Source organism: Haemaphysalis longicornis, unplaced genomic scaffold (genome assembly GCF_048455015.1).
Source record: "Haemaphysalis longicornis isolate Haplotype H1 unplaced genomic scaffold, Haemaphysalis longicornis Haplotype H1 scaffold_2, whole genome shotgun sequence".
Taxonomy (NCBI): domain Eukaryota; kingdom Metazoa; phylum Arthropoda; class Arachnida; order Ixodida; family Ixodidae; genus Haemaphysalis; species Haemaphysalis longicornis.
In genome coordinates, this window is record NW_027526295.1 from 112,646,761 (window position 1) to 112,790,939 (window position 144,179).

Here is a 144,179-nt window from a genome sequence, read left to right on the forward strand (position 1 = left end):
TTAGCATAACAACTAACGTGCGCTAAGGCTGCGGCGCCGGGTACCGGACCCGGCCATGTGTCCACCTGGCGGGAGTGCACGGAGGTCGCCCTTCACTGGAACGAATATGAATCTCCAACGGAGATCCATACTGGCGCCAGGGGAGTGGCCTCGACGCAGTGTTGGCACAACCGAAACCTGGGTTTAGCGAGTACGTTGTTCCGTATGCGTGTCGCATGCTGACAAAGGCGGAATGCAACTACTACGTCACAAAAAAAGAGTGTCTGGACATTGTATGGACGCTTGGAAAGTTTCAACCCTACGTGTACGGCCGACCTTTCGACGTAGTGACAGACCATAATGCGCTCTCCTGGCTGTCCTTCTTAAAATATCCATGCCACGGACTTAAAAGATCCAATGTCCCAGACTTTACCATGTCATTAAACGGCTTTGCCCAGCCAACTACGTTGTAGAGTCAGTGACTCCTTCTTCGGACCTACTAAAGCGTGGTCATGAAACAGTGAGCGTGCAACGTTTAAAGCCTTATAAGGAACCCATCGTTTCTTCCGAGCCACGACGTAATAGCCAGGAGAGCTTTCTCTCCTCCGGGGGGGGGGGGGTTACTTGTAATCATAAATTGGTCCAATCATTGACAAAACAGCCCCTATGGCATCTCATCCATCATCGTCATCACCTGCCCTAAACACTCATTGCGAGCAGTGCCCGCTAGACAGGAGGAGGTCGCGGTCGGTCCGACATAGCGTTGTCTGCTGATTTTGTTAACTGCGCTTCGCTACCAATAATTACAATTCCAGTACAATTTACCCGCCGTTCTTCAGGAGGTCTCCTGCTATCTGATTTTAACTAGGTGCTTTTACCCCTTTCATTTATTTTAAAGTCTTCCTTACTTCTTCTGTCGTTACTGGTGGGATGTCTGTATCATCTGAACTACTGTCTCGGTCGCCATTATACCGGATGTTATGGCTACTCTACAGGGCTCCATAGAACTCCTCGGCTACTATCATTATTTTATACCTATTTGTGATGACATTGACTTGCTTGTCTTTAATTGCATACATCTGATTTTTCCCCATGCCTAAACGCCTCTTCCCTGATTCAGGACGCCTCCGTTCCTTGCAGCATATTCGATCCTCTCCATATTATACCCCGTAAGTCAGCTATAATAGGCTTATTTAACAACTTCGAAAGCTCCGCAAGTTATATTCTGTTAGCTGCGTTGGAGATTGCCATGGTTTGGCGTTTCCTGATTAGATCTTTTGTCTCCTGGAAGAGTTTACTAGTATCCTGTCTAGCGGTCGTACCCCCGACCTACACTGCACATTTCGTGACAATGCGTATAAGATTGTCGCTGGCTTCCTATGTCGTAAACTCTCCTTCCTAAGTAAGGGATGTATATCGGTTCTGAATTCTTGAACTTTACGTCTTCACATTATTGTTATCGTGTCGAGTAGTCATTTCAAAACACATCTTGAACGTGGCCTACATTTTTAGCGTCCAGCAGCACAGCCTTGGTGGTTAACTCAATCAGCACTGCTGTCACGAATACTTGTATTGCTCTTATCTGAATGATGTTGACATTTTTGCTAGCTTTGTTTATAATTGTGGATACTATTGTTTGCCTGATATGTTTTCAGTGCGCATAAATGAGAACATGATTTGTTTCTTGCGCCTGTAAGGGGTATATATTAGGGCGCTGCACGCGTCCGGGCGGCCCTGAAAACAGGCCCGGCATGAGCCGCGGGCCGGAACGCACCAACTGCAGCGGTTTATAGGGGGTCACGGGGCGGGCCCGAGCTTAATTCAGTGGGCCCGGGCAGGGCTCAACCTTGCAGTCATGGGACTGGCCTTGAATATTTTCGACGTGAATAACTATAGCAGATATTTAAAAGAGGGATGTCTAGTTTTAAAGGAAAGCTTTCTACCTCAACCCTCCAATGGTTCTTTCGTGCCGTGTGGGTCAAGGAACTCCCAACGCGGCTGTAGAGGGAAGGGCGGATTTAAATCATAGAGTACAGTGTAGATGGCGCGGGAAATTCACCAAGTCTTCCCCGTGCGCTCACTCAAGCGGACGCATCGGCGCGACCCAGCTTTGTTTTTTCGTCTGTTGTAGCGACGGTTGTGTTGGGCCTGTTTAGGAGTATCTTCGCGTCCATTGCACGCTTCCTCAGCACGGCTTCATTAAATTGTTTAAAGCACCTCCTAGGTAACGCAGACACGGCGGAAATAAGTTATCGTACGGCAAAGATACTTTAAAGACTGGTTTGCTGGGTTCGACAATAAAATGTAGAGACTCCGTACACACATCTGGCCGCTAAACAAGCACTACCTTTTGCGCACGGCTTCCCGCGAATTGGACATCGTTTTCTAAACTGGTGAATACAAATTAGGTTGCGCTTTACAGGTATTACAAAAGGCGAAAGGAGCAACTTGTTCTGATAAATAGCAAATATAAGTGTTCCCTCGGCTTTCTCGCAATTCTCAGACTTACTAAACTAACTAAGTGAAATTGGCATAAATGGGAATGACTAAGCTCACCTGCCGAATTGTTTCGGTGTTCGTGCTTGTGTCGCGCGGTCAAGTAGCCACGAGCTGGCATATCGCAATGGCTAGGTTCCGCTGTCTCACCCTTCGAATTACGCTCCTCGCCATTTTCATTTCTGCCGACGCACGCCCGGGGTACAGCGGCAAGGCCGACGCTTCTGATTTCCGGACGCCGCCTTTGTGAATTCTAGATAACGGCAGGCAGAGTCTCTGGTTTCTCTCTTTGTAGAGCCGCGTGTGTGAATTCAAGTGACGTCGCATGGGCATTATTTTTGGGTGTCGTTTACAGCTTTCCTTTCGAACCATCTTCAGAGCCTGAATTTGAGCCAATTATTCTTATTAGCCTCTTGAAGTTACTTCTATGCATTGTTATCAAAGGCGCTTTGCTTGGTCTCATAGTCACTATGCTGCACTTTTAATGGCATCTTATGTACTGCATCAAAATTGTATATTTTGCGGATTAACGTACGGTAACATGAAATGCCGTTGCTAAAACGCGCCTAATTGCTTGGAAATATGATTGTTGGTTTATTTACACGTCGCACCCATCTAAATGCGAGTTCGGTGCGGAGAATAGAACTCGCGTGCTAAGGAAACACTACCGCTGAGAAACTACTGCAGGTAAAACATTTCAATGCACCTACATACCCGTGGATTTAAACTCGGCAACACAATTTATGTGTATCAACTTGTGGCCCAGACAACTACGTTAAGTTGCCACGGATGTGGTCAATAAGGGTGATGGTGTCTCTGATGTAAGAATACAAGCTATTATTATGTCGATTGGAACTGAACTGAAACTGGTAGAAGTTAAAGTACCGGCATTACCTAACATTAAGTTTTTTTCCATGTCACTAATGACGTCCTGTATAAACTAAAGCCTCCTTCTGATTGTCCGCTACGAAAGCACTGAACCAATTAAAATAACTTTCCTTTATTGTGTAAAACCAGGAGTGGATTACCGGGATCGGGACTGTCCTGCGCTTATTGCAACGGGCGCGGGCAGGGTCCGGGCCACGCTCACTTATGGATAACCGGGCCGAGCTCGTTCATCCGTGTTACCTTCCCGGGTCAGGCTCTGGCCTCATAAAGCGGCCTCGACCTGGCCCGGGCCCTAAAATCAGTCCGGTGCAGAGTTGTAGTATATAGGGAGGCGAAGCTAAAGTTTGCCGTGCGAGGGCAGCGCTGCACTCTCCCTTCCGCGGGAGTACGCGGGGGCTGCCGCCGCTTCGGCACGAGTGTCGTCTGCTACAGACCCGCCGCTCGACCGGCAGACTGCACCGACAATTTTAAGGGGGGAAACGCGTTGTTCGGCGCTCGCCAACTGCGGTCTTTTCGTCTGCAATGCGACAGCTGTTCAGCTTGTCACAGAGTACGTTTCTCTTGTTTGTTACTCCCTTCGCGCACTCGCGCTTCGGACATCCGCATTTTCTTGACTGCAGCAACCCTGAGGCTTGCAAGAAATGTAAGAAAAACGTGATTGATTATGGTATTAGGTTATTTCTTACTCTTGATACAATCAGCTGCATCTTATAAAAACGCATTAAAAAGGCAAACGCTAAATAATGGGTGCGCTGACAGCGCTGCATTTCTATTTTACTTGTCCTTGAAGGAATTTTTGTTCGCAATGTTTGTCACCTGCTTAGAAACTATTTTTTTTTCACCCATGCAAAATGTGAACCAATCTCTACCTATAAAGAGAAGTGCCCGACTGACTGACTGACTGACTCATCTACGCCCAGCCAAAACTGTTAGACCTAGAGACTTGAAATTTCACGAGTTTATTTGCGTCATTGAGTAGGTGCTCACTAAGGCGGGTTTTTCAGAAATTGCCCTCCTAGCAGAAGAAAAGGGCGAAATTGTGGTTTCGCGAATTCGTGATTTTCTCGGTCACCCATCCACATATCGAAGCGCTTTTTGCTGATATAAGTAGCCCTTAAGAATACCTAAAAAGTAGTTTTTGGAATTCGCCCCAACCTACACCAGCGAGGTGATTCCGCATTCCGGATCTAAAACGGTGTTCCTAAAGATTCTCGAATAAATCTTTCACCGATTCAGTAATCCAACTGATTTTTGCTAGAATATGTAACTCATACAAATGCACAGAACCGTTTTTAAGGATTTCACTCTGCGAAGCCGCTAAAGGGGTCAAATTGTTTTTTACAAATTACACGGCTGATGAGCCAAAAAGGCCCGACAGGTTATGTACACGTCTAGCCAAACTGCTTTTTTAAACGGCTACAGATTGCAAGGGCACGTTCTGATTACGGTGTTGGGTGTCAATATTTCTTAAAATTTTAAAAATTCCACCATGGAGAGAGTTTAAAGCGGTAAAATTGTTTTTCACATATTAATTTTTTTACCGCCCGCCATCGGAGATATCGACGAGGTTTTTGTTGAGATAGGCAACTTAATCACTTATCTCAACACTGTTGTACATTTTTCAATGACACTCTCCCAATAGAGGCAAGCGGGATTACGGGAAAACACTGTGTTTTTACACTTTCACAAATAATCACCCAGCCAGTTAATATATCCCATTCGTTTTTTCTTGAAAATGCTGCCCATTTAATTGCCCAAAAACCACTTTCAGGATTTTGTCCTAAGATGCGGATTAGAAGACCAGGGAGATTTTTTAATCTGCATCCTTTTGGACGTAAAATTCAGTTGAGTTTTCCCGCGTTCGCTAAGCGGTCGCCATCTGTTGACACCTTCGGCAACTACGCGTCTCCAGTAGGAGCAGGTGTCATCTCTACCTATAAAGAGAAGTGCCCGACTGACTGACTGACTGACTCATCTACGCCCAGCCAAAACTGTTAGACCTAGAGACTTGAAATTTCACGAGTTTATTTGCGTCATTGAGTAGATGCTCACTAAGGCGGGTTTTCCAGAAATTGCCCTCATAGCCGAAGAAAAGGGCGAAATTGTGGTTTCGCGAATTCGTGATTTTCTCGGTCACCCATCCACATATCGAAGCGCTTTTTGCTGATTTAAGTAGCCCTTAAGAATACCTAAAAAGTAGTTTTTGGATTTCGCCCTAACCTACACCAGCGAGGTGATTCCGCATTCCGGATCTAAAACGGTGTTCCTAAAGATTCTCGAATAAATCTTTCACCGATTCAGTAATCCAACTGATTTTTGCTAGAATATGTAACTCATACAAATGCACAGAACCGTGTTTAAGGAATTCGCTCAGCGACGCCGCTAAAAGGGTCAAATTGTTTTTTACAAATTACACGGCTGATGAGCCAAAAAGGCCCGACAGGTTATGTACACGTCTAGCCAAACTGCTCTTTCAAACGGCTACAGATTGCAAGGGCACGTTCTGATTACGGTGTTGGGGGTCAATATTTCTTAAAATTTCAAAAATTCCACCATGGAGAGAGTTTAAAGCGGTAAAATAGTTTTTCACATATTAATTTTTTTACCGCCTGCCATCGGAGATATCGAACAGGTTTTTGTTGAGATAGGCAACTTACTCACTTATCTCAACACTGTTATACAACATTTTTCAACGACACCCTCTCAATAGAGGCAAGCGGGATTTCGGGAAAACACTGTGTTTTTACACTTTCACAAATAATCACCCAGCCAGTTAATATATCCCATTCGTTTTTTCTTGAAAATGCTGCCCATTTAATTGCCCAAAAACCACTTTCAGGATTTTGTCCTAAGATGCGGATTAGAAGGCCAGGGAGATTTTTTAATCTGCATCCTTTTGGACGTAAAATTCAGTTGAGTTTTCCCGCGTTCGCTAAGCGGTCGCCATCTGTTGACACCTTCGGCAACTACGCGTCTCCAGTAGAAGCAGGTGTCATATAGCATAAATGTAAAAGAGAGGATGTACCAGTAAAAAGTGCAAAGGTTAGACCTCGGTATCTGCTGGGACTTTCTGCAAGCTCGCGCCTCCCGCAGGAAGCCCATGTTACTTATGATAAAACTGTCCCGATGAGCATCATTCATATCTTCTGAGATAGCACTTCCTACGAGGAAGAATACCCCTCACCCAGCCGGCCTCCATCATGTGTTCCCAGCGCAATCTCCTGCCGAATTCAAGTTGTGGCTGCAACCTGGCACTTTTCCTCATATATTAAGAGCGAAAGCAAACCAAGCTCCTCCTTCTTTCATCCACTTTTCCAAACCTTGAGCTGTGGGAGAACCTGGTGACAATCAGCGATCTGGATGTCCTGACAATACTTCCTCCAGAGTGAAGGCTGCCCAGTCATCACATGGCTTTCTGAAATAGGGAACCACTCCCACTTCGCCGGCTCAATAAAATCTTTTTCACTCACTGACTCATTCGCTCAAACGCACCATCTTGGTGCAATTTGTTTAGCGAGAGTTGGAGAAAAACACGAACACCAGTCGTAACACATTACCACGACGCGCCTGAAGTAGAAGCCGATATACTGACAGCAGGCAGGCGCTTCCGAGTGTGTACCACTTCCCAATGAAGTAGCCTAATATGGCGACTAACAAATACCAATTTCTGTCCTTAATATAATGGCCCACCCGGGCACCGCCGGGTACTACCGCTAGTTTAGTTATATATGGACGATATCGAACAGCACCAGCTAACCAACTCCGAATTTCCTTTATTATAGGGGAAAACAATCATTGGCAGCATTCATTAAAAAGTGTAGAGGGGAACACCCCCCACCAGCTATCTATTTCCAGGCAGCCCGTGCAACAGAGAACTAGTGTTCTCTTCTGCCAAATACCCTTTTTCTCATTTAGCTTTCCCCTTATGATTAGCACAAAAAGCAGCGGAGGCAGCCTTGGTAGCCAAGCTGGTCTGGACGCGCCACAGTTGTTCTCCACTCTTTGGTCAATGCCGTGCACGACTGAAGGGCAACGTGTTTTCATTTATGCACGCGGGAACACTGCACAGGCGCAAATACATCGCCGTCGTACCAGCTGCACCTTCTGCCTTTCTTTATTGTGCAGACGGCGAGGACAGCAACAAACGGGCAAAAGTCTATCTGAATCCGTCCCAGCGTATAGCAGTTTTGCTTACTGCACAGAAGGCAACCATGTTTTGTCGCAGCAGTGCCTACATGGTCATAAAACACGGGGAACATAACAGAAAACAGGTGTGGAACGTTGGCGGAGTCCCGAGTCCTGACAAGATGTTCTGTTGTTCCCGCAGCAGTATCGCTCTCACTCCCTGCGGGTCAATCTGTGGGACAAACGTTGCGAACGAAATTCCTTCAAAGATAAGCAAAATAGAAATGCGGTGTTGTCAGCGAACCCATTTAACAGCATGTGCCTTTTTAATGCGTCTTTCATAGGAGGCAGCTGATCATTTCAAGGATTAGAAACAATGAATTAACGGGAATTCTTGTAAGCCTCAATGTTTCTGTCATCCATAAAACCCGGATGTTCAAAGTGGGAGCACTTGAAGAAAGTAGCAAACAAGAGAAAAATGCACTCTGACAAGTTGCACAGCTGTCGCCTGGACGACAAAAAGACGGCAGCTCACGACCACCCAAGAGCACGCTTTACCCCGTGAAACCGCCGGGGCGCTCGGCCGTTGGAGCGGCGCGTAGCAGACGACGCGTCTCTAGCAGACGACAAGACAAGCAGCGGCAAAACTGGACCCAGTAGGTTCTCTACGTGTAAACCGAACTTGCTGGACACGTGCTAACGTGTATGCTTTCTTAAGTCGAAAGAAAATTTTACCCGGACCTCACCGTAGCGCGATAAATGCAGCACGCGCGCAGCAAAAAAAGCACGTGCCGAAGCGGCGGCAGCCACCGCGTACTCAGGCGGAGGGGAGTGCAGCGCCACCCGGCGATCGTTCCGGAGCTTATACACCTACACTCGTCCCTATTCCGTAGCAGGCTAGAACTGCCCGTTTCTTCATACAGTGGGAAAGATTGCCTTTTATTTTCACCTAAAGGACAATACTCTGCGATTTTTAAAAATATATGTTATCGCCGTACGTTACAATGCATTTGAATTGTGGAAGGTTCCGCTTTTTCATGTGTAAGAGTACAATAAAGAATACTAACCGGTTTTGGTTTTGATCTAGAAACCTTCGTATAATTGCAAAGCAAGTGTATTAAGCTCCATTAATATTTTCTTACGTGAATGTGCGTGTAGCAAACTATCTTTTCCTGACATTTTCATCCCCATCTCGTGTACGCAATTATGATAAAGTCTTTCTTATTATAAATGTAGCGTTTGTTTTGTGACGTTCTGAAGTACGTCTATGGCTTTCAAATGCAATACGGGCGGATAATCTTCCCTTAACATTTATGGTATCTATCTAGGCGCTGCAATATGCACTATATATTGACCTAACTTAGCTGAAGAATTATCTGTCTGATACCTTTACATACGTCTGTGTTGCGCCTGGTGAGCTTTTTCTGAATGCTGATTCATTGGCATATTTTATGTTTGTTTCTGAAGAATTCACCATTAGATTGTTTTTATTCCGCTGGAGTATTTTGGAATCATGCTAAGTAACAAAATTCATATTCAGTGAATTGGGAGCACACTGCTATGCGAGGTGGCCAGAACACCCTTGCTGTGTATAAGTATTTCTCGTGCAATGTGCTACCTCTCCCCATTTCTCGTCGCACGGCCTGCCTTTAGTGAAACCATAGCCAATCTTTCCAATAAGTCGTCAACTGTGCGCACTTAGTCGTGGCCATTTTAGGTTCTCCACTGTTCTGGCGAAGTAGACTTACGAGGAGGTTGGCGGTACAACTGTTAAGCACGTGAAAATAATTACGCAATATAAATAGAACTGACACTATTGAAGCAACAGGAAGAATAACTAAAAAGAAAAATATTTAAAGAATGCATTGTTGCTAGCAATATTTTGTGGAATAAAACCGTAAATTCATAAATTGTAAATGAGCTGCTAACTTTCTCCGCAGTGTTCTAGTTATGTCCATCTGCAGTCTAGTTCCGCCGGGCAACATTTGTCACCTTTCTTGTAGCGGCCAAAATAACGAAAATGCCATTACAAATATAAGAATTGTTAGACACTGTTCACTCAAAACAAAGTGAATTCACCACCAAAACATATCCCCTCAGTTGCATAGCAACTTCGATATGAAAAGTGTTTTATACGTAGTAAAGACATCAACTACTGCGGTATTACTTCGCATAAGTTCATTTTCTATAAGAAGGTTCATAAGAATTTTCTGATGTAAGAGGCAAACTTTTGCTCTGAGTCAGGTTCATAATCAACATCAGCTTATAACAACGAGACCAGTAACGCATCGGCATCCTTATAGGATAATTTTTCAAAATGCGTCTCATCCTAATCTACGCGAAATTAGTTTTCGCTAACTCTACATATTTTAACCCGTATGTTCTACGGAAAGCAAATTGTGTCTGCCAGCTAATAGTTCCAAAAATGCACTTTGCTTTTTAATGCGTTGCCGCTGATTCCCCTGCCGTCGCTATCCATCTACACGTCTTGTTTTTGCCCTCTACTCCGTGAAATCTTCTGCAGGAGGTGATTGGACGATTTTTCTCCAGACTGTGGCAATCCCACAATAGTGGTGGGGGACCATCATACGGGATGAACATGTGCCGGCTGAGGAAGAAATGTGGGACGAGACGAGCCAGGATAGAACATGGCGGACTGGGCTGGGCTAGGTGTGCGCAGCCGGATCGGCTGAGCAGTGGACCTTGGCGTTGCGGGACTCCCAGTAAAGGTGTGATCGAGGGGGCTCAGTGTCTTTCTGGGGAACCGCGGCCGGGTGCAAGATCCCCGGTACCACATTTGACGCCCTGGACGTGGGGCCGGCCGTGGTTCCTGTGAAAGGCATTGTGGTCTTCTTCCTTGTTCTGGTGTTCCAAGGTTTTGCGGGGCTAATTACATTGGCGTTTCTTCGTGACCGCCGGGATTTTTTGTAGTCCTTCTCGTATTTTGAGGCGAATTTTTAGTGGATTGTGTTGTTTATCGCCATTTTTTCTTCGTGTGTTCGCTTCGCGGCGCGCGAGAGCATTTCGTCCCAGGGACATACCTGTCTATGGAGCGGCTACCCGTCGGAGGCCCTTGGTTGCTTCGCGCGAGCCCGCAAGGGATGCGGACGCCACTGGGCTCGTCGGCGCGCTCCGCCCAATCATGGACCTCTGCGAGAACCTCACGAACCGGCTGGCAGGTCTCGGGCTAGAACGCGGTGGGTCCCAGCACGGGCCATCGTTTCAGCCGAACATTGAGGAACCACGGTTCACGGGATACGATGACCGCAAGACAGTGGCGGACTTTCTGGGTGACCTCACCGTATACAAGGCGGCGTCGGGTGCCTCGGACGAGTTCGTCCTGGCCCGCGTCTGGCCGGTTGCTCTGGAGGGATCCGCCGGTCGCTGGTGGCGCCTGCAGGCTCCTTTCGCGTCCTGGACTGACTTCGTGCCGTGCTTCCGCGAGGAGTTCCTGCCTCCCGACTACGACTACCACATCCGCCGTGAGGTGGAAGCACGTACGCAGCACCCGCGCGAGGGCTTGCTCGAATACATTCGAGCTATCCAGGAGCTCTTCAAAAGAGCTATCCCGTGTGCGTCTGATGCAGAAATGGTGAGGCACGTCTTACGACGATGCCACCCGTGCTTCCGACCTTACTTACGTGGTCGTGAGTACTCGAGCCTGGAGGAGATGGCAAATCAGGCCGGCCAATCGAGGAAGCTCTCATATCGGAGCTGAATTATGTACCCTCTCCGCCAGTAAGGGAAGCAATCGAGCCAGCTTGTGCATGGAGAGACACCCTTGAGACTTCGCCAGAGCGAAGTCCACAGCCGCGTACTGCAGCGGCGGGCTTGAATTCCCCCCGTGCTCTAGATCCTTCTGCCCTTGGCGACAGGCAGTTGGAGCACGGAAGACCACTAGATGGTGCAGCCCATGGCGGGAACTCCCCGCGGCGGTTTGAGCCAGGGTTCCTGCGTTGGGAAAACAGGCCCTTTTTACAGGCACGCTCACCGCTCCCCGACCCGAGTCTCTCCCTTTGGGGTCGGCAACGAAATTCCCTGAACTCCAGAGGTCCTTCTCGTCCAGTTGCCGAGGCGGGAGGGTCGCGAGGCTACGTGCCTGACGGAAATAAAGCTGGCGGCTGCTACCAATGTGGACAGCCAGGATGTGTCCCGTGTGAGGCTGGTCACCGAAATACAAATAGCCATCGAGATGAGGGAATGCAGCCCGGGGCAATGATGGTGACTAACCCGTCGCCGAGGGCCGCGAAATTGGCTGGATGCGAGGACTGGTGTTTTTTACCCACTGCTTGTTGTGTTGAAGTGCGCGTACAGCCCATTGCCCCGCATGTTTCTGTTGAAATGCTTGGAACGGGTGTTAACGCATTGGTTGACACTGGCTGTAGTTTGTCACTAATTGGAGATGCAGAATTTGAACTCTGCCGAGTACGTGGTGTCAAGTTCCGCAAATGCAGCACCCGGTTGCAATTGGCCATTGGTGCTGTGGTGGAATCGCGTGGGGCTGTGCGCTTGCACATTTCTTACGCAAGCAGAAGGTGTCGGCAGCGCTTTACGTACTGCCCTGGCTTGTCGGTGCCCATGATTTGGGGCCGGGATTTCATTATTCGCGAGCGTCTACTGCTTGACTTGGCGGGAGGTGGTTACAGATTGGGCAATGACGCAGAATTGATACCTTTTGTGGCGTCACCGCATATCTGTACGGTGCCAAGGTCAGCCGCAGTCGAAACGAAATCCGTGTTGCCTGAGCGAATAAGGCAGTTGCTTGAGGGGTGTCCTTGCAGTGACTATGAGAGGGAGCAGCTTGACTATGTTCTGGAGCCGTTTGCTGAAATGTTCATGGAGGCCCCTGGCCGGGCAAACGCTTTTCAACATTGCATTGACACGGGAGACGCCCCTCCTTGGAGCTGCAATCCACGGCCGCTCAGCATCCAGAAGAAGGCGAAACTGGATGTCGCCCTTGACGAGATGCTGAACACGGGGGTTGTGCGGCCGTCGCAGAGCGCCCATGCATCTCCAGTCGTGTTGGCGCCAAAAAAAGACGGCAGTGTGCCTCTCTGCGTGGACTGCGTGGCAGTGTGCCTCTCTGCGTGGACCAAAATAATGAAAACGCCACAACCGCAACGATTCCAAGTTGACTCGGCTTCGCCTCTACTCCAGCTGCAGTCTTCGGGGAAAATATCATAGCTGTTAGCATTTGTAATAAACGGTATTTAATATAAAACTGGGTGTAAAACAATGTTTTGGGCTAGTAATAAACTCTTTGGAAACCTATTTTTATAAATCAAAAGAAGGGTTTGCTATGAAAACCTTGACAGGATTCTAACGTTATATTGTCAATTACAAACGAAATGTTTCTGAAAATTTATTCTTCTGAGACAGAAACAGCAGTTTCTGTTCTTGCAGAAGACGCGCATACAGCACCGGTAAGAAATTGTTTCGTATTTCGAGGCAACGCGTCCCGAAACTTGACCACAACATGGCTGTAAATAAAACGTTTGGTTGTTTTCGTATCTATCGAAACAAATGCTCTTCACTGGATTCTTCGACAACCCCTACAAACCACTCTCCGATATCGGTCCCGGGGTTGCCACGATAAAGAAGGTACTGAACATAGCACGACTTGCGCACAGCCAGATGATTTGAGGCCGCTGGAGTAGCAAAAGAAACTGAATATTAGCTCGGGGTGTTGTAAGGAGAGCTGTCTGCCCATGTCAATCCGGCGCGCATTCACGAGATTCCCTAGCGACAGTTTAAAACACGTTTTTTGTGGTAACAGAAAAAATCTCAAATTTTAAAATTTTATCTGGGTAAGAGCAATTGTTTCAGAAGCCAGTCCCTGAGGCCAATCATGTGAATGACGTCCAAAAAAGTCTTGTCAAGGAATGTCACTACTCTGCTATCAATGCGGCGAAAAAAGTGTTTAGTAATTCAACCTTAAAAAAATAAAGGGCACCTTTATACAGAATACCTTGTGCATATTTCAATAACATTCGGGCGCTTTTTATTCCACGTGTCTTTATTACTCCCGTTCGAGAATCTCAGTGAGTAGCTCCGAATTTTCTGTAGATATTGTTCGATAAGCAGAATATGGGAGCCTCGAGCCCAAACATTTTTTACGTTGGGTGGTACGCCCATACGCTAAACAAGTAAATCTGTCACCCGAAGTAGACAGACATCTGTAAGGTAGACATCGCCCTTCAGTGTTTGGTTCAGGTAGTCGCCAACGCCTGCGTGACCTAATTCTCACATAGAACCGTTTGGCTGGTACGTAAAATAATTGTTGTATGGTATAATGAAACATACCTTAATCAGTCCATCAGTTCATTCAAATAAAAAAAGACACTTAATTGCATTGCATGGCCCTTAGCATATACTAATAACCGTATACTGTTTCCTCCCAATGGTGGCCGGGTGATTGCAGGGAAAGTTAGGGATGCTGTCAGTTACAACACCAAGCAGCTAGTATCAGAATCTTGAGCCTAGGTACTGCATTGGCAGCATATAGTAGTTGTCAAACTTAATATTTCCGTGTGATGCTCAAAAACATTTAACAAATGGAAGGCAAAAGCGGAGCTCGACCTTGATACGATTTGCTGTTTCACTATTTCCTAAACATTTTTCCCGCAGTCACTCGACCAGCATGTTGAAAACACCCGCCAAGGCTCGTTCCACTGTGTTTCTACCACCAGGGGCCTCCTGTTGCTCTGCGATTGATATCGTTACTGAGCTTTACTCTGTAGCTCGTTTTGCTCTGTCGGAATCGCTGAGAGTGTCGTGTTCGCAGCCCACATCCTCAACGTTACCTTCAGCTTTAAACGCAGCTGGTGATTCTCGTGCGATAACGGCCTACCGTACTTTCACACTGCTGTTCTTAAACCTTTTTTGGCCCGCCTAGCATTCTCCTGTCTTGGAGCCTTGAATCCTCCAACCTTTTTTCCGCACTGCTGTTTCCAATCTCTGGGCGCGATTCTCGCGTCATGGCCGCTGGCACACCATTTTCAAGAGTATCTGAGCAAGTGTACGAAGCTTAGCGAGTCGGTAACAATTTACAATACCCGGAAACAATACCAGGGTCGAGACACGAATAAAACAGGCAAGGACGGACGCTGTAGAAACAGGGACGAGAGGATGTCGGCTTTATCGTGTCCTCTCCCTCGCACTATTTCCTTGCTAAATAAATGACTTCCAGTATTTCACTACGCCAACAGACCTATAGCCTATAAAGCAACTTCTCATTTATACTACAGTGCTCATAATAAGCATTGACAACTCACTGCGAATATGACCTACTCTTTCGGTACGTGTAACTTTAGTAGGCTCCATAGAAAAAATATTTATTTTCAAGTACAATAGCCAATTTGTTGATGACAGCACGCTAAGCTCTTTAAGTGCTTATAATAGATTGACCGTTACGTTCAGTTGTGCATAATTCACAATGCAAAGTGCTCAGAAGTCGTTATTTAATACCGCAATGCGTGTAGGTGATTGAGTGATTGATTGTTGGGTTTAAAGCGCCGACGCAACTCAGGCGATGAGGCGCGCCGTAGTACAGGGCTCCGAATTATTTTCACTACCTGGGGATCTTTAACGTGCGCCGAAATCTTGTACACACGAGCGTTTTTGTTTTTGCCTTCATCAAAAAAGCGGCCGCCGCTTTTTTAATGGAGGCGAAAACAAAAACACAAAACAGTAAAAAACAATGCGCATGAGTGATACAAGTTTTAAAAAGCCACGGTTATAAGGTAACTACATTGACACCAGCGACAGTCAAGGCCTACGAGATATGCAATCTCTTTGGGATGAATACACGCTTTGCCCTCTTTCTGCTATGTTGAACGGTTCCATAATTTCGGAGAGAGTTTGTCTACGGTGCTGAAATAGAACTTCGATGGCAGGAAAATTAGGTTTACATCCACTGCACTTTGTACAATGCGAAGAAAAATGGGATGATGGGGGCCTTCAATGAAAATTCATGCTCCCTAGAACGCGCGTTGATACAACTTGTGTTCCACTTCCTCTGTGTTTGTTTCTACAACAACGAACATTTATTAAAAGGGATGGCTCAAGGCCACATGGGGGAGAGAAGGGAGGGGAGATGAAGACCTCAATAGTGTCCCAACATTGAGGAGTCCAGAACGAACCGCCAAAGTGCGGATAAAGTCTGTTTGATGCGGCCCTTCGGACGGATCCAGTCCTCGTAAGCGAGTACCCAGGCAGGCCGATGTGTCTCACGTGGCCCTAGGAGACCTATGCAGTCCCATACAAGGTGTTGGATGGTTGGCTTCAGTGACTGCCCACATGCGTAGCAGACGTACAAAGGGTCGGATGGTGATGCCACCGCAGATGAAAGGTCTTCGGAAGCTGCTGCCGTGGAATTGCCGCTCCTCATTGTTCTATTCGAGGCGTGCCTCCACCTGGCCACGACGTCATCTGTTAAAGCGTATCCGGAGCGCGCACGGTTCAGGAAGACATGTGCAGCACGGCTAAGCCCAGGAGGCACCGGGTCCGGGTTGATGGGCACTGTTGAAAGGATCTCCTGTCGGCGGCGCTGTTTGCGGCAGCGGCGTTCGCCATCGGGATCAAAGCAGAACTCCTCAGGGAGGGAGCCGTCAAGCTGCGGGCGGAAATTTCGACAAGCCTCGCTCGCCAGCTGATGGGCCCACTCACTACCGAGAGCTCTTGCGTGCCCGGGTGTCAGGCGAACGGTCACAGTAATGCCAGTGCGCAGTCGCAACGTTGCACAGGAACGTTTAATGTTATGAGCGACTGAGTGCCGTCTGGGTGGTCCAATGAGATAACGTAAAGCCTCTGCGCTGTCCGTAAATATGCTGACGTTTCGGTACGTCTGGGGATCAGCTGCCAGTAGGCGTACAGCCAGCTGGACCCCCTCGTCGATGGCACGAAGCTCCAGCGCTGTGGCGGTAGGTGGTATAGTCATCTTGAAGGTGCGGGTTGTGTCTACGGCCGGTACACATGCAACGGCGGCGAGGGACGCCGTTTGTAAATGGCGCCGCCACAAAGCAGCCACGAAGACAGAAAGTGTTGATGAGTCTTCTGTGTTCAAGGGAGGGGCGGTGATCGAAGGAACATGTCTATGCGATTGGTAAGTTCCTTGGTGACGTGGAGTGGGTGCTGGCCGTTGCTCAGTAATGAGCTCATCCTCCCAAGGTGGAATGTGCTTATGTATGGGTGGCACAGACGTGTCGAAATCCTCACCGGCATGGCATAGTAAGCGGCGGCCCTGGTGAGTGAGATTGCGACGGTCTTTCGCCCCCTCTGCCCTGGATTGGATTATGCTTTCAAGAGTGGGAAGACCAGCGTACCGATAGAGCTCCTCAATCCTTGTGTGTCGTGGAAGCCCAGTTATAGCTCGAAGCGCTTCCCGGTAAAGGACTTCTAGCTGGTGGGTCTGGTGTTTTGTGAGGGAATAGCACATGGCGCCATATGTGGCTTTGGACACAAGTACACTTTGCACTAAACGCCGAGCTACGTCCTGCGATGCCCCGCCAAAGGTGTTGGAGATGCGGCGAATGAGGTGCAGGAGGCTACGCCACTGCGGCCGAAGTTGCTTGATCCATTCTGTAGCGCCACCGTTCTGGTGAACGGGCACCCCGAGGACACGCACCCAATCCTGTGGAGCAGGCTGAAGCGAAACGCCGTCAATGGTTAAATGAATCCGGGAGCGTTCTGCAGGTGTGCCCCGTATCGCCAGGAAGTGTGTTTTCGCCAGCGATATTTTCATTCCAGTGGGAGCTAGGAGGGCGCTGAACGTGTCTAGGGCCTTCTGTAATTGACGCATCGCGGCATCGGTTGTGGGGTGATCACTTGCCTCAGTCCAAATTGTGATGTCATCGGCATAGGCCGTGACATGAACACCTTCCACCGCAGACACCCCATGAATCAACTTCCTGAGAGCCAAATTAAAAAGAATAGGGGAGATGATAGCCCCTTGGGGCACCCCGCAGCAGTTGGTGAAGGAAATGGTGTCGTGGCGGCCGGATCGAATCTCGTATGTGCGGTTAGCCAGGAAACTCCGTACAAAATTTCGTAGCCGCTTACCAGGATAAGCATCTACTAGGGCATCGAGTACCGCTGCGTGTGATACGGTGTCGTAAGCCTTTTGCAAATCAATAGCAACCAGAATGTGTGGCCGCTTATACCGGCTTGCTCGCACCAACTTTCGTAGAAGGTAAAGACTGTCGTGGGTGCTTAAATTTGGTCGGAAGCCTGTCTGAGCCGGGTGGAAGTAGTTGTTTTCTTCTTCCAAGTGATGACTTAGTCGAGTCGTGGCCATCCGCTCAATCAACTTACAGGTGGTAGACGTAAGCGAGATTGGACGTAAATTTGCAAGAACTGCAGGATCCTTGCCTGCCTTGGGAATGGGTACCACAACAGCGTGCTTGAGGGCTGGAGGGACGACGCCACTGATCCATATGTCATTAAGTGCCTGAAGAAGCTCTTCTTTCTGTGCTACTGGCAGATTGCGAAGCATTGACCAAGACACACCGTCTTTTCCTGGTGTGCTAGACACATTGATTTGCTCAAGGGCAACCGTGAGCTCAGCAGATGTAAATGGCATCTCAATCTGTTCGCTGTCGTCCACTGGCTCCAGAGCGTAGATATGAGGTGGCGGTTGAGACGGGGGTTGGGGAAAGAAAATACGTGCCGCCTCTCTTTCGAAGACCTCACGGGATTGCCCAGTTCGAAGTAGCACTGTATCCACTGTACCCTGCAGCTTTGTACGCCCGGCTAGGCTTCGGAAGGTGCTCCACAGTTTCCGGGACCCAGTGTGAGAGGAAAAAGAGTCGCAGTGCTCTTCCCAACGCTTGCGGGCAAGGAGCTTCGCGTATTTTCTGATGTTCGCTGTCTGGTGGCGGAGGCGCACAAGGTCAACATAAGTGCGACCACCGGTCCGATAGCGCTCCTGCAAGTCGTCGCGAACATTCCATAGATTGATCAGGTGTCGATCAGGAGCAGGAGTGTCTTGGTCCACTTCGACGACCGTTGTAGCACCATTTGCAGCGATCAAAATGCGATTTAGCAGAATTGTGAGTGAGTCTAAGTTCGCGTTGCGATGTCTTTCTGTTTCGAAAAATTGAAGCTCCCTGAAACGGGGCCAGTCTACATACCGGACCTTCTTGTTAATTTTCCGCGCGGTGCCGGAAAGCGTGATCCAAATGGGGAAATGGTCACTTCCCCAAGATGAAGAGTCGCATTTCCATAATGACACCGTGGAAGGAGTGGCCCAGGTCAAATCGGGAATGGTGTCCCGCTGGCTCGACGACTGCCCCAGCCGCGTGGGGCACGACAGATCATTAACAAGGATGAGGTCCGCATCTTCTGCTGATTCCTCGAGGTTGCGGCCGCGGATGTTGGTGACGCGATATCCCCAAGTCGTGCTGAGGGCATTGAAATCACCCCCAATCACAACTTCGTCCCGGGGGTACAGAGCACGCAACTGCCGCATCCAGTCAAAATTTGCACCTGGTAATTGAGGACGCACATAGGTCGATGCCACAAGTAAGGTCCTCCCTCCAAAGGACACGCGGACAGCCACTACTTCCTGAACATCGTTGCACATGCCTGCAGTAGGCACCTGGCAGTGAGGGGTTCCTCTCAGAACGTATAAAGCTGTCTGTTGGATCACTACGCTGGTAGCTTGGTCAGAAATGGAGGCGTAGCGAATGGTGGGTACCTCATAAGAATGGTAGCCTTGTATGCCCGGGCCTTTTCCTTTCGTCTCTTGGAGCAGGACTACCAACGGCTTGTGATCCAAAGCCCGCAGATGTTCATTGAGCTCTGCGGCATTGGCGCGCAACCCGCGACAGTTCCACTGCAGCAGCAACGGGGCTTTAGCACTTGCTGCCATGATCTGTGTTGGATAGTACCGATGGATCATGCTGAAATGCCGGGGTCATTTGGGGTGCTGCTTTGGACACAGTGGGAACTGCAGACTGAGACAAATGTGGCCAGTACTTAGAGAACGCGATGTCGAGATGTTTGGAGATCAACCTGCTTATAAGGTGTTCAACCTCTGTGGCGGTCCAGGCGCAATGAAAGCCGGACGTCTGGCACGTAGAATTCCTTTGACTGAGAACCTGAGTGGCGTGGTTCTCCTGCTGTGCTTTAAGTGTGTTTGTTTCTATTCGCTCTGGTTTCATCCAAGCATATGCCTTTCGAACTAGCCTACCTCGCAACCCTTTTGCCGAGAGAAAGGCAAAAAGGGAACAAAGGGGTGCGGGAAACACGTGTCGCCACGTGGCGCTGCGCCCGGCACGGAGCATGCCCTGTTGGCGGGGACAGATAGGCGTCGTTGTAGAGGTAGGTGAGGACGGAACACAAATGTGACTGGGACCTGTCTCGCCATCTCACGGAGGAACGTGGGGTTGCCGCCGCCGAAGCGACAAGCGCGCGCCACGATGGAAGGCCAGGAGGCCATGTGCGGCACGAAGCCGTGTGCTATGGAGGAAGACGAACATCCAGCTTGGGTCGTTCGTACAGCAGAAAAGCTGAAACAACGCTTCGATGCGGAATAAGATGATGACTAAACAGTGTATTGATTGCAAACATGTCTGCATATCATAGCAAAATCACACCTGGATCACCCCTGGAAAATGGGCCCAGCCAGGGCAGTCAAACTTCCCCTATCGACTAGGGTTGACCAAAGCTGAAGTACGGGATTTTGTCTGTCACCCTGAGTCCTCTGATCAACTACGACACGTTTGCTTAAGTATTACACTGATTGTTAACGCTATTGGCCGCGAGGCCCACCCCTGGAGAGGCTGGCGCTGCGATCGTTTTGACGTCACTTGTAGGATCACCGTTCCTACCTGGCTGCACAGTTGGCTTGCAGCGTGTGACACTTAGCTTAGGACGCGCGTTCTAAAAGCATTTTCGTGTTAATTTTCGTCGTTTGAAGTTAATTCTCAGTGCGTCAAGCGCAGTTTGACGTCATGGGGATTTTATAACCGTATCAACTGTGGTACATTCCCCGCAAACAACTTGAGCGAGGTGGCGTACGTGTGCGACCGAAGCGTAAGCTGCGGCTCGTTTCCCGGATCAACAATGTAGACTACGAGGATTGCCAAGCTAAGTTTCTAAATTTCCCTTGTTTGCAACAAATGTGTAAAGCGAGAAATCGTGAAGCGTTCACTGCTCGCAGAAACGCCCCGCGCACACACCGCCGTGCCTGCCCGAACGGCCGACGGAGCAGCTCGAACCGACGCAGGTCGCGGCAGCAACAACTCGTCGCCGCTTTTTAAATTCACGCTAGTTGTGGAAAAGTAATTCGACAGCGGTGAATGTGGATGTTAGAGTGGTGAAAAATTGTGCTAGGTAGTGTCATCTGCTGTGGTTTTCAAAGCGATGCTCAAATATCTGCCGCGATCTACGCCGACCGTCCCCGAAGGTCGGTCCCGGCCCCGCCGGCCCGGCCCCGCCGGCCCGTTCACACGCGGTGCCGCGAGCGGCCGAAGGATATGTGCCTGCGCGCAAGCATCGGCCGAGGCCGTGGCAAGTTCTTGATCATCGATCGCTTAAACTGACGCGGATACAAAGTTACACATACAAGAAACAGGGTGACAGTGAAGTGAATAGTTGTATTAGGCACTCTCATTCGCAACTGTAACGATAGCGGCGAAGAAATATCTGCCGCGACGTTAAGCCTAAAGTTCCCAACATTCGAGTACGTGCATCCGAAGCCGCCGGCGATTGGTTCGAGAAGACCCTTTCGCCGCGCGCGCGCGTGTTGCCTTTAGGTTCCCCCATCACTTTGGGGGGCCCCCAACGCTCGGTTCTCCTATTTTAAAACTCCCAATTACCCGAATTCATTAACGACGCTTTTCGCCTCGTACACATGTAGCCTCGCCTTCTGTGAGCAATTGTTAGTTTCATTGGTGCTAGAGGAAGGCAGGCTCACTGTAAACATAAAAGGGCCCACGTTACAAATATGCATTCCCATGCCGGAGTCCTAACGAAAACTAAATGTAGCCATGTTCAAACCCACTCGCAGGTGTTGAAAACTCGCGTTCGTATACCATTAATACATTGCGGACAAGTTGTCGCCAAAAGTAAAAATATATCAGCCGTGCAAAGTACAGGCTACGGCAGTGATCTTTAATCAAATCCGGGAATAACTATAAAAAACATTGTAGGGGTAATAGGCACTGCTTAAGCCAAACTTCGCATCATAGCAGTACTTTTAATTAAGCATGCGCGCGAAGCAATCCGATCACCGTTCTCATTCATTTACCAGGCAAGGCGAGCAGTAGGCGCGGTGAGATCACAAGTGAGCGACGCGCTTCCGTCGCTGTTACAAGGTGTTTCCTTGCACACACAGTCTCGTACATGTCACGTCGCAAGTATTTCATAATGAATTTACAGGCTACTTTTCTCGGCATCGGTTGCATCGTCCTTGGCGTTAGGTGGCTGCGTACGAGCTGTGGGGCGCGGCGGTGTCGCTGGGAAAAAGCGAGTCGCTGGTTGCTCGCCCGGATTATTCGGGTTGCAGACAACTTTTTTGGGTAATTTGCATCAAATCCACAAGGAGCGGGGGGGGGGGGGTACAGTGGCCACAGACACACACAGACACACACACACACAAACACGCGGCCGCATACGCACAGGAAATGGGTTGTAGCAGACGACAACCCGACCCGGCGTCCAACAAGTGACGTCATTCGTAGGTGGCGCCAGGGTATGTCCTCGGGGCCAATATGAACTAGAAAAAGCGAATAAATGCAGCCGATGACCAAACGGGGCGCCTAAGTTCAAGGAAACCCAGTGGTAGGAAAGCACGTTTAACATGCGACACGGGAAAGTTTCAAGGTGACGCACCTAACACCTGCACGGACATCCCCCAATCACAGGTACACCTCAAGTCGGCAAGGCGCAGAACATGCATCGCAAAGGAGGAATACGAGACTCGGTGAACACGAACACGAGTAGGGTGCAACACCTGTCACCTGTCACTCCTCGTAACTTTCGGGGGCATTTGCTACCTAGATCTCAGGTTTAGTTACGGTGGTCAGGCGTGCTACTCTGTCACATGATAATATATATAAAGATATATATATATATAGCAAAAAAGAAAGACACGTCGAAAAAAGAAAAGGTTTCACGTTTCGGCCGAGGGACCGGCCTTCGTCAGAAATATGCTGATTATTCTGAATATTCTGAATATTCCGATTATTCTGACGAAGGCCGGTCCCTCGGCCGAAACGTTAAACCTTTTCTTTTTTCGACGTGTGTCTTTCCTTTTTTGCTACGACTTGCCGGTGTCCAAGAAATATTTTCCTGCAATCTATATATATATATATATATATACTAGCGGTAGTACCCGGCGGTGCCCGGGTGGGCCATTATATTAAGGACAGAAATTGGTATTTGTTAGTCGCCATATTAGGCTACTTCATTGGGAAGTGGTACACACCCGGAAGCGCCTGCCTGCTGTCAGTATATCGGCTTCTACTTCAGGCGCGTCGTGGTAATGTGTTACGACTGGTGTTCGTGTTTTTCTCCAACTCTCGCTAAACAAATTGCACCAAGATGGCGCGTTTGAGCGAATGAGTCAGTGAGTGAAAAAGATTTTATTGAGCCGGCGAAGTGGGAGTGGTTCCCTATTTCAGAAAGCCATGTGATGACTGGGCAGCCTTCACTCTGGAGGAAGTATTGTCAGGACATCCAGATCGCTGATTGTCACCAGGTTCTCCCACAGCTCAAGGTTTGGAAAAGTGGATGAAAGAAGGAGGAGCTTGGTTTGCTTTCGCTCTTAATATATGAGGAAAAGTGCCAGGTTGCAGCCACAACTTGAATTCGGCAGGAGATTGCGCTGGGAACACATGATGGAGGCCGGCTGGGTGAGGGGTATTCTTCCTCGTAGGAAGTGCTATCTCAGAAGATATGAATGATGCTCATCGGGACAGTTTTATCATAAGTAACATGGGCTTCCTGCGGGAGGCGCGAGCTTGCAGAAAGTCCCAGCAGATAGCGAGGTCTAACCTTTGCACTTTTTACTGGTACATCCTCTCTTTTACATTTATGCTATATGACACCTGCTTCTACTGGAGACGCGTAGTTGCCGAAGGTGTCAACAGATGGCGACCGCTTAGCGAACGCGGGAAAACTCAACTGAATTTTACGTCCAAAAGGATGCAGATTAAAAAATCTCCCTGGCCTGCTAATCCGCATCTTAGGACAAAATCCTGAAAGTGGTTTTTGGGCAATTAAATGGGCAGCATTTTCAAGAAAAAACGAATGGGATATATTAACTGGCTGGGTGATTATTTGTGAAAGTGTAAAAACACAGTGTTTTCCCGTAATCCCGCTTGCCTCTATTGGGAGAGTGTCATTGAAAAATGTATAACAGTGTTGAGATAAGTGATTAAGTTGCCTATCTCAACAAAAACCTCGTCGATATCTCCGATGGCGGGCGGTAAAAAAATTAATATGTGAAAAACAATTTTACCGCTTTAAACTCTCTCCATGGTGGAATTTTTAAAATTTTAAGAAATATTGACACCCAACACCGTAATCAGAACGTGCCCTTGCAATCTGTAGCCGTTTAAAAAAGCAGTTTGGCTAGACGTGTACATAACCTGTCGGGCCTTTTTGGCTCATCAGCCGTGTAATTTGTAAAAAACAATTTGACCCCTTTAGCGGCGTCGCAGAGCGAAATCCTTAAAAACGGTTCTGTGCATTTGTATGAGTTACATATTCTAGCAAAAATCAGTTGGATTACTGAATCGGTGAAAGATTTATTCGAGAATCTTTAGGAACACCGTTTTAGATCCGGAATGCGGAATCACCTCGCTGGTGTAGGTTGGGGCGAATTCCAAAAACTACTTTTTAGGTATTCTTAAGGGCTACTTATATCAGCAAAAAGCGCTTCGATATGTGGATGGGTGACCGAGAAAATCACGAATTCGCGAAACCACAATTTCGCCCTTTTCTTCTGCTAGGAGGGCAATTTTTGAAAAACCCGCCTTAGTGAGCACCTACTCAATGACGCAAATAAACTCGTGAAATTTCAAGTCTCTAGGTCTAACAGTTTTGGCTGGGCGTAGATGAGTCAGTCAGTCAGTCAGTCGGGCACTTCTCTTTATAGGTAGAGATGACACCTGCTCCTACTGGAGACGCGTAGTTGCCGAAGGTGTCAACAGATGGCGACCGCTTAGCGAACGCGGGAAAACTCAACTGAATTTTACGTCCAAAAGGATGCAGATTAAAAAATCTCGCTGGCCTTCTAATCCGCATCTTAGGACAAAATCCTGAAAGTGGTTTTTGGGCAATTAAATGGGCAGCATTTTCAAGAAAAAACGAATGGGATATATTAACTGGCTGGGTGATTATTTGTGAAAGTGTAAAAACACAGTGTTTTCCCGAAATCCCGCTTGCCTCTATTGAGAGGGTGTCGTTGAAAAATGTTGTATAACAGTGTTGAGATAAGTGAGTAAGTTGCCTATCTCAACAAAAACCTGTTCGATATCTCCGATGGCGGGCGGTAAAAAAATTAATATGTGAAAAACTATTTTACCGCTTTAAACTCTCTCCATGGTGGAATTTTTGAAATTTTAAGAAATATTGACCCCCAACACCGTAATCAGAACGTGCCCTTGCAATCTGTAGCCGTTTGAAAGAGCAGTTTGGCTAGACGTGTACATAACCTGTCGGGCCTTTTTGGCTCATCAGCCGTGTAATTTGTAAAAAAACAATTTGACCCTTTTAGCGGCGTCGCTGAGCGAATTCCTTAAACACGGTTCTGTGCATTTGTATGAGTTACATATTCTAGCAAAAATCAGTTGGATTACTGAATCGGTGAAAGATTTATTCGAGAATCTTTAGGAACACCGTTTTAGATCCGGAATGCGGAATCACCTCGCTGGTGTTGGTTAGGGCGAAATCTAAAAACTACTTTTTAGGTATTCTTAAGGGCTACTTAAATCAGCAAAAAGCGCTTCGATATGTGGATGGGTGACCGAGAAAATCACGAATTCGCGAAACCACAATTTCGCCCTTTTCTTCGGCTATGAGGGCAATTTCTGGAAAACCCGCCTTAGTGAGCATCTACTCAATGACGGAAATAAACTCGTGAAATTTCAAGTCTCTAGGTCTAACAGTTTTGGCTGGGCGTTGATGAGTCAGTCAGTCAGTCAGTCGGGCACTTCTCTTTATAGGTAGATATATATATATATATATATATATATATATATATATATATATATATATATATATACATATATATAAATATATATATGTATATATATATATATATATATATAGATATATATATATAAGAGAAGAAAAACTTCGAACAAGGTAAAAGCACGATTGTGGCCTACGTTTCAGCAAAGAGAACTTGCTTTCCTCAGTATATATATACTGCATAAAAACCCCATGGTGGTCATCCATTTTGCAGGACAGGACGGCTTATGTTTTCATGCGGAATCATCCCTGTTCACTGTTGTGAACACTTTAGTTGTCGTTCTGCACTTTCACCGAATAAATTCCTGCAGTCAATGAAGCTTTCTTCGACGTAAGTGCATGTCTTAGAAAAGGTGTTATCGATGCTATATTTTCCACCAGAGTCAGTACATAGACCCTAGAGAACTTAGATAATTCTGGAAAACTAGCGCACCAAACCCGTCAGTGGCAATAACAGTTTGCAGCAGAAAACGGCGTCGCAACCAAGATTTTCCAAAACGGTACACTTAATTGTGAAGGGCTACACGTGTTTGTTTATTTGACATTCTTAACCGAAAGCATTCGCACACTGGACACTCTAGCGCCCCTCTCAGTGAGAATTGTGTGCTTATTTCGGAAGCCAGGACATGCGCATGCGTCCCCTGTGAAATAGACCCTTACACAGCTTTTTCGAATCTTTATTCTGTCTGTGAGAAACTCTCCCTTTCAATCTTCGGTCTGAAATAACTGGCAAAGGTTTTACACAGCAAATATTCCCAGCTAACCGATTTGATTCGATGATTGAGCGTTCCAAAGTACTAGAACCTTCGCAAGTCTAGTGGAGGTTGAGTATTCTTTTTTCTCACACAATGCCCACTCAAAGCAGGCAAAACTTCAATACCTGCATCATGCGGATACCGCTGGTAAGCTAAGGCTTTTATAGCATTTTTCACAGCGTTGAAACCCACACCATTCACGTAAATATAATTATTGGCGATACTTGAATGAACTGTCAGTATTAAAATTGTGTTATTTTGACGTGTTAGGATTTGCAGCAACGCTAACGTTACTTATGCACCTCCGCCCTATTTCATTTTGAATGCCTTGTTTTTTTGTTTTTTTTTGATATCGTGTCAAGCTTGTTTGCCATTTTAGTAGAAAGGTAAAACTTAAAATTCTTTCATGATGTTGCATTTTGATTGTACTCACGGTTTGGCATATAATACGCCAACCTGGTCGGTTTTTGGGTTATGATATGTATCATAAAAATCAATACTTGTACGGCCTACTGTCATGACGAAAATTTAGTTATTTTACAAGAGCATGGGATTAATCCGCCGTTTTTATTGAAGCCAAATATTTTCCCTGAAGTCACTGCTGAAGTAGCGATATATTGGGCTTAAATAAAGATTCACAAGAGCATTTGCCGTTTACAAATGCATAAAGCGATACTCCTCGGCGCTTATTAGAGCCACCTAAAACCGAGATCTTTTGTGCATTAGGTAGTGATCTCTAGGCATATACTCACGCTATATCCGTCCATTGTCCGTGTGTTACCTTCGATATCACAGTGCTCCTCATCAGCCTGGCTATACGCTGCGAAGAGCGGAAGGGTGAATAGCAAGATCAATGAAGCAGCCATGTTTTCTATTGGCTGGTGACTATTGCTTCTTTGCGCTCTAATATCAGAACGAAGAGTGCTTTAAAACGAGCTCTGTGGGCGGGGACTGGTGCGGCCCAATAATATTAAAGAAGTGCTTTTACGTTCCTCATACGTAAATGTAGAACGCGAAGCGTACTTTATTTTGTTCAAATCCCTCACATTTCTTTACTTCAAGTAATTCCTTTTAAAAGGTCAATATTTTTTCAAGATGTGAAGATTGATCACCGCTCTCCCTTGTAGACTCTAAAATGTAGTATATTTGTATGTTGTTGGTGATAGACACTGCCAGTGAAAAAACCCAATGTCATGGATGCTTGTAATATCGGGTTAATCCTATAAGTATTCCCGTCTATAGGCATGACACACCTTGGTCACTAAAGGAAGCGTTTTTTACTGAATTTGGTGCACTACTCTGTTGAAGGACATTTTAGTTCAAGTGGACCTTGCAGTTCGGAAACCTTTTTTACATTGCTATTATATTACGGTCAATGACCTGTTTTACGCATAAGAAACTTTTTGCAGGTCGGCAAAACATTTCTGAAAAGTGAGCCTAAGCCCAGGTTCTCGGCCCCTCTATAATAAGTACGTTCGCAGAAAAAGGCACTCTTTTACCACGGTGTTTTCTTCCCAATGCTCTTCTGGTATAAATTTTCTAGCGCTGAGTGTAAACTGCGGGAAAAAAGGTCACTGAGCGTAGTGATATGGCCATGGTGCGTGCTGTGCTCATAAGTTCGCCAATAATTTGTAACTTCAATTTCAGTATATTAGATGAAAAACATTGTAAAAACGGGGTCCAAAATTGAAGGATGCGAACTTGCCCATATATTTTTCTATTGTAATAACCAAAATATTAGGTTACACCGTTTCGATTGGGGAGAACAAACAGGAACTATCTCTGTGTTGGAATGCAAAGGAGCAATAATTTTTAAATAATAGTTTTCATCCTGCCACACTAAACTTTATATTCATGACTAGGAAGTAGATATATTGGTATACATCATGCTATATTTTGTCTGGCATAAATCTTCCAACGCGCTAGTAACCAGTGTTTTACAATAAAGTTTCTCTAAACACTCAACGCCAACATTCTCTGTGCATGCACTTACGCAGAGTAAAGGGCGCACAACAATTTTAAAAAATTATCATCATCATCAGCAGCTGCATTAGCCTGCTCAGGCCCACTGCAGAACGAAGGCCTCTCGATTATCCTCCAACTGCTCCGGTACTCCTTTACTCGAGTCCAGAGTTTATCCCCGCAGCTCCATATATCACCCATTGATCGCGTTATTGGCTTCCGATTCTTCTAGACCCACTTCAAGGTAGCCAAGCTGTTACCTTAAATGTCCAGGTGTTGTTGGCTCGTCCATTTTGTTTTCTTTATTTGAACTATAATATTTCTACTCTAGTTTGTTTTCTGTTCCAGACGGCTGGTTTGTTGTCCCTGGGTGTTATTCAATCAATCAATCAATCAATCAATTTTATTCGACAACTGCAAATTCATACAGGTGCCAGGGGGCAGATAAAAAGCCTGCGGTACGCGGCTTGACAAAGGTCTGCGCCCCGTTAATAGTAATACATTGCTGCATCATGTAGCAATATAGAAAGAGAGAGATGGAAAAAAAGAGTGGTGGAAAAGAGAGAGAGGAAACAGAGAAAAACAGAACATAGAAAAAAAACAAAAAAAACAAATAAAAGTAAAGCAAATGGCAACAAGAATTGTGTCAATCTGGTTATTATACAACGTTTAGAATAAGAGAATGGGGCAATGCACAACTGGAGCATTGCAAAATTGTTTGAACACATTTTGTACATAGTGCTAGTCAGGCGAAATATGAAATTATAGTACACTATTACACATCGAAAAATTGCATGATCAGAAATACAGGTGAAGTTCATACAGGTAACGCTGAAAGTTTAACGTTCAAAGTTATAGCGAATTCAGTAACAATGGTAACGCATAGCTCAACATCTGGGTGCCATAGTTAGTACGTGCATGCGGTATATACCAAGTTTCATTATGGCGTGTCTCATAACGGGGATGGTTTCGAGTTAGATTAGATAGTTTCGCGATGAACGTGTTGTTATATTTTATTCCAAGATTATATCTTTTCGTAAGTATGTAGGTATATAAATCCGGAGCAGCGCGAATACCCAGCTTGTGGAAAAGTGGTTTTGTGTGAGCATCATATGATGAATTGCAGATAGCGCGAACGGCTTTCTTTTGTAACAAGTGGATTTTATTAATATTTGACGCAGTAGTATTTCCCCAGACCAGTAAGCAGTAGTTCAGGTGCGAAAGAAAAAGAGAATTGTAGATAAGTAGCTTTATATTGGTGGGTAGTAGAAAACGCAACTTGGTGACTGCACCGACAGTTCGCGATAATGTGTTAGCGAGAGAATCTACGTGCTTATTCCACAATAAGTGTTCGTCAAAGATAACGCCAAGACTTCGAAATGTAGTGACGATTTCTACTTCAGACGTTCCAATCGTGAGGCCAACGTTAAAACTCACAGTCTGGTTTTTTGGTTTGAAGAGTACCGCCTTGGTTTTATTAGTGTTAATTGTTAGGGAGTTGAACGTGCTCCACTTGTTTAGTTTATTTAATACATCGTTAGCATGAACAATAAGACTAGTAGCGTCGTTCGAACAGAAGAGTAATGTGGTGTCATCCGCATAGATTACATATTTGGTAGAATGGTCAATTCCGACTAGGTCATTTATATACATATTAAATAGGAGGGGACCGAAAATGCTTCCCTGCGGTACACCTCATTGCATACTCATCACGTCAGACATTTGGCCATTTATAATTACCTTTTGGGAACGGAATTTCAGATAGCTACTCAATAGATCTAAAAATATCCCCCTGAAACCATAATGTTCAAGCTTCTTTATGAGAGTGGTGTGATTTAAGCGGTCAAATGCTTTGCTATAATCCACAAAGACACCGAGTGTTAGCAGTTTGTTTTCAATAGCCTGGAGGATTATTTCTTTTTGTGTTAAAAGCGCGCATTCCGTGGAAAGGCCCTTTCTAAAACCAAACTGTGATGCTGTTATTAGGTTATGCTTCCCGCAAAACGAAGTCATTCGGTCATTTATTAGCTTTTCAAGTCCTTTTGAAAAAACCGGAAGTATCGATATTGGCCTATAGTTAGATAAGCAGTTCAAATCGCCGCTCTTGAAGATGACACTTACTTTCGCTAGTTGCATGTTTTTTGGAAATACGCCCTGTGAGAAGCTAAGGTTAAATACATACACAAGCACAGGGCAAATTATATCTAGTGTGTATTTGACTGGTCGTATCTGTATGTCATCTGCATCACGGGCCTTGCTGTTCCGAAAACTGAAAAAGGTGCGATAGACTTCGTCATTGTTTGTCGGGGCCAAAAATGCGCTGGCGCAGTTTCGGGCCGGCATGTAGTCTAAGGCATGGAAGTCATGAGCACTTTTATCGAGGGACGCAAAAAAATGATTAAAGGCGTTGGCAAGCGGCGCGCCAGATGGTAATGTTCCATTCAAGTTTAGCTCCTGCTTATCTTGCGTGTGCTGCAGTCCTCGGCCAAGTACAGAGTTCAGTCTTTGCCATACAATGTCGCTTCGTCGTAGGGTTTCTGCATTAAATAAATTATGTAAATAGTTCTTTTTGGTTTGTCTTAGGATCCCAGTTACTTTATTTCGAAACACCTTAAACGCGTGTAGGTCGGCCTTATCTCTAGTATTTAAATAATGTTTCAAAAGAGCATTTTTCTTTTTTATTAATTTTAAAATTCAGGCGTAATCCAGGGTTTGCGCGAATTTTAGGGTTTGAATGTCTTGCAGGGGAAGCAGTCCTGGTAGGCCGATGTAAATATTGACAAGAATGCGTCATAGGCGCTGTCAGGGCAACTTTGAGCATACACTTCTTTCCAGTTTACTTGCGAAAGTCTGTTCCGGAACTTTTCTAACGTCGAAGAGTTTATATCTTGAAATGTTATACTGTGCGCCTGGTTAAAAGTTTTACGAACTACATTTTGATCTGTTATTAGGAATAAAGGCAGATGATCACTAATGTCAGCTGCGATGACGCCTGAAACTGTTTCTGAAATTTCGATGTTCGTGATGAATACATCGATTAGTGTTGCAGACTGATTTTGAATACGAGTGGGTGTATTGATGGCGTTAACAAGCGCATTTGAATTTAGTAGCCTTAAAAGGTCGCCTTGGGCTGTTGATTCGTTTAGCAGGTTGATATTTACATCACCGCCCAAAACCAGACGGAAATTGTGTTGATTAATCCAGCCAAAAAACGTATCCAGGTAAGCGAAAAAGTTAGAAACGTTCCCGCTAGGTGGTCGATAAATTACAGAGAAGATAATTTGATGACATTTGAGGGTTAGGGCTTCAAGATCATCAGTTATCTGAGTAAATTCATGTATTATTATTCGTAACAATATTCGCTCCATGGCCAATTGAGCTGACCTTTATTTGCTTTGTATTTATTTTGTACGGTGCCAAGTTTCAGCTCCGTATGTCATTAGGAGAAGCATGCTCTGGTTGTAGATTTTTTGACTGATATAGATAGCTTAGTTTTAATTTATTAGGGGAGTTTTAGAGGGCTCCCCAGCCCTTACGCAATCTGCGCTGGATTTTTCTCTCGTGGCTGTGGTCAGCATTACCGTCCATCAGGGGCGGGTATATTCTGTGTGTTCCTTGTAGCGTTTCATTTCCTGTGCTGAAGAACAAGTTCTTGGCGTGTTTATTTCTCATTACTTTATTTATTGCTTATTTATATTTTAACCCACGGCCTAGCTTTGTGATTGTGCTCAAGCACTATTTGAATGTGTTCTGCTGCAGTCTCACTCAGCAATACTTTGTCGTCCGTATTCCTCAAATGGCACAAGTATTTCCCGTTTATTCTTAATCCTATGCTTTCCCAGTCAAGCATTCTGAATTTCACTTTCACACACGCTGCGAACAGTTTTGGGGAGATTCCATGTCTCACTTCCTTTCGGATAGGAGAATTATCACTTTGCTTGTGTAGGTTTATTCCACCCATGCATCACTGATATGTGACTTCTAGAAGTCTTAGTAGGTTTATACGTTATACGTTACGCGGCAGTCAGTATCTGTTCGCGGAGCCCCTCAAGGTGAGCAGATTCAGTTTTATTGAAGAGTCGGTCTATCAGATAACATCCTGACTGCTGTTCAGCGTTCGGTAAGGTGTGATAGAGATTTCAATGCCGCATTGGCTACATATAGTGGAGGAAGATGGCTACATTGGCTACATATGGTGGACGCCACCCTTCAATGAAAAGGTCCCCAAATGCTGCCTCTGTCGTCAAGGTTGTTTCTTGCAGTATTTTTTTTCAATGCTCACTGATATTAAGACCACAGATTTACTCGTGACAGGAATGCTTTTACCATCGGATGGCATCACAAAAAAGGGAAGGTTGTCAAAGTTTAAGAAACAACACTACATGGGGTATGTTTTAATATAGATTAGCTTCAGACCCTTCATGGGGCCTGGTAATTTGGCGTTTGAGGGCCAAAAATACCATGCGGCATATACTGAACGAAATTACGGTATACTAACACCACTAGAGTTACCCTAGGATGTCTGGACCACCACCTACGTTACCTTTATAGGGATGTTTTATAAACGGACAGAGAGCCCATCCTTGGAAGCTTGAGAAAAAATTCAACAGACACCGGTACATACATCTGTCCATTCGATGATGTTTTGGCAACATCATAAGTAGGCAATATCATAAGTATTTGGCAACATCATGGTAGGCAACATCATAAGTATTTGGATCGGGAAACGCGGTATCACAACTCAACATTAGCAATATAACACAAAGTGCCCCTTGCAGAGGTCTTTTATGTGACTATGTGACCTACTAGTTGCAGGAAGCTACCATATTGCAGATTTTTTTCTTCAAAGTAAAAAAAATCTGTCCAGGCTGGTCCATCGCTCTATCTTCGGACTGTTCACATACCTGCTCAAGAAAGTTGCTCCATAAGCTCATTTCTGATTGCAAAATACTATACAAACCCCGTCATACTCATTGGGAAGGATAGCTTCAATATTTCTGAAGCAACAGTATCAAGAATTTTTGACAAGTGGCTGCACGTTGCATATTGTCGGCTTAAATCCCAGATAACCTGGCCAGGGCGTGAGGAACTGCAGCGTACCATGCCACAAGCTTTCTTTGATTCGCTTAGGACTAAAGTCACCGTAATTATTGACTGCTTCGAAATAAACATTGAAAGGCCGTCATATCTGCTTTCTAGAAGTGAAACATGGTCAACGTATAAAAGGAGCAACACTGCAAAGTTTCTTATTGCAAATGCACCACAGGGTGTAGTAACATACATTTCAGAAGGCTAGGGGGGCGTGTCAGCGATAAGCACATCACAGAGCATTGTGGCTTATTGGACAACTTCGTTCCTGGTGATGTTGTCCTCACAGATAGGGGGTTCAACATAGAAGACAGTGTTGGCTTTTATTGTGCACGCCTCCATCTCACAGCGTACACAAAAGGGAAAAAGCAGCTGTCCCCTGAAGTCGTGGAAAGAACAAGGAAGCTTGCGAATGTTAGGATCCATGTGGAGCGTGTTATTGGCCTGATCAGAAATAAGTTCGTGTTCTTGAAGTCTACTGTGCCTATTAACTATGTTGCTTGTCGCGAGGGGGATGAACTGACTGCGCTGGACAAGATTATGACAGTGTGTTGTGCACTTGGCAACTTGTGTCCCGCAATAGTTGCAGCACTAAAGAACCGGAGTGAGGAAAATGAGGACTGACACAAAGTTCCATCTGCAGCTGCAGCTACCACTGGCCTGTTACCGTGGTTGGAAACGATGTGCGATACTTGCTTTCAGTTTGTCGTAGCATGTGGACGCAGTTATGGCAGACAATGTACAGAAACTGCTGTTCAGACCAACATGAGCATGCAAGTTGTAGAGACATTGGAGCACTGCTGTGTAGTGGAAAACGAAGGAATGTATGCATTACAAAAAGTAAAAGAGCAGCTTGAGGTGTCCGAAGTCGCATTCAAAAGTTCAGAGGAAAACGTACGGCTGTACACTGGGTTGACAAACTTTGCTGTTTTATTTGCTGTGTTCAAGGCACTAGCCAGCACTGTTTACACAATGCAAATAATAAGCTCACTCGATCCCAAGAATTTATTTATGATGAAGCTCAAGTTAAACCTGAAAATGCTGACCTCTTGCTTCGCTTCAACATTTCAGAAAAGGGAAAAAACAACTTTCAGCAGATGAGGTGCAAGGCACAAGAAAGCATGCAAGTGTAAGAATTCATGTAGAAGGAGTAATTGAACTCATTAGACATCAGCTCATTCTTCTGAATTCTCTCATTCTTGTTGTTTATGTTGCATTCACGCAAGATGATGTGGTCACACCAGTTGACAAAACTGTTTGTAGTGTACTGTCGCACTTGTGTCCTCCAACCGTTGCTGCACTCAAAGGTGTGTCTGCAGAGCAGGCATCAGTCAGAGTAGAAGAGTCGTTGTAAATTCTTTTCCATCATGTCTCAATAAAGCAATTTCGCAATCTGCTGTTGCCGTTGATCATCATTTCTCGACGTCACACTGGACCAATTTCAAACACGGGCCAATGCTGTTGCAGCTTCAAGACGCTCTTCACGTGTACAACTTTACGCAGAGCTTTCGTCACGGGCTGTTTGGTCTTTGGTCCTTTGCACTCGGGACAATTCCACTGTGCAGTTTTTGGTGCCCGCTTCAGTGAAACGAAAGAACAGTTAACTCATTTGTAGCGGCAGTGTGGGTTGTCGCAAGCAACCATCTTTCCAGTTTCTGGTCCTTGGCAAAAGCAAAAAACATCCTTGGGTGAGTTTGCAATTGCCCCAGCACTTTGTCCAGTGAAATATCTGCGGAACAGCTCGGGAAGGATTGCATGGATGAACAAAATCTCTCGCAGCACCCAGAATTTCTGCACAAAAGTGCTCGTCCTTCCATACTTTCTCGACATGCAACACATTAGGCGTCCACACAACGAAGTCACACATTGCACATTGCATACAGCCATTTGCGTCTGCACCTGGTAGAAATAATCATGTTGCCGGCGTACGTGTACTGCGCCACTGACTTGTTTCTAGACAGGAACCCGCGCCAACCATCCGGTTATATTCTTCACTTCCCTCATCGAGGATGGGCACTTCAGTTCGAGCACACCCTTTCCGCAGCAAGTGAAACAAACAAGACCATCTGGTGTTGCTCCAACAAATGGGTGCTCCGTACTGATATGCAGTCCCGACTTTGTGCACTTGAATGCGTCGTGCTTTCCAGCTTCGCTGGCTTCATATGCTCTAAAGGCATGGCGCTCATTTTCCAATCCCCATGTGACGGAAGGAGTCTTCAATGCTTGTTTCTCAGGATAGCACACTAACTTCAGCAGTGATAGACTAGGGTTATCAATGCTTGTGTGGCACACCTTTTTCATTACAGAAGCAGTGCCTCTACAAGCACGGTACGTAAACCAGCTCGGCGAGCTGCTCTGTTGCCTTGTCATGGCTTCAATAGCCTTTGCGCTACCTTCACTAACAGTTAGTGACGGCATGACATCGTTGGCCTTCTCAACCAAAACATCCAAGTCATATGCGAACATTTCCTCCGCGTAGAGTTTCCTCAAATGAGCATCATGCGTTGGTACAGGATTTTTGAGAGTGTCCGTCATAGCCAGGAAGCAGTGAAAAAATTCAAGGCACCACACCAACTGCCTGAATTCAGCTGTAAAGCTGAGAAAGCTCATCTGCAGAAGGGGGTGGCCAGGAGCTCGCTCCTTCACTGGTCCTGCTTCTGTTGAAGTGGCGATGCTCTCAAGCTTGTGCATTTTGCTTCTGGATGACGTGAAGTCAATGCCCCTAAGTCACTTAAACTGAACCTTCTCAACATAAGCGGGCAGCCACGAATTGTCCTTCTGCGTGCAACTTGTTGACTTTATGATCTTGATGCCTGTCTTAACAGCGAACAAGCAGCCTCCAACATGGGAGCAGTCTTCTCTGGGTCCAGCCATACAAGTGCAATGTGCCGCCACAACAGTAGCATTCTTCTGGCACAGAAGCCACACTTGCAGAGGTCTTTGCCCCAGTCTCTGCGAGTGGTTCACCTGCGAAGGCAACAAAAAATACCGGCGTTAATGACATGTTGTTACGCTTAGCATGGGCATATCATCTTGAACGCGAAAAGCATGCGCAGGCCTTTTTTACAAGGGTTGGGGTGTACAGAACTTGTCTTAAACAGCTCACAAGTAATGCCACCCATAGTGTGCGAATTAAAAACGAAGGCCCATAAAGCCCGTCGGTTACCTTTCCCTTTTTTTCCTCGCGCTGAGCGGGCAGCTGACGCACTCGCTTGCGTACAGCCAACCGAATGGTGCCTTTGAGCTGCGCCGCACACAAGGCTGTTAGCTCAAGACGGCGTACGGACGTTTTTTTCGCGAAATCGTAGAGAGATTAACAAAGCTTACAATCACGAAATGGATTCATAGTGCTCACCTCGCAAAGCACGATGACTTTGTCGTCCTGCAGATGCTTCGCCGAAAGGTGCTTTACCCAGCCGCTGGTGATGTGCGATTCCAACGCTTTGTACGCTTCAATCTGTTCGAGCGTCACGAACTTCGCAGGAAACACAAGATACGTCACTCTGTCACCGTGTGTGACATCAGGGAAGCCACTCAGATTGGCACATGTGTCCACTCCGGGCCGCAGCTCGTACGGGTCGATGCCATCACACAGTTTAACTTTTTCCTCGTAACGAAGACGCACACTCCCGATGAGCCCCGAGTAGTACCCAGCGTTCATAGGTTCATGTCGTGCCATCGCATGCAGAAGTAAGTGAGTAGCGTTAGAATGCCACCACGAATTCGGACGCACCACTTGCAAGACACAAGCACCGAACGACAACCGATTCACAAACATGGCCGCCGGGCCAACGACCGGGCGGGCGTGACGTCATGTGCAAGCTATGTATTGCCACCAACATATTACCGCACGTACATCCAGTACGGTATTTTCAATGCGTAAAAAGCATGAAGGCATGCATTGGGCGAATATTATTGCGTGATTGGCGCAGCCAATACGTTTTTTTTGCAAGTAAGAGATGTAAGAATGCATGCCAGCGAAATGCATAATCAACCAGAAAGAGGGCCTTTCGTCAAATTATGGCCTGACGAAGCAAATCCAGCATTTGAATTTATTACCTGTTGTATCGAAACTGATATTTTAGAACTACTACAAACTACTATGACACTGGATAACAACGAAGCGGCAAAAAGTGTGTCCACTAAGAATTGATTGTTACACCATGCCACTAATCTATTTTTGCTTCGTCTTGAGAAAATTCTAGGCATATTACAGCCGTTTCTGTTTAATCTGCCTAAGATATTGCAGTTTGTGTAGAGCATCAGGACTCGTACTTAGCTTGCCAAACTTTTTCATGCGTGCGAACCGAGGAAAAAGTCCATAGTGTAGATTCTTTGTAGCAAGTTATTCGTTAACACTGGCAGTAATGTTTTATAGAAATTACACCCCAACGAGATGTACAACGCTTACTTATGTAAACGAAGTTTATGTTCGGATTTGCATTCGGAACCTGTTTGACTGAATACTTAAAGTCAGCTTCACCTAGCCCCGAGGGCCCCATACATTAAAGACGTGCGCAGCTTGGTAGAGACTGGCCAGGTTGTCTGGCTATATTATCAATTGTAAAACGTCAGGTGTTCTCATGTGTGTTCTCATTAGTCCACGCACCACGGCACGGTTCTCCAATATTTTTCAAAGTTAGGCAAACAACTAGTCCATACACTGTAACTAAATTGTCGGTCCTAAAACTGTTTTTTCGCTTCAGTGTAAATGGTTCGCCACGTTTGTGCTATTTCATGCAACGTAGGATTCAACTCTAGGAACGTCAAGGCAGTAACAAGAAAGCAGAAGCAAAAACAAAGTTAGAAAACAGATGTGAAATCCTGACAGTCGCGCGGCGTGAAGGAGTAGGTGATTTCCTGTTTGGCATGTAGGGGACGGGAGGTCTTTCCGTTTTCACTGCCGGATTGATAAAATTTGCATGCGTTCGACCATTTCTTTATACAAAAATCTTGTTGGGGGCTTGCGTTTCAACCGTTAATGTCGACTTTATCGTCACCCTGTTGTGCGTAGATGTCGTTATTTGGTAGCAAGTGGTCCTATCACGCAATTTGTGACAAAAAATTTTGTTCGAATTCTTACGGTAATAACTACTATTTTGAACACTGCTTCTGCAAATAATTTGTGGGCTGTTTTCTTGCGATGGGAGCAGACTGCATTAAAAAAACTACATCCATTAGAAATACTTCGAACGTTTTTGCCGTTTTGCGTTTCTGAGCTTGCTGCACCTCGCTACATATCACGTTGCCGCTTTTCTCTAAATTCCCATGAAAGTGTGATGGCTTACTAATTCTGTGTTATTTCGCTTTAGGTAAATCAAAAATTTGCTTTAAGCCCTTAGCTTATATCTTTACTGTCACTTTCTGCTACGATGGCAGAACCCGCCGTCCCGGTACATCCAACTTTTGCTACATTGCCTATTGTAGTAGTGAGAGATTTCCAAGCACAGTGTCTTAAGGAACTGAGCGGAAATGAGGCGCAAAGATCAAGGCATTCAAACTGTTTTATTTTAAACCGTAATAATAATGGCTAATCTAACAGTTGCTTACTGATTTCTACAGCAAAATTACATAGCTGTTTTTAATACCTTCCGCACAGGCGACTTTTGTGCACTCTCTCGTTTATTTCTGTGTTGCAATAGGTCCTGAAAAACCTTTTGCAGCATTTTGATAGAGCGGCTTGTAATTCACCATTATTTTTTCGTATGTGCCTTTTCCAGAGTTCACAGCTGTTGATAACCATGGTACCATTTTTTATAGCCAAATCTGAAATAAGAAGCAAAACATCAGAAGTATAGGAAGTAAGCTTCTTATTGTGCTCGGGCAAACACAACAATTTTTGTGTAACACAAATAAGAAGAGCTTTAAAATATAAGAACGTTTCGTTAGGGATATATTCGAGCTCAATGGGAAATAATATTAAACTTTCGGTTTAACAAAGTCGGTCGTCTTGTTCAGGTAAATGAGCGTTCCGCTCGCACTTATCAACGCAATGCTACAAAGCCAACCTTTTGACGCAAAGACTTCCAAACAAAGCAGTAGAACATAGAACGTATAACAGTTCTTAAAGTTTGGCAGCATAAATACACCCGTGAATATGTTTTCTCTGGCAGTGGGTATAGTCATTGTAGCGCTCGAAATTTCGCTTAGGTCAAGGACTACCGCCAAGACGTATGCACCTGGAAGACGCCTGTCACATGTGAATTAAAATATAGAAACAGCTGTAATGGCAGCTCTAGTACAAATAAATGATCACCGCCAATAGAAATATACTGTTAGCTGCCATGATACACACGTGCAGGGCAGAAGTACTTTTGTACAACACTTTATTGAAGAAAACGGAACTTTTTTATTTAAATAGGTGTACTCACTTTTTCTGATAGTAGCACTTGTTATAACCTTAACCACAGCGCAGTGTTCTTGAACGTAGGCGAAATACCACAGGGGAGCTGGTAAGTTGTATCCTTCACCTAGTGACAACAAGAGCGGGGAAGCGTGACAACTTCATTTAGGCACTTTTTCAATTACAACAAACCTACAAGGATCACTCACTGGTGTAGGCTAGCCTTTTAATAAGGCTGTCCCACAATATTTTGTGCAGGCCTTAGAAGCCTATCAGCGATAAAAAGAACGAACAAATCCTAATCGCATGTTTTAACGTAAGTTATGTTTTGCAGGAACGACAATACCGACCACATGACAACTTATAACACTTTTTCTATATATTTTAATGTTCGTATATATTTCCGGCCATATAGTATCAGCTACAGTTTAAATATGTTTACAGGTAGCATATCTCAGACCCCTTTTTAAGTCAATGCTTAGAGTGTCTGGTTTCCCTGAAGTTGTGCATGCGTAAGTACTAAAAAAAAGTTTACGTGTTCGTTTGTGTTCGAGATTCTTGGAATATACCTCTTAATACCGATACATTCGCTGGTAAGAAGTTGACCTTGAGCGGTGACAGTAAGTGTCCCTCAGTGTGCAGGTCACTAGAGATTTTTAGAGTAAAACTGTTTAGGCCGACGCAAATCCGGCCTGCCACGTTAGAAAACACTGAGCGCACGTCAGCTCCTGCCTCGCGGCGACCGCCCGTTGTCCCTGGAGCGAGGCCCCGCGCACGATTTTCGCGCAGTAGTTTTAAGGAAAAAAAACAGGGAGCACACGGGAACAAGTGCATCGCGGTGACCGCCTGCGTCATCCAGGCTTGTGCGTGGGCTTACGTCACATGAGGCGCTCCCCCTTTTGTCATTGTCGTCGGGTAGCAACCGGCGTGCCTTTTGTACGTCGCGTCAAAGACCGTAACGATCAATACGTCTAACCATCCCTTTACAGCACACACAAGGAGGCTGCCACCGGACCCGCTGATAATGAACTGGAGGGCTACTGAGTTGAGGATGCGCTACAAGATGATTTGCCCTACGCGGGTTGGCCTTCGGAAAACGAGGACGAATGGGATGACGAATGGCTGCTGCCGAATAAAACATACTGCGTGCTTTACATGGTGTTTTCTTTAGAGTGAAATACAAAACTACATTGCACTGCTGGGGTTCTGTTGGTTCCTCTCTCCCGGGATCCGCTGTCACTGTGGAGACACTCTAGCTCGGCCCACTGCACTGCTGTTTTTCTAGATGCGGCAATTTTTCAACTTCCCTGTAATGCCGAAGCGCGGGGGTAGAGGGTAGGATGCCAAAAAGCGTCCAATGCAAGTTGCAAAGAGTCAATTATTTTAACAGTTTTGTGGTGGCGATGTGCAGTGAAGCTGGTGACGCAGCCTCGCGTTCCGAGAAGTGAATCGTTTTAACACCACTGAGCGGAGGCGGTTAAGGCTCACTCTTGAAGCGCTCCTTGGTTGTGACCTCGTCTTACCGGATTTCTTGTTTTTTAGAGCAGAAGCAATAAAGTGCCAAATAAGCGAAAACATTGCCATTTTCAGAGCCGTTCGGGTTGGCCTCGTTCAGAAAGCAATGCCTCCTTTACCACGCTTGCTTCATGCGTTTTGAACCACGAGGTAGTCCATAGCAAATGGTTCGACTCGGCAGTAGCAAACGGAAGCCGTCCACGCCTTTGCGACACCAGGGCCGCCACCCGCCACCTGAAAGGTTTGGGACACTACCACCCTCAAGCAGTAACTGGGGGTGAACGTAGATTACACTAACGTTTTAAAGCAAAGCTTTTTACCTCTACCCCCAAGGGTTCTTTCGCCACCGTTGGTGCCAACAGAAAACTCCCGCGAGCAAATAAAAGAGTTTGCTAGCACAGCGAGGAATCGAACCCGTAACCAATAGAGTGACAAAGCCAGAGTCCATTGTCTTACCGATTAGGTACGAGCCCACGCGGAGACAGGAAAGAGAAGTGGTGCACTCACTAAGCACATCTACTGGTTCAACCCATGCATTCTCGCTGAATGCCACGCGATAGCGATAAACACAGCTCACACCAACCTATGGCATCTCACTTCTAATACGCCAGTGTGCCAAAGCCTGTCACTTCTAGTGTTCACGTTAAAAATCTCAGACCTTGTCACCCGCCCTCACGCCAAATAACACTTCAAGGAACAGGCAAATACTCCTTGATGGCCAGGCCTTCACAGCAAGACACGGCATCAAGGTCCTGTGCGTACATCTTCAGGCCAACACCAAGAGCGACGCATGTTTGCAGCGCTTCAAACACAGCATCAATACACATACACATAATCAGGCGAGTTGCCACGAAGAAGCCAGGCCTCAAGGAATCCGATACCTTTCGATTAGTTTGTAGTGGCCTGCACTTCATCTTATAGCAGCGCCACTATCATCATCTGCATCATCCCACGATCATGATCAGCGGGGCTTGCCCGGGCTGCGTGGGTAGTGCCACGCGTCCCAGTAGGAACGTTGATTCAGCAGCTGGGAGGCCCCTCGTTCTGGCCGGGCCTACGCGACATGAATAAATGTAGGATTACTCGGCTCCCTTTCCTACAAGCTCAAGTTGTTGTCCTCTCGAGAATTCCTTTCGTCAACCCCTTGTCTTCTTCTCGGAAAGGGGAGCATAAAAGTGCTTTATATAATGAATAAAAACGCGGTTGAGCAAGCCATTGGTCTTCCAATAAGCGCGTCCACAGAGAGGCTGCTTAGCACGGGGCTACAGAACACGGAAGAAGAGGTGATTGAGACCCTCCGCAGTGGCTCAGTGGCTACGGCGTTGTGCTGCTGAGCACAAGGACGTGGGTTCGAGTCCCGGCCGCGGCGGAGGCTTTTGTGATGGAGGCGAAAAGCAAAAACGCCCGTGTATACGAGATTTCGGCGCACCTAAAATATGCCCAAGTTCTGGAGCCCTCCACCACGGCGCGTCTCATCGCCTGTGTTGCGTCGGCGCCTTAAAACGCTGCGATCAATAAATAAATAAATAAATAAATAAAAGAGCTGGTAGAGGGCCATCTTTCCATCCAGAAGCTCAGAATGCGCAGAAATGCGGCGCCTCACCTTATCCTCACCAGATTGTCTAGTCAGCACAGAATGTCACTCGGCTTGATAAACTCCTGAACGTCTGGAGACAAGAACTAAAGACGCTCCCTTTGCTTACAAATATAAACCTTCACACGACGAGGGTCTCCGACAAGCAAGGACTCAAGCGCTGAACACCACCCTCGGTGAGGATCATGCAGTTATTTACAAAGATGCCTCCAAACATCGAGGGCAGCAGTACGCCATCATTTTGGCTACCTCCAGGACCAACCTCCTTGCTTGTGCCTTACTCAGTACCGAAGACATGACGGCAGCAGAATAGGCAGTTATCACCTTGGCTCTCACTCAACCAGAGGTTCGTAAGGTAGTCACCGATTCCCAAGAAGCCTACCGGAATTACCAGTCCGGTTTGGTATCTCCACCTGCACTGCGTGTGCTAAAAAACAACTCCATAAATTGTTCCATTCAGCTCATCTGGACACCCACTCACGCTTCCATGGAGGGCAACGAATACGCCGACCAAGCCTGCACTCTTACCCCCGCGCTATAGAGGTGCAAAAGAATAGTCACCTGCTTGTCTCGTTCAGAGACATAACCCAGCATTATCGCTTTCTGAGACAGACCCTACCTTCGGTTTATCCTAACCTTTCGATAGAATAACAAACTACCCTACGGCTCATACAATCCGGCTCCTTCCCACATCCGACCCGTGTTCACTAAATGCACCCGAATCACTCCGACGCTCATTGCAAATTTTGCTCAGAAGTTGGAACACTCTGCCACATAACCGGGGTGTGCGACTTTAGCCCTTAGCACCTTCCCCTCTGTCCGTCAACTACTGAACAAGAGCAATGGAAGATGCTGCTGTCCAGCCCCTCTCTGCCTACTTAACGTCAGCTGGTGGACAGAGTACGGCGCGGACTGAATATGGGCTACCGTGAAGAAGAACCCAGTTCCCCTGGGCCGCACTCTGGGCTGTTCAGAAATCTGAATTGAAGTATTTCCTCCTCTTCTACTACTCCTCTTTCCGCACATCCCCCGCCTCTGCCGCCGATCTCGTAGCCTCCATCCGCGATGGCAGAGATGGAGAAGTGAGATTATCTAACACCGAGTTTCAGCCTCAATTTTATATAAAAAAATTCCACTCATCTACCACACCACCACAACTCAACCAAACCCCGCTCATGCGTCATGCATTTATTTAACCTCGCCAAGAATCTCATTGAGGTAGTAGAGGGTGTGGTTAAATGCAATTCACTTCTCTCTTGTTTCCCTATTTGTAGAGCGACGTGAGTGAAATAAGGGCGTCGCATGAGTAATCGTTGTGGGTGCCGTTTACAGCTTTGCTTTCCAGCCGCATTTACAGGGTGGATTGGCGGTAATTTTTTCACCACCATCAACATTTACCCCACACAAAGGTAAGGAAGTGGACATGCGAAGCTTCGCCCCCAAACCTTCAGCAGTGGATATGGCTCCTTTCAGCAGTTCAGTCTTCACAGTATCGTCGTTCATTAACCGTGATGCCGGCATTCTTCAGAGAACTGTGCCTGCTTCTACCAAAGAAGATGCCTCTACGCTCTTCTAGGAATATGAGAGGTGAGCGGGAAAGCGACGGGAGGCATTTACTTGGCAAAGGTCCATAAATATAGCGTCTTTTGTAGACATTTGGTACAAAAGGAGCAGATAGGCTGCCAATTTTTGACGGGTTACTCACATTACTTTGCATTTATTTGCGTTTAGTTTTATTAACCATCTGTCGCACCAGGAAGAAAATTTATTTAGGTCATATTGTAGTACACTTTGGTCGGCGCAATCAGGATTTTCTGTATATAACACGCACTCGTCGGCGAAAAGTCTAATATAAAGCCGGAATATATGTGAAAGAGAGTGTGTTGTATTCCTTAAAGTTTAGCACTTGGTCCAAGAATATCTAATTACGATGTTAACTTGAGGGATTTAAGTGGTTCGCCAACATGTTGCTTTTTATGTTAATTTAGGGTTAATGGTTTATGACAAAAAGGAAGCGCGTCAATCCTTCATCTGTTTTTTTCATAACACAGCACAAAAATTATTTTTTCACCAGCGTCGAAAACCGCAATGCCAGGTTGTGCTCATCACGTAACCCCAGAACCACTGTTAAACTCTGGTAGTCGAGACAATCACGCCTTAGCCCTCATTCACACAGCCGTCACTTGTCACTTTCGCCGTCATGCCCCGTGACGTCAGAAAACCGCGAAGGAAACGTAAAGGGAGTAGTGTTCGTACAGAAGCTGTCAGGCTGAGTACAGGGTCGTCTGCCTAGTGATCAGTTTATCGTAGAATTGAGCGTGCTTAACCTGAAAAGAAAAGAAAATAGCTCAGATTTTTACGTGTACTCACGTTTCACTAAATTTAGCCGTAAAAAATGTTTTTTGATTGGTTGGTTTACCACGGGAGTGGTCGCGTCGCGCTGACGGAATCTAAATGTAGAGCCAGTCTTCTCGTCGCAGTCGCACCGTTTTCGGCGAGAAATCCCCCGAGAAAGCATCGCCCATGACGGAACACGATGACGTGACGGTGACGTAACGGGGTGCAAAAAAGCCCGCAATCTGCACGAAGTGAATGATGATGAGTGGGGCGAAGCTCCAACGCTTATCGGTAAAGCCGTGAAATATTCGCCCGCACATCATATAAAGACTCGAAACGTTGTTATAGGGGTGATTGTATATACACCTATATACACGATGTTTAATATTTGCATATCGATGCTATTATCCCGCCACTCCGACTTGGAGGATGCCTCAATTCTCGCGCGTCCCCCGTACACGAAGGCGCCGGCATCAAGGCGGTCACTGTCGGCGCTCATTAGCGTCATGATGCGCTACTTTATTTCGCATCTTCTTGACGGCGCGCACCATCTGAATAAGTGAAGGACATAAGGCGCGTTTGTAGCACATGCTCACGTCTCGGTTTGTATTGCAGTGGGATGAGTGCCACGTACCCCTCGTTGCGAGCAGAGAGTCGTGGGATCGAAACCGGGCGCCGCCGCGTCAATGGCACGTTAACTTGTGGACACGGCGACCGCGTGACGCGGGACTTGCCCCGAGCAAGAGAAGCTTCGCCCCTGAAACGAGCAGCGGCGGCGGCGCGGCGCGGCGGCGCACAGGTTACCTACGGCGGGACGCGGGACTTGGCCCGAGCAAAAGGAGCTCCGCCACTAAAACGGCTGTGTGAATGAGGTGGTGGTAAAAAAACATTTATTAAGTCTATATACAAGTGAGAGATAGGGGCGGCCTTAAGGGCCATGAGGGCGTACAAGACGCGCGGACACAAAAAAATACCGGCCGATCTGCGCCTTTCGCTGCAAATACCAGTATCTTTGAACGACGATACTCTTCTGCCGCCCGTGCAGAGTAAAATTCCCTTCTCTCTCCAGCCCACCTCTCACGCTCGCCTTCCCGTCCCGCCGCTCGCAGAATAAACGCAGTGGAGGTTTGCAGAAGCCTATTCACATTTGCCGCGTTCAACTCTGCGCGTTATTGTAGAACTGTTTTTTACGGTTTGACTTTTTGCAAGTTGCCCCCAGGTAGCGCCTCGAGCGCATTTTATATTTCAGGATCATAACTTTCTTTCACCCACCGCGGTGGCTCAGTGGCTAAGGCGTTGCGCTGCTGAGCACGACGTTGCGAGTTCGATTCCCGGCCGCGGCGGTCGCTTTTCTGATGGAGGCGAAAAGTAAAAACGCCCGTGTGTACGAGATTTCGACGCACGATAAAGATCCCCAGGTGGTCAAAATTAATCCGGAGCCCTCCACTACGGCGCGCCTCATCGCCTGCGTTGCGTCGGCGCGTTAAACCTTACAATTAATCAACTTGCTTTCTTTTGCAGCTTATAATTTGCTTTGTTATGCGTTCTGTTTCAGCTTGGTAATTTTTTTTTTGCTCAAGAATGCTGAGAAGTATGAACACTGCCGTGAGATGAAATAGTTTTCAAAGGTTTTATCTATATTAACCAATGTTTGAAGAATTGTTTCTCGTTTCGCCGGGGCTTTGAATTGGGGGACATGCAGACAACCAGACAGACCAAAATGTCGCATTTGATGTAGCACAAGAAAGAGAAGCGTCCTTAAAAATTTTCCCGCAAGATTTGTATCAATCTGATGAACTCCTAGTAAACACATGATCACATAGTATAAAATAAATTTTAATGGCATTGCATTTACAGACGTAATAAACCCTAGCGTATTGAAACCTGCATTTTTTTGTTTTACATTACCCACATACATTTCATAATTAAACCATCTACAAGATCTTATATGTATAACTGCTGGATTAATGTGTCGATGCGAGCTAGTTGGTACTTCATCATGGGAACAGGTTAAGCGCCAGGCACAACTGGAGGAAGGAAAACAGACAGGAAAAGGGCGCCCCTTTCCTGTCTGTTTTTCTTTCTCCAGTTGTGCCTGGCCCTTAACCTGTTCCCATAACTGCTGGTTTTTTCCAGAAAAAAGCGCGTTGGTTACAAATTTATTAGGAGCGCTGCAGGGGAAAGAGCCCTAGAATAGAATCCTGAGAAACTTTACACTTTGATGATTGAAAATAGAAAAACATTATGGGCCTAACGCCGGGTGCAAGATTTAACCATGCGCCTGTGCACAGAGGCGTGTAAAAATACACACACCATTTTAGGCGTGTAACAGTTACATACTTGTGCCTCGCTTCAAATCTGATTTACAATAGAGTACCTAATTTAGTGAAATACCTAATGAACCTTAAGCCACACTTCCTCAAAGCTTTCGGTATATTGAGATTTCATTTACTCTAAAACTGCTTCTGCAGCATTAATATATTACCGAAGCCCCATCTGCTTTATAATAAACCTAAATAACTAAACAAAAGCAGACTAAAATCACAGAAGTATAACCCAACCTCAAACACAGCCAGAAAAATGCGGTTCTTATCGACATTCGAAAAAAACCGAATCTAACTTGATGTTAACCTTCCACTAGAGTATAAAATCAGGCAAGTAACGGTGTTTGTACCTCTCAATATGTTTTATCATTGTGATTGTGTTGGTTTTGTTGGCAACACAACTCCTCAAAAATTTCACGAGGTTGTTAGAGGCAGTTCGGCAAAAATTCGGTACACTTTCTGCAAAGCTACCGCCAGCACCAACTCTTCCTTTCGAAAGTTACAGCAATGGTTCTACAAAAGCTACAGAAACTGCAAGTCTTTGTTGCCTTATCAATTTCTGTCGCTACATGCTTCGCTTGATTTTACTGCAGTGTTCTTGATAGGTTCTGCCCTCCAAGCTGAATTGAAAAATAAACTCTGACAAATTCATTGCGAGTGTAACTGCATTTGCTTAGCACCTTCAGAAAGAAGCCTGGCATAATGTCAAACAAAAGCAAACCGACTCGTCTTCCGGAGGCAAATGCGAAAAGAAGACGAAAGTAATTGTTATAGGTCACATTTTTTCTCTAGAAGAAATGGTACCTCTCATCTAAACCCTAATTAAAGTGTCCAAATGTTGCAATTAAATTCAGCCCTCTTTCACACAGAATCATGGGTGTTAACCAAAACCCCGTTCCCCCAAATTGAAATCTCATGTGGTTGCAAGAAAACCTGAATAGAATATTATATAGAGGTGATACTCGATAGTTTTATTCATGCAATGCATTGACATATAGTAAAGTCAAAGTATTCACCGCCAAGAAATGTGCGGTGTCGCAAACATGCACCTCTTAAACCCCTCTTGAGTGGTAAAAGAACAGACGAAAAAAAGTGTCATGAATCTGAACCTGCCAGACGACGGCCTCGCGAAATTTTCTGGAACCTTGCGTTTAAAAAATTTAAACTGAAAAGAAACTTTACGCGCTAAGGTAACAAGCGAGCTAGAGCGAAGTTATTTCGCAAAATGTTTATAGTTTAATTCAATAAATGACCTTCGCCAGACTGCTCCGCATGAAGTAAACTAATAAAAAACTTGAGCAGCTACGCACTAGGGGTGCGAACACTGAGCAAACGGTGAACCTGGCGGCCCTACCTAACCTAATGTTCACTCCTATAACTTTATGGGTGCGTACGCTTGAAGACTCGGCCTAGTTTTTTGCCTGGCTCTGCTTCGAGGCTGGGTCAATCGTTCTGCATGAAGCTTTCGTCAGCCACCAAAAGGGCAATGAACACTTGTTCAGTAAAGTTTGTACAATGTCCGCGAGCTCGTAACATCAAATTTTATGCAAGTCGCTCAATTCTAACCGCCGATTTACTAGCGGTCAGGAATGTGACATTCCTGATTTGACCTTTAGTCGTACCCTCCGTTCTCGAGTAACAGCGAGGCGGTGTCAGCGCCACGATTCTTCTTATTGGGGAGTGACGATCTTCTGTAATCCCCCCGTCGCTCTCTTCGTGTGACACCTGGCAGTTGTAATGCCGTAAGTGGCGGAGAGGAACTGCTTTTATATCCCTGAGGTCACGTCACGGCTTAGCTAGGCATGTGTGCATGCGCAACTTCCATACAGCGCGGCGAGACAAGGCTACGATGAAGTGGGTGTGCACATTTCACGCAAACGCCGTCCTGCGCGCAGGGTGGGAGGAGGTTACGTGCATCTTCTCTCGCAGGAGGTTGCTAGGGGGTGGAAGGCAGCGGAGAAGTGGGCGGAGTTTTCTGGTAACTGAACTCGGCGGAACTAACAGCTCATATAACTCCGCTGTTAAATACTTACGCATAATTCCAGTTGTGTTCATCCAGTCGTGCAGTTGCAATTCCGTTTGTTATAAAAGGTCATGTTTATCCATGCATATGACCACTCATACCTGCCGTCAAAAAGGCTACGAATCAGTCTCGTGCGACGTGCTCCCAATACGCAAGTATATATTTTATATTTCATTTGTCAGAAAACAGACGTATTAAATTTCCACGTAAAACAAAAAAAACAATAATATTGTTAAGCAATTCACGTTGTCATCGCTTTTACCACTCTATTGCCTAATAGCTCGTTCGCAGTGGCAATTTTGTGTCAAATCTAGATATATACAACGGCCCGAAATCCCGCCCCTTATTAAGGGATAGATAACGGGAAGTAGCATCGACGCTTCCTTTTTACCTTAAACGCACAGCGTAAACTCACAGCGCTCTTGCATGCTATACAAATCTAGTCCCTACTGAAGCATCCAAGTCACAGACTAGTATATCATGACTCGATCATAGCCCTATTTTTGCGATGCCCTTCACTTCCTCAACTATTTAGCAGCTAAGTGAGAGGCCCCGACAAGGGTAATATGACGTGTTAGTGACACTTAAAATACTTTTTTTTATTTAAATGCCCTCCAGAATCTGCAACCTGCTGTATGCAAGCTTTTGTCCGAACCAGTTAGAACTTATCTTTTTCCGCTAACTCTGCTGTACATAAAATCACGGGCCACCTCCACTAACGCGAAACCTGGGGACGGGCGAAACATGCCGTGTATAAGTGTATTCTTGGCGTCGTGGCGTTTACGCTCAAGGAGATGAAATGGTTGCGTCGTAGAGGTATACAGCTTCGTGTAAAAGTCTCTTGTCTTTCAAGCGCGAAGTACAGTCGCGCGAGGCGTAATGGGTGTTTTGTTGCTTTTTTTTTTGTGACGCGCGTTACGAAGCGCTCCAGCGCGAGGCGTGAACGAATATCCCGGTGTTCTTTTAGTCCGCGTTACGTTCTACCGCGAGGCGTGAACAAGTTTTCCGATGTTTTAGTACCGTAAATACATGAGGCGACGATTGGGACGACGACGGGAGACGCCAACAGCCCCAGCGCCTAAGGGGTTTCGCTCATAATAAGCCTCAATCCCAGATACAAATTAACAGATTTCTACATTTATGAATACAATACCCACTCTCATGTAGCATGCGCTGCACACGGAACAACCTTTTCGGTTGAAAATAACACACCAGAACGCCACCATACTTGGAGCAGAATCCCAGAGTATAAAAGTGGCAGTTTATAAACATACTCATCGCAGAGCATAATGCCTACGCGTATTTTGTACATGACCTAACCGCTCTGTGGTTTGGTCATCAACGGATAGTACACCTACGTCGTACCCATTGTTAGTTTTCAAATGACACTCAAATCCATAATATGCCTGAACTAGGTAAGAGATTCACTAAGAACTTCACTAAATGGGCAGAAGACTATGTTCACAATCCGAAAATTTCCAAGACATCTACGCACAACACATCCAACTACACACACCAGACTTCCCTGAAGACAAAGTTACGTTTTTATGTAATCGAAATTCAAAATTATAATGTTATGTCAACGTTTTACAAAACACTTTTTATAACACGTATTCAATACCCGGATCCTCTCAGTTGCGTGCCATGCAGGCAGTAACGAAAGAACTCTGAGCAGCATTCCCATTCACCCCCACCAGTTCTAAGAAGGATGGCTCTCAATAGGAATAATTTGGTTATGGAAAAACGCCTGCTTGAACATAAAAAATTCTATACTCGGAAATACGTAAACCTAAGCCTGTGAGCCCTGACTTTTGGTGTGTTTTAGAAAATTCTTCCTTGCGCAAACAAGCGCATGATCAATACAAACGTACAAAATCGTTGAAAAGCACTTGAACAGGGGTATTCCATCAAATTGTGAACATTTTCCCTGGATTTATAGTCTGACCAATACATTTCGTACCATTTACTCAGAACCGAAAAAAGTAATTGTAAGAATTAGAATTCGGAGATTGCCATACTCACTGTGTTTCGGCTTCGCTCAGATTTTTGTAGCGGAAAATCCTTTCAAGGGTGTAATTTTTATAGTCAAAGAGCGCGTATCCTGTCCTAATGCAGAGTGTCTCGTTAGGTCCACCTACAGGAGCGTAGGTCCGGTTCAGAAGAATAAAGAGTGAGTTCCTCTGCGAGAAAAACTGAGGGAGAAAATAAAATGGAGGTCAACATATCTTAATCGAAACATCATTAGTTTGGAGAAGGAAAGCAACATTAAAGTGTGAAATCCCGATAAATGAAGAAGTTCGTCAGAAAATAGAATAAAGATCTTTTATTTATTGTTATTACATTTCAAGGATATTCTTTTTTTATAAACAATAAAGACAATTGTTGCATTCTATTTTACTCTAACATATTTTCTTACACTAAACGTAAGGTGGTCAAAATTGCCTAGAATTTGGCTTAGTCCAGAAATTGCCTATGCAATAACCGCATCCTATGTGCATCAGGTATGTTCAGGGCTATATTTCACAATCAGACTGAAAGAACCCCAAATAACCTGTTATCTTCTCCTATAACCATAGCATGCCGTACATTGGAGGTAAACTTACCAATTAGACAATATTCGCATTCTATGAAGCAATGGCTTCGGCTTAGCTCAGCTAACACTGGATATGCAAATTGAAAGCATGGCTTAGACCGGTCAAGTCTTGGGTTCACTTGGTTAAAGGAGCCATGACGAGAAAACACAAGTTTAGTTCAATTAAAACATTGCCTCGTTAGAAACATACTGACACCACTTTTAACTTAAAAGTCGCTCAAATGAGCTGCATGATTAGGAAAAAAAGGAATAACCATGCAACCCAGTAGCTCATTTCTCGCAACAGAACTTATGATGTGATACGAGACAGCTCTGCGATTGGCGGAGGGCTGCAAAAGGAAACGCAAATTAGGCAGAGCTTATCAGCTTGCCGTACGAGCTATTTGCGCCTAATTGTATGGCACATTCTTTTGAAAGCCATAAGAACGGTGGGACCAACAGTGGAAGTTACGAAAGCAAACGTAAACATCCAAGTACCGATGCGTATGCTGCTATTGGTACTGCGCGCACTGTGCTTGGTTTAGCTGCACAGGACTGCGGAGGTCTGGGGTTGTTTCAGACGACACTGGCCGATCGACGCTGGCGACGATGTCTTACGTGACCGTATTGGTCGAGCGAGCACCATGTTTCGCGAAACGATTGTCTCCATGAACAAAAGCCAGGTACAAATACGTTCACAAACAAACCAACGGCCGAAAACGGCTTGTCGTGGTGTGGTGGCGCCTCCTAGGTTCACTAACGGTAAACAAGGCCCTGTGATGTCCTTGCAGACCACAAAAACGCATGATTAAGCGGAAAAATTAAACTTTTAACTTAAAATCGTTTTTTTTTAGTGAATAAAGCATCGTTGGCAGTCGGACAAGTACTGAGGGCACTATAAAACACAAAATCTTTCGAATATCACAAACGTGTTTTCTCTTTATGGCTCCTTTAACATTTCATTTACTTCTATGGTTATAAAATTCGTCCAAAGCCTGCCGTTATCTACGTTTGTGGTCCCGCTTCCGGCGTTTACGGAGCCGAGCGGCTCACCCTCCCTCAGTCTCCGACTGTGACATCTTGTGGTTGGCATTCCAGACCGTTTGCAGTCAGGCAGCTCGCCTGGAAATAACCGAGGGGCGGTCCGACGCCGGTTACCTACGAAGGCTCAATCCCTCCCACTCCGCGCAACGCTCAAACAAGAGAATGTGGCCCTGCCTCAGTCTCGTTCATGGCCAAGCTCGCATGCACCCGGGGAGTCGCATGGTCAGGCTGCGAACCAGCTTCGGACAGCGCATGCGCCAAGCCTGCAGGGGCGGTGTCAGCGGCGGCGCTTAGTGAACGCAGTGCATTGCGGAGCTCGGCCTGTTAAGTTACGTGACGCTTTGGCAAAGATGCGGCGCACTTGCAGTGAAATGAATGCAAAATCCTCCGCGATGGCAAAACCGGTCGCCCAGTTTAGAAAAGCTTGTATTTTAAAGTTCAGTGTGCTGTATCACATGACCCAAATGTGCCAACGAGGATTGGCGGCCACATCTTCCGTATATTTCCAGCGAATAACTCTCTAACTCATGCAAACACAACCGCGCGCCAACACCCACACGCACACGCACACGCACACACACACACATACACATACACACACACACACAATCCCCCCCCCCACACACACATACACACACATGCCCGCACGTGCACGCAAGCACTCACGCACGCACTCCCGAGCGTACACACACACACGCGCGCACAAACACACACACACAAATGAACCAAACCGACAACCACAACTGAACCGGTATTTTTGCAGGAACTGAACCCCAACCCGAACCGTTATTTTTAAGCATGCTGAACCCGAATCGGAACTGAACCGAAAAAAACAAATAAATGTGACCGGTTCATGGCGAAACGGTTCGATCTTTCGTTGTTGATATTGCTGTCCATGCAATTCAGGCTTTTTTTTTTACCATCAACGTCGTCCCCGCTCGTGCACTTTCCCCTTCAGAAAATTCAACATTATCACACTCTATGTAACAGCAGGGGAAATGAACCAGCCCCAATGTAGCAATGGTCTGTTGCTGCTGGAAGCGCAAGCGTAGTGCAAGCTGACCAATCGAAACGTCAATCTCGGCAGCTTGCAGGGAATATAAAACCACTTTGCCCTTGCCTAGCTGCGATTTTATTGAAGCAATCAAGATGCAAGAGTGCTCCACTGCGCAACAGCGAAGGCCAACACCCGATGTGTGCAAACTGTTTGATTTTCATAATTTGTTGAAAAGGTCCGACACCTGCAAATTGTTAATACTTGACAAGTGCGACCGCAGGAGCTGCTTAGAGGCTCAGCCGTTTGCTGCTGACCACAAGTGGCGTCGATATTCCTTTTCCACGACCGCTTTTCTAAAGTAGATGGAAATCGTGAACGTATACGTGTATCGAGATTTTGATCCACGTTTATTATCACCAGCTGGTTAAAATAAGTCGCCCGGCCTGCAACATAAGCTGCAACTCGGAGCAGAGATATAGCACGGGTCACGAAATGCGCCGGTTTTTTGTATGTGTGTTTAGACGGATAGCAACAAAAGCGAAAAGGCAAATCACGTTGTTTTAAAACATTAGGCAAAAAGTTATTAAAACTGATTCAGTAAAAAAAGCACCACAACCTGGATATTACTGTATACTTTTCTTTGCCCTGCCTTTCACGAAAAGACGTGTCATCAATGCGAAGGAAGTGAGTTCTGTGGTCAGTTTTTGAGGAAAGTACAGTGGACAAGTTGCGTTTTTTACAGATACAAAAAAAACAGGTATGACAGGGAAAACTGTTAAGGTGCGCACTTAATCCCTCGGCGAGAAACTGCAGCCCTCGACCTTGCCTTAGAAGCAGAAACAGTAATAAAGCAGATGACACGGGCAGAAGGCAGGCCGCTACCTCACACTACCCCATTCGCCCAGCGATCACCTTTTCTGCTTGTTCTACAGTTTTTTCTCTTTCAGTTCTGCTTTTTTTCGAAGGTGCACTTGTGCTGACTGCCCTACTCGCTACATTACCTCTACGGCTACTCTTTCCGAAGGGGAGTACTGCTGTGGACGAATTAAAAAGCGTCTACCCAAAAAAAGTCCCATCTCACGCTCCGCGCGTGAAATTTCCCTATCATTTGGTAACAGCATAATCTGTTATAAGATTCCGCAATGTAGCACACGAAACAATAGCCGGGGGTCAGGCGGACGATGACAATCGGATTGTAATATACTCATACGGTATAGCATTCGCAAAAGGAATTGCAGTGGTCAAAAAAATAATGCAGTGACTGAACGTTAACTAAAGCTTCCTTTAGGTGCGGGTAACATATTCAAGAAGGTGAGAGCTAACAAATTAGTCAATGTGACCAAATACATTCATTGGTAGTATTTATGTGCCTGTTGTAGGATCTTTTTGTTTTGTTACAAATATAAAAAATGAGCGCCATTGATATTAGGCACTGGTATTAGAACGCGCCAGTACGCTGGCCTGACTTTAGGGCTTCAAGGTTAGCGTGATGGGCGATTTCATAGCGACGATTGCGATTTCAACAAAAAAGGAAAGGGGAGAAAATATATCCCACAGTCATTTCACTTGGTAGTGGCTTTGTGAATAGTGGCCAGGAGAAAATAAAGTCTGGGTGAGAAAGTAGGTGGCAAAATTTCGCCACTCCATTTGTTTTTAATGTCTCGTAATTGTTTAATGTTTGCTTTGCAAATGCGCCACTACGCTTGGGAAACAGCAGAAGTTTGAATTTTTGTTTGTATTTTGATTTGACAGTCATTTTAAACTAATAAATGTTTTTGTTTTCTAATTTTGGTGCTAATCCAACTCATTGAAGCGGTTGAAGCTTAAACTGCTATATATATATATATATATATATATATATATATATATATATATATATATATATATATATATATATATATATCGCACCAGACTAGTATTCTGGAGGTCGTGGGTTCGGATCCCACCCGGCGGGCATTTTTTCAACACTTTCTTTTCGACTCGAAAAATTCTTCACCTCTTTCTATGACCCACTACAACCTCCCCTTTGCTTTCCGAGGTTTTCTTGACTGCCAACCCTTATTTTCTGTCTTATTTTCACGGAGCCCCTCATTTCCCATTTTCTGATTCGCTACATGCTTAGCGAGGGCCTCTGTTCTGGCAGTCTTGGTGCCAAAAGGAGCTTAAGAGGGTTCAACGCTGGTCGCCCACTCTCGACATGTCGTAGACACTCGAGTCACGGCCCCAGGGTTAAAAAGAAGGTCCCCTTCACCCCGAGTAGTTCGAGTGGCGCTGGCTTCAACCCCCTAGTGCAGGAAACAAAAATATCCTAACATAAATACCCGAGAAAGTGCTGGGGAAACAGCCCCGCCGGTAGCGTAGTGGTTATCGCACCAGACCGGTATTCTGGAGGTCGTGGGTTCGGATCCCATCCGCGGGCATTTCTTCACCACTTTCTTTTCGACTCAAAAAATTCTTCATCTCTTTGTATGACCCACCACAACCTCTCCTTTGCTTTCCGCGGTTTTCTTGACGGCCAACCCTTAGTTTCTATGTATATATATATATATATATATATATATTTTTTTTTCTCGACTTATATTTTTGCTTATTTATCAATGAATCAAAGAAACGTGACAAGCACACGTCATTCGGCCCTATTAAAATATTTCGAAAAAAGCCGAATAGCACTGGCAATGACGACTGCAACCTTGATATGTATCTTTACCGAGTCCCTCGTCCCGTATCTCTCTGTTCTGCTACATGCATTACGAGGCACTGGCTCCAGCAGTTCGGATATGCCAATTGCTAACCCCGACCTCCGACCACGTTCTACGTGGCGGCCGCTGGGAAAGAAGACGTTCTACGTCTCCCACGGTAGTCGAGGGGCGGCGCTAGTTGACCGGCCTCAGAGCTCTTGTAAATATAAACCCCCGCTTTAAAGTCGAGAGAGAAGCCGCTGTGGGGATAGCGTAATGGCGAACGCACCGCACCGGTTTTGCGGAGATGTGGGTTCGAGTCCCGCTCCCGGAAAAACGGCGGATTTTTTCTCGACTTATATTTTCGCTTATTTATCAATGAATCAAAGAAACGTGACAAGCACACGTCATTCGGCCCTATTAAAATATTTCGAAAAAAGCCGAATAGCACTGGCACTGACGACTGCAACCTTGATATGTATCTTTACCGAGTCCCTCGTCCCGTATCTCTCTGTTCTGCTATATATATATATCTATATTTCCTATAGCACAAAAGGCCGGCAGTCATAAACGCAAAGGGAGGCATACGAGAGTAGTTCGGCTTTTTGGCACGATTAGCGAAGTTAACATTTTTATTTATGAAGGACAGGACATGAAGAGAAACTTGCGTCTAGAGTGGGGACCCAACTCACGCCCTCCGATTAGATTTCAGATGTCTTACAAATTCGGCTATCTGGGCCTATGTGTTCTCCGTCATTTTGTGGGGTATCAATAGTTATCACAGCTGTATATGACGCTTGAGGATGGTAGCCAGCGCCACTTGGATAACATGGGGTGAACAGATGATAATGATGATGATGGGTCGATGTTAATAGAGTAAGACCGAATGGGGAAAGATCGCAAAGAGAGCGGTTAGATACCTGAGATAAAGCGGTAAATACTAAAATTGGTGAGCAAGGGCAAAGGCAAAATCAAAGCAATAAGCATGTGTGGTGTAGACGGCCAGCTTGTGATTAGGAATGACATAAAATAAGGTGTGATACATGGCATGAATAAGGTGAAATAGGGCTTAAAATATGATACTCCGTGCGAAACCCGTCTGATAGCAACAATGTGATCGTCGTAAAAGAAGTGATGGGTTGAGTTCGATATGTTATTTCAGAGTTAACGGAAGGGTTTGTGCCCATAGGTCTAGTGCCTGACGTTTAATTAAACTGCAGATGACGGATAGGTGCTCTCCATACCCGCTGCAGAGGGGCTTGAAGAGCCCGGAGCAAGTGTAAATGTGTCGCACGCGAGGGTCTATATGCAATGTAGCCTAGGCGACTTCTGTGTGTTGGTTGCATGTGTCGGTGGTTTATGGTTCGAAGCGTGGTTTTATTATGTGTGGCTTGTTCACTGCCTGTGCATTCCAGTCTGCTTGCCATGTTTTCCGAAGATCCTGTCTGATGCGCGGCATGAGGTGAGGGTAGGGTGCTGTTGTTGCGTGTACTATATTTATAAGTGCAGCATGGCGGTCTCGTTACCGGTGATACCAGGGTGGCCTTCCACCCACCGCATGGTCACTTGGATATTTTCGGATATGCTAACACAATCGTTTTATGAGCAAGAATATTAACATGACTTTTACAAGACTTGACATGGGTTTTATTAACATGGGTTTTACAACAGTCACAAAATCAGCGAAAATTCCACTTAGAACTGGCATTTCGAACTATATAAGTAAAACGAAAAAATGCGGTAGGCTTCTTCAATAAAAACGTTGTTTTTGACATTCAGATTTAGACAGACCAGAAAATCGAATCCCTGCGTTGAACAGGACACGTTATTGGCAGTTTAAGGTGCATCACTAAAAATCTGCGAACGCTTGTGTTTTTCTAGCAAAAACAGGGATGTTTGCATAATTTCAGTCGTTCGTACTCGTTTTTTTCCACTTTCACAAACGACAGGTACGCGATACGTAACGGATCTCCGGTAGCAATAAAATTTCTATAAGAGATTATTTACAAGTGTCCAAAAATGCGACAGCTAGTTTACACGCTCCCTCTGTCACTCTCTTTGGGAAAGAAGCAGGTATAGATAGACTGACGGAAACTGGCACGTGGTTCAATCCCACATTATAGGTTTCAAAGGGCGGTGGGGTAACGATGAAACTTGAAAAGCGTACAAAATGTTCATGATTGTTCGCTGGTGAGGTAGAGACCATTCATAGCAATGGACATATAGGCTCAGTACTGGGATAGTGCAGAATGCGCCCAACGCGAGGGGAAGCGCTAATAAGACACTGGGTCTAGCATCATTAGAGCTGATTCTGTTGCTGACCCATAGACGGCACTGTCATATTCCAAGGAAGACACTTAAGAGGAGTTGTTTTTTCTCGCCATAGGACTGTTGTTAGAGTATTTTAAACATGTTGTTCGTTTTTGGACATTCATGTTTACACTGTTCGATGTCACGCATCAATGTGAGTTTTTCGTCTAAGACTACACATAAAAACTTGTGTTCCTTTTTTACATGAACCGAGTGGCCATTTACTTTAACCCTTTGCGACATGCACCAAACTATAGCTGTCAGAAAACATTAACTACCAGTGCAAGCTTTTCATAACCAAACTTTCACTTAAAAAGAACAAAAAACAAGTCGATCACATAAGTAGTTATTAAACTAGGTCGTGTCCGAATTGTAAACACGCCATCGTAAACTTGACCTCCATTTCCTAACCACCGCTACAATAGAGAACGTATACATTGTTGTTATCTCCAGCCCTTACATATTAAGGTGAGAGCTTCACTTTTGCTTTAATAAACGTTTTATCTAGACAGAAACGGTAACTCCGAGAACACCTGCTTGACATGCCTCAGAACGTCGAGGCGTCCATCTTGCTTTCTTGTTTTTCTTACAGCCTTAATCAGGATGTTAAAGACGCTTCATTAACGAGATGGCAGTAGCGTACCATAGAGCGGGAAATGCGAATGCTGGCTGAGCAGTTCAAGTGCGAATGACGACGATTGCAACTGACAGACTGACAAATATGCTCTTAAAAGCCGCGGGTTCATGCCTTGTTCGAAAGGGTCAAAGGGGCACTGAAAGTGGTTTGGCGGATACATGGGTATTCCCATTTTCAAATAATTAAGCGTTCTAATAATCATTTCTTTCAATACTTTTGTTAGAGCGATGAGTTTTATTAAAGATATTGCCAATCAAAACGCGGCATTTTCCACCCCGCTTTGATTCCCCCTTGTTTCAGCCACGTCCTCGCCCCGCGAGAGCATGCGTTCCCATGATGCCTCGCTTCGCAGTGACGTTTGCAAGAATATTCGGTTTCGGCGTCGTCCGCTACTGCGGCGATATTCTGCGCCACAGCATCGCTTTCGGACAAGGCCACCGGGCTTTCTGCTTTCAGTTTAGCGCTCTTTTTTACTATTTTGTTTATGAATCCTGCACTACGCTTACGGGTGGAAAGGCTGACGAAAGGAATCAGGTGGGACTGTTACGTTTCCATACCACGCCGAAAGATCGCGCAAAAAGAAGCTGACCCTGTTTCCACCCGTACGCGACCACGACTTGTGTTGGACATGGCAGTCTAAAATATTTGAGCAAATGACTAAAGAATGACCTCGAAATTTGTTGGAGTGAGCATGTACATGCGTTCTTCCTAAGCGACCTTGGTTTGTATATTGCTAATTTGGCCCCTCGTTCGCTCCAATGTCGGGTTGATCGTGTTGTGGTGACGCCAAATCTGCACGCACACAGGAAGTATTACTATTCCATTCCGTTCTTCCGAATCGTTTTAAACACTTATAACCGTAACAAAAAAGCAGCCGAAGGGTTGCTCGCTAAGAGACATTTTTAAGAGTGCGTCGGTCGTTCATTTCCGCCTGCAAAATACCCCCCCCCCCCCCCTTGCCTGGACACTCCTATGCGACCCTGGGTTTCTCAACTTGACACGTACACCGTAACGCATATTCCGAGTGATTTTGGAGGGTTAGTGTGAGCTTCGGGCAGCCGCCTGCCCGTTTGTAGGATTGCGGTATTTGTTTGCACAAAACAGATATTGTACCCTCGCTTTTTACCACAATAGCCTGGGGGCACTTCTCTCTCTATAAGGGCATTTCATTTATTGTTTTACGTGCTCAGTACTGCCAGTTGCGACATGGGCAAGATTTGGTGGCCGGCTGCGGCCTGTAAACTCCTCTCCCCCTTTTCCCTCCACCCACCGACAAGCTCCCCTGTTGTCTTATTTAAGTGGAAGGAATGAAAGTGGTTTAGTCTATATAAGGACACATCAATTTCATAAAATACACACATCAGTATTCCTTCCTCTGAAAGTACAATTGTCGTTTTCTATAAACAGCGCACGAGTTTAAAATGAAGAAATAGTGGCAGCGGTTATGCGATTGATTGAAGTTTTATATGGTAGTTTCACAGTTCAACCAAAAAGTGTTGTTTTGGATTCAGGAATGCGATACGTGAACCATGCCACTTAACAAACAACGCAAAATAAAAAGATATCAGGTGGCGATTCCGATGCTCCCTAATGCGATATCTATACGCGGCAGCAGTGCGCTGACAATGCACTCACTCTTGGGTTCTCTAGACGGCAGCGATGATAAGCATCTACGTCGGCGGCGTAAAGTGGGTCTCAGGAAGGGACCCGGAACTGCGTCTTAAGCGAACGCAGATAATATTCACCCGCACGCCTGCCACACGTTTTCGTCAAGCCTCTAGCCGTCGAGCGCCTTGTGCGGGCACAACATACTGCCCGTTACACTCCCCACCGCACACTTTCGGAGAGCGCTGGCTCTCGGCTTCACAGCGAACCGCCCTCCCCTTCCAATTTTGCGACACACTCCCCATTGCGTAATTTCACTGTGCGGTCTTGCAATCGTTCGCTGTTTTTCACTCGTCGGTCTTCCCATCGTTCGTTCGGTCACGACGACGCCGACGCTGTGAGCCCAGGGCACGAGCCAAGGCCACGGAACAAGGTTATAATCTTGCTGCGTGGACCAGAGACCAGCGCCAAAAGGCCGCGCCCTTAAACGTGCTGTCTAGATTGAAACCTGCGACGTTGGGCGAATGAGCGCGAGGCTTTTTTGCCCGCTGCGGTATGACACAACGAACAGTTGCGCCGAAATAACCTGTATGCTAAATCGAGACCCACCCTTTTTGTCGCATCAATGTTTTCTGTTTAAATTCAACGGTTCCTGGCTGGTCACCAGAAAATTTCTTAAATAATAGTTGCGCCGTAAGGTTTCATAATTCCGCCATCATAGCTGATCTCCAGCAGCCCTACTGCTTAGGCTGCGGCTGCGATTTAGCATTGGGTAAGTAGTGATCGCCGTGCTTTTGTTTTACGCTGTACGCTAAATTATTTGGCCGATATTGACTCCGTATTACCTAATAAAGCTTCCGTAACTCCTTTACTGCTCATAACTGAGGATATATTTTCTTGAAGCGTTGCTGGTCGCCCATGAATATGCAGTTGGCACCTCCGCGAAACGAGTGGCCGCCAAAGGTGAACAGCCGAAGCGCCGTAAGCCGAAATACGTATCGCATCAGTGCAGGTGTTGAGTTGTATGAACTTCATGGAGATTACTATGTTTATTACACTCTAGGAACGAACATAAGAGAGATGAACTCATTACGGCACGAACGTTGTCTGGGCGCAGTTTTCAGCTCCAGATCGATCTCCGACGACCATCCGGCTGATCGGTATTGAAGGTGTCTTCGGACAGCGAGCCAGTCACACCACCCGTACTTTCTATCGGCCCATGTGTTCGAGTCGCCGTCGGCGTCGTGTGACAATGCGGTCTGCCAGATCGGAAGTTGGTGTCGCCGTCGTCACTTTGTCATGTTGGCCTGGCCAACGCGGATTGAGGGGGAGGGGGGTAAATAAATACGGACTAACACGGTAGCGTCAGGCGTGCTGCAGCAAGTGTTAATTACCCAAACGCACCGCAGCGACCCGTCCACGCTGAGCAGACAACGCTTCCCTTCCCCGGAATGGTGCGAGAAAACGCCGTGCAATTGCAAGATTTCTGCTTCGGGACGCACGTCGGAGAATCAATGACCTACAACCAAAAGACGACGGAGCCCACAAACACGGCAGGAAAGGGTGTGAACGTGGCAACAAGCTTTGCAACGGAAGTATGAGCTTTCTGCTGCCCTTCAAAGTGCTATACTTTGCACAGATGTCGCTGGCCACCCATTCTAGCGATTTCGCGTGTTCATTTAGTGTGCTCAAAACGCCCTTCAGGAACAAATTGATGTGTCTGTCGGTATCCAGCGCGAAGTTTCAAAATCATTCGCAGACCCTTCTTGCTGGATTACGTTTCTGTCTTCGTCCTCGCACCGAGCAAGGTTACTGACGCCAAGCTAGCTTTTGGCGTTCGCAGTTGAACAGATTAAAGAACTTAAAATTTATTTGCAAAACATCCGCGAAGATGGAATTAGTAATTGTTCGTAGCAGTGCTTTCTCCATTGAATTCATTTCCACAATAAAGAATGTGCAGCCCGAAACTGCGCACAGAGACACATTATTTTCTTGTCGACCTTACTACCTCCTGAAATACAATGTTAGACGTGTTAATCTGAAGACTTCGTCTTGTTACCTGGTATTTCAAATCATTTTAATTCTCTGAGAAAAGCTGCAGCCCCATGCCCTATCATCAGCTTTTTATTTTAAAATATTGCTCCAAACTAAGCTGGGACGGTGCCTGGACTGCGAAGCGGTAAACGAAGGCTGCTACGATTACCATTGCGACGACTCTTGAATTCATACAAGTGGCTCTATAAAGAGTGAAGCAAGATACTCTGCCAGCCCTTTCTTGGCATTCGTGGAGGCGGAGCGCCTAACCCAGCAGAGACAGAAGAAAGAAAATAGAGAGGAGAGCCTGGTGAAGGGTGAGCAGGTGGCCGGCATAGGCGGCTGTGGGGTCATCTCTCTCACTGCATTCTCCTAATCGCTCCTAAATCCCAGCAATCGCTCCTAAAGTGGGGGACTGCGCCAAGTTAATATAATTTTAAAAGATCCTGTGCGTGAATAGGGTTTCCCGATTTGAAAATTTTAGTCGCACAAGCCCTTTCTAGAACATGGTCACTTGTTAGCTTTGGGTGTTATTGTTCGACCCAGGAAGGCGGGGCAGTTTTCCTCTGCGAAATGCAATTTAAAGCTCTGTAACAAGGGTTACCGTAGTGGTTTGATCCTGCTTATTACAATATTAGCATGCAATGGTTGAGCGAGAGCATTTATGCGGGAGGTAAGGAACGAAAACAAGAATACAGGACCAACAAGAAACCAGCGAAATATATGCCGGAGCGTTGCCCTTGTAATCCAAGAAATACTCGCCGCACTACAGGTCTGGAGGAGCGATGGGGACATGAAAGAGCAAGAGTAGCACATTCGACACAAAAATGAGCGAAGAATTGAGGACGAAACAAAAAAACACCTAACACTGGCGTCCATCTTGTTAAAGTGTTCCTGCTTGTGTCTTCGTCCTTTTTTTTCAGTGTCGAAATTTTATCACAAACTAACTGGCGCGAAATTCTCCGTCACACAGCACCAAAGCATGTGTAAATACTTCGCGAATATGTACCGGTAAGAAGGCGATTGTCCAAAGCTTTCAATCACTGTACCAGTAAGAAAGGTATTGCTAATGGGAAACCCTTGCTACTCATCTATTGGAAGGAAACACTCATAACACCGGACACGTTTCCCGACTTGTCGGCTCTCTCTGTGGGGATATATTTAATAACATCAACGTTAGCGGAAGCGTTCAATTGTAGCCGTACACGGAAGTACGCCAGAAATGTAAACCCAAAGAAACACAAAAATTCCGCATGGCGAGGAAATAAGAACGTCCTCAATGCAGATGAAACCTAAGAGCGTGAGGGTTCCGGCTAGTTGGTAATCACAACAGCAGCCACAACAGCAACAGCAACAGATAAAAACACAATAGCAACCGTTGCGATGCGAAGATTACACGAAAGTTATACACCGCTAGATTACAATGACATTTAGAGAACAGAAGGGGAACATGCAACAGATCGTTGTTTATATTCATTAAAATTGTAACAAAAAGAAATATATTGTTTATTAAGAGCAGAATTTCTAATTACTGTCACTTTCAAGATCATTACTCCAGTCGGAAGTGACGTTATGCAGGAGGAGGGCTAACTGCACTTTGTTTCTAATCGCAAAGCTTGCTCGTAGCCACAAATCTGTGGTTAGAGGAACTACGTAAAAGTGAAACACCTGCGCTTGTTCGCTCACAGCCGGGTGGTTCGTTGGAGAGCGTGCTTCAGTGCAAGAAAACCTCGTGGCTAGGCTGTGTTTAATGGCTGCTTGCTTAGCGTCCATAGTCACGGCAATGTTATAGTGCTATATTTCATTCTGTGCGTGCGTTTCACCACAGGGGAAAAGCTGAATTTATTCATTTAGTATATGTAGCTGGACAGTACACTGCAAATCCAAAGCAAAGGAAAACATTCACAAAAACGGTTTGCGTAGTTTTTAAGTTTGCTCGTTATGTGTTTAGAATTCCTAGATCTGAGCCATTTCCTTATGGTAGCATATAGACCTCAACTGTAAAACTCGTTGAATTGTTGCTGTGTTTTATATATTTTTGCTTTTGTTATCTTTAAAATTATCTACGTGCAAGCTGTGATAATGACCAAATCTCATGGCAAACTGGCAATTGTTATGTTGCTACGGATATTTTTAGTCAAGTCGGGAATTCGGGAAATACTTAATCATCAGAATATTTCGCCCCGTATTATAAGGTACATTGGTGTATTTCGGCGTAAATGGGTGTCGAGTGCTTGCTTAAGAATCGGCCTATAATTTTATGGCAAGAGAAGCAGACATTACTTCTTATATACGAGAACGTATCTCCTATTAGGAACTACAATTACATAGAAATTGTTCACTATTTCTCTATGAACACCGCACTGTGGCCGGCCAATCGCCGTCATATCTGACTAATTGCCTTATGCTTTCAGGCCTAACTAATTTATAAACTGAATAATTTATAATACTTCATCAGCACTATTTTCAATCAACAAAAGTCTATAAAATTTAAAAAACCAATAAGGTATAACACAGGCTATTTCTTGTTACGGGGAATTACAGGCCTACAACTCACACCAAAAATTGAAGGGGGACTGGGCACCCTTCAGGGGCTCAGCTGGTGTTTTCATCTAACTGAATTAGGCATTTTATTTGTAATGGGGTATTTATAGCAACGCCAATAACAACTTTTTAAAAGCTATTTTTGGTAATACGGAAATAAATAAAGAGTGAGCGTATTACAAAGCAATGATTTTTTAAAACGGGGAGCGCAGAACTTCTTTCTAGGAGCTTTGTTCTCACATTTCAGGATTTTATACTGGAAGTCGCAGGCGCATTTCAACCGTTTGTCACATCATGCCGTGACCAAGCTAAGCACTTTGATTCACCTAACCAAGAGCCAAACGGTTATACATCGTTCGTGCGCATATTTGTAATTGCTAAGTACCTCGTACCTTCGCCCTTGTAGTAAATAGTACCTTTTAAGGAACTGAGGAAGTGGATTTTTTTTAATGAAGAATATTGCGGTCGTCTTTAAAATATAAAGCGCGGCTGCAACTAAAGTAAATGTTGCCTTAATGAATTTGCAGTTTTCTTGCTACAAAGGAAAATTGTGTTCTTTCTATGTCCTAGGGAGCATCAAGTTCGCTAATCGAAGGGCTTCTCAGCCATTGTACATAAAGTAAACAGAATGCTACAGGCAAAGGCGTCGTGACTTCTGTGACCCCAATGCTCAGCTTTCTGGTTAAAATCATCGTTTTCAGGCCACAATTCTTGCGATACCACTTATTTTTAGTAAACAATTGTAGCTGTCGACACTTCTTTCGTCGGACGCTTTGCTTGTGGAAAATAAACTGTCCAATTATTATAAAGCATCCAATAACTTCTAAGAAACAAAGGCAGCCTACCTTGTGCTCAGTCCAGTTACTACTCGAAGGGCAGCTATCTTGACAACAAGCAGCCCCCACAAGCAATAACCATACAAGTATGAAGCCAAGCCACCTCAACATTGCTTTCGGCGTGTCCTGCAGAAAAAGCTTCACTCGTGTTCTATACACTGCTTTGCGGGGCCTTTTATCACACAGACACACTGGCAGGGAGCGCTGCCAAAACAATCAGGTTTGAACTTCAATTTACTTTCTTGTACCTGCACGGTAGTCACCTTGAGGTTGAACTCCCTGAAAGAATTGCTGCTGTTGCGGGTGCGAATAATGACCAATGGTTTTTCAAATTCCTCTCGTACAAATCCCAAGAAAACATGTGCATGACACCCACAAAACATACAAGCGAATAAAGAATAAATAGAAAACAAACTCCTATTGTCTCATCATAACGCACAATGAGTTTATCGACCTTTAGAGTTTGTCGAAAGCCGTTTTGATTTGCAAATTTTTTAATTAGTGTTTAATGCACACTCAAATCACGTCTTTACGGCGAACAAGTGACAAGTTTTTTTATATATGCCCCACTTACGAAGATGCGTTTGGTTTGTATAAAAATATTAGCGCCTTTTTTATTTACCATCGTACAAAAATGTCAATTTAAGGGCACTGTCCATCGTCTTGAATATTACAATGGACAATAGCCTGATACTGCTAAGGCCTTACTTCGTTCATATACACGCCCGGTGTATGTGTATAGCTGTAAGTTTTCAGGTATAGCAGGGCTCTTTTTTGACAAAGCCTTCAATTAGATAAAACTGATGTTAATAGTTCTTTACATACAGCTGTTATCATAATAAATGTCCATCTTCACTCTGGAGCAAGAATTCTCATTTGCACGAAAAAGCAACGTCCATTTCTAAACAGGATTGCGATTCAAACAAGAACGAATATTTGGACGTTACGAATACGAAGTAGAGAGCTTGCCTTGTGGTCATTCTGCGGGAAAACTTGACACAAATTAAACTCAAGGATGGCATTGAACATTGATCTCTTGAACGCATGAAAATTCTGTAATTTTGTGTAGTCATTTACGCTACATAGTAAATAGTAAAACTGGCACAACCTAAAGTAATGGTTGTACTCAAATATCATAAAATGCTTCTAAGGAAACCGAAGCTACCAAACTATTGTGATACTGATTGTCATAATTTATAACAAAATATTTTCGCTATATGTATGACTGCCCAGTTTTTGTAACAGGAATTTTTGTGTGGGAATTGTTGACATTTCATTCCTTTTTTTATATTTTCCATTTTCAATAAATAGACATTTGCTTTTTCTTGTCCTTTTTCTCTGAAAACAATACGTTACTAAAATTTGTGGCCACAGGAATTGGTTAGAATACGAAACATTGATGTCTGTTTTTTCCCGTTTGTACCAAAACGAATTAGTGCTTTTGAAAACCAGTATGAATGTATGAATGTATTTGTCTCTTCTTCCTTGTACATGTTGCATGTCTCCCCCTACAAAAATTTTCTCGTGGTGATAAAGGTTTCTTGTAAATAAATTCTAAATGAACTTAGAAAGGGAGCAAATACTGAGCCAAAACCAAAAGCAAGGTGTCCAGTAGTATCAACTAAAGGTAAATAATATGTGAGCAGAAGAAAGAACAGGACGAAGGCAACGTAGAATGGAAGTTTGATGTAAGCTGAGGACCAAGTGCATATATATATATATATATAAATATATATATATATATATATATATATATATATATATATATATATGAAACCACTGAAAACCACACTTTAAAGGAAACCAACGGACAGGCAACAGTACTTAGACTACACTAGTCATCACCCACGACACTGCAAACAAGGTATCTTTGTGGGACAGGCTACCAGACTAAGAAGAGTATGCAGTGATAACACAGACTATATAAAACACCTTTTAGAAAGGGACAAAGTGCTCAAGCAACAACGTCAAAACGAAAGCGCCCGACCACCAGCCTTAATAACCAAATTCTCAAATGTGCTCCCTAACATAAACAACATCCTTCGGAAATACTACCCCATTCTAGCCAGTAATGACCGACTTAAAAATACGTTTCCGGAAGCCCCAAGAGTCACCTACAGAAGAAACAAGAACCTTAAAGACATTTTAGTGCATGCCAAAATTAGCGCTTCCCAAGAACCAGTCATCAGCCCTTGCCTCCGCCCTAGATTCAAGACCTGCAAACATCTGCAGACGGATTGCATTGTCCATAGCACTGCCAGCCAATACGTTCACAAGAATTATTCCAGCTTCACTTGCAATTCTTCTAACATTGTGTATATGCTAGAATGCTCATTCTGTCAAAACCAGTACAATGGAGAAACGAGTCAACCTATGAACTTACGCCTGAATGGACATCGGGCCGACACTCATAACAGTGCTTCCATAGCAGTCGCGCAACACTTCAACCAGCCGAACCACAATTGCGATGATCTCAAGCTCTATATTCTGCAGTCAAACTTTAAGTCTCCAAGGGACTGGAAATAAAGAGAATCGTACTTAATCCAAAAATTCAACTGCCTGGAGCCGGCTTGAATCAATGCTTCGAAAGGCAGCTTAGAAACCTTACGGTATCTCAATCGAACAGAAAAATAATGCTCTTACAAAAAGTGGGCATCTCCATTCGCAATATTCCTGCCTGCCCATCCCCAATTCTGATACTTGAATACAATTTCTGTGCTTTTCTTCCCCCCCCTTTTTTTCTGTGTTGCTCCAAGCCGATTTCGACATACCACGCGCACGCGCCTCCCGCGACCTTCGGCATTTGGTCTTACTACCTACTTTACACACACACACACGCAAAAAAAGAGAAAAGAAGTCCTTGCATGTACCGCAAAGCTCCGCGTGAGTTGCACCCGCGCATACCCCTTCTATTCTTCTGTGAACACTGACCTCCGCAGTCAGAAGTCTTCAAACTATACGGGCTGTTGCTGTTTACGAGTCTTCTCTCTTGCACACAGTTCAGTAACCTTGTATTTGCACCCCCAAGACGCCCATCTCGTCCCCGATCTTCCCGGAAGCTTCCTTTGAGGTCGCCCGGCCCCACCATAGCCTAGCTTAAGCCGTTCCCCCCTGTTTTCTCCGACTCTCGCGTAGTCTTCCCTCTTTCTCTACTGCAAGGTCCTGTCACAAGAACCACACCTCCCTTTTTCTCTCACTATTTCGCCCCTTTCAACCGAGCGTTGACCCACTCTGCTGTCCTCCTTCCGGCCACGCTTTTAACGACCTCCAGCTTTCTCTCCAACTAAATCTGGATCTATAAAACAGTGTGCCAGAGATGAACCCTGATGCCTTGAAAAAGACAAGTCTTCTTGTCGAAACGTTGGCAGAGGTCTGAGGCCGCCACCTTCTCCAAAGTATTATTTTTCTCTGGTGACCATCTTCAAAGCCCTCTCGTTCCCTATATATATATACATATATATATATATATAGCAACAAAAAGAAAGACACACGTCGAAAAAAGAAAAGGTTTAACGTTTCGGCCGAGGGACCGGCCTTCGTCATTCTTACGAAGGCCGGGCCCCTCGGCCGAAACGTTAAACTGTTGCTTTTTTCGACGTGTGTCTTTCTTTTTTTGGTACGACTTGCCGGTGTCCAAGCAATATTTTCCGGCAATATATATATATATATATATATATATATATATATATATATATATATATATATATATATAAGGTTTGGAAAATGAGGGGCTCGTTAGGAAATACAGAAAGAAATGCCGGCAGTCTACAAGGCCAAAGAAGGCATAGGGGAATGGTTAGACAATTTTTTTACCGTTAGTGACGTTACATTATTTTTTTATTATTATTATTAACACGTGAGAAAGAAAGAAAGAAAAACACGCGCCCAGAGTGGGGACCGAACCCACGCCTTTCGATTAGATCTCGAATGCCTTACCAATTCGGCTATCTGGGCGACTGTGTTCTCCGTCACTTTCTGGGGTATTTATATTTACCACAACTGTATCTGACGCTCGAGGGTGGTAGCCAGCGCCACTCAGACTACACGGGGAGAAGGGGACCTTCTTTTCAACCCCCGGGGCGTGACTCAAACGTCTACAGCCTGTCATGAGCGGGTCAACTGGCGGGGAACCCTCTTATGCTACCTTGGCATCAAGGCTGCCAGAACCGAGGCCCTCGCTAAGCTTTCGCACGATAATAAGGTTTGGAAAATGAGGGGCTCGTTAGGAAATACAGAAAGAAATGCCGGCAGTCTACAAGGCCAAAGAAGGCATAGGGGAATGGTTAGACAATTTTTTTACCGTTAGTTACGTTACATTATTTTATTATTATTATTATTATTATATATATATATATATTTATATATATATTATTTATTTGAAATACTGCCAGTCTCTTCTTGAGACCAAGGCAGGCGGGCATACAAGGGTGAATTCATATACATACAAAAGTACTTAGTCGGTAGGTAGTACAACAGTTATAAGAATAAAATGTCAAAACAAGAACAAGGGTTAAATAACTGTGGTGTAAGCGTCATATTTTAGATTGCACATATTTATAAAGTATACAAAGGAAGGGAAACGTGTAGAAGGGTTGAGCAACGCATAATCCAAGCATAATATTTTGAGGTTCCTCAGTTTATAAAGGATGCCAACAAGGAAAGTGCACTCAAATAAGCCAAAAAAAGCAACTTGTGTAAAGAAAAGAGATTGGTATACAGATTAACCATACGTTGCGCAAATCATAACGAACAATACCGCGCCGAGCGGAACCGTAAAAAAAGTCTCAGAACGATGAGTAATCAAGTAAAAACACTGGGAAAAGTTTGCGCACGCGGGTATATAGTATTTACTACAAAGCAAGAAAACGAAAGATAAGGAACATTGTGAGGCAAGTCATACATATTGTATTCCAAGAAAATACATTACAGATAAGTTAGTACAGTCAAAATTCGCAGTGACTAAACATGATGCTGTACGTTATGTAGACGCAAGTTTAGCGGTGGTCGCCGTAAGTGTACAGAATACATAACACCCGAGTCCACATTTCATAAAAATTAGGGTTGCATGTTTCACTTTCCTCTTAATTGGTAATATTAGCGATTCTCGACAAAAAATCAGTAAGTGAATTCGTGTTAGTAACCGATGGGTCCAAGCGATTCCATTCTCGTATAGCAAGCGGGAAGAAAGAATATTTGAAGGCGTCATTATTGCAAGGATATTTAGTCAAAGTGTGCGCGTGTTTTTGCCTTGTTTGCCGGGATTCTGAAGGGTGGATGAACGTGTATGCGTTGATTTTATAATGATTGTGCAATAGTTGAAAGACAAATTTTAGACGGGCTTGTTTAGCTCTAACCTGAAGTGTATGAAGTCCACAGCCCAAAAGCATATTACTTGGTGAGTCAGTACGTTTAAATTTATTGCAGATAAATCTTACAGCTTGCCTCTGTACCTTTTCTAGTCTTTTTATGTTAGTGAGCGTATAAGGAAACCAAACGGTGCTGGCGTATTCTAATACCGGTCTGACATAAGTGGTGTAGGCAAGAAGCTTAGTTGATTTTGGTGCGAGCCTTAGACACCTTCTAATATAAAATAATTTGCGCAACGCAGTGGATGTAATGTGAGTGATGTGTAAGTCCCATTTGAGGTTGGATGTTAAAATTACGCCTAAATATTTGTGTTGATGTACTTTCACCAGTTGCGTGCCGTTAATGTTGTAAGGGTAATTCATGGGTTCTTTCTTTCTCGTTACGGTCATGCACACTGTTTTTCTGAGGTTAATCTTCATTTGCCACTTGGTACACCAGTTATCAAGTTGGTTTAGAGATTCCTGTAAAGCGACCTGGTCTTTGGAACTGTTGATTTCTTGGTACATAATTCAGTCGTCAGCAAAAAGTTTGATTTTACAAGAAATGTTTGTCGTTATGTCATTTATAAATATAAGAAAGAGCAGAGGGCCAAGAACTGAGCCCTGGGGGACTGCGGATGTTACGGGCATGCTATCTGAATGTACATTTTCAAAGATTACAAATTGCGAGCGGCCATATAAAAAGTATTCTATCCAGTTTGTTAGGTTTCCGGTACCGAGTATACTTTTGAGTTTTGCGTTTAATTTTTTATGGCATACTGAATCAAATGCTTTTGAAAAATCTAGCAGTATCAAGTCTGTCTGCGAGCGGTTATTAATAGAAAATGCGAGGTCATGTACAACTTCAGTTAGTTGCGTTGCTGTGGATAGCCCTTTTCTAAATCCGTGTTGGTAAGGGGATAAGGTGCCTTTTGTCTCTAGGAATAGTGTTATGTGCTTCAGAAAGATGTGTTCAAGTAATTTACATGATGTGCTAGTGAGTGAGATGGGTCTGAAATCAGATGGGTCTTCGCTATTGCCTGTTTTAGGTATCGGTGCGACCTTTGCTTTTTTCCAATCATCCGGAAGCTTTGAAGAAGATACAGACTTACGGAAGACCAGTCCTGGATACTGGCTGCACCATTCCGCATCACGTCTGAGAAAATTGTTGGGGATTTCATCGGGCCCGCATGCTTTTTTAGGATCGAAGTTCAGCACGAGGTTCAAAATTTCATCATCAGTGATAATCAAGGGGTCAATTAAAATACCATGGGCGAAAGGGAGATCTGGGGTATTTCTGTTATGTTTTGTGAATACAGAGTCAAAGAAATTATTGTAATAATTAGCTTAGCTTTTTTTTCTTCTGGAGAAAAATCCGGGGTGTCTGTTCTAGGAGGGCGGATGTGTTTCCAAAATCTACATGGGTTATTTTTTATGAATGAAGGGAGCGTATTTTTAGAGTAGTTCTCTTTTGCTTCTTTTAATTTGGACTTGAAGTTTGCGATTGCGCGTCTCAGGTTAGGTGCATTAGGAGAGCTCGCTTTGTTTTTCTTCGAACATTTACGTAACCTCTTGACCTTTCTTTTGGCATGTATCACTTCGCGTGTGATCCACGGATTATTTTTGCGGGGCCGTGTTTGTCTCAGGGGAATGAAGTTGTTCATACAATGTGACACGATGCTCTTAAACTGAAGCCATAGCGTATTGACGTGTGTGCTGGGCTTTCCAGCCATTTCTAAGAACGTGGGAAATTCATGCGCAAGGTAGGTTAATATGGAACCGTCATCCGCTTGACGGAAATTAGCTACCGGCGCTCCGGTAGAACGCATGCGTAGGGGAAGGTCGAGTGTAAGACGAAAAATTGGCATATTGTGGTCTGAGATACCATCTACAACGTTGGCTTGGTACTGCGGTTGTTCAAACTGATGGCTGAGAAAGATTAGGTCTAGGATGCTTGATGCTGCGCCTTGAAGACGTGTCGGTTGCTGTACAACTTGGCGGAGGTTAAAATGCAGCATTAAATATGAGAGCATTTGAACCCGGAGATGTGTGGCACATGTTAGTCCAATCTATATCGGGAAGGTTAAAGTCACCCATGAGAATTATACGGGAGCTACGAATATGGTGTCCAAGAAAATCGTGAATGTTTGTCATACAGTCGTTGTCAGAAGAGGGGCTACGATAAACACAGCCGACTACTAATGTAACGCCGTTGCAAATGATTGTGCAGAAGATTGCCTCAGCGTTTGGCACTGGCGGAAGAAGGGTGTACGATATAGAGCGTCGTATCAGCTATATATATATATATATATATATATATAGCGAATCAGAATAGGAAATGAGGGGCTCGTTGAAAATAACACAGAAATAAGGGTTGGCAGTCGAGAAAACCTCGGAAAGCAAAGGGGAGGATGTGGTAGATCATTGAAACAGATTAAGAATTTGGAAAGAAAGAAAGAAAGTGAAGAAAAAATGCCCGCCAGGTGGGATCCGAACCCACGACCTCCAGAATACCGGTCTTCATTTTTTCTTCACTTTCTTTCTTTCTTTCCAAATTCTTAATCTGTTTCAATGATCTACCACATCCTCCCCTTTGCTTTCCGAGGTTTTCTCGACTGCCAACCCTTATTTCTGTGTTATTTTCAACGAGCCCCTCATTTCCTATTCTGATTCGCTACATGCATAGCGAGGGCCTCTGTTCTGGCAGTCTTGGTGCCAAAGGGAGCTTAAGAGGGTTCAAAGCTGGTCGACCACTCTGGACATGTCGTAGACACTCGAGTCACGACCCGGGGGTTAAAAAGAAGGTCCCCTTCACCCCGATTAGTCCGAATGGCGCTGGCTACCACCCCCAAGCACAGGAAACAAACATACCTAACATAAATACCCCAGAAAGTGAATGGGAAAATCGCCCCGCCGGTAGCGTAGTGGTTATCGCACCAGACCGGTATTCTGGAGGTCGTGGGTTCGGATCCCACCTGGCGGGCATTTTTTCTTCACTTTCTTTCTTTCTTTCCAAATTCTTAATCTGTTTCAATGATCTACCACATCCTCCCCTTTGCTTTCCGAGGTTTTCTCGACTGCCAACCCTTATTTCTGTGTTATTTTCAACGAGCCCCTCATTTCCTATTCTGATTCGCTACATGCATAGCGAGGGCCTCTGTTCTGGCAGTCTTGGTGCCAAAGGGAGCTTAAGAGGGTTCAAAGCTGGTCGACCACTCTGGACATGTCGTAGACACTCGAGTCACGACCCGGGGGTTAAAAAGAAGGTCCCCTTCACCCCGATTAGTCCGAATGGCGCTGGCTACCACCCCCAAGCACAGGAAACAAACATACCTAACATAAATACCCCAGAAAGTGAATGGGAAAATCGCCCCGCCGGTAGCGTAGTGGTTATCGCACCAGACCGGTATTCTGGAGGTCGTGGGTTCGGATCCCACCTGGCGGGCATTTTTTCTTCACTTTCTTTCTTTCTTTCCAAATTCTTAATCTGTTTCAATGATCTACCACATCCTCCCCTTTGCTTTCCGAGGTTTTCTCGACTGCCAACCCTTATTTCTGTGTTATTTTCAACGAGCCCCTCATTTCCTATTCTGATTCGCTACATGCATAGCGAGGGCCTCTGTTCTGGCAGTCTTGGTGCCAAAGGGAGCCTAAGAGGGTTCAAAGCTGGTCGACCACTCTGGACATGTCGTAGACACTCGAGTCACGACCCGGGGGTTAAAAAGAAGGTCCCCTTCACCCCGATTAGTCCGAATGGCGCTGGCTACCACCCCCAAGCACAGGAAACAAACATACCTAACATAAATACCCCAGAAAGTGAATGGGAAAATCGCCCCGCCGGTAGCGTAGTGGTTATCGCACCAGACCGGTATTCTGGAGGTCGTGGGTTCGGATCCCACCTGGCGGGCATTTTTTCTTCACTTTCTTTCTTTCTTTCCAAATTCTTAATCTGTTTCAATGATCTACCACATCCTCCCCTTTGCTTTCCGAGGTTTTCTCGACTGCCAACCCTTATTTCTGTGTTATTTTCAACGAGCCCCTCATTTCCTATTCTGATTCGCTACATGCATAGCGAGGGCCTCTGTTCTGGCAGTCTTGGTGCCAAAGGGAGCTTAAGAGGGTTCAAAGCTGGTCGACCACTCTGGACATGTCGTAGACACTCGAGTCACGACCCGGGGGTTAAAAAGAAGGTCCCCTTCACCCCGATTAGTCCGAATGGCGCTGGCTACCACCCCCAAGCACAGGAAACAAACATACCTAACATAAATACCCCAGAAAGTGAATGGGAAAATCGCCCCGCCGGTAGCGTAGTGGTTATCGCACCAGACCGGTATTCTGGAGGTCGTGGGTTCGGATCCCACCTGGCGGGCATTTTTTCTTCACTTTCTTTCTTTCTTTCCAAATTCTTAATCTGTTTCAATGATCTACCACATCCTCCCCTTTGCTTTCCGAGGTTTTCTCGACTGCCAACCCTTATTTCTGTGTTATATATATATATATATATATATATATATATATGTGTGTGTATGTATAAAAAAGAGCCTAACCACGCCCCTATGCCTATTTTGGCGTCGTAGACTGCCGACCTATCTTTCTGTATATATATATATATATATATATAATATATATATATATACAGAAAGATAGGTCAGCAGCATGGAGGAAAGAAAAGGTTAGGAGAGGCCCTGACGTCACATGTGTGAAGCCGAGTCCCGCCATGACTTGAGCCCACAGAGCCCAGCACTCTATCCCATCATCCTTTGCTGTGTTCGGTTTCATTTGACTAACATGGCGTCGCCCTGCCCTCCCGCTTCGAAGCGAAAACAGCTTCGTCGCTAATTCCTCGGTGCGATATAATGTTCTAAGCTGTTGATTTCGCCTTCAATTTGCCCATTCTAACACTCACCCAAAGTTTAAATCAAAAACGGCCTTCGTTTTTGAGATAGAAGGACGATTTTTCAGCTCTTAAGCCTAGCAAAGTAGCGTTTGTCGTCGTCATAGCAACAGGCTCGCGGGATACAAGTTAAGGCCGCCTCCGACGGCGGAGTTTTCAAACTGGTCTAATCTAAAAACGTTTGTCGTAGCGAATGCGCTGGTTTGGAAGCGTAGCGAGGCAGCGACATACCAAGCGCCTTAAAAATTTGTCAGTTTTATTTGCCCAAATTTGGCCGCCGCAGTTGTAAACAAGTAAGCAACATTGTCCATGGGCTCAAAAAAAATGACGTAACTTCCTCCACACTTTTTGCAATGCATTGGGATGCTAGGGGCCTCTCCTGAGTATTCTTTCCTCCATGGTCAGCAGTCTACAATGCCGAAGGAGGCATATGGGTGTGGTTAGGCTCTTTTCTTTTTCACTACAGTTAATTAAGTAAACATTTTTTTTAATTATACAGAAGAAAGAAAGAAAGAAAAACACGCGCCCAGAGTGGGGACCGAACCCACGCCTTTCGATTACACGTTGAATGCCTTACCAATTCCGCTATCTGGGCGACTGTGTTCTCCTTCACTTTCTGGGCTATTTATATTTACTAGAAGTGTATCTGATGCTTGAGGGTGGTAGCCAGCGCCACTCTGACTGCACGGGGAGAAGGGGACCTTCTTTTCAACCCCCGGGGCGTGACTCGAACGTCTACAGCCTGTCATGAGCGGGCTACTGGCGGGAAGCCCTCTTATGCTACCTAGGCATCAAAGCTGCCTGAACCGAGACCCTCGCTAGGCTTTCGCAGAATAATATAGTAAGGCAATGAGGGGCTCGTTGAGGAAATACAGAAAGATAGGTCAGCAGTCTACAACGCCAAAGGAGGCATAGGGGTGTGGTTAGGCTCTTTTCTTTTTCACTACAGTTAATTAAGTAAACATTTTTTTTTTAATTATACAGAAGAAAGAAAGAAAGAAAAACACGGTAGCATAAGAGGGCTTCCCGCCAGTAGCCCGCTCATGACAGGCTGTAGACGTTCGAGTCACGCCCCGGGGGTTGAAAAGAAGGTCCCCTTCTCCCCGTGCTGTCAGAGTGGCGCTGGCTACCACCCTCAAGCGTCAGATACACTTCTAGTAAATATAAATAGCCCAGAAAGTGAAGGAGAACACAGTCGCCCAGATAGCCGAAATGGTAAGGCATTCGACATGTAATCGAAAGGCGTGGGTTCGGTCCCCACTCTGGGCGCGTGTTTTAAGTGCAATGCACTTTATAAGCGACCCCAAACCTTCCACCGCCGGCGGCGCCGTCCGTCCGCAGTCCTCCTATCCCCTAGCAACGGCGTGGAGCGGAGAGGAGCGTCGGTAGCAACGGCGCAGTGACGTCACTCACCACGTGACGACACGCCCCTCACCGCTCCTCGCGGCGCGACGGCGTGGGCCGCGCGCGTCCCTCTCCCTTCCCCGCGCCGTGACGTCACATACTCCACCTCATCTCCCCGGCAGCTGCCGTGCGCCGCTGTGTGTCACTCTCCCTCCCCGCGCCGTGCCGTCACGCACCCGCACCTCCTCTCCCCTCGCTCGGCTGCAGCTTCCGTGCGCCGCTGTCCCTCTCCCCTTGCGCTCGCCTCCTCTCTCAGCCACCTGGCTCGGCGCGGCGTACCCCCCTATATATACAGCGATAAACCGGCAGACCTCCGTGGGTCGGCTCGCGCGCGCTCTCTCGCTACAGTCTCCTGCTCGCTCTGCTCCTGTTTAGACCGTTCGCTGGCTGGGCGCCTCTCAAGGCGATGTCAGAATTACTACGCCGTGTACTCTCGGCGCAAGAAATGCGTTCGCACTTCCTCACGATTCCATTCGGGGAGGGGGGGGGCAATTTTTTTCTTTCTTTCTTTCTTCTCTATAATTAAAAAAATGTTTACTTAATTAACTGTAGTGAAAAAGAAAAGAGCCTAACCACACCCCTATGCCTCCGTTGGCGTTGTAGACTGCTGGCCTATCTTTCTGTATTTCCTCAACGAGCCCCTCATTGCCTTATTATATTATTCTGCGAAAGCCTAGCGAGGGTCTCGGTTCAGGCAGCTTTGATGCCTAGGTAGCATAAGAGGGCTTCCCGCCAGTAGCCCGCTCATGACAGGCTGTAGACGTTCGAGTCACGCCCCGGGGGTTGAAAAGAAGGTCCCCTTCTCCCCCGTGCAGTCAGAGTGGCGCTGGCTACCACCCTCAAGCGTCAGATACACTTCTAGTAAATATAAATAGCCCAGAAAGTGAAGGAGAACACAGTCGCCCAGATAGCCGAATTGGTAAGGCATTCGACATGTAATCGAAAGGCGTGGGTTCGGTCCCCACTCTGGGCACGTGTTTTTCTTTCTTTCTTCTGTATAATTAAAAAAAATGTTTACTTAATTAACTGTAGTGAAAAAGAAAAGAGCCTAACCACACCCCTATGCCTCCTTTGGCGTTGTAGACTGCTCACCTATCTTTCTGTATTTCCTCAACGAGCCCCTCATTGCCTTAATATGTTATTCTGCGAAAGCCTAGCGAGGGTCTCGGTTCAGGCAGCTTTGATGCCTAGGTAGCATAAGAGGGCTTTCCGCCAGTAGCCCGCTCATGACAGGCTGTAGACGTTCGAGTCACGCCCCGGGGGTTGAAAAGAAGGTCCCCTTCTCCCCGTGCAGTCAGAGTGGCGCTGGCTACCACCCTCAAGCGTCAGATACACTTCTAGTAAATATAAATACCCCAGAAAGTGAAGGAGAACACAGTCGCCCAGATAGCCGAATTGGTAAGGCATTCGACATGTAATCGAAAGGCGTGGGTTCGGTCCCCACTCTGGGCGCGTGTTTTTCTTTCTTTCTTTCTTCTGTATAATTAAAAAAAATGTTTACTTAATTAACTGTACTGAAAAAGAAAAGAGCCTAACCACACCCCTATGCCTCCTTTGGCGTTGTAGACTGCTGACCTATCTTTCTGTATTTCCTCAACGAGCCCCTCATTGCCTTACTATATATATATATATATATATATATATATATATATATATATATATATATATATATACGCACAAAGTAGAAGTACGCTCTTCGGAGACTTTATTGCCAACGTATCGACCTGAGACAAGTCTTCCTGAGGAACGAAAGATTTGGGTAAAATCGTACGGACTCAGAGTCCGTACGATTTCACCCAAATCACCTACTCACCGATTTCACCGATTTCACCCACTCTGCGTCCGTACGATTTCACCCAAATCTTTTATTCCTGAGGAAGACCTGTCGCAGGTCGAAACGTTGGAAATAAAGTCTCCGAAGAGCGTACTTCTACTTTGTGCGTATTCCTGCAGCAACTAAGGACTCTACTTCACGACTATATATATATATATATATATATATATATTTATATTTACATATATATATATGTACATGAAATGAGGGGCTCGTTGAAATAAGACAGAAATAAGACCTGGCGGTCAAGAAAACCTCGGAAAGCAAAGGGGAGGACGTGGTAGGTCATTCAAACAGATAAACAATTTGTAAAGAAAGAAAGTGGAGAAAAAATGCCCACCTTGTCGGATTCGAACCCACGACCTTCAGAATACGCGTCTCGTGCGATTACCACTACGCTATCGGCGGGGCTATCTTCGCCCTCCACTTTCTTGGGTATTTATGTCTAGGTAATTTTTTTCCTGTTCTTGGGCGTGGTAGCCAGAACCAGTCCGCCTACTCGGGATGAAGGGCACCATCTTTTTAACCCCCGGGGCGTGACTCGAGCGTCTACGATAGGTCGGGGTGGTCGACCAGAGGTATCCAACGCTTCTCCGATGGCTCGGGGTGAAGGGGACCTTCTTTTTAATTCCCGTGCGTAACTCGAGTACCTACGACATGTCGAGAGTGATCGACAAAAGCCACTCCGACTGCTCGGGGTGAAGTGACCCTTCGTTTAAACCTCAGGGCCAAGACTCGAGTCTCTACAACATGTGGAGAGTGGTCGACCAGCGTTGAGTTCTGGTCGACCCCTCTCGACTGTTGTAGACACTCGAGTCACGGCGTGGGAGTTAAAAGAAGCTCCCCTTCACCCCGAGCAGTGGGAGCGGCGCTGGTTACCACCACCAAGCACAGAAAAAAATTACCTTGGTATAAATACCCAAGAAAGTAAGGGGGGAAAATAGCCCCGCTGGGTAGCGTAGGGGTCATCGCAGCGGACGCGTATTCTGGATGTCGTGTGTTCGAATCCCACCCGGCGGGCGTTTTTCTCCACTGTCTTTTCAAATTTCTTATCTGTTTCAATGACCTACCACATTCGCTCCTTTTATTTCCAAGGCATTTTTGACTGCCAGCCCTTGTTTCTGTTTTAATTCCACAAGCCCCTTATTTGCCATTTCAATTCGCTATAAATATATATAAATATTTATGGATGTATGTATGTATGTATGTATATATTTATATAAATACATATATATATATACAAATATATAAATATATATATATATATATATATATATATATATATATATATATATATATATATATATATGTTGTGGTAATCCGGCAATAGTGGCGGTGGACAATCCCGCGCGATGGACATGTGCCGGCTGAGGATGGGGTGGTGGCGCGAGAGGAGCGAGGATAGGACATTGCGGACTCCGCTGGGCGACGTGTGTGCAGCCGGATCGGCTGAGCGGTGTACCTTGGCGTAGCGGGACTCCAAGTAAAGGTGTGATCGAGGGGGCTCAGTGTCCTTTCTTGGGAACCGCGGCCGGGTGCAAGAACCCCGGTACCACATTTGGCGCCCTGAACGTGGGGCCGGCCGTGGTTCCTAGGAAGGACATTGTGGTCTTCTTCCTCGTTTTGGTGTTCCGCGGCAAATGTGACCGACAGCTCGCTGAAGATGCGGTCAGACACGATCGACCTGGCGGACCAGTCTCTGGTGGTGGACATCTCGGATGCCCTCAGCGAGAGGGACAAGGTCAAGTTCACTGTCCACACCAAGACGACGCTGTCGGACTTCCAGAAGCCGGAGTTCTCTGTGCTTCGGCAGCACGAGGAGTTCATCTGGCTCCATGACGCCCTGGAGGAGAGCGAGGACTACGCCGGGATGATCATTCCCCCGGCCCCTCCGCGGCCGGACTTCGACGCCTCGCGGGAGAAGCTCCAGAAGCTCGGCGAGGGCGAGGGCTCCATGACCGAGGAGGAGTTCGCCAAGATGAAGCAGGAGCTCGAGGCGGACAGCTGCTGACGACTGCGCCGGACACCACCCCCGCGGAGCAAGGCCCGCGGACAGGACCTTGCCACGTTTGGACCTTCTGCAAGGACCCCCGGGTCTTAGGAGGCTACCTGTGGCACCGGTCTACTGCCATCCGGGCTGAGCCGTGGGAGTCCCTCGAGAGTGCCGACGACTGCAGCCGAGGGCAGCCAGCGTCGGCCTTTTTTTCGGAGGGGGGGAGAGTGTGGTAATCCGGCAATAGTGGCGGTGGACAATCCCGTGCGATGGACATGTGCCGGCTGAGGATGGGGAGGTGGCGCGAGAGGAGCGAGGATAGGACATGGCGGACTCCGCTGGGCGACGTGTGTGCAGCCGGATCGGCTGAGCGGTGTACCTTGGCGTAGCGGGACTCCAAGTAAAGGTGTGATCGAGGGGGCTCAGTGTCCTTTCTTGGGAACGGCGGCCGGGTGCAAGAACCCCGGTACCACAATGTATATATATATATATATATATATATATTTATTCTTTATTAAAAAAAAAACCTTCCAGGCCCCAGAACAGGGCATTGGGTAAGGGGGGAAATCGGGAAAGTACAGGACAGATAACATACAGTTTACAGGCAGGGTAAGTGCGCAACAACAAAAAATATAAATGAAATCACATATATCGTGGTACAGGGTGAGGTAAATCTGAAGATACACCATTTGCTGACGTGAACATGGCGAAAGAGGGATACATTTTCAACAAATAAGAGACAGGGAAAATATAAATCACCGTAATACGCAATGCTCTCAGAATTCAGGAACATGGTCACATGGTGAAGAGAGTGAGGAGCTGACGGCGAAATGTATCGTGATTAGATATGGAGGCTACGCAGTCAGGGAGATCATTCCAAAGACGAACGGCCCGAGGCAGTGGTGATGAATTGAATGCATTAGTTGTACCGTATATGCGCATGAAGCTGAACTGGTTATACAATCTGCGCGAAAAGGAGTGAGGTGTTTGAAGCTGAAGCCACGATCGTTTATTAGAGGTAATATATTTCTGGAATAGACAGAGAAGAGCAATATCGCGGCGGTTATCTAATGGCGGCATTTGAAGGTCTAATTTAATTTGTGTTATGCTTGAGCTGATGTCGTAGTTACGTGATATGAAGCGGGCAGCTCTTTTTTTAATCTTTTCTGCCATTATGATTAAGTAGTTTTGATGAGGGGACCAAATTGCTGAGGCGAATTCCAGTATTGGCAGAATAAAGGTAAGGAAGGCTAGTTTTCGAATGTTAGTAGGAGGATTTCGCATGTTGCGGCGTAGGTAGCCCAGTGAACGTGATGCTTTGGCACAGGTAGACACGATGTGTGAGGCCCATGAAAGATTCTCTGTGAGAAGAACACCAAGGTATTTGTACGAAGAAGTGTGGGAAAGCATAGTGTTGTTCAAGTAACAGGAAAATTCAGAGTTTACGTGTTTGCGGCTGAAGGACATTACCTCGCTTTTGTAAAGTTCAATTTCACCAGCCATTTGTCACACCAGTTACAAATATGATTAAGATCTGCTTGAATGGTTAAGTGGTCATGACTGGAGTTTATAGAACGGTATATTATACAATCGTCGGCAAAAAGACGCATGCAAGAAGTAATCTCGGAGAGTAAGTCATTAATGTAGATTAAAAAGAGTAAGGGCCCAAGGACGCTGCCTTGCGGTACGCCCGAACTGACAGAAGAAAGAGGAGACGCGAAATTGTTAACAACAGTAAACTGTTGTCGAAAGGAAATGAAGTTATGAATCCAGGATAATGTTAAAGAGTCAAGTCGTAGAGCGGATAACTTAGAGATTAGTCGGCAGTGGGGCACGCGATCGAAGGCTTTTGAAAAATCTAGAAAGATACAGTCCGTTTGAAGGTTGCTGTTCATGTTAAAGTGTAAATCGGGGGTTAATTCAAACAATTGTGTGTCACACGAAAATCCCTTTCTGAAACCATGCTGATTAGGAAAAAAAGAAATTGTTCGACTCGAGGTGATTGTACACGTGTGAACTGATTATGTGCTCAAGCATTTTGCAGCATATGCAAGTTAAAGATATGGGTCGATAGTTGTCGGGCGAGTGAATATCTCCAGTTTTGTGAATTGGTTTTATCTTTCCTATTAACCAGTCGTCGGGTAGCATGCCAGATGTTAGAGATTGTTCAAAAATTTGGCATAATATTTTGCTTGATATGGGGAGGGTGTTCTTAAGTATCTTGGAATTAATGTTATCGATACCGGCTGATGTGGATAATTTTAGGTTACTAATGAGTGATTCAATGCCTCCAACTGTGATAGTAATGGGTTCCATATAGGCAGCGTCAAGTTCAGAAAAAGTAGGCACATTGGAATAATCCTCCTGGGTGAAAACAGATGAGAAGAACCTGTTAAAAACAGAGGGGCAATAAGCGCTAGGAATGGGTTTGTTATCAGTTCCCTGTAAAGTGATAGTGTTAGTATCTCTGGCTGGTGATATAGTTTGCCAAAATTTTTTTGGGATTAGACTGACGCAGGGATGGTAGGTCTTGCGAATAATATTTATCTTTAGCTGAGTTTATTGCTGAGCAGTAGGTTTTCAAACAGTGTTTGTATGCCTGCCAGGCGTCATCCGTGCCCAGGCATTTAGCCCTATTGTACAAACGTTTCTTTTTATTTCGTAATTTGCCAAGGGACTTGTTGAACCAGGGGCTTAATTTATCGTTGGTTATGGACAGTAAGGGAACATGCTGATCGACAAGCGCAGTTAATTTATCTCTATAAAGTACCCAGTTTTCATTTACGGATAGACAACTGAATGTAGGTAGTAACATTTTCAAAAAAAATTGTTCTAGTTCTGTGTTAATGGCAGCGTAATTTCCTCTATTGTAATCGCGAATTCGCTTTGTTGTTTTACCGGACACGGGCTTCGGAATGCTTAAAGTAAGTTGAAGGAGGTTATGGTCACTAAAACCGCTCACATTTGAAATTGAAAGTATTGTGTCAGGAGCGTTAGTGAATACCAAGTCAAGGATATTGGAAGCACGGGTGGGTTATTTGACTACTTGGAAGAGGTTGAAATCCAACGTTAGATTTATTAGTTCCAGAGACACGTGACATAAAGATGACATGTGTTCCCAGTCGATAAAAGGAAAATTAAAGTCACCAAGAAGATAAACATGGTTAGAGGGACACAACTGAATGGCATGAGAGATGCTATCACGCAAGCCTTTCAAAAAGGAATGATCAGAATCTGGTGCACGGTAACAAGCCCCAATCAATACCACACTGGATGAAAAAGACAAACCTGCCCAAACAATTTCAATGGAAGATTTCGAATCAATGAAATGCGAATGGAGCGTTTTCTTAATGGCAAGAAGTACGCCGCCACCGCGCCTATTTATGCGGTCGTTCCTATAAATTTTGTAAATGTCATTTTGTGGTAGTATTTCGTTAACGCCAATATCTCGATTCAACCATGTCTCCGTTAGCACAACTGTGTCCGAATCGCTATCATCAAGAAATGAACAAAACGTGTCACGTTTGGGTAACAGGCTTCGAATGTTTGTGTATGCGACTGAGAGCGAAAAGGCTGCTTGGGGCGCAAGAGGCGGCGCTTGCGAGTTTAAGCTTACATCTAGCTATCTGGTAGATTGTGCAACGTTGTCATTAACGGCATCATACACATATACCTTCTTATCTAAGTGAAGCTTGTCAAGGAACAACTTGAACGGTTTGTCAAATGTTTTGGCAAAAGCGACCAGCTTTCTTCTAGCCACACGTGTTGATGGCGCAGTCTTCCCCAATCGAAAACGTTGTCCCCTTAAGTTTCTTGGCTGCGGACAAGATGCTCTGTTTGTATATATATATATATATATATATATATATATATATATATATATATATATATATATATATATATATATATATATATATATTTATATTTATATATATATATATATATATATATATATATATATATATATATATATATATATATATATATATATATATATATATATATATTTATATATATATATCTATATATATTGATAATGCTTCGTGTGTGTAATTGATCAGTTTCAGGTCGTGTTCGTCAGATGCAGTTGTCTTTCTAGCTCATGTTGCTTCCTTTGAAAGTGTACGCACATTCCACTCCACCACATATTTGTGTATGATACGTCTATATTTTTTATCATTCCCCCTGATTGTTGTATGCAAAAATTTTTATGGTTTTTGTGTTAAACCGGAAATTAATAAAAAAGGCAAACTGTGGCAATTGAACAAACGTCTAATTTCTTATATGAACGCAACCGAAATAAGGAGACAATTATTCTGTGTCACAGGAGTATGGGTCGTAGCATATATAAATAATTTCGTTCGGCCAATGGGGAAGACTCGTATGCTGAGTGGTACACCCTCGTTTAAAATGTATGCTTGAAACGCCTTGTTTAACAATTATTTTCACAGACTGAGTTTAAACATAAAGTGATTTTTCACTTGAATAATTTGTGGAGTACTGCAAAGAGCAATATTGCAATTTTCTTAATCGCTCACAAAGACGTGAACAAAATACCTTGTCTGCAAATATAATGTAAACCTGAAAGGGTTAGTTTTTGAAACCTCAGTTCATTGCACTGCAAGGTCAGAAAACCTTTTAGTTTATTTATTTCAAGAACATTGCGTGACTCGGCAGGTAAAATGCGGAGTCACTTGCACAGAAGCTGTCTGATCGCACAAAGGGCAAAAGTAAGGTCTTTGACATGAATAGAATAGAAGTTTATTCGGGGTCTTTGTTGGCAATGCGTGAGCATCTTCCTCCCACTTTCTCTATCTTTTTTTTGTGTGTATTTTGAGGGTGATGCTCGCGTTGATCACCAAGCCATGGTTTTGCTTTGAAAATCCGCAAGAATATGTTTCTTGGATGCTCGTGCAACACTCTGTCAAACGGCGCTTCTTACGTTATCAGTATTGGAGAGTTCGAAAATTGCTGCTTCAGCACATGCATCCAAAGCCTCTCGCTTCTTTTCCTCTCCACTAGTATCTACATTATCAGGGGCAGCTGGTAAGATGTACAACATTTTCACTTATTCCTTAGTCCGCCATGAATTGAAGGCAGCGAAACAAATCGCGCTGTCTTTTGTGAGCGGTTGTGTGTCTATCAGCAGGGGTTGAGGGTAAAAAATTGCTTATGACTCCTTTAAAATGAGAGGAGAGACCAAGGTTCGAGACGTCCCGGTGATGCGATGGTGTTTCTATTAACAAGATGGCGGAACAAGATGGAAGATGAAGCAGCTCGAGTGAGAGCTGCTCACTAGAGATAACGGGCCCCGGTGATGATATTCGCATCGGTGCCTCGATGATGATTAGAAAGTTTCTACATCTTCCCCGGCCCCATTTTCCCCGCCCACAAAGTAGGCGTGGCTAGTCCGCGTCCAGTAGGTGCCTTAAGATCGTTCGTTCTTGATACTCTGAGGCATTCGGTAGGCGAAGCTGCAGCAGGGGCCGTCTTCGGAGCCCAAGCCGATAGATTCGGTGCACACGACGTAGCCAGGCGGAAATTCGAAGTAGATCTTCGACGCCTCGAAACTTGGATGTGTATTCTACCAATTTATATACATCTCGTCCTGAAAAACACCTTCTTCGCTCCTTGATGCTTCTTTCTGGTTGTTTGCACTCTCCTGATTGGAGAGTGCAAACTCCTGATTCGTGTCTTAAAAGGTCGCTTGCCGCCAACTCTTCGTCTGTGTTGTAGTATGCATGCAACAGCAATCCTCTTAGGATTTCTCTCACGATGGTCAGTACCCCGCTCTTCAGCGTCGACTATCGATTTTCTTTTAGTTGCCAACACTTGTCTGTCATTCGTCCCTCTTGGTTCTCCAGGTGGTACGTCTGTAATCTCAGTTTGGAAGCAACACCGATACATAGCTTGTGCCGACGCCAAGGGAGTCGATTTGCTTGCGCTCACGTCGGCTGGCTCTTGAATGGCACACAATAGCAAGGCGTCTTCTTCCTCAAAATTACATTCAGCCAACAAAGCTGTCGCATTATCCCGCTCTACTTGCGGTAGGAGCTGTGACGCATGCGGAGTTACTGTCATTGAGGCTTCTCGGGAGTTCTTCAAATCATCTGGGTCATAGAATCGTTCTGTCGTTGTCAAAAAGTCTCTGAAGCTTTTTGATAAATTTAATGACTCGAAGATCTGGCTTTGCTTCAGGACGTCACATTTTCTGCCTTTCAATTGGTAATATATTCCGCACATAACGTGAAATATTTCGTCTTTGTATTCGATGTTGGTAGTGAATTCCTGGTCTATATGCTGAATGTCGACAAACGGTTCGATTTCTTCGTTGAGCAATCTCAACCTAACTTCATTTTTTCGTAACTCGTTCAGAAAATTTGCCAACACATCACTTACACGACTGCTCGTAATTGAGAGGGCTAATGTTGCTCTTGCTTCTTTGCACAGTGCTCGAGCTATTATCCGCTCGTTTTTTCGTTTCGTCTTAAGATCGTTAAGGCGCATTGTATTCTCAAGAATACTCTGGTCACACATCAAAGTTAATGCGTCTTGCGTTGCGCGATCAGCGGTGGCATTCCCCTCACCGTTCAAGGAATCGCCAGCCATCGAGGGAATCGTCGGAGGTGAGGATCAGTCGTCGTCTAGTCCGCCCATCACCTCGGTCACTTTCGTGTGCCACCACCGGTTCAGTCCATCACACCTGTCCGTCGTCGGTATTAGGGGGTCCTCCTCCTCCAAAAGGCCAAAGTTCGGAAGACTCCGAATCTCACGAGGGCCTTGTTCGCGGGTTTATGGGCACCATTTAAAATAAGGGGAGAGACCAAGGGCCGAGACTTCCCGGTGATGGGATGGTGGTTCTATTAACAAGATGGCTGAACAGGATGGAAGATGAAGCAGCTCGAGCGAGAGCTGCTCAAGAGAAATTACGGGCCCCGATGATGATATTCGCATCGGTGCCGCGATGATGATTAGAAAGTTTCTACAACTCCGATTGCTCAGGTACTAAAATCTGCTGGCAATGTTGAAATGGAAATAAGTTTCAACGCAAGCTTCACGGTTGCGAGCCGAAGTAGAGTAAAGAAAATCATGCAATCTTTTTTAGAGCGAAGCGATATTGGCACTAATTTTGCCGTACCTGGGGTGTTGACGAATTGGCCGAGAAGCAAAACTTTTGTCCCCCAAAAGCTTTATGTTTTATGTTCTCTGCCACAAAAGACTGTCGGAGTGACATTTCGGCAGTGTTTTTTCTGCGCACCTTCAATCGCTTCGGCCATCTTGCTCTAAAAAGCTCAAGGACCCCAGCGGTTTCTTTTTAGGCATACATAAGCGGTGGAGGTGGACATACACGGGGAGCTAGATAATACGACCGCACGGATATCATGCCGGTTTGGCTCGTGGGAGAATTATACACAGACGCACCCTTGTTCGAGGCATATTCACTGCTTTCTTCTGGGGTAAAGCAGTTTGTTACTTATACGAATAAGATTGCAGGATGCGAAAGAGAGACGACAGGATCTCGTTTACCCACTAGAATAAACTATTCCTTTCAAGTTTTATTGAGTTGTTTAGCAAGCAAGTATTGTGAAGCAGGATTTGAAAACAAATGTGTTCTTAAAGGGGTTGACAGCGCGTAAACACGACGACACAAGGAAGCGAAGACAGGACAAGCGCTGAACTACAAATGATTTTTTATTTGGCCATGAAAGACATATAAACCAAGAAACACCTAATCACAAGGCCCCAAAAATATGACAAACACTCATGACGCGCCCCGCCTCCTGCGATCGTTGCACCAGATACTGTTTTTCTTTTTCTGATAGTTCAACAGATGGTCTGCTGACGCAGGTTTATGAAGACGTTCAATCTGGAGGGCTTCGATAACCTCCCGCGTATGTCTGCCCTTCCCTCTAGCAATGACTGAGCAGTCCCCAAATAGCGGCACGCAGGCGCAATCTTTGCAGTGCGCAGCTAGGTGGCCTGAAACAGTCGTCTTTTCTACGAGGTTTTTATGTTCTCTCAGCCTATCATTAAGGCATCTGCCCGTCTTGCCGACATAGGTTTTTCCACAAACCAGCGAGAGGGAATAAATAACGCCTTCATCGCATTCAACAAATTGTTTCCGGTGTTTCTTCGAGCACCCCCCTTTTTCTCTGCCACCGCCATTCACCATCGGACACAGCTTCGAAAGCTTGTTGGGAGCAGAGAACGCTTGTTGGGAGCAGAGCTTTCGAAGCCGTGTGAGAGACGCGCGAGAGTTAAAACTGCATTCAACCTTCACTGAAACAGCAGTCAACCGTTCCTCGATTATTCAAACGCCTATATTGCCAACGAAGAACGAACTCATGCACGATTTTTTGCGCATTAAGTAAACGCAACTACCAACGATCTTAACGTATACCTATACGTGCTTGGTTACTTAAAACTTGCCTATTGTACCCTCTCTTTTGAAATCTATGTGTGCATTGTCTTATCGAGAACTGTTCCTTATTCTGCATTTTTATGTAACTGTTTTAACACAAAGAAAGCGGTTGCTGACGCACGCGCCTTGTGTTTAGAGATCTTATCCGAGCTTTTCGAACGACAAACCGGTCTATGGGGAAATGTATTAAGGGTTTAACGTAAAGCCATATGTCCCAATAAGCAAGCTTTCGCTTCAATAGGACAAGACACTTCGCTTTGTCGCATCCACAATCAGGATGCCAAACCAAAATGTTTCGGTTGAGGTTCGGGTTCGGGTTCAAGCTTTTCAGGTTCAGTGCCGGGTTCGGTTCCGGAGCAACATTTTGTTTCTTTACAAGCTGGCTTAAACCGGTTCAAACGCATTTAACTGGGTTCGGAGAAAAAATACAAGAGTGCGTCTAGTGTTTATTTTCTTTTGCTCAGTTCTCGAATCTCTATCCCGGCTGCACAAACACAAATTTCTTATATGGGTTTCTTTGTGCAATTATATTGTCTGCACCAACTGAAAGGGACCATACAACAGTTTATATATTTTTTTCAAATCCCAAATGCTTGCAGAACCCAGTCAAATAATACATCCAGTGCTAGATCAGGGGTCCCAGTACCTCAACCAAAAAACTGCTCTGTGACCTGAAGAGCAGTTAAAAGCTTGCTTAAAATATTTGTGTCACTTCCCCAGTCTTGGCGTTCTTCGAACGATGGAATTTAGTCATTAAAGCGGTCTAGCATGCATTGGTTGGCTTTGCTTCAACTGCAGCGAATAACGTATTTTATAGCAACTCGAAAAAGAAAGCCACAAAGAAAAGCTTAATCGGAAGGCGTATCCGCTGCGACGATCAAATCATGCACTGCCGCTGCGTGCTTGCAAGAGCTACAGCTTTTGCAGTCCTTCCAGACAGAAGGGAAGTAGTGAAAGCGTGTGTCGGAAGCGTTAAGAGTCCCTTTAACTGTACAATCCATTGAGAAATGATTTCGATGGGAGGTCAACGATTACAACACTAACTGAAGAGAAATAAATTGTACCCCAGAACACTTAAAGCTCCGTTTGTGTGTGAATGTGAAAGCATTACACTCTTGACAAAAAAGTTCGTAAAAGGTTAGTAACGGCATTATTTATTAACTCCTTACGGAGTTCACTCCCCCCAGAACGGTAAGTAGGTCCTGTCACTAAGTGTGGAACCGTAATGAGTCTAGACCAAGCACTTAGTAACTGCTGCTGGTTCGATACTAGCATTCACTGAAGTAAAAAATTCTATGAATTGTTGAGCCTAATAAATACAGCTGTTTTTCCACACCAAATCACGACTAAAACGTTTTTGCAAATCCGCATGCTGTCTTATATATGCTCACATTAAAATGCATAGTTCTCAAATTATCGCTAAAATATTTGATTTTTACAAGTCCGCCGACTCACTCAGGGGAATTTCCGCTGCCGGCTATAAAAGCAAGAAGGGCAGATGTATTTTAAGGTAACTAAGCAATACTCGCTCTCCTTGTGCGTCCCGTCGGCTTTCTTGCTCAATTCAGTTGTTGATTTTCCACGTGTGATATGTGCGTGATGAATGTGTCTATGCCGCGCTGTGCAGCAAATCCACATTGTTACGCGTAGCTTTTTACTAGGTCATGCATGACCATTTAGTAAAAGCAACTAAGTACCTAGTCAATACTGGGACAAGTAACTGGTTAGTGTTCTGTTAGTAGGTAGGCCGACCTTTTTTTAAGAGTGCTCTTAATGCCCACAAGTGGATTTTTCGTAATATATTTATTTAATTTTTACATTTTAATTTTATCTTATTCTAGGCTCAAGAACCCAGCGGTTTTACACAACATAGTCTTTTTGTTGGGAAGAAAAACAGAAAAACTGCCAAACGACTACAATCTTCGTTTATGCAAAATTTATGCAAAAGCATGGGTCGCAGTGCCTCAGCATACCGCCCTTCTTATCCCACTTTCGGCATTCTTTCATCCTCTGCTCTCCTGCTCCCTCTCTCTTCGGTGGCATCTTCGTTCTCTCGGTTAAAGTGAGGGCCGCGATGAGGGATCACCGAAAACAGGGGAGCGGGAGCTTAAGAGATGCCCTCTAAGATATGGCTTCCGCAGCCTTCGCTGTGCCGCCTTGTGATCCACTTGCACCGTCGACGCGTGACGGGTCGCACGTAGTTTCTCAATCACGCTTTCTCGTCGCAGTCTTCTGGCAGGCAAGCAAATAGCCTTGTTACCAGGGGCCTGACACAGGGCGGTGCGTCCGACGCATCCCCCCTTGTTTCATCCTCGCCTGAATCTCCTTCCAATTGGCAGCCTCCCTGCAGGATGTCTATTGCCCTGCGCGTCCACTAAGCAGACGACCCGTCCGTCCACCATCGTGTTTTGGTATCCTCGAGTGTCGCCGTAGAGCGGCTTTGTAACCGCCAGCCCCCACTGGTCCGCTCGCGACTGGCCGCCCCTCTGCAAATTCCGCATCCTCCCCGGAATCTTCTGGGTGACAGGGTGGCATGCAAAGGAAGAGTTTACTGGCAACCGGGCAGCCTCTTTTTGGGGCAGGTAAGTCCTCTTGGTAGCAGAGAGCCTGCGCGTTCGAAATCTGTTTTGGAACAATCAAAGTGTAACTGGCGGAAAGCCGCACCCATGCGTATTTTTGAACAATGAGGCAAAACATTTCGCATTGCAAATAAATTGGTTGATAGGCTACGCTTTTCATGTACCCATAGTTTGAATGGGGTGTTAGCTTTATTACGAAGTAATTAGTAGTGCTAGAAATAGCAAACTGTCCCGCGCCGGCGTCCGCCTCCACTGTCAAACATCCCAGGTGGCGTTAGAGGAATTTTATTCTCTCCACCTTCCCCCCGCTAACGGACTGGCTAGAAGGAAGGAAGGGGGCACTGACTGTCTGAATATAGGAAAGCACAGGCGATAGCAACTTGCTAAAGACGCTTCAGTGACAGGTGGCAGAACTGAGGACTAGGTAAGACTTAGGCTTTGTGAATTCACAAGCAGCGTTAATTGTAGCTTGTAGACAGGAAATAAATTCAACTTTCAATAAACCGATAAAAAGTATCAGAGAGGCGTCCTCAGTCAAGGATGCCCTGACATGGGGCCCGCTCGACAACCATTCTGATCAGGCGCAGGTGATCTTCGAGGCAGGAGCTGGCCAGGGCTCCTTCCAAAAATTCCGTAAAAAGGTGGAGGTTGGGGGGGGGGGGGGGGTTAAGGAGGCGTCTAGGGCAGATTTGTCGCATCCTCCCACTAGGTGTCTCTGGGTACCAGGCTCTCTACAGAAGCGGCAAAGTGGAGGGAATTGTGCCCGGTCAAAGAGTGGAAGTCTCGTGGGGTGTGGGGCATACAGTTTCTTACAATATAACTAGAGGGGAAAGTGGCGCTGCGATCGTACGCCTCAATGGGCGTGATGGGTAGTTGTGGATTCGGATTGGCGCTCAATGGCTCGTGGAACTTACTATGGATTGCAGGCAGTTTCATTTTCGTTTTGGATTTACATGAACGCATTTGCCTAGGCGGGGTGTTGGGAGGAGTGATCAAAAATACGTTTGTCCTTGAACTGCATGCCTCGCGTGCACTGACGCCTCCGTGAGTGGAATGTTTTACAACCAGAGTTGCGAATTGGGTGGGTTATCAATGCATTGCCGCACAGCGAGCACGAAAATACAAATGACGGCGCTCTGTGCGGCGAAGTTGTCTGCTAATAAAGAGTTGCGGCGCTGCTCATTCGGCAGAGCAATGTATTGTCAAAGCTGACGACGATTGCGAATCGCTTGGAACATCCACACCTTTCGTGCGAACGCCGGCTCCTACGGCGTAGAACAGCAGCACCGGCGGCTGATAGGAACGCAGCTTGATGGATGTCACTAATTCAGGCAAGAATAACTTCTCCAAAGGTAATCGGTTTCTTTTTTCTTATGAGCACAAAAGTTCTCTTACTATTACGAACCACCAGCGACGAAACTCTTATAAGTAGTTTTTAAAGAAGTCCGTGTCCTGCTGTAGTTGGCAGAAAATGGCAAACCAGCTCCACAAACCTTCTCGACTCCGCGTCTGCTTTTTATTTAAACGCGCCGTTTTTTTCTTAGAAAACCAGTTTTTCGTCACTAACTTTCTTGTTTTTCATGTAATTTGTAAACGCAGAACTGGGCAATCAGAGCTTTTTTGTCAAAAACACAATTTGCGCAGCCATAAGCCCGTTTTGATCCCACGCAACCCGGTTCCAAAACTACCCATCATTCCCATTGAAGCCTAAGCGCCGCTGCCATGTTCGCGTTGACACTAGCGCCAGTTTCCCCTTTAGTTATTTGTATAAAACTCTATTGTGTGGGGAGGTGTTATCCTGCAGGGCAAGGAATGATCTTTTCAGGTTACTCGGTTGCGATTTGTGCGGGGAGGAATACCTTCTACGGCAGAGCTTATAGTGCTTCGTAATTTCCTGGTGTGTGGCTAGAGGATGCGGTTGGGTTCGGCTAAATCAGCGCGTGCTCAGGGAGTGGAATCTCGAGCCATGCGGTTTGCGATCTTGTTACAGGTGATTCAGTTGTTATCTGGTATCCGTACAATCCCGACTGCCGCCGTTGGTGGTCATGATTGATTAGCTCAAGAATTGTGCTGTGCAATTGACAGTTGGCAAAGATTCGGAGTGCCTGCTTGGAGTCTGTGATGAGAATTTTAGCGTCGCTTTAGGTAGGCACACGTGCGACCACCTTCCTCGGTTTGCACGTGGCTACATCTGGGATTGAGGTGATACGCCTGTCGAAGGCTGCAGAACGGTAGCACAAAGGAAGAGAAGATATTGAAGAATGCTATCGGATGTCATTAGCGTCAAACCAGTTGATCGATCCTAATGGTTTTACTTGTGTTTATATATATATATATATATATATATATATATATATATATATATATATATATATATATATATATATATATATATATATATATATATATATATATATATACTCACTTGTTTCGAAACTAAGTATGTATATTACATATCAATGTTACGCTATGAACCACGTAAAAGCGCATTACGCGCACAAGAAAGGACATCTTATAGAAGTATGGTGATCTTCACATAAAACGTTCATTCTACTTTGGGTAAAAGCAATTTTTTATAGCTCCATAGCAACGGTGCCGCCAAATTTTGAAATGCCAAGGATTCCAAAAAGATCTTGCTTGGTTTGACCACCTAATACAAATGAAGGCGCCCTCCACTTCATTTTTTCAAAATTATTGAAGCCACTAATTCCCCTCATTCCCATTAGCTCACCCGTTCATCTCACTAATTCGAGCAGTTTAAAGTAAGATGTAAGATGTCCTGTAAGATGTAAGATGCCCGCATGTAAGATGTCCTAAGTTACAGTCAAACCCGTTCATAGCGAATTGCAATATGCACCGCGATTGGTTCGATATATCCAATAGTTCGATATAGCCGAACCCGCCTATAACGAACTTATCGTTACAAGTGCGCAATCCGCGGGAGCCCCCCTGCCACTACCAATCTCCACCATTACCGCATGCAAAAACGAACAGAGTAAAGTAGCCGTTACCATACCCAAAATAATCCATTTATTGCAAGTATTAAAGCTACTTTCCGCCTGAACTGCCTACTTTGCAAAGAAAAAAGCGGTGATTTTTTGTTTCACACTTTCGTTTTGGGGGCTTCAACTGGCATAGCATTCTCTACACGAAACATTATTTGCACCAGTTCGAATTCGCGTCCTCCAAAATCTAAGAAACATAGGCGAAGCACATTGACTGCCGAAAGCGCTTCATTATAAGCGTGGGATGGCTTTCACTCGCGACATCATCGGGAATGTGGGGGAGCTCTTCCCACAGTTCACCGATGCTGCTGCCTTGGTCCGGACTCACTGACTGCGCGGGTTCCGTCGTGAGTCCCGCGCGTCGGAAACAGTTACGGAAAGTGTCGGGCGACACGTCGCTCCGTGCGAGGCGCAATGTCTAAGTCGCAACTCTTGCTCCGTGGTCGCGGCCAATCCACATCTCAATTGCCGCTCCGAGACCATGCATTTCGGCGGCCATTCTAGGCGCGCAGAGTTCGATATATCGGATGTGAGCTTCGTTATAAGGAATATGTTTACCATGTATTTACGTAACTGAAATATTTTTGTTCGACATATGGCATAGTTCGCTCTCTCCGGGTTCGTTATAGCCGGGTTTGACTGTACAAACCCCCACCTTCTACTCCCACTTCCCCCACTTGACGTAGAGTCTTCCTGCCACAATAAAAGTGGCCTCCTTCTCTTCCTAATTCACATAAGCCCTACTGAAAAAAATCAGTATAATTTCAACCATCCGTGAGTACGAGGCTATCGGATTGTACAGTCAACGATATATCGTTGGCTGCACGAGTACCGTTACAGCCTATGAAATCATAGGACTTCGACAGTATATAATTTGCTCTATGATTATCGTACTACGATATGTCGTTGGCTGTATCGCTGGCTGTACGATTATCGTCTCTGTCCGCGTATCGTAAGCCTAAGCAGCATAGTAACCATTAATTTAACCGAAGTTTCAATCTGACCTTAACGCAATTAACTCATGGTGCTGCAAAAAGATGTCACCTAATACCTCTAAAACAAAGTGCATAACAGCGGCAGGTCTCCAATTGTAAATTCTTACTTTATTAACAGTGAGTACCTCTCGAGACAATGGTGTTTTGGCAAGGGGTAGAGGAGGGGCGATTGCATCGTAGTTTTAAAAAGGTAGATAGATTGCGAAGATAACACGTGACTTAATATTTTCATTGGTACTCCAAAACTCGCTTTGCGTCGTGTTTAACCCGCTGCGGTGGCTCAGTGGCTAAGGTGTTGCGGTGTGGATGTTGCGGATGTGCGGGTTCGATACCAGCTGGAGTGGCCACTTTTCATGGGGAGGCAACACATGACAACGTTCGTGTGTCAAGATTTCGGTGCAACCAAAGGGTACCTACGTGGTCAAAATTAATGCTGACTTCTCCCCAACAGCGCTCCCCATAGTCCAGGAGTAGCTTTGTGAGTTACACCACTGATATTTTTTTCACGTCAGTAGAATGTTACCTGCTGGTGTAGCAGGTGCTTTTTAGCAATATAAACGGGAAATTATACTTAGCGGTCATGCAGTTTAATTTGATGAGTGAAATATACGGGCCATATTGAAGTGCGTTTATGCGTCTATTTCACAGAAGCAGTGAAAAGATGTATACTCGGCTACAAGTTGACACTGCGCTTATGCGTGAAATCGTCTTTTTTTGTCATATAGTGCTCAAGTGAGCACGTGCTCATTTCGCCAATTTCACCAAAACGAGTTATGCGACCACAGTTTAGAGCCTGGATAAGGGCATGCTAATGCGGCCTGCTGCGCAATAAACGTTGAAGATTTAAGACATGCCATTTGTTGGAACTCAGCTTGACGGACGGCCATTTTTGCAACGTTGCACATTAAGCAGAAGACCAGGGTTCACAGCTTTCCATGATTGCCTACATTGCACCTCACAGATTGCGCCGCTTTTATAAAATATTTTTTGTGGCCCGGCATACAGGCATAACTGTGAAGTAGCCACATCAATTTTTTGCTTCACTGTATGTGGACAGCTACATCTCATTATTGGCTTGTTCTTTTTTATTTTTTACGTGCAAATTGGAACTTTGGGATCACAAAGGATGTGCTTGGAGCAAAGCTGTTTTTGTTTAATGGGTTTATGAGCAGACAGCAACCTACTGTGCTACGTCAAATAATAAATTGAAAGTGTGTTCAAGCAGGTGTGGGAGATACAAGTGATTAAGGGTGCAGGTACCTTGCAAACACAGAACGCGAAAGTGAAAGTGCAAACAAGCAACACTTTATTCTTTGGAATGCATCCAGCCGCTGTAGACAAAAGAGAAGAAGCAAGCACCACAAAAAAGTCAGGGGGGAACAGATAAGACGAGAAAGGAAACGAGGAAACACAGCAATTTTACTCTGAACTATTCAAGCGGAAGGCGCGGCGGGCTAATAATCAAAATCTTCTGCGTACGCGCATTTACAGATGCCAAGGTGCGTCTTTTAAAAAGGCAATTTTGCACGAGCATAAAGACAACAAAAGCGTGCTCACGCAGTCGCCGAATACGGCTGATCCCACGCAACAGGACTCCACAATTTTCCTCTTCTGCTTCTTGGGTGATCTGACCAAACCCTCGGTCTGCTCGAGTAACGCCTCCTCTGCACACACTTTGCAGTGTGCGGCCAAGGTGCTATGTCCGCTGGTCTGCTCACCTGTGCAGCGGGGCTCCCTGAGCCTGGTGTTTAAGCACGTGCCCGTCTTTCCGGTACAGTGTCTTTTGCAGTTCAAGGGGATGTGGTAAATGACACCGACATAGCATTCCATTAATTTTGTTTTAGGCTATGTGTCACACTGATATTTTTTTGGCGTGTTTCCATCCTGATAAACCATTTTACAAAGCCAGTAAATTTAAAGGGGGCTTAGAAAACGGCTCCTACTTCTCGCTTCATTCCCAGCTTCTTTATTTTGTGTCTATAGGGCATCACTGCCGGCAGGTTTTTTTTGTTCTCTGGGCCATTGCTTGCTTTAACCCCATTATGCACTTCTCGGCAGTGGGCAGATGAACTACCGGGGCTAACCCGCTAGATCTTAAGCGTGCCTTCTGTTTTCGGAGGCTGTCTTCTGAGCGGTATGGACAGGACGTTTTTTAGCGTTTGGAGAAAACAACCTGCAGCAATGCCTCTCTTCGTTAGCTTTGGATGTCCAAGGTCAAAAGGAAGCATGGGTTTTCCCTCCTCGTTTGGTAATACCAACACGTGCAGGATGCTCCAACCGGGATTTGTATGTATAAATACTGCAGTGTTACGCCATCAGGTGTCTCATGTGTGAACTGTAAGCCCTCGCGTGGAGTCTGGAAGTGTTCAAGTATCGTCGTGCACTCTGCTTGTGGAAGAAAACTGTGGAGTCCGTTTGCATGGGACAAGGCACATTCGGTGAAGGCGTGAGCACACCGCCATTGCCTTAGGTTCTTTCAAAATTGCGTTTTTAAAAGACTCGCCTTGGCCTCTGTAGATGCGCATGCGCAGAAGATCCTGATGATTAGGGCACTGCGCTTTCTGCTTGAATAATGGAGAGTCAAAATTGCTGTATTTTGTCCTTTCTTTTTTTTTCGCGTAGGTCCACAGCCGACGTTCAGCCCTCATCGAGGAAGACGGTTAGTTCCCGGATACGATGTATGGATTCCGCTCCCACCTCTCACTTCAAGATGTTCTACTTCAACTGTTAAGAGGATATCATTGACAAACCTACAAATCGCCACAAATTTTAGATCCTTGGTCTATACATCAAAGTAGCATTTGAAAACATCACTCATCAAGCAGTCCTCCAAGGTCTCGCTTCCACTAACGGCGGCCAACGTCTCTACGACTACATTGCCTTGTTCCTAACCAGTCGCACTGCAACAGTGAGAATATGGCACCTCAGTTCCGTCACTTTCCAAACTATACATAAAGGAACCCCCTAAGGCTGTGTGATATCTGCGATACTGTTCAACATGGGCATGAAAGAGCTACCTCCTAAGTTGACAACTGTCCCCAACCTGCGACACACCCTGTACGCCAATGATTTCACACTCTGGGCTCTTACGGGCTCCATCGGTGACCAACAAGACGCCCTCCAAAGTGTCATCCTAGTAGTACAACAATGCCTGCAAGCGCGGGGGTTAAAATGTACCCCCGAGAAATCTGCGTTACTTACACTGTCTAAACGAAGACCTAAACTGCTCCAACGCTATGCCGGATCTCGAACTCCGCATAAATAATCAACCCATTTCTAGCATCCCCTAACTCTGAATTCTGGGGCTCACAACTGTAAAACACGGGTTGGAGCCCAAACAATCCTACCACTCCAACGTAGTCTATAAAATGAATGGATCTTATTCATCGCGTTACTCACCGATGATTTAGCCTCCAAGAATCAGATACTTTGCGCATAATTCAAGCCATGCTTATCAGCTGTATTTCATAAAGTGCCCTGCACCTGGCCCTAAAACCATCCGAACAAAGCAAACTGAACACCGCGATACGGCAAGACTACAATCCCGCACTATTATTGCCCCCCAAAATGGCAACAAACAAGTTACTACAACTTGGCGTCCACTATACGTGGGAAGAAATCCGAGAAGCGCATCGAATTTTTCCATTCGCGCGGCCTTAATGAAAGGGTGAGCAAATACAATCTCTGAGACACGCACAGCAGCAGAGACACCCAAAACCCTTGCTTCAAGAAAAGCATTACTCAAGCTGAATCGCATAGGCAGAGGCAGGGAAGGGGGACACTATCGTAGAAAACCTTCTGAGAATGAACAAAGCAACTGGTTAAAAAGGCCACAAAATCTACCAAAAAATTCAACTCAAAATCTTAAAGTGAACAGGGAAGGCACAAACAACTGAAAGTTCTATCGTCCCTATACACAAACGGGAACAAAACAGAAGTTTAATGAGAAGCCCACGTCGGAAAAATTGTAGTAATAAATAAAGCACCGTGTAAAAAAGGATAGAAAATGTACTAAAGAAATTCAACTCAAAACACGGAAGAGAAACTCATAACTTAAACAATTTGAAAGCGAACTCCACTGCCTCTACAGAAACTGGAACAAAACGATATTGGAATAAGAAGGTTAGGACCCCTTGTGTTTTTCTCGTGAATGATCCCATAATATGAGTCAAACGGAACCATTATTGTGTAAAATATGGAGGGAGCGCCAGTAACTAAAAACTATGGTGCACCTTCATGTCGTCGCTCTGGCGTACGGAAGGGTAACCCTAGATGTAGACCACTGCGAGCTTATCCCAATTCCCTGTAAACTCAAGTGGAGGTCCGTTTCCTGGCACAATAGAACTGGCACAACAATATCCACCCGTTTCGTATTGGGTTCACATAGGCGTCGCAAACACCCACTTTGACTACTTATACACCTGTTTTTTTTCTTGCTGTGGAATTGTCGCGAAGCTCAGTAATTACACTGCTTTACAACACAAGATTAGCAACAAAATTCTTGGGAATATCGAAAACAAATCAAAAGAAAGACCTCAGTTATTCAGCCACTAAAGCACAAGAGAGCGGTAAGATATAGAGTGACATGGCCTCCCGAGATTGGTAAGATAGTGGCACCATAGAACTATACGCATGCAACTGCGATCCTACAAGAGAAATGCTCGTATTGCACCACTACAGTTAACAATACGTATTCACCATGTGCACAAACAACTTATAGAGTATGCGATTCCGATTGCATAAATTATGACCCGGTGAGCGACAACAACATGAAGAACTCAGACCAGTCATACCTTCGGAGGGGAAGTGAATTGTTACAGGGGCAAGATGAAGTCTATTAAAACTGAGCCCGTCACCAAAACCGCCATTCTCAAGCTAGTTTGAATGGAGTTTATACGTATATAATAGCATACATTCGAACGTACGCAATCGCATGTAATTTAGTCTATATATTCGCACGACGCTATGCAAAGCTGTTTATAGAGCTCGGGATCTACGGTGACTGTTTATACTATGCGTGGAATACCGTTTCGTCACTGGTGGCAACCATGCACCCACCTATGAAGGCTACGAGCAAAACGTTTGAAGTACCTGCAACCCGAATACCCATGATTCGGTAGTCGTGCCGTTAGACCTATAGTTACGAAAATAAAACACTCATCGACTAAAGGCCCTAACTAGCTTGAACCGTTCCATTCACCCAATGACAAGTGTTTGTATCGCTACAGAATAAATAAAAGCAACCAGATTTCGTCAAAAAGCCATATAAAGGACGGAGCTTGCCTGAGGCTTTGTAGATCATGTGATGTTTTAAACAGTGGAACTTACTGTTCCGATAAATAAGTAACTGTAGCAGACCACCGAAGTAAACGGCTAACCCTGTGGTCTGCCGCTTACATCCCACTAGCTTGTCACGCAGTCGCACACTCCCCCCTTTCTTGAACTTCCGTAAATACAATTTATTTTCATGGGTTCACAGTATGCCTCCTTTGTTTGGAGTTTTTATTTCTCTTGCAAAGCAAGAAGCAAGGCTCCAGCTCAATGCATTTTTTATTTTTGTGTAAGGGAGAGTTTTGCTGGCTATTGCACACCTTACGCCGCCTTCTGTTTTTAATCAAACAAACAGTGCTTGCGTCACTTACTCAAAAATGTGTTGCCTTAAGCAAACTCACGAATATATCAGGCAAACGCTTTCTACAGCTAAAGTTGTAGACAACACGAAGCGGCACTGCGTGTTTTTCAAGTCGCAGCGGATATGCCTTCCGTTGCTGCTTTTATTTTGTCGCTTTCTTTTTAAAGTGACTATAGGATGTGTTTGTTTATGCACTGTGTTCAACCTTCCGTCTGTTAACGTCTTTACTTCTGTCGGCGTTCTTCTAGGGCAGTTTTTTTCATGCAAAAACAAAAAAAGAAATTAAAAAAGGGGTTTTTTTTCCTCATTCGAAGGCAGTAGAAATTGAAAAACACGGGCAAGTCAAAATTTTATGGAATGGGTCACAGGTTCCTTCCAGTGACTGCGACCTGAAGACGCAATGTGCCACATGTACAAAAAAATTCTTATGCTTGATTTGGATGTAATAAGCCTATTTGTCATATTCCCTTTCATGTTGCAACACTTTATTTCTTGAGCATGGAATCCTGCGAGAGTACCACGCAGCCATAAACATCCCAGAGTGTTACGTGAAATTCTCGATTGTCTTGACGACAGAAAAACTAAACGGTGGGTCAAGCTCGACGTTACGAATCTCTGATAAAGACATAATTTTACCTCTCCAATCGTTTGCGAGCATGTGAATATAACTCTGCGGTTCACGGTGTCATTCAGATGTAGCAGAACCAACCAGTGCTCTCTTCTTTAATATCGAATTTCTATCGCCGAACCAAGTGGTCTTAAATGATCGTTGAAGTGAGACTTGCCAATAAACTGTAGTAGCGAACCGGAGCAAATAGCCAACGACACTATCGGAGGACGCTTTGGAATGTCGCCAGAAGCTCAGATCCTTGGACGTGAACTAGTAGTACGCAAGCTGCCATCCTCGGCTTAAATGACCGGCGACACTTGCCGATCCACCGATTTCATTTGAAAGTACGGCACACTCCTAAACGCTTTGAGAAGACGCGTATGACCAATTTTCACTGATTTTCCAACCAGATGCGGCAACACGCGCTCAAGGCTGCAGCGGGCTCTGTTATTCCCATTTCTTTTATTTACCTCTCTGCGCTAGTTTTTGAAATTGGAGTATTTGGTGAATTTAAGGCTCTTGTATGCTGTTATCCTGAGTTGCGGTGTTTACTTTTGTTAAAGTAGGTTTCACCCCCATGACAAACAGGGATGACTGCCTTGTTAGCTGACTAGGTAGGCATGCACGCAATTCCGTTTCCCAAGGTGCCGTGGGTTTCCAGGCGGTGACGAGCAATACGCGCCATTTCTAAGAGTGATATATGTGTCTGGAACTTCCTAGAAACCGCGCTTAGTCCTAGAACAGCCGTCACTTCTCGACTTCTAGCAGACATACGAGCATTGCCCCTTAAGCCTTCACGAAAAGAATGTCATCTCTCCTTTCGCGGAAAAGAGATCTTCTACTGAAAAACTTCACTCCGAAAGGTAATAGTAGCAAGTTATTCATTACCGCCACCCTCCGCTATAAGGTTTTAGGAACAAGGCTTTATAGGATTTATAAGGTTTAAGAAACAAGTAAGCCGCCAGCCGCATAGGTTCACGAGAAGCTTGCAAGCTCGGCTTTCGTGGAAAAATAGTTCGATTGCAGAACTACACTGCCAAAGGAAAACTCACCCAGTTAGTCCTCACCGCTATTCTCCGCTATAAAGATTCGCAAGGTTTTCAGAACAAGCCAGCTGCGAGCCACATAGGCTAAACTCGGTCGTAGGCCAAAATCAGATAAATGTTATTTACAAAGGCCTGTAGGTATTTTTAAACACAATAAACGAACGTGTCTTCATGAATAAGGATAACAAACTCCACTGACGCGACCAGCCGGTTAGGTTCTCACCCTTCAGGCTCCCCCAAAGCATTTCGAGCATGTTTTAAAAGAGCAACAATTCGAACAGCTTCGACCTTTTGCCGTCCGTTGTACATATTTCGTCTGAACAGATTTGCAGTTCTTGCTTCCGGCCGTCGTACCATAACGCAGAAACAAGAGCCCTGTAACGAGGAACAGCAGCAGAAGTTGTTCATTTATTTCTTGAGAACTTTGGCCTCAGACACCGCACTCTAGCAATTGATGTGACCGACCACTGAATAGCATTCACGGCCAAGCTCAGGCAGATTTTCATGGGGTTGAAAACGTTGAGCGGTTTTACTGAGCAAGTGAACAAAACCTAGTACACACAATGCGGACGTATACGGACATTGAGATCAAAACCTGGTATACTGTTTTGCTTTGTATCACGTTCGATTACTGCATGGCGCCACACTAGAAAACCCAATGGCTCGTCTCAGGCCTTATACGACCCAGAAGTGTCCATTATAAAATGAGCTACGATACGTCGAGCCAAATACGACAACGATGAAGGTGCGTAGGCCTTTACATGGACAGCCGAAGAAGCACGGCGAATTTCCCGGTTGTCGATATTACATCAACAGTGATACGGTGCCAGCTGCTGAGTCGGCGGCGTAAAAGTGTATACTCAAACTAAGATGACACAGTTAGGGTGTGAGTTCCTCTTTTCTTCCACGCTTTCGATTAATGGCTGCTGCGATGGTAGTTTGCCCCGTAAGAAATCTTGTGGCATTTGAGCGACATAACCTTTGGGGTTATTCATGACAGCACTGCGCCTGCAGCAAATAATCAACTTTAGCCTTATTTTTTTACGTGGTGAGGAAGAAAGCCTACCGCCAAGTTCTTGCAACGTGCTACCTCGTCGCCTATGAGACCGGTAAAATCACTCAAGGCTTTTTTCCTAGCTACAACAATTGGCACGAGGACGATGCCTTCTTGGGAAGGGCCAAATGTCTCAAGCGTGTCTGCTATAAAGTAGAGGCATGAAGAAGATGAATACCAAAGGTACCTGAGGGTTGTGCGCGGAGAAGAGCTCTTAGAATGGCACGCGCCAGAGAAGGCTCATTTGGCTGGGCGCGACCTTGCATTAAAACCATGTTTTTAAAGACGATAGTCTTTCTTGGGCTACGTAACAGCGAAAGTTTTAGTCCGTATCTCTCGTTGTAGAAAAGAGGATTTCATATGAACCAACCCCCAAGAGTTGCCAAAAATAATGAGTTTCATTGACTGAAATTAAGAGTATGTAGAAATGTTCTTCTAGCAGGTGACTACGCTCACTACACGTCTTATAACTAAACCGCTACATTGGCCCACTCACTACAGTTCACCATAGTTGACAAGGACGCACACTACTTCAACCACTATTCCACCGACAGGTTCCTGTTTACCACAACACCAACGGTTCACGAAAAACGCGTCCCCATAAGTAAAATAAATAAATGAGTAGGGTAGAATGGGGACTATATTTTATTTCTCACCACACAAGTAAACCGAGTGTGGTTATGTCTCTCGATTCCGCTGCCAGGCCAAAAGGCAAATAAAATATTGAAAGAGCGTTGTCATGTGCAAATAATGTCTGTAATAATCAATCTGGTTGGAACATATTTACTTTCGAATATTGTTGAGCAAAAGGAAAGCGCTGGACAAATTTGAGGGAAGACATCACTACAAAGGGCCTTCTTTTAAATAAACAAAAACGGCTGGCATGTTTTTGTGATAGCAGATAACACTGTACCACTTGAAAAGCATGTTTTGACCTTCAAATACGAAAATCGCTCGCGGCACCCCTTCACGGCCGTCTCCATTACATGGCCTGCTAATTAGAAGGCCCGCTATTCAATTCAATTGAGTTGAGCAAACCTGCTCTGTCTTTGTCATGCAAAGACAGAAGCGGGATGGGAAGAGCATGAGCGGTAGCCTAAAAATAGAAATGAGGCGTTTAGGTGGCTGGGGTAGAAGACTATCATTGTTCGCCCACAGTTGCGTCAAAGTAATTTCATACGCTGTCAATACTTTGGTTGCTTTCTTTCCTGGCTCAAGCGCTCCTAATAAATTTGGTTCTTGCCTTTTTACACCACATTTTCGGGTTGCCATTCTTGTCACGCAAAAATAGGTCTAACGCAAACACATTTCTTGCTTTAATAAAACTTGCTGCTGGGCTAGTTGGTTCATGATCATAACAACTGGGATTAGCGCTTTAAAGAACAGGACACACGTAAGAAAAAACGGACAGGACTGGCGCTCTATGAACATGTCTTGGGTTTTTACAAAGTTTTTATCACGCATTTTCCTACAAATGTATTGAAATTTACAAGTTCATATTTTCACCGATACATTTTTGATGAATATTACGACATTTTTTCAAGATATCCAGACGTATCACTCTTCCCGCTAGGTAGATAAATGATGCATTAGTAAAAAACATTCGGAGAGGTTGAGGCCAAGAGTTGGAGTGGTATTTGACATAAAAGACAGTAATCTTACAAGCAAAGTTACAATAGAAGTATATATTCAAATATTATACTTCGACAATTTATAAAAGAAATACTACTACACGCTTAACCTTAGAAGTGCGCGCTGCAGGGTACTTCAGACAATGAATTCGTATTATATATAAAAAAAACCTCGGGGTATGAAACTGTTGGTGTACAGTTATGCTCTCTTGCTGTGTGCTATTCCGTTTCTCAAAGTTCTTTATCTATCTTTCTCTCAATCGTTTCAAGTCTGACAACCGCGCAAACGTATCGCGGATCTTTGTAGCTTTTTTTGCTCGGTTTGGATTGGATACTCAGTAATTCAGGTGCCATCTCTGTGTATAGTATGGGTAAAAACGCTACATAAAATGAATGCAATCATAGCTAACACAAAGCAACAAAACATATTTTATGATCTCCACAATTTTTTGGAACTTATTTCAGATTGATCAAGCACCAAAGGTAAACGCAACGTATTTATTGTTTATCTGGTTAGAGATAACAACAAAGTCAGATTTCAAAAACTCATGTGATGCCTTTTAAAAAATCACCTGAGACACAATTTTGTTTGTAAATGGCTCTTTGTGTTGAGGTTCTCATCGCAAAGCTTCTTCGGGAGGCAATTGTTGTTTCATCCGCACCAATCGAGATCAAATGTTCTGTATACTTTGGATGTAATACAAGAACTACTGAAATATTGTTTGCAGCACTTATGTTCTTCGTTGTCATAATGGTTCGTGAGGAATGAAAAGCTCCATGGAGGGGTAGATGTATTCTTTGATTGACAATATGCGTCGTTCATAAATTCCACTCACCGTAGCTCACACTGTGGAGCCAATCCCGCCTCTCTTCTTGCTTGGACATCAGTATAAAAAAATTGGGTTTATCTTATGACAGTTTGTTTTTCAATTAATTATGCATTTGAAATAATTCCAAAATGTTGATATTTATATTGAATGCACCTTTACCGACAACACAAATGATGGCAATTAATTTTATCCCACCTTAAGCCTCACTTATTCAGTGCACCCGGATTCAGGTTTAGTTCATTTGATTGCGAAGTAGTGTTTATCTAACGGTCCCTCCTTTTCTGCCTAGTTTTTATGCCGGTGAGCCGCTTAAGACGGGGCTTGCTGCGGGGTTCCACCTCACCACCGTCGACCCCGCTTTCAGAACTGTTATTCCGCTGCCCCAATAGCAATAGCAATTGCTCAACTGCCCCAATTGCTCAGTAGCAAATTACAAACAAACGTGTTCCCTTTCGTGCGTTTTGTGGACTGCGTACAGCTTCGCAGGTCACCCTTTTTTAGAGAGTATAAGGGCATTACATTTTATATAAATTGCAAATCCGGTAAACCTTACGAAAAGCCTGTTTGAAAACAGTGGCATGTTAAAATGAGTTTTAACAAATACGCACTTGTATAAATAGAGTTAACAGAAAGACACTATTGGTCATGAAGCTGCACGAACTAACGTTATGTGTATGCTAAGAATTGGGCTCAAACGGATAATACAAACGACTTCAACAAAACTGTCATATATTGATGATCAGCAGAAACAAGGCCAATTACGTTTATCAGTGTCCTCATTACAGATATTTTATTTACATTGTGAAGTTTTAAAGCGAATTTTGAAGTTTACATTAAAGGCAACATTAGAGCTAAGAAAAAAAATGTTTCCGTGTTCTCGTAAACTCCACTTGAACAGAATGTCTTTTTATTACCCGCATTGCTCTTCATAAAACGTTATAGGTTTACAGGCGGAGTCTGTGGCTGTATAGCTGTAGTCTTGCGTGTACTACTGGTTTTTTAATATTTATACTTAGCTTATACTATGTGTGAGTTCGGGTATATCTATGTCAAACAGCAACCTGACGTATTTCTTGCATCACGACAGATACACTTGAAAAGATGATTTAGCTTTTTGAATGAGTCGAGCTTATTTTGTGTGGGGTTTCGGCAACGAGACCTCATGTCTATGTTAAGGTTCTGCTGCCCCTAAACGGCTCAAATCACCAGTGCCTCCTGCGTTGTATATCGCGGCGTATGGAGTGGTCTTTTCAATGGCATCGACGGTTTGGGCTTGATTAGTTGGTACACCGCTCCAGGACGCAGGCATCTTAGAGATAGAAGCGAAGTTTACGCATTTTTGTGGAAGCTTTCCAGATTGCCTGATATTCGTTTATATTTAATCAGTAGCGATGATTTGATGTAGCTGGTAAGTAGGCCCTAGTGTACGGGTCTGTGCCCCTGTCTCATGCTCTAAATGAAAAGAGTATTTTACATTGCAATGGTAAGAGAGGTGCGCCTACATTGTGTGCGTTACAATATGTTTTGTAGGGTGTTTGTTTGGTTGATCAGGCATCCTCCTGAGAGTTCAGGACAGTTTTTGGTCAGGCGAAGTCGTGCATTTATGCCTGTCGATCTGCAAACCGAATTTGGCGTTTTGAGATCGCCTACTACAACGTACTTTTGCGCTCACTGATCTGCTAGAGCTTCAAAAACAGCTTGATTGCCGGTATTGCAACGGAATGCATAGTGGGAATATATACTTAGTCAATTAAAATTATAGTACAGGTAGCACCATCTTCAGGGACAGCGCTTAAATTGATAGCAAGACTTGCTAGCGATTCTCGAGCGATGACGCCCGCACGACCACTAGGGCATATACTCCCACCCTTTTCTATTCTAAATGCCAAGTAACTGTCAAGGAAGTTTGCTCTTCCGATGCGTTTTCTGTAAGCACATGACACTTGTTTGAATTGGCACGCATATACACAATCTACCCTATTCTCAAGTCTTTGCCGCTTTATTACGTTGTTTAACTATCCCATATTCTACAACTGAGAGAGACGTTAGTCTGAAAGAGTCGTCTAAAGGTAGCTGAAATAGTATCATCTGCAGGGGCGGTAATTCTAGCAGGACTCTTTTCCCCGCACACTTGAGCCTCGCACCCCGTTTGCTTCGCTGTGATGCAGGGATGTACTTGCGACATCCATGTTTTCGCCGGATGCCCTAAGAGTTCCAGGCAAATTGGGTTTTATAGATTGTTCAAACTTTCGTGTCCTCATTGCCAAAGCTCACACTTCCGACGTTGTGAGAAGCGACAGGTGTGATACAGGCAATGCGGGGAGGGAGGGAGCTAGATGGGCTCCCATGTCAATAGCTCGCTTGCCGTGCAAGCCCTAGACTTCACTGACAGTTGCTGGAGGGAATGACGAAGCGTTATGGTTGCTAATAACAGTGTTGCTTGCCACCCCAACCGCAGAGCGCGTGCGTGCGACGTAGTGACGACCTGAGCTGCCCAGAGCGTTCCGGGTGAAGTCAGGGCATAAAAACTCAATCATTGCCGGGACAAGGCACCCATCTGGTTAAAGTACATTGCGTTGACACAAGTCTCTGTAGGTAAATAGGAAGACGGCATCCGAGCTTCGTTAAATTACGTGTTCTTCGTTATGGCAATGCCCAATGTTCTATTTTAACTGAAGACATGTGCACATGGTCGTGAGTATAGTGGGTGTGGTTCCTTGTAGTAGCTGGAGGGGAATTTGGCTGGTGACCGCTTCCATCCGATCCGCACGTGGGGCTCAAGTAACGGTGTTTACTCAGCTGCGGCAAAAGCTGGGGCCGCGCCCCAGCCACTGGGTCTTAAGAAGGTGGCGCTAATTAAAAATGAGGGCTTGAGCGAAGCCACAAAATGATACCCGAAATTCATCAATTCCAGTTATTTTGTCCACTGAAAAGTTGAGATGAGGTGTTTGGTTGTGAATTTTGTTTTGTCACGGCGTGGTAATTGTCTGACAGTTTTAACGCCATGATCCATACTGCAGTTCAGGAGATGGCTTTGTGCAACATTCATTGGAATCTGTTATGGCTGTGCTTGGTGTGACCTTGGTATGAAGATCGGCCATGCGGCCTTGTTTAAAGAAATATTTGGCTTGGGGCTGGGTGGTGATTTTTATTTGTAGTTCAATGAATCTTTATCTTTGCTTTGCAAGATTGCTCGATTACACTTTAATCAAATCTGGGAAATAAAACACGAATTTTGACGCTACGGGTTTCCTATGGCAAGAAGGTTTCGCAAAGGGGCTCCCATTACAAATGTTCGAACAGCTGCCAGGCTTTAGAAGAATGAGACTTGGGAGTTGGGGGCTCTATTTTTGTGTCGGCCATTTTCCTGTCATCGATTTTTTTGTCGTGGTTTTGATAAGGTCAATAAGGCATTCAAATTGTGACGTACGTAGATACGCCTTTGACATATACGCACTATTCTACGTGATGGTACGTGCCATGGAATGTAGAACGGTGTAACAAAGATGGCGAAGAAGCACGGGTTTTAGGCTTCCATCGTCACAATTGCCACTCCATCGGTATTCGCTTTCCTGACCTTGCCATATTGTCTATTAAAGTCCTGTTGCACTGGTGAACCAACTTGTGTCTATATTTGGCCGAACGCACCACGGATGGAGGCACTTCCGCTGCCTAACACATCTGTGACATCTGCAATGCAAGACGTCGGCTTATCACCACATCGGTCGCTCGGTGCAGCCGTCACCAACTCAGTCTTTCTCAGGAACACGGCGCTCTGTTTCAGTAGGCACCAAGGCGCCAAGTCCCAAAACAGGAAATGAAGGCGCAGGTGGGCCTACTTCGGTAAACCTCCATTGCCATGCGTCATCACTTCCTTTCACGGAGCTGCCTGCGAAGGCGTTGCAGACTGGCACGTACAGTTGTATCGAGGCGCATTGTTTTACTAATGAACCACCGCAAAAAAGCTTCAGAACTTCAATTTCGTACTAGAGACATGTGCAACAACGTAGTTTGATAACTACGATGGTGGCCTGCGCAAATAAGATGGCTCTTTTAGACAGATGAACAAATCATTCTGAAACGCCGAACGCCGTGACCACGCGCAGCATCTGTTCACAGGGCGCTCCCACAAGCCCAACGAAAGCGTCGGAATGTTTGCGGAGGACATACATGGCCGCCTCTTCTGGCGAGCTGATCTCAATATGGTAGAAAGCATGACAGAAGGTAGCCGTAAGCACGGCGTTCAAGAACAGCAGCGCTTCGCGTGTTTTGTGCGCGATCTAGCATATACCGTAGACAAATTCATCGGTGAAGCTACTGCCACACAGGGGGCTCTACAGCAGCGTCCTGTGGAGCCCCTCTGCTGTTCTATGTGTCCTCGTTTACGTGGTCTGAGAGAATAGGTAAGGAAGTGGGATATCGTCTTCTTTCAGCAACACTGCCCATGAGCATGTGTGCCACACCTTTTCTGTGTCAGCGACGCAGGTAGAGCCCAAGCAAAGTATCAAACACCACGGCTCTCACATTCCAGGCACCCGAATCACCAACCAAACCTCCTGCGCAAACTCGTCCTTCAATCAACAGGGGCCAGACGACTCACACCCAGTCGATGTCGCACCTCGATCACCGCGACAATTCCGTCCTCGCTCTTCTCTCCGTCCTGAACCACAGTAGCGTATACAAATTCGCAAGGATGACCTCTGGCATACTGCTGCACAAGACACGTCTCTGCTACCACTGCGGGGAACCAGGCTACGTCAACGGCTGTGGCCCTAGCGTGAATACGGACTTCCGGCGTTCCTCCGGCCGCATCAGTCAGCAAAGTGGAGCATGACCCGGCACTAGACTACCTCGCCGAGCGTCGAGCCACTCCGATGTTTTGCCGATTGTGATCGCGATTCCCTGCTCCGTACTCTTCTCCCAGCCGCGGCACTAATGGAGGTGTACCAAAAACGCGGTCTCCCAATCTATCACTTCGAATCCAGTGGGAGCAAGCCTGAAGACAAGGTTGCTAATACTCGCAGCATAGAAGGCCACCCTGTTTCGCCGGAAGGGAAGGAGAGAACTTCCCGGAACTTCCACGTCAGCGCAATTGCAAATGCCAAGCATTTACTTTCTCTCGACAGGAGCGAGATGCTCGCAATAGTGCTCACTGGGGTAGACTACTCGATAGTTAATCATAAACTTACTGACAGGCGCAGAACGCTCAGGACTCCCTGCAAATGACCTGAAATTTTTACTACCGGCGGTCACCTAATAGCGCCTGTGGGAAATAGACTATTAGATCCCGCATTGGTTATAGAAATTTTGTGGTCATGTTCGTTGTCATCCCATAGTGTCGCAGATAACTGATAATGTACAGGTCCGCGCAGAAGTAAACGGAGCACGGGAGCGGTGGCCGAACTGCATCGCTGCGCCGCGTATGGGCACCGACGGGAACCATGGAGCGCCGGTCAAAGAGTGTGTTCGCACTGCCCCCGCCGCCCTATCTGATATGTTTAATCGCCGCTCGACTGGCGTGTCATGCTCGGCGAGACGGTCTTCAAAAGGCAGCGCTGGGCTATACAGGGGCGCTGGTTGCATTGCCGGTCGCAGGCATCAGCGGCGACCGAATCCGCTGCTCATGCATGAGCTGGACGAAGCTGCGCGCGCCCGGAAACGTGCCTTGTTGCGCGCTGTAAAGGACGGCATAAAAGTGTAGGCCGCTGCGGTTTGGCATAGCATGTCATTGCGATATAATTAATTGTAAGCCGGCAATAAAATTTCCATGTACAATATAGAAAGCACAGTCACAGGCATTTTCGTTGTTCGGGAAAAAAATATCGCTTACGAGATTTCTTCTTTAATTTTGGGTTTGTCCCAAGTTATTGCTGCCGGTCAGTCCAAGTCTGCTCTGAAGAAAGGGAAATAAACAAATGTCCATGCGGTGGAAATTCCGTATTAGAGAACACCGTAAAGAATAAGTACAATCGTTTCCTGCTATTACAGTGGGTCTCATAGGGCGCATATTTTGTGGTGGTATTAAAACCGACGTTCTTATTTTTAACGAGCACCTTATATTAGTTAAGAAAGTGTTGCAGATTTAAATTAAACTCCGTATTAAATTGAAAGATTGCTTCAGCGCATGACTTGAAAGTCTTGCAGAAAAGCGCCGTCAAGGCCCAAAAATGACCGATGACGAGTATAGTCGTCATAACCGATGGCGACCATACTCTTAATCAGTTAATTTGGTACAAAATCTTATGGCGGCTATCCTCGTCAACCGGAGCAAAAGGGTTAATGAAACAACGAAATATGCGCCCTATGAGGCTCGCTGTAATAGCAGGAAACGATTGTACATATTCTTTATGGTGTTCTCTAATACGGAATTTCCACCGCATGGACTTTTTTGTATTTACCTTTCTTCAGTGCAGACCTGGACCGACCGGCCGCAATAACTTGGGAGAAACCCAAAATTAAAAAGAAATCTCGTAAGCGAGATTTTTTTCACGAACAATGAAAATGTCTGTGAATGTGCTTTCTATATTGTACATAGAAATTTTGTTGCCGGCTTACAATTAATTATATCGTAATGACATGCTATGCCAAACCGCAGCGGCCTACACTTTTATGCCGCCCTTTACAGCGCGCAACAAGGCACGTTTCCGGGCGCGCGCAGCTTCGTCCAGCTCATGAGCAGCGGATTCGGTCGCCGCTGATGCCTGCGAGCGGCAATGCAACCAACGCCCCTTTATAGCCAAGCGCTGCCTTTTGAAGAACTTCTCGCCCAGCATGACACGCCAGCAGAGCGGCGATTAAACATATCAGATAGGGCAGCGGGGGCGGTGCGAACACACTCTTTGACCGGCGCTCCATGGTTCCCGTCGGCGGCCATACGCGGCGCAGCGATGCAGTTCGGCCACCGCTCCCGTGCTCCGTTTACTTCTGCGCGGACCTATACATTGACTGCCTGCGCTCTCCTTATCTGTCCTTCATGTCCACGCGGGTAGGTGAGTTTCTCTACGACTGTCACTCCAGCAGAAACTACTCGAAATCGACGGCCACACCATGGAATCGTCGACGACGATGTTAGCCTCGCCCCATAGGCATGAATGGTTGTGTGCATTAGGTGCGATGGGAAATTGAGTGTTGATGGTATTGCGGTGGTCATGAGTAACGTTCTATTCAACTGCGAAATTTTCATCGCCAGGACCTTCGTGATACTATCGTGGGGTGAAGAAGAGGTCCTCGTTTAGACGTTCCAAATAAATGTCGATTATCGCCTGAACTGCCCTTGCCATCTTCGAGGAAATCACTAGCAGTACGGACTGGTTTGTCCTGCAGAGTGAGGCTGACACTATGGTGCCAAACGAGTTCATAATAGAGGTCAATCGCAACTTCCGATACGGCTTTTCGTTGTCGTCACATGTCTGTTAAACTCATTTATAGACGCCGTATATTTACTGCGCCAAAAGAAAGCGAGGTCAAGAAAATCATGAGATTCTAAAGGAAGATAATGACCTTTGGCAGTTCCGCCAGAACAGACAAAACGATTACCCATCTGATTGTGCCACGCCCAGCCCGAGCCCGCATACAGCATAGTCATCGTAATCATCGTCAACGAAGAGGGATCCGAAGTAGATTTTTGCAGAAGCCACAAGTTCGCGAGCCGATTTTCTTCGAAAAAACATATACCCGTCTGTCTAACGACTATGTTGGAAAAACAAGAAGCTTTATCAGTTCTGTCGTTAGATCGTTGCGTTTGATAGCTTGCTTAGGTCATATTTAGCGCTGGTTCGGCAAATTCGACACCGGTGACACACTAAAGCTTCGCGTTTTCTCATCGCTTTGAGCAATTGGTTGTCGTAGCACAGCCTATCGCACAGTGGGCACGTTGTTCTACTGAAGAAAACAACGTCGGGCGCTCCGTGAGGCTTTTGTTTTTTTTATACGATACTGACTGCGAACTTCTCCCACATTGTGGCGCCACGCACTTGCCCCACGCGTGATAACAAGGCTTTCACGTGGAGCAACTCACAGCATGTGGATTTCGTCGAACTCCGCTGTGGCTGAGCCACACAAATGTTAACAATGTGGGGCTCGGCGCTGTTCGCTTTCAGTGCCGAGGTGGGCAAAAAGGGTCACCCCTTGCTCGAGTCGAACGCTGTCACGGGTGGAAAGTAATAACTCGGCCACCGAAAAATAATGCCGTGCTGTTGTTAGCGGTGACCTCATATTCCGACCAATCTTTTCGTGGCGGTCTTTCACAGTTTTCTCGTCTGCTGTGTCATGAACACTAAGAATTGTCCAAGCCATCTCCAGGTATTTTACATGACCATCGTGTACAAATCCGGCAAGCGCTATTCGGATGCAGATTGCCTCAGAAAAGCTCCGCTCGGCCCTCCCCCCGCTTATGCTGACGGTGGCGATGACGCTCCTCTCATTGGAGTTCTTCACAAACCAAACCTTTCGGAAGGGCGCTGTGAAGATGCAGTATATGGCGACTCCTTGTCATCTTGCCGGGCCATAATGTACCACCCCGCCAAACATTTGGCAGAAAGCTGCGGTTCTATTTTCTTCGCATCTCTTTTCGTCTAGCAGGTGTCGCCGTTTTCTCGTGCTTTCAGGCATTCACTCGACTAACATGTTACAGGCCTGCCATGGCGAGAATAGCTATGGTTACCTCGGTTACACGTACCCCAGCATACCACTAATACCTCGGCGACGTCCCCCAAACATCCGAACGTCTATATCCCAGCAGTATCTCCATTAGCAATCCGTACAACGCGCAATATTTTTTAAAAAATTTTGGATGCTGAGATAACGTTGCTGGTACCTTAATATCGGACATTATTTCAACTATGCCAAAGACGTACTGTCGATGTTGCTGCTGCTTCATTTGTGGGCAGTATTTAAACATTTTGCTGACGTTGTTCAGATGTTGCTGGTATGTCCGTTTTTCACTTCGTACATGTCAATCACAGTTACATTTATTTTAGCTGTATCTGCTATACTTTATTTTCAAAATCTCCGCAGGCGTACTGTTTTGAAGTTACTGAGAGTTATGTATGTCTTTTGAATGGGCTTTGTTCTGAGGGGTTGTGTACAAGTTTTGTAATACACGAATATTGCTTTTACGGAAATATAAATGCGGAGGAATTAATAAATACATTAAACTCCACATACGCCTGAACAAAATTTTATGCTCATAGGAGTGTTTATTCAGTGGAACCACCATTTTACATGGTCGTTATACCTTTGTAATAAAAATACAAATGCTGAATTGCTAAATCGCTGGCGACACTTTTTCGCCACATATGTTACCAAAAGAATTTCCGCAGCTTGTACCGATGGTGAAAGGCTGGAGGAACAGGAGAGCTGGCGGGCTATCCCCCGGTCCCTTCCTCACCGTACGGACATCTTACCCGCAACGGCGGAAGAGGCGGCAATAGTCCTGGCCCGCATCACCAGGCTGCCACCACACATTATAATCACTTATTCGAAGACGGCCATTCAAAACTTCATTCATTCGTAGTAGCGTTTCGGCTACAGCACTCAAGATTCTTCAAAATCCCCATGCTCAACCACTCGACATCATCTGGACCCCGGCCCCCACTGAGGTGGGAGGCAACGAGGCGGCACACAAAGCAGCACCAGAACTAAACAGCCGTGCTGGGCTCGCTCCTGCTCTCTAACACAGTGCTTGGTGGGCACGCAATCGTCTGATCTCGTATCAAGAAGTCACAGAGCATTATCGCCTCTCCCGCCGCCGTTTCACCACTGCCCACACATCCCTCTCCAACGCTCAGAAGCGCCTATGGGGACTTCTTCAGACCAACTCCCTCGCCCGTCGATCCCTCCTCCACAAGACCTACTCCTCTGAGTTCCCTGCGTCCAACTGTCCCCTCTGTGACTCCCTGGACGCACTAAGCCCCAGCATGTGGGCCTGTCCTCTTAGCCCATTTCACCCCACCTCCAGCGTCGAGCAGTGGGAGGACGCGCTCGGCTGCACGCAACCGGGGGCACAGCTACTTCTGGTTGACCGAGCTGCCACTGACGCCGCCAGCCTTCGGCCGGCAGCCACCACGCGTTCCTACTCAACTTGCTTGGAAAATAAAGTGATTTCTCTCACTTTCCCTCTCCCTTCGACGGAGGCCCGGCTGTTGCACCTAACATGAATTTCCTAACTTGCTCCTGAAACCTCCCCGTTAGTGGCCGGCCGGGATCGTCTCGTCCCTTGGCTTAAACATATTTAACAAGGTGGACCGAGTAGCACGTGCTCGAAACGGTAGCTACCGCGTTCGCAAACACGGAGTCTGCAGCGCGAGCTGTTCGGTGCTGCCAAATTTCGGTGCGAGCGTACGTGAACTGGCGAGTAGAACATCATGCGAGAGATCACGTCACAAACGCTGGGCAGAGTGTTCTAGAACAGCAAGTTGGATGATGCCGGGTGCTCGTCCCGAGGCGCACGGTCACGTGCACTCGGTAATTTCTTTTCTTATTTGAGTGCCCCTCATGTGGGGTAAGCCCACGCGCAAGCCTGGATGATGCCGGCCGCTCCTCGCGTGATTCACGCTCACATGGGCTTGTATTTTCTGCGGTAATTTTTTTCCTTTTGGTGAGCCCCTGACATTGCCGAAGCCCACAAAAGCCTGTACCAAGCCTTGCGCTCTTCCAAAAATTCCCGATTACGTGCGTGCGGAATTTCGTTGGTATATTTTCTCTGCCAACCAAGGGCTTAATAAACATCCCGGCAGTGAAAAGATCCGAAATTGTAGTAAAAAATATCTAACAGCATTTTTAATGTCTATCAATGTTTTTCTGTGAAAAAACGCTTTGCCATGTTTTGAAGGCAATTCTAGCAACACCCAGCTGAACATACCGGCTTGAAGGCAGGTGAAATACGCTGTTTCAAAAAGGCATCGGTGAATTTTAAAATTAGCAGACTTTCAAGGTTGGCAGTTACTTTAGGATTTTGTAACTTCAGAGTATTTATGATTTGGTGGGGTTATTTTAGTCCTCAACTTTACTATCCCACTTGTGGAGCATCACACTTAATACCAGAACTATGGAAAGCTCCTTTTCCTTAAAATTGTTCTGTGTGATTGTTAAAGTTTTGTAACTCTGCACCACTGTTCAGCTTGGTGCCAATTTTCAAATATTTTGCGGCACAAACGGGAGTGGTCACTTATAAAGAGGTGAAGCAAACATTTCATGGTAAGTGACGTCAAGACGGCATGCACTCCCTTCATTGGACTCAGCTATTTCACATGGCTTAGTAAAAGTCTATGCTGCCACAAAAAAATAGGAGTGTCCATGTGTGCTTCGCCAAAATCTGACACCTTTTGTTCTTTTCCGCCTTAATAGTAAGTAGCAAAATTCTACATTCTAAGGCATCATACACGTGTGTTTCACAAATTCGAAATGCAAGAGTAGCAGATAAGGACACTAGCGCACTTCACTGAAAAAAAAAACCGTTCTGCCGTCGGGATCGTTAGCGGAGCCTAATAAGCATATGGGATGGGACATCGACGTGCCTAGTGTTGGTTTATGAAGTAGGACGTTAGCTTTATGCGTAGTATTTTCTATTTAAACTTATACACACACGTAATGTCTTAAGATATAAAACATACAACCTGCGCGCTTTTGATTCTGGTGTTTGAATTTCGAGCAATTTGCGTATGTTCGGCTACTCCAATTTGCAATGCAAGATTTAGGCAGATAAATCGTCTTTATTTTATTGTAGTCAGCAAACTTTTTTATAAAGAACGGATTTTATTTAAGGCTCGAGGTTCGCGGTCAAAAATGTTCTTTTATTTGTATCAGAGCCACGAGCGCCGTCTGCTTCATTACAACCGCAATGCCCAACGTGGGGCATGAATTCCTCCCGTTGTTAAGATAAAAACTACATAAAATACATAAAATGTCTGCTAACGCTACAATTTAAACCGTTGAAAAGTTAATTGTTCGATGTGTTGTTTTGAGACCGCTAAATAACGACGGTGCTATAAAGCCAGATATTATGAGCCAATCCAATCCACTGGTCATGACCTTCGGAGTGACGAGAAATTTTCACGCTTGTTCTCCGTAGTTCAGTTTAAGCGTGAAGCAGGGTAAGAGCCTTGAATTTATTTCAAAGGCCTTCTGTTACTACTGTGAATGAATGAAGACTGTGTGCAGCCGTGTGAATTGTGTTGTAAACTCAATTCGTCTGCAAGACCTCAGCGAGTCGAAAGCTCGACGACAGTTGTCCCCGATTCAACCGTATTAAGACCGTTGCCGTTGCGCCCTTGTTTATCGCCTTCCCCTCGTGAGTATTGGGCATCTCAACGTCATCACTAATAAAATATCACGCTTTATTAGTTTTGCCAGCATATCTGTGAAAAGGCATATAGGTTGTACTTTGTTTCTGGCGTTGTGTGAAACTTGGCTTCGAAATAAAGCGGTGGCGTTACAGGCGGGACGGAGCGATACGTTGATAAAGACTTTGGCTTTGTTTCTTTAGTTTCCACCCCGTCCGCTCCGTTGGCTTCCGCCTTCGCTTGAAATTAGGTACCAACCAGCCGAAGTTGAAACTCTTGTAAGGCGTGCCTAAAAAAACGGTTGTTGGCGACGCGATCTTCAATGGTTAACAGCGCACGTAGGTGATGAAGTAACAAGAAGACAAAATAGAACAAAGCGCTGAACTGCAACTGAGTTTTATTCAGACAAGAAAGACAAATCGGGCAACATGCGATACGAATGGCGACACCACCTGAAGTAAACATCATCTCGCGCACTGTCAGCTACACCCGTTGCTGCTACTGGCGAGGCATTGCTGATGTGCCACAGTGGCCTAGCTATGTGGATGTTTTGTCCATATTCTTTAGCGCAGCCTCGTTTCCCACTCGTGCGTTAAGGCACAAGTGGGAAACGAGGCTGGGAAAACGAACCGTAGAAGTGTCTTTGGGATTTGTTTGTGTTCGCTGCATAGAAGGCGCGATTTGTACAGTCAGTAAAAAAACAGAGCGAGAGTGTTCACCAGAACGGGTAATCCCTGATGGGCGGCAGTGATGTAATGAACACGAGTGGCAGGCAGTTCTATTTTTACATCTGTGTCTATATATTTCTGCGCTTTGGGCGGAGAAACTGTAGAATGACAAAATTTGTGCGATGGTGCTCAGCACGCAATGGAACGGAAGCGCCCAACCACTCCGCGCGCAATGGAAAGGGAGATGATTGGTGTAACAATAAGCGACGAGAAGAGAGCGGAGTGGATCAGGCAACGAACGCGTGTTAAGGACATTATAGTAGAAATTAAGAAGAAGAAATGTACGTGGGCAGGGCATGTAATGCAAAGGCATGATAAACGTTGGTTATTAAGGGTAACAGAGTGAATCCCTAAAGAAGGCAAGCGGGCAGGGGGCGGCAGTAATTAAGTTAGATGGGCAGATCAGATGAAGGAGTTTGGGGGGGTAAATTGGTCGCAGTTAGCGCAAAACTGGGCTAATTGACAGTCAATGGGAGAAGCATTTGCCCTGTAGTGGGCGTAGATTGGCTGGTGATGATGATGACTGAGTGTCAGTCCTTAAGCATTTCATACATAGGCAGTTTAAAAGAATGCAATTGTGACATTTCTATTTTTAGCACACCGTTCTGCTGCATATAAAAACTTTTTTCGCACAAGTTCATGTCTTTTTTTGTCTAGCTCTGAAGTGCAAATGCAAAACCAAACTCGTAACAAAACTGACTGCCAACGTTTACTTGGGGAAGACCTACCCCGATTAGCATGCAATACAGTCAAGTCATACCACCTATGCAACAAACAAAACCTGGTGTATGCGGTAAAATTGAGCCAGTATTGCCCATTGTGTGTATCATGTTTTACTTCACGTGCATTTTGTTTGCGTGCTGATTATTCCGTCTGCCAGTCGTGTGTGTTTCCTAAATGCCACCCAAGTCCTTATATTTTGTATGTGATTCATTGCTGAGATTAAGATTTGTTAACTTCTTTTCCCCGTGTAGCTCCTGCCGCAAGCCAATGCCATCTCATGACCCACCCTGCAATGCATTGTAGGAATTGTGTGGTAGGCGTTGCTATGTGGCCTCATTGACTGTGCATTGATGCAAAGTTGAATTGCAAAAATATTAAGCTTGCTTGGGATCAGGCTATAGCAGGTGCAGTAGTAGCCAAAGTGAGCGGGGGTATCTATTATTTTGGTTTCATTCCCACCCGGTTTTTAAGCAATGCCGCAGCCACCACTGCCACACGGCCGTTGTTTAAACGCAAAGGCCACTGAGAGAACATAAGCAAAATGCACTTAATTTAATAAAAGCCTGCATCAACAACTGACTACACTCAAATTCTAACCTGAACAATTAGAATACAGTGGCCACTGGAAATTTGACAAAGAGTTTAAATTAGGGGAAGACTTTGTGTAAATGTAATTGCGCAGTAAAAATTTCTTGCACTACTTTGATGCTTACTGCATTAAACGTATACTTCAACTAAAAATGTAGGCCTAACAGGACAGGCGAACCGGACAATAGGACGAGTTTTTCAGTGGTGTGGTTTTTCAAGGTTTAGTTATGCATATATACCAACTCGCCCAGCTCGTCATTCTGCTGCAGGATGTATACGTCCATGGCAGTGACCCTGTCTGGGTTTGGGCATGTTTCCGTTTGCCACATTTTGTGGACATGGCTCCATCCGTGTATAGATTGTCATTTCAATCAACCAAGCGGTTAGGATAGACAGAGAAAAATATCTTGCAAGTTCAGATGAGAACTGTAGCTGGGCAAAACTGTCCTCAGAGTCACCATTCACGAAATATAGCTCTTATAAATATTGGTACCACACATTAGCAATCATAGGTTTAAGGTTGCCTTAGTAGTGCCAATGCTGACCTTAAATCATATCTGTTCTGCTTCCTTCCTGTTCCTTAATGTCACTCCCATCATCTAGAGTTCTATTGTCTGCTAAGTGGTCTTTATTTTAAGTTAGACCCTTTTAGTGAGCCTTGAAGTTTCTGCCCCGTAGGTGAGTACTGGTAAGATGCAACTGTCGTATACTCTCTTTTTCAGGGACAATGGTAGTCGGCCTTTCTGTATTATACCAGTCTTAAAAGCTGTATTAAAACACAGATTTTTCTGTCCCCATGCCTAGATTAAAGAACGGGCTTGCAAGGGAGGTGCTACTTAACAGTCTGCACAAGGCGCCTGCTCAAGCTACTGTTGACGGTCAACTTGGCGCCGGAGTTCTCCTGGTTTGGGAAAAAGGGAAGCACGCTTTTTTCCACCTGCGAGTGTCATCTGGCATTTTGTGTAACTAGATATCTTCGTGTAGTTACAGACATCAAATTCTTTCACCAGACAATGTATAGGGCCCAGATGTTTATTGTCAGTCACATCCTGGGCAAATATCAGCTTTGTCGACCACCTGCGGCTTCTGAGTTTTTATTGCTAGAAAAGGTATTAAATTTCTTTCAGCCTTTAAACCATAATATTTTTACTCACTTTCCAACCAATTATGTCTACAACTATTTTGGCAGTTTCTGGCACCACAACGAGGAACGCAAACTGTTCAAGATCCCTAGCATAACTGATGATGGAGGCCTGCACCATTGAACCATTATTGAATCATTTTCGTGCTTCCATAGGTTTTTATTTTGTGTTACTGTTCTTTGAGCGTATAACTTGATGTGAATTGTGTAGTCATCTAATGCTGTCTTGTTGTATATAATGTTGAATCATTTCCGTGTTCTCCGTTTTTTCTTTTGTTCGCAAATCATATCACTTTGTGTGAAATGTCGAAATAGTGTAACTTTTGTATTGTTTTCGTAACCACAATTCAATAAGTTGTTTCTAAAGTTTTTCATTGTTTTATTGTTGTCCTGCCATTTCACTGAGTGTGAATCATTTCATCGCGTAAATTTCTACTGCTCTTGTAAGCGCCATACCGTCATTTCTGTATACACACCTTTTCCAGTATCGGTAACCATTTTCCTAAATGTTAATTTGTTTAAAGTAGCTTAAATTTGTATGGCACTCACAACCCCCACTCAACACCACTTCTGTGTTTCCAAGGTGCTTTAGTTTTATCGTTCCCCAAACTTTTCACTATAGCTCAACTATTCAGTTTCATAAATTTGCTTTGTTTTTGTCACCACCATTCAATCATTTCTTTGTTTGTAGACTCTTCTTCTGCTGTTTTCCACAAATTTCACCTGATGCGAGATATTTGAAGTTGCATAACTATTTTGTGCTTGTACCCTGGGATGACATCTTTGCTTTTTTCCCTATTTTTGTCGACCTTTCTGCTGTGTGTGACTTATTTATAGCCATCAATATATGTACAGTCGGTAAAACGCTTGTCTATAACAGCGATTTTAACTTCAACCAGCTACACCCGAAAACTGCCGAAACATACTCGTTCCAAACATGTCGGAGGCAAAAGAGAAGGGCTAAGACTTAATATTTCCGCAGTAGTTTTATTCAAATCCCGCTCCGGCGGGGCAGGACAGGGCTGAGAGTACGAAAGCTGTGTTATAGACAAGCCTTTTACCGGCTGTACTATTGTTGTAATTATACAATCCGTACCCTGTGAGCGAGGGCAGAAGGAATCAAAATTAAAGTTGTGTTGCCAAAGAATATAACATAATTTCGATGTAAATATAAAGTGCTTTATCTGAACTCTTCGGTGTTTTTGTGTACTGTGAAAGCTTTCTTACTACCCAGCTCCACTTATTTACAGCTAGGTTGGCAAGGCAGTTTTTTAATTATTTAATTTTTGAATTGTTTCTCTGATAGTTTATTTGCAGAAGGCGTGTACATGCGTGCTGTGTGGTGCTGTGGTTGCCACCATAGTGTCAAGGGCGCTTCTGCTGATCACGACTGGTTTGCTGTTACTTACTTCCACTTGTTTTCGATGCGACATTTTTTTTAGAGCTGGGATTCGTGTGCAACATTGTGGTCAGCTTGGAACTTCACATATGAGACTACATATAGAAGGCAGCATTTCATAAATGAAAACACATTATTCTAAAAAACAGGTGCCAAGTAGCAGCAAAAAGCGCTGAATAGCTAGCAAAACATATATTTGAAGTATAGATGACCACAACACGTAGGCAACCTTGGAAAAGGGGCTGGCCAAACTCCTAATATTGTATAAAGAATGTAAATTTCAAGCATACAGGTTTATCTCAACAATATCAGACTAACATAACCTAGACATGAATATATCAAAATAATTTTTGTGCCAAAGACAAAAAAACAATGTAGAACAGACATGAATATACGGCTTGCATGCGTACCACTACAATATTTAAAAGCTGTACCACTAAGGTAACGTCCCATAAACAGGATATACAAGTATCATGAGTGGTCTATTTTACTTTATCCTTCCTGTGATTTGGATGGGTTTTTGGTAGTTGTAGCAACGTTGAATGTATGTAACTTCGACTCCAATGGTACGTCTCCTGGACATCTGCAATTTCGATTGCGGATGTTTCCAGGATATCTGTCCCACGTAACGTGGTTTGCTGGGGGTGTCTAAACCTTTGTAAAAGTCAAACCTTCAACGGGGCATCAGCGCGGAGAGTAACAATAAAATGTTCGGGCGGATGATGTACCCGCGACTTAAAACCCGAGCTCGGCTAGTGTTAATCTGGTGGAATATCAATAAACAAAGCTATTAAACCTATTAAATATTTTACTACTGGGGGCAACGTGTGTAAGCTTGTGCATTGTGTTTCAGGGCTGTTATCCTTGCGAGGGTTTTTTATTTTCTCTTTTGAGTTGGGTGCCGTGGCGTGTTCACTGCACTGCGATGCTTGCATGAACGGAGTGACGTTCAGCTGTTCATCGATGTCCTTGGAGTGTCCGGCAAACTGGGCTTCCTAGACCAAGCACCTTTTTGTTACCTTAGCTCGAACCAGTGTTGCTGAGGGCGTCAAGAATGGCACAGGAGTCATGGGCGTTTGCTAAGGGGAGATTCCTTAGTGCGAATCTCTTCACTGCCCTCAGGTGTACCGAGGGCTGGCGGTGGTGAAACGGAAGGAGCAGCATGGCTCCACACGCAGTACATGACCACAGCAAATGCTGCGGGTTTGTCCTGTTTTGTGGTTGCGAGATGGGCTTTCTGAGGCAAAATAGGGGACGAAACCGGCACCTGATCAGTTTCACCAGCTCAATCGCTACGAAAATCAGACGCCGCTCCGCGCCCAGGCACGCTGCGACTGCGCACTTCCCGAGGATGACAGAGGCGAACCCCTTCCGCCACTTTAAGAAGCTGATGTTACCAGAAACCTTCCTAATTATATTCTGCTTCGCAATGTTGAGCTTCTCGCAATTCCCAAAGTATGTTTGGCTTTTGGCCATAGCGCCGGGGAAGCTACGGTTATCATAGTTTTCAGTTGCGGGATCATTTCAACACATTTTGTGCAGGTTAATTTGCCGCGACACGAGTTCGTGCTATGTCCGAAAATCTGTAACCCAAAGAAGCGGTGAGGGTTTGGAATGCATGGTCGGACTTGACATCTAGAAATTTCAGTAAAAGCAGAGCGGTTGAAACACACGATATGTTTTCGGGATATCTTTATTGTATCTATATCTTTGTAATGATGCTCCTCACAGCTGTAGGGCCCTGCTCCTTCAGGCCTTCCTTTTAGTAGGTCGGAATTCCTTTTCTCATTTGATATGGGTCAGAAATTACCCGTAGGAGATCTTGAGGCTCCGGTTGGAGGTGACGGTGAAAGCCAGGTCGATCAAGGTGCCTATTTGATACGGATCGTGGCTTGCGGGTTACAGTTTACCTCAAAAATGTCTGGTTGCTTTTGCAAAGATTGCTCATTACTGTTTATTTATGTAAAGCTATGAGTTACCTATGGTCTTTTCAAGAAATTTTGATAGTGAAAATACAGACTTTGAAGCGACAGGATTTTCTGGGTCAGTTTACGCAATTTCAAGGAAGCGAAAGTGGTTTTCAGGCTTAGGAAAAATGGTATTAGAAAGTTGTGGAAAGAACACTTTGGTAAGCCCTGTTTTCTGTGACGGAACAGATTTTTTTTTTTGGGGGGGGCAGATTAGAGTTTACCAAATGACACAGAAAAAAATGAGGGGACGGGTTTTTTCCGCTGCATTTACCAGGGTGGCCGCATAAACAGACAGGGTTCCCATCGGGCGAGCTTCACCAGGGCTCCGACGCCCAACCTTCTAGGCTCCTATCCTTACTTTAAGACCTCATTGCCATGGTTGGCCACAGCGTGAGTTTGGGTGCTAATTGCCTGGGCTGTTGCGAATAATCTCACTTTAGATACCCAACGGAAGTGACCTTGCGCGGAAGAATACAAGGTGTGATCAAGGCGTAATAACATTTTTTTACTAAAATTTTTGTATATATCCCAGGGTCTAAGAATATATGGAAGTGAATGTTTTTCTTTAGGGCTTCAACGTTGTTCTCAATATTAACTTGGTCAATTTTGCGGCAGTAAAGCTTTACCCACTCGTAGCAATTGTTAACAAGTGGCGTTGGAAGCTTGCAGATATTATGGGACTTTTTGTTGTTTGTACTCACAAAACTGCGCACGTAATGCTGCACGGCGGCACAGAGGCCGACCTTCTACGTCATACTTCAGAGGATATATGGAGCAAAAACGAACGTTAAGGTTGCACAAGGACGAAGCGCTATTTCGCCAGTTGCGTATTTCACAAAGCACTGGTGTGGACAAAGTGAGCTGCTGTGGACTAATTACTGCTAAAGTGAAACTTTTCTCCAAGTAGCTTCAAGAAGATAAAGCAGTAGCCTCTGCCAGGCACGTAAATCTTAGTCTGTGCAGAGCGCTATTATGCGGTATGAATTCACTTATGCGTACACGGAATGCCACTGGTTCCTTGCGATTTCATAAAAAATGCATTCGCGTTTCTTAGTTCTATAACACATTCAAATTACTTCTGCAAGTGGTTTCGATATACAGTGACCTTAAAATCTAGAAGCAAAAAGGTTGTAGGAAAATCAGTTCGTGTAATAGCGACTGAATAATTAACAACACAAAAAAATTGGCTCCAGTCCACGCAATGAAGGTGGGAGAGAAGCACAGCTTTAAACAACACCCACAACAGTTGCCCATGCGAAATCACTTGAATTCACGCACTCGGCTCTACAAAGGGAGAAACGAGAAATTATATCAGCCGTTACCTAAAATAACGGGGGCGGCTTCCCAAACGCAGCAGCGTCGGCCACGGCCGATCTAGCGCGGCGGTCGCCGCCCCTGTAGCCCTGCCGTGAGTAGGGAGAAAGAAAACGGAGAGCAGCGTCTTTCGAAGGGTGAGATAGCGCAACCTGGCCAACCTGATGCGCTAGCTTGGGGCTACACAACCGCGCGACACAAGCGCAGACACCAAAATAGCTCGGCATGTGAGCTCAGTAATTCCCATTTATACCGATTTACACTTTAATTTAGCAAGCTTGAGAATGGCGAGGAAGCTGATTGAACTTTTATAAGCGCTATTTATCTGATCAAATTCCTCCTTCTGCCTTTTGTAATACTTGTTAAACGTCAACCAAATTAGTATTCACCAATTTAAAAACGGAGTCCCATTGGTTCCAAGCAGTGCGCAAAAAGTATCGTTTGTCTTGCGGCTAGATGTCTGTATGCGGTTTCCTCATTCACTTTTCCGGCACTGCAAACCAATCCTTAACGTATTTTTGCCGTACGAGCTCTTTATTCCGTTGGGTGCGGGTTACCTAGGATGTGCTGTCGAACAAGTTAAGCAAGCCGTGCGAACGAAGGCCGCAACGAACGCGAAGGTGCACCAAAACAGGCCCAAAACAACCGTCGCTAAAGCAGAAGACAAAGCCGGACCGCCGACGCGCCCGCCTGCGAGCAAGCGCCTCCGTGCGGAGAACGCTGGATAAATTCGCGGCGCCATCTACAATTTGGTGCGTGAGGGAAACTACCTCCGCTCCCACCCCCGCCGCCGCTTGAGCCGCGTTGGCAGAGCTGTTAGCTTGTAGAGGTAGATACCTCTGCTTCAATATTTTTGTGCATATCCTTTTTCGATGGCCCCAAAGCCTTTAGGCTTTATTCTTTCAGCACAGGTCAGGTCGGTGCGCACGTTAGTTTGTACGTGTGTCGCACCGTGCCCTAAAAACTTCGTCGCGGCATTCCGCATTAGTTCCGCGTATCTATGTATAGTTTTTACTGATTTGCCTTTTCCATAGTTCGCACTTCTTGATAAGTTGCGCACCACTTCTTTCACGAAAACCTGGAAGAATAGTTTTGTGTTTTATTAGTTAAGGTGGCAGTCTACACTAAAAATATTCTCAATCAGAGGGCAAATTTTAATATTTCACTGCTGAATAAGCATTATTTTTTATCTTAAGCAACTTTTTAAGCACAAAAAAGGTTATCGACACTTTTGTTTGTCGTTTTAAATCTAAGAATGGGTCAAAATTGTTAGTAACGCCACCAAGCATCTGTAAATCATTCTTTTTAGCTTAAATAACTGTTTGAAGTACGCAAAGAAGTTATCGACACTATTGCCGGTAATTTTTTGTCTAAGCATAGGCCAAAACGGTTAGTCACACCACCAGTGACCAGTCTATAGGGACATTTTCAATAAGCGAATGTCTGAAATATGTCGCAGCAATAGTGGGTACTGTATCGTGAGCCAGGAGAAGTGTAATATGAATATTTGGGAAGTACGGAACGAAAATGTAATAAAGGTGAAACGTTGCCAGTTTTGACCATGGGGTTTTCAAATTTAGACAAAATAGAAGTGTTGCATAACTTTCGTTATGATGGTTCATTGCATACCTCTGTGCGCACCGAATAACAGCGAAAAGTTTCATTTCAGCTTATTTATTCAAAAAAGCTAACAACGCTAGAACAACTTTGGGTGCGGGAATACTGTTTTAATAAATATTTCATAGACTGTAGAAGAAAACAAAACAACAAATCCTAGATTCGCAAAAATTATAGGTTGGCGTCATTAGGAAAAATTATCAATAATTGCTTTATAAAGACGTAACGAATTTCCTGCACCGACATGGATCACGTTTACTTTGCCACTCCAATGCCACAGGCTAAAAATCTGCTTCAGCAAACAAAGAAACCTAATACGTAAGAAGTTTTTACACCAACTTGTTTGCTGTTTAGTGTTTGCAACAAAGGTCAACTGAAGTCTAATCCACGTAATCAGCATTCATTACATTCGCCATCTGTCATATTCAATCTTCTGCTTAGGGATTCCAAACGATTATTCATAATGAATGACCGTTATTACAGGAATACAGTTCAAACTACATCTTTCGAAACGCGATCTTAAGAATTTACGGATATTGATACCCCCGCAGGTGCCTGCATGCCTCAACTCTTCTATGAGCATGAACTAACAAACCAGATTCAGCGTCATTCCCATTTTAACAAAAAATTTCGAGAAAGAGACACAATTACGAGGAACAATAGGCTCATCTACGCGTTACGTCTGTAAAAAACGAGGCATCTACGGTAGTTGCGTTTTGAGTGAGCTGTACGGGATGAACTGAGCAGTCCAATGGCCTCATACCGCTGCATTCTGGCCAGCATCCCTTCCACTATCTTGAAGGTAGGGGATGTTATCATCCATGCCAGTTAGCCTGGAATTGCGTCGAATGACAAGAATCTCAAGACGACTCCGGGCGAGACTCTGGAGGAAGCCGTACGTACGTTGTTTAAGAATATGAGAGCCGTGAACGTTCCGCTGAGATGGAAAGTGGTGTATTAAAAAGCGCTGTATTAAGCGCGCCCGCTTAGGGGTGATGACTTCACGGCAAACCTCGGCTTGATAATCAATTTCACGGCGAAATTTTCGCGAATCCATCTCTTAGCATCGGAATGAAGAGGTCCCTAAGCACTCCGTAAGCTGAATGGAGTGCGAAAACATTATAATGCATATTCCGAGTATTTTCTCTTGCAATTATCATAATTTTTTACGTCTTTGTTTTTTCGTTTTCAGAGTGGTGACATGGCACAATCCGCGTTGTTAAAGCCGAGGAACCAAAGTTTTTAGCGCAGACTTATTAAGCTACGTCCCTTACTATGCCAGAATAACTGATTTTTGACTATATATATGTAACACGCATTTGTATGTAACAGGCAACAATGCGCTCACTCGATCCTCGTTAATCATTGATGCTCTCCCGTTTACTTCTTTTCGTCGTTCCAAACTCAGAGACATACCGGCATTGGTAGTGACAATCAAAGTGGACATTTACTTACTGGCGGCGTACGGCAATACTCCCCAAATTACTCCGTGTTGGTAATAAGTGACTAAATTACGCCTCTAGGCTTCAGTATATAGCTCTGACAGATGTCTTGAACATAAATGTTCAATGCCTCCGCAAGGTCTGCATTGAACCTGCGGAACTCGCCGAGCTGTGGTGGTGTTGGGACAGCCCACCACTCTCGCATTGCCTGATGGCATCTTACGCACACCAATTTAATTACCCCTGGTTTTGCCGAATTACCAGTTTTTATTTATTTACCGAGGCCTCCCCCATTTTGGGAGCAATCTTCCGGTGAAGAACATCGGATTTTTTATTTGCCCCAGTGTTATGCTTGTCGAATAACGGGGAATAAAAACAGCGTGTGCATGGTGTGAGACGTCTAATAAGAAAAAAGCTTCCAATGACTCTCAATTTCTTTTAACTTCTTCAGAAATATTTGGTTTCATACAAATGCTTCTTATGACACCCAAGCTCACAAGCATGCTCCTTATTCTGCTTAGACCGCGCCGCGCAGAAGGCAGAAGAATGAACATCCTCCCTTACAACAAGGTAACAATGAGGCGTAATTGTGTTTGTTAGCTGCTTCTGTGTGAGCGGGATAAAGAGCAAATTACATAAAATTACATAGACTTAAAACCGTCGTATTTACTGCTGAAGTGCACAACGTTATTGCAGATAGAATTCGAACCACCTGCGGTTTTTAAATAACAAGTGTAAATTAAGGACTCAACCACTGTTCCAAGCACTAAATTTCTATACAAACCATTCGCAGTCTACAGCGTGCTGGTCTGCTAGAAAGTTTTTATCACGGCAAAGAAGAATTCCTTCCCAAACGTATAATGTCTGATTATAGTGAAAATAAATCAACTCGAAGTAGCGTTCGAAAAAACGGTGTTCGGCAAAAACACAGGGGTACTCACGGTTTCTGTTTAAATATAAATGATAAAACGTGAATCACAGTACGGTTTTTTTTGTAGTGAAAATACCACACGGGAGCTGGGAGTGTATCCTTTCCCTGTTGGCAGTAAGCGGACATTTTTTAGTTCAGCAAAATATAGGAAGAGAACTGTATTGAGTAGTTTTGAAAATATAGTATGGTGGTTCTTTTGTAAAATATCAGCTGGTCAAAAGGAGAGTTCCACTTTTCTGTGCTGCGTGCACAAGACGGGTAGCAGGGTAACCATCCAAAGTGTTTTACTGACATTTAATATTTCTCATCTTACTTAAATACAGGACTGAAATGTAACCTAACGAAAGTAACCTTTACCCTCTGAACGCTAAGTTAACGGTGGCTCATAACGATTGTTGCTCAAAAAGGTTCATCAGAGTGAGTTCATTCGAGTGTTTTATACCACGGCAATCTACGACGTTTGCCGTGGGCCCGAAACGAAATAAAGAGGAACACATGTTAGCGTGAACTTGTACTTTTTTTAGTAGATTTTATTTTCTTTATTTTATTACCTTACCAAAGAGATTTTAGTCGGTGCCGTCATTACGTGTTTGATTTTCAAATTCTTTGCACAAGGAAGGGAGTTCTGTTTAGTAGTATCTTCTAGCAACATGTACCTTTTCGACGGGCTTTTGTTTAGGAAAATGACTATATCCATGGATGAGGAGGGTCTGAAGGTTCCTGGAGGTTTCTGGAGGTTTCTGGAGGTTTTTTGTACTTCTCACATTTATATTTGGCTATAAAACCACCCACATCACCGAAAACCAATACCCATGTTTAATTCCTGCGAGACACCTGCAGATTCAAAGCTAAAGTAGATATTAAGGTAAATACACTGTTTGTATCAAACACATTCGGTCTGTGCACCTCACTCTAATGTTCTTTTTAGCTCCAACTGTCTTGTACTTGAGCTTGCATAGACTCAAAATTTAGCTCTAGTTATGAAAACGGCTACTACATTTTTGCAGATTGGCGCCATTCATTAATTAGAAACAATACATATATAAATTTATGTTATGATCTTGTGATGTGCCCTTTTTTCGTAGCTGTATATCCCTCTATCGGTCCACTGGTAATAAGGACTGAAATTATTCAGTACCGTTTTTTCAACGTGCACCATTTACATCCGAGTTGGCGATGACATAAATATAAACAAGAATCCCACACGCTAGGAAATGCTGCGGAAACATTTTTATCCTTCCCAATTCCAAAAAATTGGCGAGCACAAATGGACGTCGTGCGCATAAATAACGTTCTTTTGTTGATATAAGGAATAAAACGTCATCAGATGATTGTTTCAAATTTAACCTAATCAAAAATATCTAGAATCGATGCAAATTGTATTGTATTGAATGAACTCACTGTGAATTTTTTTTGTTCTCATCCAGTTGTGCCTTCCTCATCCACTTTTATTTATAAATGTCATGTTCACCCATGCCTTGGGCCACTACGGATAACTGAAATTGACGTTAGGAACGTTAGGGTTGTGCAAAGCATACACAGTAGGCGAATTCAGAATAATATTTCATATTGAGTTTTGTCACTTTTTCTTGCATGCTCACACTAAATAGAAGAAGCCCGACAGCTCAAAAAGCGGCGGCTGCGTTAATTTTAAAGCGTACAATTCATTGCCCAGTAAACATTCAGGCACAACCGTGTAAGACGCTTCCAATTGCACCGATATGGATTACTGAAATAGCGCAATTACACGTAAAATAACATGGAGATATTTATCAATTCGTATCTTAAACGCAACAAAATATCCAGAATACGAAATTGGATAATAAACGAAAAGAATCAAATATATGCGTCTTAAAAATCACCCGAAGAATAAAGCAAAATGCAAGAACGATGAAAAGACGGGCTGGAAACCAAAAAAGAATTCTGAAAACTGTGGAACAATGTAACACGCGGCGTTGGAACATTAATGCATAAGTGCCGAAATAATGTAGTTTTATTCTTCATAAAGACCGAAATACGAATGATGATAAAAAGAAATAGCTAAAGGCCACAAAATAAAAACAATGCCCTTACGCGATTAGAAATCTTCAGCTTTACCGCATCCGAGCGGGCTTAGCGAAGACCACAGCATGGATATTCAAGGTGGGCCTCGTGCGATCGGCTCTGTGTTCGTCATGTGCAGTGATAGGGGATTTACACCACTACGTAATGTGTTGCCCAGAGCATGATATCGAGCGGATTTCAATGCTCTGAGCGATTCGAAAGCTGGCAGCCCCACACACCACTCTTGTCCACATGGTCTTTCTAAGGGGACATTAGATGCTACCAAGAGACGTGTAATGCCTTCTCCTAAGCTTCCTTGAGGAGACGGAGCTGGCAAACTTGTGGTAAAAGGACACTACCCTTGGGTAATTACGAGGAGCTTGGGCGGAGCAATTGCCGGTATATCCAGCCAGGCTAAAGCCGCCTGATCCCACAACAACCACCACCACCACCATAAAAATCTTCATCTTAGTCGTATTCCCCATAAAACAAACAATATAAAAACAACATTCAAACGAAGAAAACAGAAATAAAAAAATGTGACAACGTACCAAACTTCTAACGGCACTGAAATGTACTATTATTAGTACTATTATAATGTACTATTACTATTACTTTTATTCATTTTCAATTGCACGTGTTTGTCTTTTTGCAGTTCGAAGGGGGCAAATACCCCGGGAGCTCGTGCAATGAGGACCAAAAAAATTATAGGTGTCCGGAGCCTGTACTGTTTTTGCAAAGTAACAGCTTCTCCAAAGAGGCTCATACTTTGTTGAAAATTCCCAATCACCTCCCGTCATTACTCATTCGACCCTCCGCGGTGGCTCAGCGGCGAAGAGGTTGTGCTGCTGAGCCTAAGAACTCTGGTTTCAATTTCCGGCAACCGGGGCTTGTTTTCTGATGTAGGATATTAGCGAAAATGCCCAATTATTCTAGATATCGGCGCAGGTCACGTATAACTAGGGGCTCAACAATATTCCGAACCTTTCCACAACAAGGCGCCTTATCGCTTGTACAGTCAGCGTGTTAAACCTCATAATGAAATCAAAATCAAATATTATTTCACAAGCGCGTTCACTGATTGGAATAGCTCATTCTTTTTGGAGTTTATTTTGGGTAGCAATCGTTAAAACATTAGCTGCGAGAATCTTCCAATCGCGTGAAGCTCGTCTTCCTCTGTTAGTCACACTTTTGAAGTCACCCATTAAACACTTTTGTCCGGGCACCACTTCACACACATCACATGCCCACCGTATATATGCTTCGCTGGCGCAACTTGACACCACATTTGTTCTGTTTCATCGAGCCCGAGACAACTACAAACGGAAATTGGGCGCCCTGGTGTATGAAAACAGGTCTCTGTCACCAAACTTTCGTTATCACTAAGAGGCCCCCGGGACACCAGTTTATTCTTCTTTTTAAGCAAAATTTATGAGGGTCTCGAGGTAAATCTTTTGACCTGCTAAATTGAGAAAGCCGTGTTGGGGAGAGTTAGGATAATAAAAAAAAAACTGTAAGAGATTAGGCAAAAGGTTTAACATCTGACAGTTGTACACTTGTAACGTACGGGACAACGTGCCCTTGCGTTATTAGTATTCTTGCAACGATGCTAGGATACGATGCCACCAGGCGGCAGGTCAACGTTGCCTATTATGTGGTTCTGTGTCATCACCGAAAAATTTGAAACGAGCAGAAAAATTGGCGCAGCTTGCACTAGTGGTGAAAGGCCAGAGAAGCAGCAGAGCTGGCGGCTGCTGATCTTCGTCAGAGGAAACCCAGCCTTTGCACCTCACACGGATTTTTTACCTTGCCGCTGAAAGTCCTTCATTACTGAAAGGATCGGATCCTGTTGTGCGTCACCTTTCAGGTTTTGCCGCTTTTCAGGTTTGCGGTATTGCATGGCTTTGCAGGCTTTCGTATAAATCACCTGCAACAAACATGTACTACCACCTAATTCGCGATCACGTGTACAAACGTGGCTGTTTTCTGTCTGGCCACGCAGTGCAGTGCAATGTCCATTCATTCAATCCAACGCCCGCTGGTTTCACCGCTTAATTCGAACAATTTTATTGTTGCCTTTGAGTTCTAATTAACGAGCTCTTACGGTCCACCACTGCCATGAAAACATGGATTCAGTCCAGTCCAGCCACATAACAATATTGTCTTTTTCATATCCCGCGAATATTGGTGGTGAACCAACCTCTGGTACGTAGCTCGCCTGCTTTCTCGAAAAGCGGTACCAGCGCTCCTTCTATCGACTAGTAGCGCCATCCACCAGCAGCCAGGGCACGCCCGGCCGTGGGCACGCCCGCCGAATTAACCACTTCCGGTTTATGCTGCATGCTTTTTTTTCAGTAAAGGTGGCACCTTGCTTTGCTTTCTCGCAATGTTCTGCGTTATTTTAAAAAAAATTAAGCGTAGGAGTGGTATCATAGTGTTCTTGGTCAGCTAATGTATTGATCTTGAGCAACTTGTATTTTGATTTCTTGTTCCTTTACGTGGCTCTCGGTCATCACCCAGAAGACTAAGAAACATCTACCCAGAACAACTCCACCACCTTACATAAACTGCAATGAGAATCACGTTCTAGACAATTGCAATGCATACATAATCACATCGCAGTTTTTTGGTCTAAATACCCTTCTAATTTCTGGCTGTCAATATTCCCAAACGCTTAAGCCGCATGTTGCAAAATATATTTTTTCCTGCTAAGTGCCGGTGTTTGCGCCAAAATTCCTGAGCCAGTTCTCTTCAGTATCAGCTTCTTAATATCCACATTTTTCTTCGGGCATCCTTTGGCTACATTGTGACGAGTTTCGTTTGCATAATTTTTACTTTTACTTGTTTTATTTTGCCAACAATCTAAAACAACGCACATTATGCAGAATAAAGGTTCCACATATGCAATTAGGCCTCTTTTAAAATTCGGGTTGTTTTAGGTTGCGGCTCGAGGGTATTCAAAAAAAAGAATGTGTCCTAAAATTCCTGAAATAGTTAGGGGACGCAATTATTTCAAAAACAGACTGCTGCAAGGAGGATATCTTTTGTTGGGGTGGAACAGACATTGCTATGAAATACAACCTGTTAACACTATAGAGTAATTTTATATAGGCCTTGCTTCTAGGAAAGTCTGATTTCTTGAAACAGCCCAAGCAGAAATCGCAGCAGACCCACCGAACGATTTGTTGTGCGCAAATATGTTAGCATAATTTTTCAACGTCATGTTTCTTTAGACTCCGTACAATTATTATCGCATGCATTGGTGCCTCTGGGATAATATTTTATTTAACTTGAGAAACTATACTAGGCGCAAGATCTATTTACAATCCCTCATGTATATAAAAATCGAGAAAACTGTACACGGCACGGGACCCGTGTTGTAGTTAACGTTAAATCCCTCATTCATACATAAGGCCTCTCGTCAACACCGCTGACGTTTTAGGGTGTGTACAACATGTCAGCACTAACTAGCTGCTCAACTGTTGAATTATTACGCAGGCTTGTCTGAACGATGGGAGCCGCAATGTCAGAATCAAACTACGTTTTTAAGAATACCTAGCCGCGATGCGTGAGTGCTATTTATTTCTCGGTGGCACGGGAAGAGATTTTTTTTTGTCCAGCTACGCTTTGAGGGACGTTGTGCAGCAACATTCAATAATTTTTTTTTTCTCTCTTCTCCTGTTTTTAGACCTGTTATTTTATATAAAACTCACTGGTTTAGCGTCGCTTGGAACTAAGAGTGCCCGTATGACTATCATTGGAGATCTTGTATGGCACGTCCGCAAAACCATTAAATTCGCTCCCCATATGCATGTGAGGGACTATTACTACACAGAACGTTGCTGAAACGGTTTAATACTAAGTACTACTGGAAAGCGGTACAGTATACTTCATAGCCTTGTCGCCGTCTCTCATTTTGAAGACATTTCGTTTCCCCGCCAAAACATCGGAGCCACATCAACGCAAACTTTACCCCAAGCTATGATTAGCCATGGCTCAGTTGCGGCAACAGTGTGAACCTTGCCTTACACAAACAGTAAGATGCTTACGATGCGGCACGGACACAGACAGTTCCATGTTTACCTGCGAGAACAAATCTTGGATCTGTCAGAGGGTTACTGAGCTAATGGCCTAGAAAATATGCTCTATCGCAAAGTAAGACAAACGTGTTTTGTTTCGTGCGCTCCGTGGACGGCGTCTAGCTTTGCATGTCATCCTTCTTCACAGAGAGAAAATGCACTAATTTTTTTACGGGTTACGGTCATTGGAATGCATTTTGAACTGTTTAGAGTCATTTCCCAACGCCTACACCAGTTTTAAACCGCGAGAAGATACGTATCTATCAGTTGGTGAACCTGGGGTGATCAGAGATAATGTAAACTACGCAGTCGTCCACAAAAAAGCGCCATCGCACAGGATAAACGCAATGGTTTGCAAACTTCAATCTATTCTCATGCCTTCGAACTATTGCCGCGGCCATTATTTCAGTTCAGTTTAGTTTCATCATTCATTAGTTACACATATATTCAATACAGTGTATGAACCAATAGCCGAGTGGCTAGAACCGGGTTCATTGCAAAATACGCTATATTTGCAGCGACAGAAAAGGAGCGTCGTTTTGCGCAACCTAAGCCCGAAGTTTTCAAGCATAACATGCTTCGGTACCTCATGCACAGCCCGAAGAAGATTTTGTTTGGCTGGACGTATTCGAAATAAATGAAGAGTGCAAGATTTTTACAGGAACCCACCGGCATTAAGGGAACACTGCGGGATCTCTGCAACCAATACAGCCTATTAGACAGTACAGATTCAACGCAAGGCTCTGTCCTCTCCTACAGTCAACCAGATTTAACTGCAGGATTTTCTATGAAGCACCATTATGTTGGGAAAGCTTTGCATAAGCTCTACCCACCCGAACTACCGTTGCTCTCTCACCGCAGTCGTAGCCATTGCTCTCTCACCGCAGTCGTACCCGCAGTCGTACCCCATCTGAACCCGGTAGGCGGTGTTTCGAATTTAGCTTTTATAATGCCCTCCGTCGTGCAAAGCCTTTCTTTTAAAGCAATGCCTCCTAGCTCACCAGCCAACAGTTCTCTACCAGCCAACAGTGCGATACAACAAACTCTTAAAGCGTCGGATGCGGCGGCAGGGGGAGAGAGCGAGGGCGGAGCGTTCCCCGTGCGGGTGCGGCTGCTCGCCGGCAGCGGCGTCCGCGGTACGACTTTGTCGTCTGCTTAAGCGGCGGTTGTTTTGGCCCTGTTTTGGCGCAGCTTCGCGTTCATTCCGCAGTGCTTTCGCATGGCTTGATTCCGGTTTTTGAAAGTGCCTCCAGTGTAACTCGCACCACACGGAATTAGGTGGTCGTACGGCAAACACGTTAAAGATTGGTTGCAGGACAGTAAAACAATATACAAACCCCATACAGGCATCTGGCCGCACGAGAAAGGCTACCTTTTGCGCACTGCTTGCCACGAATGCGACTCCGTTTTCTAAATTGGTGATTACCAATTTGGTTGTGTCTTAAGAGGTAGTACAAAAGGCGAAAGTAGCAACAGGTTATGGATAATAGTAATTACAAAGTTTCCCTCAGTTGTCTCGCAAGTCTCAAACTTACAAAAATAAGCAGTAGAAATCTTTAAAAATAGCTATCAATAAGCTGACATGCCGAGTTATTTCAGGGTCTGCGCTTAAAGGGCCATGAAGAGAAAACACAAGTTTGGTTCATTCAAAAAATTACCTCGTTACAATCATACTCACACCACTTTTAATGTAAATTTTGCTCAAATAAGCTGAATAATTAGGCAAAAACGAATGGCCATGCGACACACTAGCTCATTTCAAGCAACAGAACATATGATGTCATACCAGACAGCCTGCGATTTGCGGAGGGCGGCGAAAGCAAAGTCAAATTGGGCAGAACTTATGAGCCTGCCCAACGAGCTATTTGCGCTTACATTTAGGGCACATTCTTTTTAAAGCCCTAAGAATTGTGGTACAAACAGTGGAAGTTATGAAAGCACACGTAAACATAGAAGTACCGATGCGTACTGCTGTTGGTAGTGCGCGCACTATGCTTGGTTAACTGCACAGAGCTGCGGAGCTTTGTGATTGTTTTAGACAACACTGGCTAATTGAAGCAATCGTCGATGTCTTACGTGACGTATTTGTCGAGCGAGCACCATGTTTCACGAAACGATTGTCTCCATGAACAAAACAAGCTAGGTACAAATACGCTCGCACACAAACCAAAAGCAGAAAACAGCTTGCCATGGCGTGGTTGCGCCATCTAGGTTCACTAACGGTAAATTCGGCCCTGTGATGTCATTGCAGACCACGAAACGTACGATTTCGCGGGAAGAATAAAATTTTATTTAAAGTATTTCTCATTGAAGATAGCATTGTTTGCAATCGGACAAGTGCTGTGGGCACTATTAAACACGAAATCGTTTTTATAACACAAACTTGTGTTTTGTCTTCAAGGCTCCTTTAGATTGGGCGAGGGTGTAACCCCAAGCTTTCACAGCAGTATGGCTAGGTTGCGCTGTCTCACCCTTTGGTGGGTGGTGGTGAAAACATATATTGAACATTTGTTAGCCGAAGAGCAGCCTCTATGAGTGGGGTCCTCAGTCCAGGACTCCAATAGTGTACGCTATCCGGCGGGCCCGTCGATCAGCAGTTGTTGATCTTGCGGGGCGGTGCTGGACAGAGCAGCCTCCCAAGAGGAGAGGATGCGGATGCATATAGGGGTGAGCCCGTCTGGTGGACGGGGACCCTCCTATACAGAGTGGTAGAGAGTGGGAGTGGGGCTTTGGCAAGCCGGGCAGTTGCCAGCGTATTGGGTGGGGTAGAAGAGGTGTTTGTGGCGTAAGTTTGGAAACGTGTGTGTCTGGAGCTGCCGCCATGACGTGGCGTCTGCGCAGGATAGGGAGTGGTGGGGTGGAGGTAGTGTTTCTCTTTCTGTGCGGTAGTAGGCTAGTGTGAGTGTATAGTTGAGATGTTCGTGGGGTGGGATGATGGAAGCTGTTGTCTTGGAGCCACCCTGGATCTGCCTGTCCGCTTCTTCTGACGTCCGGTGGGTAATTTCTCGGGCGAGCACGTGCGCGTGCTCATTTCCAGGAAGGGAGGCATGGCCAGGGGTTCAGGCGATACGAATGAAGGGAAGCTTGGATGGATCGGAGTGTCGAACAATGTTGTTTGCTTGGAAGGAGAGGATTCCAGAAGAATATGCCCGGCAGGCCGCTTGCGAGTCGGTTATAATTGCCCAGGTATCGTCGTCGTCAGCTTCCGCGGGTCGAGCGGTGGTGATGTGGGACACAGCCAATGCTATGGGTGTTTCCTCGGCCACCCTGATGGAATCGGTGCGTAGAGAGCAAGTTGTTTGCGCATTGCCAGCAACTGCAGAGGCCACTGCCACTTTAGCGTTGGGGTTGGCTGGATAACTGGCTGCGTCGGTGTAAATCACATGTGGGTCCTGACCGTACCGGCGGGCTAGCGCTTCGACTCGGGCGCGGCGTCGGCCCTGGTTGGTTTCTGCGTGCATGTTCTTGGGGAGCGGGGCAACTTGTAAACGTGCACGAAGGACAGGGGCGAGAGCCACAGGGTTTGCTGGGAGAGGTGACGATGGCTAGGGGTATCCCAGGCTGGCGAGCACGTGACGACCGGTGCGGGTGCTGCTAAGACAGATAAGCTGACCAGCTCGTTCTGCCTCAATAATTTCCTCTAGCGTGTTGTGGACACCCAATTGAAGGAGACGTTGTGTAGGAGTGTAGGGGGGAAGTCCCATGGCTGCTTTGATTCCCTTCCGTAAGGCAGTGTTGAGGCGCTGGTGTTCGGAGCGCAGCAAATTGTGGAAGGGGACGTGGTAGGCAAGGCGGCTGATGAGTAAAAAATGAACTATGAGGAGGGTGTCCACTTCCTTGAGGCCGCCGCGTCTGTTGGAGATTCGACGGATCATGTGCGTGATTTGCGTGATTTGGGTTTTGAGGAGGTGAACTGTGTGCGTAGCGCGGCCGTTATACTGTAGAGGGAGTCCTAGGACTCGGACTCGGGTGACGCACGGGATCAAATTACTGGTAAGGTAAACGTATATTTCTGGCATGGTTAGTGGTCGCATGTGGGGAGGCAAAACAAGACCGGACTTGTCCGCTGCGCAAGACAGGCCGCCAAGAGGGGCATCGTTTAGAACTACATCTGCTGCCTCTTGCAGGGCGTCCTGTATTTGTCTCCCGTCTCTCGTCTGTCTCCCTATCCACGGCCGGGCTAAAGCGGTGGCGTCCGCCGCTCTAGCCCGGCCTCGGCCTATCCTACTACTGCGTTCGGGATGCCGCCTCCGCAACTTCCAGGTAACGGCTGGTAAAATCTCTGGTTTTACTCTTCGTAGAACCACGCTTGTGAATTCAAGTGACGTCGCATGGGTAATTGTGGTGGGTGTCGTTTAAAGCTTTGCTTTCAATCCACCTTCAAAGCTAGCGTGGGTTGGAGCCATTTTTTCCTCCTATTTGGCGTCGACAGCTACCAGTAGAAACACTGTCTCTATGCGAACCCAACGTTCAGAAACCGTAACATATGTCTGAGTTGTGACACATCGTAAATAAGAAGCCACTGTGTTACGAATGCGGTGAAGACACTACGTGTATTGTCGGTGGCCCTTCCGTGAGATACGACTTTCTAGTTTTTCCTGCGTCCTCTCGTGAGCCTATCTTTGAAGAAAGAAGATCTAAGGTCGACGCCTTTTTACGACAAGGCAGGAGCAGTTTTCGAAGCTGCGACAGGACACGTCGTCGTGTGCTGGCAAAACATCTTTCTCAATAGTCGTATATCACAGGATGCCCAAACGTGAATGTCTCCCAGCCCTCGGTGCTAAATTAAAAGCGCCAACCACTGAAAACAGGCTCCAACCAAGGAAGTCCCCCAAAACCTACAATATCAGCGGAATGAGATAGGGTGAGGAAGTGAGGATCGATGTACAGAGGAGGTACTATCGCTGAGGTGCTTGTATCATTTGAGGAAAAAGAACGGCGTTTTTTGGTCCCCACTAGTTCACGTTCTTTCTTTATGGCCCCACGACGACCTGACAGGCCCAGGCAAACAAAAATTCTAGGTACAGGACCACAAAATGTGTCACGCTGATTACGCCTTTAGGATGCAATATGGCAATTCCTATGCTTTAAAAGCATACTTTAAAAGCACATCTCATATTTTCCGACTATGTTGCAAAATCCTTATTTTTAGGGTGGAGCCCGACGGGAAAACCACGCTGCACGGAATATCTCAGAGTATTCAGTCAAATTCTAGACAAGCTTTACGACCCAAAAAAAAAGTGAGCGGTATTCTACGATACGAATCTCTGATAAAGACATGATTATAACTCTGGGATGATGCGCTTTGCTGTACCTGAAATGCGACGGCTCAGGGTGCTATGAACTTATAGCAGAACCAATAAGTGCCCTCCCACTTACCTATCGCATTTCTATAGCCCCAGAACTACTGAGCCTAAATGATTGTCGTAGTGAGATTCTTCTTACTAACCATGGTAGCGAACACCAGAAAATTGCTAACGGCATGGCTAAAGGACGCTTTGGAAACGTCGCCGGCAGATCAGAGCCTTGGACGTGGTCTAAAGTATGCAAGTTGCCGCCTTCAGCATCCGCCCTGGCCTACAAGCCACAAAGAACTAATGCCTGCTTGAGCTGTTGCACTGGTTCATAGACGGCTTCTCTTTAACAACCAAGAGGTCAGAAACGTCACTTACAAAAATTTGCGACAATATTGCGGAAACCGAGAGGCCTATCTATCAAAACCACTTCCACATCAAGTGAAAATAAACATATGGAGAATGATG

At 45.1% G+C, this 144,179-nt stretch overlaps 1 non-coding gene and 1 pseudogene across 1 annotated transcript; one reads left to right on the forward strand and one right to left on the reverse strand.

Moving 5' to 3' along the window:
* Nucleotides 1-11,385: 11,385 nt before the first annotated feature.
* Nucleotides 11,386-67,867, reverse strand: LOC144168226 (uncharacterized; annotated as a pseudogene).
* An 11,564-nt stretch (nucleotides 67,868-79,431) lies between these two features.
* Trnat-ugu (transfer RNA threonine (anticodon UGU)) lies at nucleotides 79,432-79,503 on the forward strand. Its single transcript has one exon. It is a non-coding gene; the product is annotated as a tRNA-Thr (tRNA).
* Nucleotides 79,504-144,179: the final 64,676 nt, after the last annotated feature.